At 42.4% G+C, this 119,551-nt stretch overlaps 3 protein-coding genes across 5 annotated transcripts; 2 read left to right on the top strand and 1 right to left on the bottom strand.

Moving 5' to 3' along the window:
* The first annotated feature begins 1,387 nt into the window (after window positions 1-1,387).
* On the top strand, window positions 1,388-89,410 carry LOC100878076 (uncharacterized). The gene is made up of 7 exons (XM_012287340.2): window positions 1,388-1,604; window positions 34,558-34,671; window positions 65,871-65,981; window positions 68,328-68,441; window positions 79,549-79,619; window positions 84,722-84,997; window positions 86,305-89,410. Exons 4-7 carry the CDS (start codon window positions 68,372-68,374, stop codon window positions 86,419-86,421), a joined length of 534 nt encoding a protein of 177 aa, XP_012142730.1. The 5' UTR covers window positions 1,388-1,604; window positions 34,558-34,671; window positions 65,871-65,981; window positions 68,328-68,371; the 3' UTR covers window positions 86,422-89,410.
* Window positions 41,138-44,405, top strand: LOC143264629 (uncharacterized). Of its 2 annotated transcripts, none has more exons than XM_076532769.1 (5): window positions 41,138-41,383; window positions 42,209-42,330; window positions 42,448-42,640; window positions 42,848-42,980; window positions 44,209-44,405. In XM_076532769.1, the coding sequence occupies exons 1-5, from the start codon at window positions 41,258-41,260 to the stop codon at window positions 44,310-44,312; spliced, it is 678 nt and encodes a 225-aa protein (XP_076388884.1). In that variant the 5' UTR covers window positions 41,138-41,257; the 3' UTR covers window positions 44,313-44,405. The 2 variants fall into 2 exon arrangements, with proteins under 2 accessions (XP_076388884.1, XP_076388885.1); XM_076532770.1 differs by having other exon boundaries at window positions 41,246-41,423.
* Window positions 89,411-95,264: 5,854 nt separating the features above from the next.
* LOC100878190 (uncharacterized) lies at window positions 95,265-115,893 on the bottom strand. Of its 2 annotated transcripts, XM_012287342.2 has the most exons (5): window positions 114,055-115,883; window positions 111,370-111,468; window positions 107,075-107,727; window positions 106,475-106,751; window positions 95,265-96,946 (listed from the first exon to the last, which is right to left on the bottom strand). In XM_012287342.2, the coding sequence occupies exons 1-5, from the start codon at window positions 114,257-114,259 to the stop codon at window positions 96,687-96,689; spliced, it is 1,494 nt and encodes a 497-aa protein (XP_012142732.1). In that variant the 5' UTR covers window positions 114,260-115,883; the 3' UTR covers window positions 95,265-96,686. The 2 variants fall into 2 exon arrangements, with proteins under 2 accessions (XP_012142732.1, XP_003704425.1); XM_003704377.3 differs by lacking the exon at window positions 111,370-111,468 and having other exon boundaries at window positions 114,055-115,893.
* Window positions 115,894-119,551: the final 3,658 nt, after the last annotated feature.

Raw genomic sequence — 119,551 nt, 5'->3', positions numbered from 1 at the left:
GTTTCGTGTAGGATCGCGTTTGCGATTGAAAGCAACAAAGTTACTCGTAAATACGGAATGTTTCGCGATACGCGAGATCATCTAACTCGATCGTTTTAATAATCTCCGTTATCGATAGAAATACGATAAATGTTTGATCGAAAACGTTCTGCAGTACCTATCGATTTATATATTTTTTTTATGCGTAGCAATTCTTTTCGATTACAGAAGCATCTTTAATACGAATCTGTCGAGAAAATATGCGAATCGTGTTGGAAATGCGGATGTACATCATTTAAAATATGAATTGATTGATACTAATCCACGAAGAAGGTTTGCTTTTCGCTCCCATTTCCAATTTCCTTTCTTCCCTGTCACGTTTCCTCTCCTTTCTCAACACAGTCGACGATCAAAAGTATCTCGTCTCCGATTCTACCGAACTTTTCTTTAGATATACAGGTGAGATCGTTGGTCTCCGAGATCCAATAAATCGCTGGTTCTTCTACCCTCGGGTGGACCCTTTGTCCCTCTTTCGCTCCTGCCTTATTTGCACCTCTTCCTTCCTCTTTCGAATACGATTATACTCGTTCCAGCATCTTCTTTTCTACTCTTTTTATCTTCGCTTTATTTTCACCGTTAAAGTTCGTCTACCACGAACGCGGTACTACTGGCACTTTTCTTTGGGATCGAAAGGAAAATAGAAGGCTCTCGAAAGTAACGCAAAATCCATTGATAGAAAACAGACAAAAGTGAACGGGAATTGTATCGAGGAGGAAAATTATAATCGAAGTAAAGGCGGCTAAACACAAAGGAAAACCGAGCGAAACCTTACGACGAGACGAAGTAACCGTTAATGGATGAGAGAGTAGAGGGTGCAAAATGACCGAGCGTAGAGTAAAATAAGACGAGGAAAGATGTACAAACGATGTAAGGAAAAAGGGAAGAAAGATCGGTGAAAAGGTAGGGACAAAATAACGAGTGAAGAAATAAAAGGAAAAGTTGTGAGATGTATGAACGACAAAAGAAAATAAGTCAAAGAAAGAAAATTGCGCAAAGAATTATCGAGAAATATTTACGAATCTTCGAATGTAAGGATTTACTAAAAGGAAATTAGAAATTTATTACTGCGTTGATCGTCTCTGACTCTGTTGGCGTAATCGATACGTCAACGATGTTATCGATATATCGGACGGTCCATAAGATCCCGATATTATCGATATTTATCGGTAAGGATATCGATAGTTGGAGCCGTAGTAGAAAGTAAAGGGTGAACGAAGGAAAATAGATAGCCAGGGTCGAAAACGAGACAGAGAAAGATGGAAGGAGTTCGGTGTCGAGCTGTAGGAGGGGGAGTGGGTCGATGGTGGGGATAGGGGTAGAATCAGCGCACAGCTACACCCCGTAACGGTCGCGCCAGTTAGTCGTCCGCGCACCTTCGTTCGGTGAAGGTTGTCGTGTTCGTTTACGTATTTTCGTTTGGCTTACGAGTAACGGATCATCTATTCGTCATTCCTTGATCAGCTGATCCCTGATTCAGTGCCGACGACAACTATTTGCCATCGATTCAGCCGTGTCTACCAACCACTCCCCTGCCGATTCTTGACAACACCGTCGCCTACCAAGTGGTGAGTCGATCAATTTCTTTACACTTTTTCGACAATTTGTCGAGCGTCCCTCGTCGTCTTTTATAACCGTACCACAGTGTTTGTATCCGTCATTTTTGTACGACGAACGCGTCGCTTTATCGTTCGATATTGTCGTTGTTGTTTTGTTAACGTCGTGTATCGTGTTCGAGTTCGATGGTAAGAAAAGCCACGGGGTTCGAGGGCAGAGTAAAGGGGTGAAAGTTGGTAGCAACATGTTTGTCTTGCTAGGAGCACAAGCTCCAGCGACGAGTCTGTTTTCTTTTCTTTCCCTCGTTTTTTTATCGGCGCGCGAGAGAAGCAATCGATACCCGATTCTCGAGATGTAACCAAGGACGCGCCGCGGCTTATCCGCAGCGACACGTTAGAAATGAATGGATCGCGTACCGTACACATCCTTCGTTTTCATTGTTTCTCCTCCTTTTCCGTTCTTTTATCGTGTTCTATGCACGGTTCTGCTTCCCATAATTCCATTGTCGTGACGTCTGTCATGGGATGGATAAACAATTTTCCTATTATTTCGATGCTTCGAAAGAAAGTCCTTTTAAAGGTCCTTTCCTCTTCATTCTCGATTTCCGAGCACGAATATGTGCGAAGTGTCAAGTAGTTTTATCGGGGTGGATTATAAATAATTTATTCGCGATGAAAGCTTTCTTTCATTAGCTTACAACGTTTCTATGGTATCATTTTTATAGTAAAACAATGAAAATTGCGAGGAAGGGGGTTGTTCTAGATCAAGTTGAGCCTGCTTAAGTATTCTCTCGTTTAATGTAAACATTGGAAGCACTCGAACGGTCGTTACAGCCTTTTTGCTTACCCCGAATAAGATGTAGCGTAGTAGGTAAGTTTCATCGACGAAGATTGTTGATTGCGCGTGGTTCGATGTACCTTAGTATCGAGGGATCCTTGAAAAGTATATCTAACCTTGGAGGATGTCATAGGACAATTTGTTTTGCTCGTGTAGGCGAAAAGCGAAGCTGAGTTGGCACTTCCCTTCTTCCCATCAGCACACACAATCAATACTTGATTTTCTAGATGTAATCTACATTGCTTCTACGTAGCTTATATTTTATCGTAACTGGGAAAAGGTACATCAGCAGCGTACTATAATTCGGTAGAATTTCGAATTTTAACCAAATTGTTATTTGGTGTAATAACTTTTAAGACATGTCGACTAATAACCATTAATCGAAAGAGAAAGTTTATTCGGTAATATTGCTTAAGGGACCGCCTTATAAGGCAGTTTAATTAGCGATATCAAATTTTACTAAAAGCCCACGATATCTCGTGTTATAACTGATAGTACGGATATTCTTAAGCGCGCTCGTTGTTTCCTGTATTTCTTGGTATTCACGAGGAATAAAGTGTACCGCAGTCGGTGTACAGTTACCGTTTAGAATCATCTGAAACGTCTCTCTACACTGTTTGCAATTTCTGTTATGCCATGAACCGGAATATAATTCCCCTATCGTGCTACAATACCGTGGTCTTTATTGCCTCTGCAGAACTATACCCCTCTCTTTCCTAGCGATGAAACTATGCTCTTGGCGAAACACATTCGGAAACATTTGGAATTGATGCGTGAAATTTTAGCCAGTAGCATACCATACGAGTCGTAATTTCGACTATTTCGAAACCATGCGTACTCCTTTCTATAGAACGATTTCTATGTCTTTGGATTTGGAAAATCTTGTTGTTCGCATTAATACCCTACCACCATGTTAAACGAAACTTTTACACCCAACCAGTATATTGCCAACTCTGAGAATTTTTCGCTTCTATAACCCTGCTTGTGACTATATATAAACTGTACAAAGTCTGTTTTTAATACGTCGCGTAATAAGTATTTAAACGTATCACGGGATAAAGTTCTATCGACGAAAGAAGAAAATTAATTTCGTACAAAATTTGTATAGTAATCGGTGCTGAGGATTTAGTAACTTGAAAAAGAAGAATTTTCCTTGAATTTGAAGCTGTTGAATCGGTACCGACACTTGAATTATTCGAAAATGATGCTCCTCCTTACTTTGGTTGTGTTATTCGACAGGATTTGCGTAGAGATGGAATAGGAAGTGCACAGCGAACGCTCGCGGGCTTATTATTAATTATATACCCGCTTTCTAAACATAAATTCGTCCACGGTGCCGTTTCAACTTGTACAAATTTGCGGTCGCATTAGTTCCAGGTCGTGTATGCTCGTTTCTATCTGGATGTATAGCGCGAATAGTGGCGTCATTTTAACTGGCGATGTTCATCCACTCGAAACTAGCGGTTGTCCGTGTAAATTTTCTCGTTACCAATAATCGTTTCGCTATGAGCATATTTGCTATTCACCATGAATGGCATTGCAATCAACGTTACACCGTAATCATTATTCGAAAGTATATTTGTTCGGTGCCGGTGAACTTTGTTCTCCCCTCTCCTCTCTTTTCATTCGTTTATAGGCGAAGTATTTCGAGTAATTTTCTTTGCGTATCGAACAAAATCTTCGCGTTAGAAAGAGAAAATTGTCCTTGGATAGAATAGACACGTGGTTATCGTAACACCGCAAATGAGCCCCGGTTAAATAGCTAGGCCTGTTTTTTTTTGCGGTCGGTCCTGTAACCGGGCTCGTAGAAAGAGTTTCCACGTATTACGTAACTTCGGACCCAAACGTGTACGAAGGGTCTAATGAACGGTCCGTACGAGGGTCGAATCGAAAAGTGGAGTTGCTTGTCGCTCGGTGGAAATTGTTCCTGAGTTACATCGCGTCCCTCTAGCCTTTACCATCCTAGTCCGCAGGATCTATGTACCTTGAACTTTTCGAAGTTTGTGCCCGGCAGAGGAAGCGTGACACGCTGAACAAGAAGTGGCGATCAATCAGAATTAAGGTTCCTCTTCGGTTCTTTGGACGAGACGGCCGGTGTAAATGAACGTGTTTGCGGCGAAATGCCGATAGATTTCCGAAAAATTGGACGAAAGAATAGCGCGAATGAGACTGTCAAAGAGGAACTAAAATTGATGAAATCTATATCATTAATTGTAATAAAAAGCAGAGTACGAACGACATATTGGAAAATTTATTCGGTTCATAATTCTATACTTTAATAAATTCAAAGACTTTTTCATAACAAGATATTGCTGAAAGTTTGCAGATTCGTTAAATTCCATTTCTGTATTAATAATTGGTTCGTTCGAACCAAATAAAATTTCTATATTCTCGTTTCGCGTCGTTTCACGAGATATACTTTTTATTTCTGTTTTAATGCTTTGTACGTATATTTCCGTTTAATTAATCGAGTTTGCGCGTATGCTCGAAGCTCGAACGATAGATCGTTCGAATGTTCGTTTTCATTTAATTAAATTTCTTTGTCATTGCACGGTGTATTCGAATTTAATGAACAACAAGCACTCCGCGTTTTATAAGAGTCTTATTACGCGCTATAGAAAAGGGTGTTTCCCTTTGGAAAGCGAACACGATTTTTCGTCGTGTCGGTAACGATGCTAATCAACGCGTAATACGTTTTTATTAAGGATAATTGAATCTTTTAAAATATCCCCATTATGTAGTAAAATAACAGGGCACGTACACTTTTTGCCTTCCCGTCGTCGTGTTTATTTTTAACGCGCCACGACCCTTCGTTCATTTTCATAAAACAATTCCATCGTGGCCGTCATGGTCGTACGTTTCGTAGATATAAATCAAATGAATGCCGGCTAAGTCTTTCGTTATCGTGACGCGAATACTAATACGTTAAATCGCCGTGCATTAAAATTCAGCAAACAACCACCCCCTGGGGCGTAGGGTAGCTTTTAATAGGTTTTTTTTTCCCACCAGTCGTCATTTTGTTATCCGATTATTTGTTCCCAGTAAACGAACGATAAAGATATTCGAGACGTTACCGCGATAAAAATCTTCTACATTCTGCCCGGCCGAATTATGTACATGGAATAAATAGGAAGAAAATTCAGGAAATATTTCTTGGGGTGAATTTTGCACGTGGCCATGTTTCTTCGTTTCGAGAATGAATGGCGTACAGTCGTAAGATTGTCCGCCGCACTCGGAACAGTTGAATAGATAATTTTAATTCGAATGGAGTACGCGAACGTTCTGTCCACCTTTCAGAGTATACACAATTATAGACCGTAAATGGATAAAGGTAGTCGTTATCAACGTAATTTTATTCTCTTTAGAGAGACAATTGTCTTTCGTTAAAATTTATGTAGAGAAAGCCTCGAAGGAAATTATGAATTCTTGACGCGGCAACGAACACGTTAATACCCAAAGTTGTTATAGCAAAACGAGAATTATAATTAGTCGATCCTTTTATTCGTTTTCAAAAATTTATACTAATATCCTGGAGCAGCAGGTGGATTTCGTGTCATCTCGTGTAGCGCAAGAAACAGCTTGAAGCGATTACGTGACAGAAAGAAAACAATTTCCAGCCAGTATTTTCCATCCTCGACGATACACACGGTGTTATTAAGTGGACGAGAAAGAGAGAAGAGACTTGTTTGTTCCGAGCTTAAAATAATTTCACGAGGAGAAGGTAAAAAGACGACGCCGGGAACGAAGTTTCCAATGAGATTCGAGCACTCGCGAGCCGAAAGCACGCGATTGTTGCAAAAAGAGCGGTGGAATAAGGAACGAATGCAAAGTACCTGCTAGACGAGAGTCGTATCCAAAGATTTACCGTGCAGAAGCCCTCGCTTGTGCTTGTCCGTTTGTCTGTTTGTCCGACGAGACCCTCTTGACGACCCGGCCCCCCTCTCTAGTCGTGCAACCCTTACAGCCGTACATTTATGTTATGCAAATGCGATTCTTTGGCCGGGAAAGGAATATAAGAGCTGGAAGAGTGACACTAGATGCAGGTCGTGCGAGCAGGAAATAAAATTCATGAGCGATAGTTTGACTTATCCTTGAGATTTTTCTCTGCAACATTCTCCTTGAGAAATTTCCCCGCCTCGACCGTCGCTGCCACGGCTAATTCTACGTGCAAAAATCATTTGTACCGCGACGTGGGAAATAATAATTCCGAAGAGCTTTTCTTCGACTGTGTTCATTCCGTGTTCGGCGAATGTTATAAATTAACGGAATAAACGTACCGTCCATTTCTTTTTTATTCGTTTATTCGGGTTATCTTGTTTTTGGCCAGTTCTAATGGAATCGGATGGCTGGGTAAGTTCAATATTTTTTTGTTTTGCTTTTTTTTTCTTTCGGGAATCGGAGATAACCATTTTATCTGAAAATTTATTTCTCGCGGTGTTAATAATGCATGAAGCGACGGATGGAAAATTGATATTGATTTGGAAGCACGAGGGAAATTTAATATTTCGATGGTCGGGATATCTGCTCTTCGTGACATTGATACATGGATTTTTACGTTGCCATCCTTTAACCTGTTCGCGTCGACTGAATCACGCGTTAGTTGTAATTCGCGGAATGATAATTTCGTAGCGTAAATTAATATTTTGCGTTACGAGTAGCAAGATAAATAGACTTTTGTTACGAAAGCGGAAGGTTGATTCGAACGCTATAAACTGGCAATGATATCTCGGGAAGAAAATCGCAGAATGGTAAAGGATTTTGTAAGCGTACTAGACAAGCGAACGTCACTAGAATCGAGTGGAAAACGGCTGGTTTAAAGTGGAAGAAGCAATTTGCAGGCCATCGCCTGTATTTCCATACCTGTCAGAAGCAAACGTTGTTGCTTACGTCACGAGTTACGATCGTGATCTTCCACCTAGGCTGCTCGACGGTCCGCTTTAAATACGACCCGAATAAAACAGAAAAAAAAAAAACAGAGAAAGAGTCGATGAACAAAGTGAGTTGAAATGAAAATTTATGAGATCGTCCCGATGGACGACGAGACGCGGAGCGATTAAGTAATTAAAAAAATAGCCACTTATGAATATGCAGTTGCTCGCCGACGCAGCAGGTCAGGAATTATCTTGTTCCAAGAGGAAAAGTTCAAGAGAAGTCCGGGCAACTTTTCAGGATTAAGAATGTTTCTCCTTTTTTTCTTTTTAATCGAAAATATGCGGGTTAATTCGAGAAAGTGGACGGGTTGGATGTAGCCTCTATGAAAAATTACCGTCGAAAAGATTGATAGAGGTAGAAGTTACATTTACTTTTTAATTACTTTATGCTTACGCGTTTTGCTTTTACATAAATTATAAGTTATCAGATTTCCATAAAGGTACTGATTTTTTTTTCATAAGAGACTCGATTAAAAGTCTCTCCGAATTTTCTATTTGATCTTCTTAATAGAGATTCAAGACTCGTAAATTTATGGTACCGAATTCAATGTGGTTTATTCGTACGTAAATTCGTACGTGACATAAATGCTAAGAACATAGGGGTTAAACGCCACAGTAGATACGGCCGCGTCTAGTCAGACACACGGCTGCAGTGACTTTTAGCCGCGCGATCATTTAATCGTTCGTTTTAAAGTTGATAGTATTAAGTTGATATCGACACGGCAACGGAGGTGTTAAATGTAAAATCAATCGTCTACTCGTTAGGACTTCTCTCGAGTTCCATCCACGCGAGTACTCGCCACGAGTGCGTTCGCAGCTTCTTGTCCCAGTGAAATCGGATAATCCGACGAATTCGTTACGCTCCTCAGACTTGGCTCTTTCTCCGTAGCGTGGCGAGAGGTGATTTGCATAAATTTTCCACGGGTGGAAATGAAATTGCTCGTGAAGCGACGGCGAAGCCTCTTTCCGCCCTATTTGAAGCATGCACTCGCAATCAGGACGCAGCGACGTACGCGTACGAGCGACGACGTCGTTTACCAAGCATCCCGGTATGCCAACATTTTGCAAATAAGTCGAATTTCACACCGCGCTGTCGCACAGAGAGCGCAACGCGTTCAATTCTCGAAGGGTTAACCATTATCCTCTCGGTCCTTCGATAGAACTTGACTATTTTTCGAACTGGCCGTGTTCGTCGACGAAAAAAAAAAGTTTTCTCGCATCGCGATTTAATACTTGTCATCGCAACAGATCTTTTTTTCGCTCGATTACCGGTTGTTCGGTCGTTCGGTTTAAAAAGCGTTTCGATGTTTCCTCGTCACGACCATTTTCCCTCGTTCGTTTCGCTCGCTCGCTAGAAAAACATTGTACGAGTGCGTTGAAACTTTCGAAACGCGTTCACGAGGGCACAGGACTCCTTACTCTAGAAAAACGTGTCTTGCAGCGTAAGTAAATACGAGCGTTTTAACTTTTATTCGGGCAAATAGTTGTGCGAAGTCGTTGTCTCGTTCGAGCACAGTTTTATCACGAATAAATCGATCGCGATAAATTTATTTTACAACGGTCAGAAATTTGATAAGGTTTATAAAAGAAATATTAATTAATGATGTAGGAAAGAAGAACGTTTAGCAATCGTCGAGAATCTGTTTACGACGAGTAATTATTCTTAAGCAAACACCAATGTTAACGTTATCCTCGAGACAGGATTGCAGTGGTTTTTTTTCCACTCTCTCTCGTTCTTTACACCACAAAACGAGCCATTTAAAAGGCACTTCACCCCGTTACAGGGTCTGAACGTTTGAAAAACGTCGGCTCGTTTAAAACGCATCCCTCTGTCGTACAGTTTCCTTGCTCTCCTCGTTCTTGTTTTGTGCTCCTTAAGGAGAAGCGGATGGCCAATTATCAGACTTAAGAGAAACCTACGACTGTTGCGACTTCAAAGAACATCTCCTAGCCGGATGGCGCTTTTCCTTTCGAAGTTTTTCCTCTTTGCATCGGGTACATCCACTCGTAGATCGGGCCGAGCATCCTCGACCGGAAGGTATATCAAGAAGAGATACCAATTTTACGCCGAGTAACCACGAACGACCATTTACAACTATAGACGGGGCGTAATTAAAGCATCGTAATTAAACCACAGTAGTCGAATGGGAAGGGAAAAAAAGAAAAAGAAAAGCCGAGAGAGAAGAGGGTCGCCTAAAAAAGCCACCACCTCTGGCGAGTACATTTAACGTTGCCCGAAAGAGAGTGGGATGGCGCAATCAACACTCGCTGTAAAGAAATGACTGTACCCTGGCGCTAGGGGTACTTTGCATGCTTCGAAACTCTAGTCTTTCTTATTCTGGTCCGGAACTCTGCGAATTCTCGCACAAGGGCCGAATGGCAAGAGGTTGGCCGATCCTTTTGGTCCGTTTTATTCGAAAGGGAGATTTTAAACGTTCGCGAGTAAGAGAGAGCGAGTAAGACGGACGAGCAAAAAGCAAACTGGAGGCTATGAAGATATTACGGGACCGGTGAAAGAATGTAATTTCGTACGAACAGAGCTCTAGCTTGGTGGTTATGCTCGAGTTGAAAGGAGAGCAAAGGAGTAGCTTAACTCGAGGGTAAACGCGCATTTTACAAAAGTACATTGCATTAGTCGGCTACGGCATCTGTAAGAGAGATGAAAAGCTGAAAAGGAGGATGAGCAATCGAGAGAAATAGGGAGTGGAGTCGAAGATAAAGGGGCTGTGGAAGATGGAGAGAAAGAAAGAGAGGGTTAAATTCGCGTTATCGAGAAAAAAAGATAAAGAATAGTCTGGCTTTGAGAAACGCTAAAAGAGAGGGCGTAACTTTTCGCGGGTCTGTTCCTCTTTTTCGTCGTTTTATCCCTCGCTACGCACAACTCGAGGAAACACTAGAATCCTACTGCAGGATGTAGCTTTTGCTCTACTAAGCACGAGAGCGCGTGTTTACCCCTTTTTAGCTTGGAGAGCTACGTTCTGAGAATTCAAAGTACACCCCGCGAACGTTTCTTTTCTCTTGCCTGCTCTTTCTGGCGTTTAGCTAGTTTCCCTGTTCTTCCGTGTCGGTACATCTTGCTCCGAATTTTCCTCGTAGTATCGAGTCACGACCGAAACGCTACGAATGAACTGGAGTTCTTCAGAATTATACGTAGCGATAAGGATAAACGCGTGGCGATGTAACGTTCAGCGTTCGAAAAAGAGAGAAAAAGGTAATTTCCATAAATATCGAAGGACCCATCTACTGCAAATCATATCGTTTTGTCTCGTCATCTTTCAGAAGGTGTCCGTTGAACCTTCTTATCCTTTTCTTCTTAGTAGCGTTTCTTTTGCGTGCCTTTTTTCCTACTGACGGCGGAACAACCCTCCGGGCGATCATCGTTTGTACTCGGTGTCGAGAGCTTAATGGTGAAACTCGTTGTTATTCGTGCACGGGTGTTGAAACGGCCAGCAAGAACGCCCCTGGAATTGGGTCGTGCTCGTTTAAACTTTCATCCGACTGAAGTTCACCGTTAGTCTTTTTCCGTTCGTGTTAAGACATCGCCGCGATACCAGATACGGTCAAACGTCTATCTCGAACGAGTCTTATGAATCATTCGGTAGACCATCTGATCGAGAGTACACGATATTTCATCAACTTTTCGCCCCTTTGTTATTCGAGTTACGTTTTATCTCGTTCTACAGTATGGAGGTCTTCTAAAAAGGAAAAGATTTCAAAGCAGACGAGCTTCAATATTTTCCTTTATTCTACCTGTTCACGGCGGAATATCTCGGGTTCAAAGAATTTTTTGGTCGTTTTTAGTCCATTTCGAGAAAACCAGATATTTCACGGGTGTTTCTATGAAACCGCTTTTCTGCCCGTATCACTGACAAACATTTTACCAGTCGCTTTTAATCGCACAATATCGCGCTCATAAATTGATCAAACTTCGTTATCAATAATCCGAAGATTAAATCTGCAGTGACGCAACGAACGGAACGACCTCGCAGCAGATATAAAATCGACGTTTGCCGGGAAAAAAGACGCAGAATACGTTTTTCCTCGGTATCGAGCGAGAAAAAACAGGACCAGGCGTTTTTTGGGCTTGCTCAAACAGTCGATGGAGGGTGGTTTTTTTACACGCTACAAGTTGGTTGGGTATTTCACGAACTTCACCGTCCCTGGTTTCTGTAATACGACATTTCGAATTAACATGGTTCAAAACCGTTTAATTCGATGAATTAGCATACGTTTGAAGCAACATTTTTATACTTGACGCGTGACGCGTATTTAACACGATTAAGAGCGTAAAAGGTACGGATACGTTAATTACCTTCGCTACAAAACAAGTTTCAGGTTTTAATTTTCATCGCTTATGCTTTTTTTCATCCGCCGTGCTTTTCCGAATCGCGTTCGGTAATCTGTAAACGATTAGGTTAGATATCCGACGATACGCGGACGGACGCCGAAACGACCTGGTGTCGCGAAGGTGGTACACGAAATGGCGTATAAAGGTTTCTAGGGACAGAGGGAGGAAACTACGCAGAAATCCTTTAATTTAGTGAAAGCTGTGACACAACTGGACGGCTTAGGAAAGGATTAAAACACGCGGGGAATTTATAAAGCCGAACTATCTCCGTCATTCTCTGTTTCCCTTTTCTCGTTCACCTTTACCCCTTCCTTTCTCCCTTTTCCATTTATAGATTCATCCGTGTCACCAATCTGGCTCATTCGTATTCGAATCTCGACAGATTATGTGTCCCAGCTTTTCTCCCGGAAAACTCTATTTCCATTGCAGACCTGACACTTTGCGAACGAAACTTTGCTATTCGTGTCGTAATTTAATTAACGAATTATACGCGTGTATTACTTACTAGAACGAAATGTTGCATAATATTTTCAGAAGAAGTACGTTCTCGTGATTCTTTTGACGCAACGTGGAATTAAGGTACTCGCAGAGAAATTATTAAAGGCGAATCAAAAGGGTAATTCACGGCTCGCGAGAGTCTTTGCACGATTCTCGTCTCAGCGATTCGCTGCAATTTTCGAGCAGAATTTCAACGAAAGCTAATTGTCAGGGTAGGCGTGTGAAAAGTGTAGGTTCATAAAAAGGTCGTGTTATTGTAGAGACCTGTGACGGTGTTGAATTTAAAAAGAACCGGCGGATAAGAAAGGCAGAACGAGGCTCGAATATCGAAAGAGACACAACGAGATTCGTTTTGAAAATCTCTCTAGTCTCGATAAAGTAGAGGTATTATACTTGTTCTCCGAAAATTCTGGTTAATATTATTCGATGAAAAATCCTGCTTCAGCTAAGCTTCTTTTGCATTGTGGGAGATACAGGCTCTTGATAAATTGACCAACCTTGACAGAGTTGCCTCGCTCTTAAGATATGATCTTAGGGGTGCATAAGTAAGGATCCAGGCTGTATAGAGACGATGTATTCTACTCAAAAGATTATTTATCTTTTCCTCTGTTAGATTAATTCCTTATCGTTGACTTGTATAAACGGGAATGGAAGAGATTAACTCGCGTTTAGTAAAGGTTTATAACACTAAAGTTTCTTCTGCAACGAAGAAAGGTTTCTATTTGGTATAAGATAAATGGCGAGTCGTCGAAAGAAACGTGGTACCTGGCTAATATACTCTACGATACAATCAAGATACTCCCGAGTGGTAGAGATTTAACCAATTAAAACACGAGTGACGCGAAGACGCGCGCAGATACGACAAAGAAAAAAGGAAAACCGAGTGTTTAAAGTCTCAACGGGACCCAGAGAAAAGAAAAAAAAAAACAGAGGCTAGAAGACTGTTTAGCAATACCAGCTTGAACGACGATATTTCTCGTTTCCCTTAAAAGCACGATTTTTCTGTGGCTCTCTTGAACCGTAAGGAACTATCTCGCGCTTTCGAATGCCTCTTTTTTTCTCGGAGAGGAGACGAATCGGTGAATCAGCCCGGTGGAATCGAGCTCATTCGTGGAAGTGCTGGCTCGCGCGAGAAAAAATAAAGAATCTTTCTCTCCCTTTCGTTTCCTTCGCTTCGTTTCTTTACGTCCTCGACGCGTCATCCCGAAGGAATATTAATTTTCATCGACGAGCCAACCCTCGAACAGGGAGGCAGGACTCGCATCCGATGGTCGTCGAACGTTGAAAATGATTTAATCCGTTAAATGCAGCGGTGACGCTCCCGTCGGGACGAAGACGAGAAGTTTCGTTACTTTCGTGATGAGACAGAGTTGTTTGTTCCGAGAGATCGTTGTTCGTTATTGTCGTGGAAATACTTTGCGGCGGGCACGATTCTCCGAGCTTCCATTTATACGCTACGTTACTGGTGCATAAACCACGTATACCGCGAATGAAAAGTTTTATTATCGAGACAGAAATTCGTAGAGAATCAATTATTTGTTTGCTAAGATGGTTTCTGGCTTCGAAGAAGATTCTTCTCGCGACTTATTCGGAATTCGCGACGAGAAGATTGGATCTTTATCGTTGGAACGATTGGTTATTTCTTCGAAAAGAATTCGCTCTGGCTGGTCTTATTTATGATTCCTTACTTTTCAAAAGCTAATTTCTCGTGTATGGCGTGGAGCGCTGACTCCGTTAGCGAAGCAAGGGATCTAACCTACTCCGGATAAAAATCCTAGTTACGTCGATGAATGTACGTGCAGCGAACTCTTCGCGAAACAGCAATCGACCCGACAGCGTAATTAATCGATTCGAAGACGGGACGTTATTTCTTTTCTTGAAATACATACGATGTTTAGCGAACCGCAGCGATATTAAATTCTCCCGAATGTGCTGGTATTCGAGGAATTGCTTGGATACATTGGCTCGTGCCAAGAATACCTTACGCTTTATTTCTTCGGTCTCGTATCGTCCAACTGCGACCGATGATCCTGTCCTTTAATCCCTCGGCTGTTTCCGTCTTCGTGCAAATTTCTTTCGGTTCGGGAAACAAATTCGAAACTTAACCGAGTAACGATTCAATCGCGAACGAAACATTATCCGACGCCAGAACGGCTGGCGTTTCCAAATTTTTTCACTGGTTTCTCGGAGCTTAATCTCGGGGCCGGCTGTCGCATTTTTCAATTAAATCCTCCATGCAAATTGGCCGCTACCCGGACCGGAAACGGGGCGTAGTTCCACGCCGGGCATTCATCGTTCGAGCGAAATTTCATTTTGTCTCGCCGCAGTGTCGCCGTGACGCGCATACAAACATCTAGCAGCGTACACACGCGCGAACACACTCGCGTACGTAGAGCAAGTATCGGACCATGATGGTTGGACGAGTGTAGGAGATGGCGTTCACACGCTCGCATGCGCATGCACACGCACACGGAATAGAAGCTTGCCATTAAGCTTCGCCTTCGTGATTGAAGGGGGACGAAGGAAATTGTCCTGGCGCCGTCAGACGCCCCTTTAAATATCGTGTTTACTTACCGGAACCGTTCGCAATATACTCCCGGGGCCCCGGATGACGTAGGCACACCGAGTAATTTCTAGATAATGGTGGCTAATAAATAACGGCGTACGTTGGTAAACATCGGCAAGCGGCTGGCTCCATTAGATTTCGAATTAACGTCTCGTTTCTGGGTCAGTCGTTCGCCTCCTAACCACCCCTCTTCTGATATTTCGTCCCGTAAAATTTGTAACGCTGCAGAGCTTAATTCGAGACGATTACATTAACCATTTAACCGAAAGGGTTAACCGGATTAAAACCTTTAGAGGTCACGAACGCTTAAAAGATTTCGTTCCCTTCGTGTACGTCTAATTCGAAATGTAAACTGTAAAGTAACATTTTACCTTTTGAAACGCGATTTTGAAAGTTGGGAATTTTCGGACATTTGGAATTTTGAAACAACGAGATTTAATCCAGCACCGGTTAGGAGGATTCGTTCTCGGGGGAATCGCAATTCGTGAGTCCCCAGGCAAAGAATTTGCCTTCTGTGTCTTCGGTCAGGGATCTTTCTACCTGCTCAAGAATTCGATCAGTTTATTTCCAGGGGATTAAACAGTAATGCATCCGACGCGATGCTCTCGACCGCTTTATCAAATTTATTACGGCTCGCTGCAAAACTTTCCACGCTAAACTAGGTTTCTCCTTTTGCTTGCAACTCCACGTGTTTCGGAGTTCCGCTTCTCTGTAGTCTATACTCGACGAAATTTCCTCCTCCTTCCATCGCGAATACTTTTGTAAAATACTTGTAGATTTTATACACGGCTACTGGTTAATCTAAAACTACTTTCAAAAACCACGATAATTATCGCGATATCACTGTATATATTATTATTCGTATCCTCGTGAATGCCAAATCATCGTCGGGTGAAATTCATTTTATTCCACTGCGATATTCCATTCGACGGGACATAAGCGAAATAACCGAATAACCGATTTCGAAAGATAGAAAATCTGTCAAGATTCTACTAAACGATATTAATATTGTTCGCTGTAACGAAGAACTAGCCGATTCGAAGCTCGAAAATCCTGTCTTGAATCGTGAACTTGATCGATGAACACCTGGAATTCAAATGAACACGGAGTAGAGGACTGTAATCATAGCGAAAGCTCGCGCATACAAATGGAGTCTCGCGCATAATTGGCGGAAGCTCGAAGCTTAAACAAATACGTTAAAAGCCACGCATGATTTGCCAGAGCTTATGCAGATCCTACGAACGCTTGTACGTGATTTGCGGAAGCTCCTGCAAACAGTGTGCAAGTTCACACGCGATCGGCAAGATCCCGTGCAAATACAACGAAAGTTCACGCTCGAGCCGGAACAGTTCGTGCAATTACGCAAACTTTTTTTTTTTTACCAAATGTAATTGGATAGAGTTACGTTGGTTCTCTACGACGTACCATACATGCCATGTTAAACGTCAATTAGAAATACGGAGCTAAAGGAATATAATCTCGATACAATTTATGCTTGTTTCGCTCGGATATTACAGGCTCGTTTATACGATGTTAACGTCGATAAGAAAAATGTAGAATCGAACAATATCTTGCAGATAAAACTGAAAAGTGACAATATTCCCGCACAGAATGGATGGTTGGCAGCAATTTCTGATAAAAATCTCATACGCGCGGCGTTCTTTCTCCCCCAAAAGAGGGGCTGATTTACCCTCGTGATACGTTGCACCAGACGATCCTTTGATATCGTCGAGTGTTCGGACACGCGAAATTTCGTGCTGATCCGATACGCAAACGCTTTTAAGCATCTATAGCGTAGTGTCTCGTGTTTCTTGCTCTCGTGACAGGGTTTCATCTTGCTTCGTGTGTCTGTAACGGTCGTGTAATCGTTGGAGTATCGGTTATACATAAATAGATTTTACACGGTCGCAGCTTTCTTCTCGACGCCACGTCGTCGTCGACGTCGTTATTGTCTATTTTTCCTGGCCGTCAGGTATCGGATTTTTCAGGGTTATTTGCTCTCGAGTCAGCCGTTCTGTTTTGAATCACAACGAAGGAACGAGGGGGAAAAAACAATGAATTTCTTCCTGTCTCGAGTTTACGGAATTCATATCGTAAGTGTATTTTTGTCTTCCCAATTTGAATTTTACATAAAACGTAGATTGCTTTTCGTATATCTATCATCGTGAACACGCGCGTGTGTATTTTCGAAAAATATTTTGTCAAATGTTTTATTTGGACAACGTGGATGCGCGAGCAAAAATTTTCAGTGTCGTTCGACAGCTTTTCAACTTTTTTTTTCTGTTTTGTAAAATTGACTGCCCGCGGCACATATGCGACGGATCTCCGCGATCGATTTAATCGATCGGTAGAGCAATTTAGGGAGATCGGTCGGAGAATTTCAGGTTTAAAAATCGAGGCGTCAAATATCTGTTTATTGGAGTGCGCTTTCAATAATCGCGTCAACTTTGTGGGAAAATCGGTTTTAATAAATATTTCGGTTTACCGTAACATACAGCATAAGTAAAAGACACGTATGATTTTGAGCAATTAATTTACCGCGCAGTCAGTGGGATTGTCGCCTTAGCGGAACGGAAAGCTGGCAGTAGTATAGGTCAGTATTGTGCACGTCACGCAATGGAACAATGCATAAGGCTTCGGACAACAGAGTAGAACAAAGGGCAATGCTACAGGCAATGCAGAGGTAAGGCAAACCGTGGCGAGCAGCCGTCACTACGGTTAGAAACAGCTATGGTTAGCGGAAGGCTACGTAAAATCGTTCCTCGACGTTGAAGCTCGTCCCGCGATCGTCCTTTTAAATAACTCCGCCAGCACTGCTCGCGACCAATACACTTTCTCGTACGCTGCAAAATGTATTACGTGCAATGAAATTTTGACAAGAGCTTTTCCAGAAATGTAACAGGATTTTTCAAAATTAAAATCGAAACGGAGCGAGTAAAGAATTTAAACAGATAGTTCGAAAGGATTTAAAATTCGTTTAAAAATGTCTCCTCTAAACAGAAATATCCATTTAAAGTTTGCTACTTCGGTAGAGCCAGTCGAGCGTTCGAATCGATGCTGGAACCGGCATCGGGGGCACATCTGGCTGCGTGGACAAGACTGTCTGCCCATGAATTAACTGCCGTCGCATAAAGCAGATGTTGGAATCGTTATTCAGAGATTCCGTTCGGTCCATTTGAAACTGGTCGACGCGTGTCGTCTCTCGTGAGTCGCTTCGTTAGATCGTGCGTATAGTCTGGGCGTATCTAATGTATCACTGTGTGGCCCGCAAATACGATGAACTCTGTGTATCACAGGCGATCTACTGGAGCCTTTGGTACTAACTCGTCTAGTTTGGATACTATGGAAAATCGAAACTTCGGATAACGAGAGTCGTATAAAAATGTTCTCTCGAGAAGAACGTTACGTGGATTATACACATATATGGGGTAGGGATTAGTTTACGGAGACGATCTAATTAATCTCGTTCGACTCTATTCAAAATATAGTGTTCCACGACAAGTTTGAAACATTCTAATGGCAAACCGCGTAAATAAATTAGCGTCGAACTAAATTTGGAAATTCGAAAGAGAGGTAAATACCGATACATGGAAAAGAATTTGGATCAATTTTCCAGAGTATTGTACATTCTGTTCCTAGAAAGAGTTTAGCGAAACGAAACAGCGCTAAAACTTTTCTAATTTCCATTTTCTAAGAGTCATCGAGATTCTTGTTAGTTTACCATTATTCTCAACGGTCTTCTTCTGTCTCTTCTCCGATCAGTCGCGAGCTTTCGCAATCATCGTTAAGTGGCTTTAAACGTTCTAGCTGACGCAGAGAAAATCCACGATAGGGAAACGTAAAGAGAAACGTGGAAGTACGTTTAATTTTTTAACGAAGACGGAATCGTGTTTCTCCCTTTCTTTGTTTTTATTACACCGTTGTCGTCTTCTTTCGATCAAGCTTTTCTCTTTCTCTCTTTCGTCGATAATTTTTTCTTTCTGTGCTTTGAATTGCTACACGTCGAAAGTTTTCCATTATTTCGCCTTCTCGTCATACTCTTCAAGGTTCAATCTCTCGGCTGCTGCTGTCGCTTTTACAAAAGCAAGCCTCTACCTCGGTGTATTCCACTTTACCGGCTCTTCGATAAATCCTCTCTGTGTTTTCGAGCTTGCTCGTGCTCTCCCGTAACTTCGTTTCCTTTACCTTTACTCCGATATATTCCGTGTTGAACGACACGTTCTGTTTCGTGCTTGCGACAAGAACGTTGCGACACCACCACTTCGCGGGGAACAGCGACATAATGAATATTAATTCAGTCAACGTGTCAGCAAAGAAGTTCAACTTGATTGTTCAAGCTACTTTCGATAAGGGTACACAACGTTTACGAGACTAATCGTCGCTGAGTAAGCGAGATCTTTCGACAGTGCTGAAAATTATGAGCGTTCCTTTCGTTTATCACTCTCCGCCGCTTTTAGGTATTTCCGCGATCGCTCTTTTTCCCTTTTAAAAATGAAAGCAAAGGGAACGCTCTCTACGGTACAGCAGCCGTGCGAATGGCGTTTGGAAAAGCAACTTTGGAAAGCTTACGCGAGACTCGAATAACCGAAAGAAAACGTGGAAACGGTTGTCCGGAAAAATAATGGCGGGGTCGATTGGTTATTTCATCCGGTGCTGTCTGATTATTCGAATGTTCGTGCGGCCTCGTGTCTCATCAGTCTTTCGAGCGGTTTCAAAAATTTAACGAGATATCATTCCCGGTTATGCTGCCTCTCGCTCCCTCTTCTCCCCGTCTACTTTTCTCTCTGTGTGTTAGCTCGTTGCATCTAGGTTACGCGGATTTCCCCGCTTTTCCGCATTGTCCGCGTGCTTCCTCATTTATGCATCCTCCTTCTCGTTTGTCGTCTTCCTTTCTCGAGCTTGCATTCATTTTTAATTAGACCTCGAAATAGCGTCATCGAGAATTTCCTCTACTTTGTGTCTCTACTCTTTGTAGAATCGTTGGATCGCGTTTAAGGATATTATGCAAACCAGCAAGTAGAAAGATGAAATTACAAGTATATTAGTAACGCAAAGCGAGTGGAATACTTGAATTACCATTATATCGGTTAGGCAATGTGGCAAGTGGGCGGCTTGGAATTACCGTTACATCGATTAGGCAAAGTAACCAGCGAGTAGTTTGAAATTATTATTATGTTACCGAACTGAAGTGGCAAATGGGGAGCTTAGAATTACCGTTATATCAATTAGGCAAAGTAGCGCTTGGAATTCTTAGACTCGCCATTATTCCAATTAGGTGAAATGGCAAGTCGAAAACGTGCACTTACCATTGTACGATATTAGTCGCGCGAAGTCGAAGTAGAAAGGTGAAATTAAAAATTTTAACCATACATGTTCCGAATAACTGTTGCACGAGATGAGGCTAATTCTACTGCGCCACTTCGCGTATCTACTTTTCTTTGCCTCGTACTCGATTTCGAAGATGAAAACGTTCGAGTACGTTGCTCTTCGTGTAATATTCTTGCCGGAATCGGATAAAGGTCAGAGAGCCGAGAATAAAGAACGAAAAGAAGAATAAAAATGGAAAAGGCGAGCAGGTGGTGCATATTGCTGGAAACACTTCGTCGATTCAGCGATACGTAGCATCGCAACGAAGCGAATATAAAGGAATATAAATGTTAATATTCCGCGAGCAGTGACTGGCGCCATTGCGGGATCCAATGGCTTAACAGGTAACGTACTGTCGGCAGAGAAATCACGGCAGTTCCATTTCCATTGCAAATCTTTATTGACCAATCAGGAGTTAAAGGTCAGTTTTATCAGTATGAAGTCATTCGTTTCCTTTCAGTGGTTCCTCTATTCGTTGTGAAGGCACGGCACCGTTTCCGTCGCTCTTTTGACACCGAGATCGATTGGTCAGGATTCGTTCCCTTTTCTTTTTTACCATTTCTTCGTCTTTGCTCGCTGTACTTTGCTTTATCCTTGGTCGTTCTACCGGTTGTATCACGATTCTGACCGTGATGCTGCCACTGCAAACGATTATTGAACTCCTTAGGAATGTTCCAATAGTTCCTATCGTGGTTTCGCGAAACTAAAAAATATTACGTTATCGAGCAGAAGGAGTAGAGACGACAACGCGGTATTAAAAATGAATTTTTTATTGGCAAACGTTATTAGATTCGCCGTAAGAAATATTCAACGAAAATGATCCGACGGAGAGTCAAAATTTGAAGTTTTTCAGGTCATTAATAATATCTGGGGCACGATACGAGGAAGCGACGTCGACGAAGAAATTTGAAACTTTCGAGAAGAGAATATAACTCCAACGCGTCGCCAACTTTCTGTAACGATTTCTGGTATCCATAAAAGTGCATAGTACGTAGGAAAAATATCAAAGTTCTACGTCTAATCGATTCGACAAGGAAAGTTCCATCAGATAATCAACGTTTTAAGTCCAGAAAGCAAGTACGGTACAGCGATTTGCTTTCAGAGGAAAAAATTTCAAAGTTCCCCGTCTCGTCGGTTCGAAGAGATAAAATTAATTACGTTTCTCGAGTGAGCCGTATTAAGAAAAAAGAAAAGAAAAATGTACAGTCTGATTTATAGATTTTGTCGAGGATAAAGATTTCCTTTACAATTAGGAAGTCGCCTTACCATAATGGCGGCAAAAGATGAATAATATACGTCGAATATGCTATTCGGATGGCTTAAAATCAACGTTCATGTACAGACGTTCGTTCTCTTTATCGCTGTAGATAGTCTGCATGAAATTACCATACATCTCAGCGGGATAGAAATGGTAGAAATCCTAGAGAATATTCCGAGAGCTCTAAAGGGAAGGATATTAAAGATGTATGCCGTATCCGTAAGAGGATATTGATACTCCGAGCTCGTCGTGCATTTTTTTTTCCACCAGGATACCGTGAAAGGCGCTACTTACAGTTCAAATCCCCCGCCTCGCTTTCATAATATCTCGTAGACTCGATAACTTGAACTTTCGAGAAGTTGTTGATTCGATGAAAAGCAGAGAAAAATTGTTGTTCCAACGTTGTTCTTGAACGTTGTCTACCGAACAATATATGTATGTATTTAGAGTAGTTTATGAATATGAAGACACAGCTGTTATCGAGAAGTGTACTTTCATTCTGTCGACTACAAATATATTCGCTGAGATAAAAGAAATGGAAAGAAGATTTTTATATAGAAAATTACAGACTGAAAATGAGCAGTTGTCAAGTTCTAACTAGCACAGCGGATAGAAATAAAGTAAAGGGTGCTAAGGTGGAAAGTAACGTATTAAAGTAACGAACATGTGACGTCGGCCATCAAAGTGTTAAGTAACACTAAGAACACTTCTCTTAATCCTTTGCACTCGAGAGGCGACTCTCACTCGCAATTTGCTTTAATGCGGCAACTTGAATAGCGGCCGAGAGGAGGCAATAACTGTTGGAAAATTGGTACAATAAAAAGTAAAAGTGAAACCGTTGCTAATGCTACGGAATAATTGTACGCTCGAAATCCGAAAACCGTGATTCGTTCGAGTAACGAATTACAACCAATATCTATTTTCTACGAATAAATTTGAATAGCGACGAAAAACCCGTAACGAGCTTGGAATCGCTACTTCTGTGTAACGAAGAGGATTTTGTTATAAAAAGAATTTTTTGCTGGTTTGAAAGTACAGCGAAATCGAGGAACAGAAGGGAACGAGATCTGAAAGCCATTTTAGCCAAGCCCTGTCCGTACTCGTGGCAGAATTTTAATTCAACCGCGATGGCTGCCGGATAAACCGGATGGGTTCGATGGCTAGGAGGTTTTTGGCTCAAGGCTTTCGACAATCCGACGGAAGTTCGCTTTATCCCTGTCCTTATCCCTCGGCTGACCTTATTCCTCTCTCGGATGGTGGTATTAACGAAAGAAATGTGAAAGTTTTGCATCCGGTATTCAACCGTTAGACTCGCGAGCAACCGTTTGGTCCGGCAAACTTTTTCCACCTGGAATATTTGCTAGTTAACGTTTGGTTCTCGTTGAATTGCCTTTTCCGGAACTTATTCTCGCTATTGCGTTTGTTCCTACTCTATCTAATCGTAAAAGAGCGATTAGACATTGACAAATGTTTGCCGTTACAAACGTGCGCGAAATAGCGACAATGGAACCGACGAAGTCTCGTTGATACGGGTTAAATGGAAGACCGGTCGAATTAACGAAGTTCGGGATTAACAGGGGCCAGATTAACGGAGTTTTATTGTACAGCTGGAGAATAGGAGAAAAAGAAAACGATAAAGCTTTCTTAATCCAAACTAATTGGAGAGTGGAAACTATTTGGAGGTAAACGAAGAATCCGATTAATGGCAACGCGATTAATGAAGTTACACCGATGACCGTCGACCGCGGATAGTGCTTCTGATGCAATAAAGTACACGCGCGTTTCATTTTTCGCACCATGTCGAATTATTATTCTATTAAATTAACCTTGCGAACTAGTCAACGTTCGAATCAATAACCTCTACGGAGGAACCGAAGCTATTTTAAGATAGAACGCGTGGAACAATCGCGAATTTAATTGCTGCTAAAAGCGGCACTCGGTATTGAAAAATAGTTCTGTGCGATCTTTCTGGAAAATGGCGTTAAAGCACCTCGAAGGATCGAATACGTAAAACTCCGCCTCGGTGATGGACTCTTTTAAAGGTGTCCGATAAGCATTTCTTTTGAAGGAATAATGCATTAGAAAACGAGAAGCATCGGGAAAAATGATGGAAAAGGAAAGACGATCGAGTCGAATCTGTGTCACGAAGGATGTTCCACGATATTAGCATTGAAACTCGGTTCGATGAAAGCTCGTGTGGCTCGAAGGCGTAGACACGAACCCCACAATAAGCCATTGTCAGTCGGCAAAGTAGTTTCCGATATTGGCCGATAAATTCAAATACCCACGACCGACCATCCTGGAGCCACGCCCGACGCACGTGGTCCGACAGAAAATCGTTAAGGATGCTGGAATAGACGGGACGAACGGTCCTTTGGGATGGCATAATCGCCCGGAAAGAAGTTCAATTCACTTTGTCGCTCTTTTGCTACGGACAATTCGTGTTCTACTAACGACTGCGAGCACGATCGTTCGATTTCTAACTAGATTCCTCGAAAATTGCTGTTCGACTCCTATCCACTTTGCAATCAAGATAGAATTAATCATTCTTGCCGATGTAATCTTCATCCTTGTTAAATTTATACGATATCATGGGAATCCAGGTTGATTCAATAGCACACGAGCCGAGATAGTGTACGATTAATTATGTCGTAAGTTATGATGACCCAGTTAAGATAATCAATCCCGTATCTTGCACATTTTACGCGTTTCTAGTATTCTAAATCTTTTGTTGGTAACGTAGGCTATCACGGAAGTGTTTCGTATACGTTCCAGTGTTTTATCGTTGAAACGTTTATTACGCTCGTAGCATTCGATATTCCCGACAAGGATCTAAGTTATAAAACGAAGATCTCCCGAAATAGTGTACACGGCAGTGAGACTCTTGTAGAGATGGTCTCTTGTAAGTCTCGCGTATCGATCGCGTAATTATACTACGATCGACCTACATTTTCTTCTCGGCTCGAATACTTGCCATCGATTTCTGTTTCGAAGAAAAACGAAGAAATCGCCGACACTTCCTCGGCCACTTCGGTTTTTAATCGCCCAAGCGAATTTCGTCGTCGCGATGGAAGATGAATTACGCTCTCGAGAAAGACTTTCCGAGACCAAGATTCGATAGAAATGACAGACGTTGGATATTTATGTGGATTCTAAGGGCACTCGTCGCGTATCGAGCACGAAGAGAATCGATTATGCGTGTTGCAGCAATCGCGACGAACAAAAGAGGAGTAGTATAATCGCGGGGGTAGAAGAGAATAGGTGACGCAGAGCGGAGAATAGATTCGATTCCGTTCGACTTTGAGGCATTCTCGAGAGATCCGGATCAAGCTTGCGCTATGTCGAAGAAAGTCTTTCTTCTTTCTTCTTGTTCCATCTACGTGCCGCGAATATGTACGGCCATCTTTGCAGGAAGATCAAGAGGGCGAATAAACTCGAAGTAAATCCATCGGTCTGGCTTACCTATGTAAAGTCTTGCTTCTTCCGATCTCGCGGAAGATCTAAGATTCGATCTTTTTCTAACCGCCCCTTCAGAGTACCAACAGAGTTTCCCGATGAAATACAAAAGAAACGCATGATTTGTATTTTATTCGCAGCTAGGTCACTTCGGATTAACGTTCGTAAAATAGTAATCTCGAAAATAAGTAGATCTTATCTAGATTTATTCTTTTCTGTCCGTTTCCCTCGACGTAGCGAGAGTTTCATGATGTAATAGAAAAATAAAGTTGAAGATTTATAGGACGGATAAAGCGAGCAAACGCGGAACCGTAGGAAAAGTTTGTCGAAACGACACTTTTGATTTTGATTAAACACGACTCGCTGACTCTCGAGGGATTTTGCAGAAGCTATTTATATTTAAGAACATTTACATTATTTGTACGTTCCGAAAGTTCTGCAGCCGTGGAAGATTTAACCGCCAAGAAGTTACAAACGTACTAAGTAGTACGAGTCAGCGATACGCCAGACACAAGTGGATTTCCCTACGTTAATTCGTAAATCACGGGCGTATCGCCTCGATGAATGGATCGCGCGTTTATTCGCGTGAGAAATGAAAATCAACGTCGTTCGTGATAACATTAACGAGCAATTCGTGCAGCTCGATCGCATAACGGACAAATTTGTCGCGGCGTTTGACTCTTGGCCTCCTTTCCCTCGCTCAAAACATTCCGCCAATTGTGGTGGACAGAAATTGATTTCCTGCACGTATGCGGCAAGCTTCGAAACAAGAACGACCACAGGCAATTACTTCGTGACGAATAATAACGTGACGTAGCGGCACGTTTGTCATTATCCTGGCTGAATAATGCTCGTCCCTTCGACGACCGGTCAGAACGCAATCCTGAATACAGCAAATTACGGCTCGTCCGTGCTCGTAAACCAATCGGACGTAATCGAAGAGCGACACCGACGCGTGTTATTGGTTAGTTCTCGTTCTTGCCAAACGCTTACTATTTAGCTATTTAGCTATTTAGTGTTTTAACAAATGAAAAATATATTTGTGGAAAATAAGGGGAATAATTTCGTATTTATTTTTGATGGTTTTTAACGAAAACACCATTTAGAAGGGTTTTCATGAATTTGAATGGTCGCTGGTAGATCAGCAGTAGCAATTTCGTCCTTTTCTTCATCTTCCCGAGTACCTCTACGCGCTGCAAATCACTTTTATACCTTCCCAAGGGTATAATGAAGCAAATCCGAGGGATCCTCGATCATCAGCTAGATTGAAGTCTAGACCGGGCTTCTTCGTCGCCTGATTGAGAGAGGATGCCAAAGAAAAGAGAAAATTCTTGGCATTTACGTAACGAGCAGTAGTTCTTGTGGCCTGTAACTTGGGAGGGAATCGATTCTTTTCATTAAAGAAACTTGGTAACAATCAGATGTCGATTTTACGCGGATCCTTTTTCTTGCTTTGTAACAAAAATATTTTAATCGAAATGAAAAGTGCATCGGTCTATCGAGTCGAGATTAGTTTCAACCGTATTTCGGAGATATAGCGTTAATATTAACGACGTTTCAACGTTTGAGCAGTGTCGTATCAGATTTGCATTTAATCGTGAATATTCAATTAAGAAATTCCGAGTGTTCGTTCTACCGCGAAAGGAATTCCGAATTACTAGTTCTCTAGCTCGATCGACCTTTTCGGATCGATACGAAACGACGTTTCCGGACGCGATGAGATTTACAAGCGATTTTCGGTCATCCACTTTTTCTCAAATATGTCCGTTTAAAAGTTGAGAAATTCTTCCAAGGTAATCGAAGCGAAAACGAAGCGATATAAATAGAATTATAACACGATATAATTTCCGACAAGATAGAGAATAATTCCTTCACCGGCATCGCCGATACTTTGCGTCGTTATTTCAGTCAGTGGTAAAAAAAAGAAACGCGATATCGAAACGGGAACATTCGTTATTGGCAATATCGTAGAAACCCGCACAATGGGGCATCATGGTGGCGAGGCAATTGTGTTGACGAAAACTGGGTGAAACAAAGTTGGAAACTTGTCAAAACAAACTTTATGCGAGTAATTGAAACGGTCAATGTAGCGGCACGGTTCTTCAAGTATCTTGAATATCACAAGCGACCAGGGAATTCAGCGTCAGTGATATTAATCCGAACCGTTTGTTCAACGTATCCCAGATCGTCCGCCGTTTCTGTTATCGCTTCGACGATCGCGCGGCATTTCAGCTATATCAAAAGATCCAGAATCTTCTATGGTCCTGCTGGGACACCTAAGAAACGAAGAAACTTGAAAGAATCAAAGAAAATTACTTTTCCGACTTGTTGGTTCTTTTTCTTTCCCACTACTTTCCTGCTTCTATCCAGTATTTATTCAGCACACTTATTTGTATACGTATATTTAAGTACTTTTATGTCTGACGAAAGTTTTTCAAACTATTTGCGTTTTTCAAGCGAAAGCATCTGTTAAAATGGCGTTATTGCTCGTACTTGGATTACCTTTAACGTTGTAATTTGAAAAGTTGCCGATCGTTTGAAAGCGGTCGTCGAACGTTTCCGCTCGCGCCGAAACGGACGCTTCGAAAGAGAGCGTCTCTCGCGTGTATCGTAAAAAGTAATAGTCGTGGAAGACGAAGGAACTGTTGGCAAGTTTCGTACCGACTCGTGTGCGAGCACGTTTGGGTAACAGAGTCTGTCAAAAGTTTGCGACGCGTCGAGCGTCGAAGCAGGCACAGTTCCAAGGTTCTCGACTAACTTTTGTGACTCGTACGTTTCCTTCTTTTTCCGCTTTTGCTCGTTTCTCGACGCTTTCAATTTTTCTTGGCGAACCGCTTTCCGTCCGATTGGACCGTACCACGCGTCACGACGATCAAAAACGGAGTTCACGCGTAAAAATGCTCGGATGGCTCTAGTCCTCTATTTTAATACCCTCTATTTTTAGGAACCAACAGTGGTACAAGAGTTTTTCAACTTTTAATACTTTCCAATTACCTACACGTCTGTGTACGCTTGTTCAAGTTTTTAGTGTCTTGGTGTTATACAAATATTTTATCACGACGGTAGCATTGATCCATTCTGCCGATTTCGAGGCTAAATCGAAATTGTTGCAGTACTAGGTTGTCTTTGCCGTTCGCGGTTTTAACATCGCGACTTGAAACGCTGCAGGAATTTTATTCACGGAAAATGGCGCCACAACGAACATTTCTCTCGATATTACAACTTTTATGGCCGCTGCCGTGTCGAATAGCTCTTTTTCCATTTGTCCGTGCGGCACGAACGGACAAATGGGATGCGAGAGAATTTTCCTGTGTGCGTCCGATACCCGACTCATGGGCTTTTAAGCTCTTGTCGGTTTTAAAACTTACTTTAGAGACATTATAGGACGTGTACAAACTGTCCGAATCGGGAGATAAACGGTCAGCAAGAAAGTTTGCCACTACAGGTATAGGAATCTTCGAAATTTTCTTTGGACGAGAGTTCTACCGCGTCCGACTTCGGATGTTCCGGTGGTTTCGAAAAAGCTATTGGATGATTTTTCAGTACTCGAATCGGAATTCTATTTTTTAACTATTCTACTTTTGGATACAAATTAAATAACGAGGTTTGAATCGTGATAAAAATCGAAAAGCCACGTTAAAGCCCAGTGGTTTTTTACAGTACTAAGGTATTTTACGGATAGAGTGAAATTTGAACGTGGAAAAGACATTGTTTGCTTTCGCCCGATAGAGTACAGTATCGAAAGTGGACGAACAAAAGCTTCCGTATGCAACGAGAATATGAATGGGCCAGGAAGAAAACCCGTTCGTTTCGCGTATCGAGCTAACCGCATTCGCATAATTCGCCTATAAATATCGGGTCTGAGTGCACGGCTCGATGCAATTTAGCGGCGAATTTGCAGTGGAAGACGTATATATGCATGCACTTACGTACAGTGCATTTTATCAACGGCACAGGGATATTCCCAGTGGGAATTTTCAGACTTCATTTGCAGAATGTCGAGCAGGAAGTGGTTTCCAGGCGGTTCGATTAATCATGGTCTATCGAGCACTTTTTCCTTTGAATTATTGTATAGCCATTTATCGTCAAATGAGGCCACTTTCCGACGTTAATATATTTTCGACTATTTATGCTGTACGAGCCTCGATCAAAAGTAAATATATTTGTAGAAACGGAGAATATATGTATGTACAGGACACAGTGCGTCCACGCGTATCGATTTTCCGTGCGTCGACGGATTCTGGATTCCAAAGGAACAAACGTTTATTTACAATAATTATTCGGTCAGCGATTATACCGTCATGGTGCGTGCAACGCGTCGACGTTGGAAAATCTAAAGGAACAATAAACTCGTGCGAGCAATCAGAGTTTTATCGTCGGAAACGAAAGGCGGCGGTTGCAGGGAGAAAAGTCTGATCGATTACCATCCATGGCAGAAATATTTATGGTTGCAGTAAAAATTGCAATCACAAGCGGTTCTCTCGAAACTCGATGGTACACGTACAAAATGGGAAACGGATAAGTATGACACTAGCGTTGCGGCGGACAAGGAATAAAAGAGGCACGAAGGGAATGAAAATTGAAAGAACGAAGGAAAATTGATTTGGTTCGCGTTTGTCTCATGATCCTTTTATACCGTGTCGGTTAATCGTGTCGCTTGTTCTTAATTTATTCAGAACCATTTTACGCCGAGCTAGAAAATGCTGCCGGGCAAATTATAATTAATTCTTGCTCGGCAAGCAACGAAAGAAACGAAACGCAAAGTAACTCTTTGTACTTCACGTTTCGTCCTCCTGTTCTTCGATCCATGTAGCTCCTTTTCTTTCTTAATTATGGCAACGTAAATTTATTCGAGTCTCTTGACTTTTTTCGCGTAGAGCTTGTCCGGTTGAAATACCGGAGGAACTTCTTCTTCTTGACAATTTCCATTGTTGCGATGAAATCCCCATAACGGAAACAATTAAACGCTCGTCGTGCAGCTAAAAATCATTAGGTATTTTGTCTCGAAATTGCTCGAATTCTATTTAACGGGTTAATTTTACAAAAGCGTCACCGATACAGAAGCCTAAATCGTTAAGAATCTGTTCGCGAATCGAATCGAGGATCACTTTGAACGTAAAACGTTAAATTTCCATATAAAAGCTTGCCAAGGCAAGACATTCTTTCGTGCTTGCTTAGCTTGTTATCGTGGTATCATTTTACGTTTCCCCATACCCTTTCAACCTCTCGGTCTTTTTTACCTCGGCTATCCTTCTTTCTCTAAAAGCGTTAAATTTGATAAAAATTTCTGCCGCTTTTCAGGCAGCCAGCTGGTAATTTGATCGCTCGTGTACTCGATCTCTCGTTTAGCGTGGACGACCCTCGATTTAGCGAGAATAAATTTTTTCCTCGGTTGTTCGCTCGCCAACTTCCTTTTCTGTCGTTCGATCGGTCTTTTTTCACGGAAAATCGAACGATCGATCGTGTAAATGCAATCTATGTCTAAGTTGCTTCTGCGTCATGTATCGATATTGGTTCGGGACACCGGAACGAAGTCTTCTTCTTTTTTCCCAACGCTTATCAAATGTTGAGACGCGGCGGAAGATGCAAATTATTTACCCGGACTATAGTTAAAATTTTAAGAGCCCTTTTTTTCCATCTTTAATCGTTATTTTACCGAGTACTTAAATGCCCGAACGGTGGTTGCGATGAAAGTGTTTAAGTCGATAATAAAAGAACGACAAAAGGAATAATGTAATATCGAGGTAATTGCGAGCGATTGGACTTTCAACGAAGTAAACATGATCGGGTACGTATAATCAGCATTCGTTTGAACATCGGAAGAGCTGTTCGCTCTGCGACAATGCACTAGGTAAACTTGTGTTCGCGTTCATCGAGAAATGAGCAACATACGTGATCGATCAGCCCCGAATAATCTAGCTGTTAGTCACGTGCATTAGGAAAATCAATTAACGATGCATTTATGTTAACTCCGACGAAATTAATCGAGCAAAGACTCAATTTTACGTGTCATGTAACAAGACAGAAGAATTATGAACTATCTCCAACGAGCCTTATTACTCCTGCGCGGAACGAACGATTCTTTCATTATTTTACCCAGAACATAACATTTTTATTCGCCTTTGTTTACGAGCGGGAAATTTCTTTTTTGACGAATGTTTATTGCAACCGTGGATGACAGGAGATAGCTCGATCGATCGAAGAGGAACACGAGAACGCTTTGAACGGGAGAAAAAGTTTAAGAGGCACGCGAAATGGGAGGAGTGCGAAACCGAGTGCAAAGTTGTTGGACATATATGGCGGAAGTGTCGAAAGACAGGGGTTGAAGTGTCCCTTTCCGCCGCTCACCCGGAAGCTTTCATAGTTCCAAACGTCGGGCAACTTTTTCTTGTCGATCAGGCAGAAACGACGTCGATTGTGTCTTCGCTCATGAGCAACTTCCGCTCGATTAATCTTTATCGATTAGCTGCTTTCGTTTTTTTCTGTTTCGTGATCGCGAACGAAATCGTTTCCGTTAGACTAAGCGTGCAATTTTAACGAAATTTAAGAAAGCAGTTTTCGCATTAATTAATCGAAGTTAATATTTGCTTCGAATACCTGTTATTATTACGAGAGAAAGTAGAATCCATTGTCGGACACGCTTCACACCAGTCGTGATTTAACGGCGGTCGTTAATTACATTCCGGTTGTCGGAACTTCGGACTGATTATACCGATAGACAATAATAATCGGTAGTTGGAAGCTTCCGTGATTAGGATTCATCGGAGTTACGCGAATTTCCAGATTAATCTCAAGGAGAATCGAATTAGTTTGGGAATAATGGTCATGACAGAGAGAAATGACGCGGATCGTGCTAATCGCGTCAATCAGTCGCTTCAGGTTTGTCAGTAGACAACGTTGATTGCTTTCGCTGACTGCGGCTAATTTATCTTGTTTCTAGTATCCATATTAATCGATAAAGTCATTTCCTGCTAAACAATCGAACCCGAAATAGTTTTTCAAACTTCGTATTGGATCAAGATCGCGTAAAAGTAAAAAAACGTGATTCAGAAATAATTTGTTAGTAACGACAAGTTGAAGAGAACAATGCACTACAGGGAAAATAGTAATTCGCCGAGCAGCATTCGTAAAACGCGAGATTAGGCAGAATTCGGAGCAACGAACGTAACTGATCGTTAAATTTTCTTGTCATTCCGTAGTTCCATCCTTTAAAAGGCAAATTACACTCGAAGCCTTATTAAAAGTTAGTACCGTTTCACGGGCGACGAGTCAGGGACTTGGTAGTAACGCAACAAAAGCTGCTGTTCGCTCCAGTATCGTATCAGGAATTGTATAGGTCGAGAAGCTTATCGATGGTTTTACGACCCGGGTCCTTTTTGCCGTGGCTATTCGATTCAATATCGTCAAAGGTTTAGTAGTCGTCGAGCAGGCGCTGCTTTTATTGTACAGCTTCCTTCCGTTGGTGCTCGTTGAACGGGAGGATCGCGAACGAAAACATTTACGAAACTGCTTTCGATCGTTGCTCGCGAGGAACGATCGTCGATTTTCTCGAACAGAGAAGCGTAGAAAACTCGCTTGTTCGACGGAGCGGATGACATGCCCGCTAAAGCGTTGACGAGCACCACTGTGCAAACCGCGTACAATGACAACGTGTTAGACAGACTAAACGATAGCTGCATCCCATTTTTGAGAGACGAAATTTTTCATATTTTTAACACGAACATGCCCAAGTTTTCTCTCGGATACTTCCATAACGAAGAAGATAATCGCAACGATACCATGCTCGATGGAAAATACAGTTTCAGTTCGAAACTACGTTGATCTCGGTCGTATTACACGTTTTTCGCGGTATCTCCATTTACGTTAATTAACGGATCGCCAGGTACACAGACTTTGGAACGATACCAAGGATTTATTAATTAAGAGATAGTAGACGCCAGTCGATTCGATGCTCGGTTTAAATTAGCCAGGTCAAACATAATTTAAGCGCACGGCCAGATTTAATCTTCACGAGGTACCGGTGAATGATTACACAATACTGTAGTACGGAGAATGTGCATGGAGACCGGATGAAGATGGGTATTAATGTATCATTTACACGGCTTAGTGCATCTCATAATTATATCTGTGGACGTGACACGCGAGTCTTCCCGAGCGATCTTTTACAATTTTGCCGCGAATTACGTTTTGTTCAAAGTTTCAAGTGCAAATCTAAAAAATATAGGATCATTTTTGCATGAAACGTTGAACGAGCGATCGAAAGTCGAAGTAACCGAAAGAGTAAACACACAACGTCGAAGCAGAATATAATTGGTAATTCGAAACGAGCTTAATTTCGGTGTGAAACTTTTGCCAGGATCACTGTAGCCGCTCGCACGAAAACTTTGCAGGCAGTGAAAGTTCGCCTAGCAATTTCGCGTTCGGGAAATTGATTGGAATATCTCGAAACTTGTGGATTGAAACCGAGAAGTTTCGACTTGCAGGAAAAAGAAAGAAGCGGAGATCGGCGAAGAAGCGTGCAAGTTCGATTATGAAGGAAAAAGAAACACTCGAGAATCGAGCCCGAACCGACCAGTGGAATTTAGAAATTGTTTTTGGATCCCCGGAAAGTTTTTTAAAAACTTTCAAACGCTTTAACGTTGTTGAACGTTTGAAAGATTTGGTAGAACAAGAACATTTGCTATGCATCCTATCTATATTAAATAGTCAACATTATCAACTGTTAAAACTAAAGTTTACTTTTGTCATCGTTTCGCGACAATCCCGTGCAACGTATTTATCTTCAGATTAATCCCCGCGGAAACACGAAGTTGGCTCATGATGCACGTGTTTACTGCATCGGTATATTATTCTGTACGTATTACAACAATTTAAGCTGCATTCAAACTAGCGAGCGAGTTTGGAGTTGACCAAGGTAACTCGAAAGTTAACGGCTGCGCGTCTTAAAGTAATCCGAACACATTTCTCTCCGGTAATCTCTTATCCGGAAAAGCTTCGGAGCAGTCTCTCTCTCTCTATCTCTTCTTGATCCTGTAGAAATTTGTATTCGTTCGCGACTGTAATTGAATCTGTACAAAATTTAATCCATTCCCGACGCAACTTTCTTACTATCGCGAATTTCGTGCAAGCTCGATAGCGTCTCCCTACACTTTCAACAAAAAGCGCTCGAAAAATCGTCGAGATTCAAACTCGAGTAATAAAAATTTTCCCCAACGTCTCGGGTAACTTGATCATTTTATTCAATTTCTTTCTTATCCTCTTCTTGCTCTTTTTCGTGGATAAAATAGATGAAAAACGGCGCTGGATAAACATTTTAAATTGTAACTCTTTTATCAGAGGAGAATGGTATCATTTTTAAAACGGTACCTAAATTACCAGCTAAATTGGATGTTGCTCGATTAATTTCTCGTCGGTAAAATATTCACCGGCAGCGGGTCGTCACTCGGGTCTCACGATGAAATTCAATTATACAAGTTAGCTCCCTCGGTGACTTTCACGCTGCGTTTCCGTTCGTTTTCTCGCTACTAATAGACTTATTAGTTCGTTAGTCGTAACTTGGACCGACTGAAAAGTTCCTTGCGACGTGGACAGTGTTAATTACCCATCGCTTCGTTGCGCGATCTCTTTCTTCGATATTCTTGAATCCTTTTTCGAATACTTGTACAGCATCGGAAAAGTACATATTTGTTTTCGTATTTTTCAGACAAGTTGCGAGCAACCGCGAAGAAAATACTGTTAACGGCGAGAGAAGAAAGTCCAGAACGACCAGGGTCTGATTGAATAACCGCGGAAACTTAAAAAGGAATTGTGGGTCAAGGTGAGTGGCAAACTTTTATTCTTTGATCTGGAAATCACGGTACTGGCTTGCTGCGGATTCATTGTTACAAAACGCTGTTGTACCAGGCGTTTGTTTAAATTTAAAGGGAATTAGTTGAAAAGCGGTATTTTGCTGAAAATATTCAGCTTCGAACGAAGGAAATCTTTTCGTGGCAGGTAATAGTATAGAAATATTTGCAGTAATCGAACGAGTGAAATATCTTAGCCTCAAGAATTCGGTATTGTAGAGTCTGCGATGGACGGGTAATCAGTTGAAAATTAAGTTCCTATTACAGCTCAAGTACTTCCATCTCAACGAACTTTCAACAAAGGCGGATGCTTCTCTGATAACACGCCGTATCTTCAAACATAATCGTCCGAGATCCAAGTTCAAGATAGCTTGGAAATTTCTGTCAAGTTCATAGGGAAACTCTTCGAGAGAAGGTTGCAAGCTTGCGAACAAATTCCGGCTAGTCAGTCACCGGTGAAAGCGTCTCGCGAACGATCGTTGTCTCCGTCGCTAATTAATTTCGATTCACCGGTTTGCCGGAAAGTTTGCGCAAGCTTCTGGCTAGCATAATTTCTCGCTGATCGTAACATTGCGGGTGAACGAGATAGAGAAAACAGGAGCGGAGATAGACAGAGTCTTGTTATGGAAATCCTAGAAAGCCTTAGGGTCAGATAGCGCGCCGGAGATGGCGTTTCAAGTTTGCCTAAACAGAAACAGACTCGTTTCCGAGGTAACTCGGATTAATTCTGAAAGTTTCACGAAATAAGCCTCGAAGGGTTAACCCATGGTATCGAGCTCGAAAGCAACAGGGGGATCTTTATTAAATTTTGATCCAAAGGTTTGACCCTTCGTTTCTCTCTAGAAAAATGATTTTTCGACGAGAAATATCTTCCCGACGATTCCGTCGCGTACGAGCAACACGATGTATTAAGTTCTTTCAACGACACCTGGGACAGTGTCTGGCCAGGTAAAAACAAGGGTAATTAATGATTCCAAGATCTGTCCAATTAATCACGAACCTAGCTTTCCACTCATTGATCATCTGGCCGAGTGTTGCATCGTCTGTAGGCAAGAAACTAACTAAAGTTCCGACTCGCCAGAGTTACGACACTCGTTCGTCATGTATGTAAGCGCATATATATCGGAGAATATACGCGAATCAAGCTAGGGAGAAATTTCATACCAAGAGATTTCGTCGAACTAATACCCGTGGGGCAAGAAATTGCAAACAAGATCTTCTCGTCGCCACCTAAAATTAATCCTTCGCGTGCAACAGATGAAACGATGTAGGCTGTTCCTTTACCCACCTTCAATTTCTATCTGTCGAATGGTCAATCGATACGAGCAAGATGGGAAAAAGGTTCTAGTTATCATGGGAGCTTTACTCGCTAATTTAATAGCCACCTTATATCTTTCGCTCCTGACTCGTACGGTGCTTTGGCCGTCTCGAGTTGAAAATTGGAATCATTTTATTACGGAATCGTTAACCGATAACTTGGATAACCTACGTAAACCAATTTGATGGTTAACTAATTGAATGGCACGATCGATATAAAGAAATCTGCGTGCGTTATGAAAAATTGTCAATACTAAATTGTTCATTTTCTTTGGAAGATTTTTGTGACGTCGTCGCTCTCTCGCCTAATTAACTTTCGAAGGGAAATTGAGCTCGTTTTACGAGCGTCTTTCCAATTGCTGAAGGCGCTTCGAGTCACAAACGCAGAAATTACTCGTCGAAATAGGATGAACTAAGTTAGTCAAGGATACAAAAAGCTTCCAGGCTCGAGTAAAAGGGAGGTAGATTTTTTCCAACCGAGTACATTCTGATTCCAGCAGAATTATACGAGCCGCTGAATTCTGATCTGGCTAGTGAGATTCTGTTCCTTTTCTCTCGTCTCCTTCTTCTGTTCTGCGCGTTACCTTTGCCTTAGTCCATTTACTCGAGGATGGCTTTAAGCTACTGATCGCTGCAACGCGAACGCGAGGATCAACCGAGCACGCTTCATTGCTTTCAACAAACGCTACAGCTCTTTGTCCCTATAACGCCGCAACCGATAAACGAACGACGATCAACTGTTTGTATCGCGAAAATGTTGCGGAAGTATCTTTCTCGATCCGTGCGAACGAGAGGGAATAAAATACTGCATCGTTTGTCTCGTCATGAGTACATGATCGTTTGTTTCAAACATCATTAAACAGTAACAAGTTGGTACAAGAAGCATTTCAACGTGACGTAGTTATTGTTCCCTTCGAGTTCCATCACTTCAGTTTATGTTCGTGTCTCGTACCTGTCATATTAAAGTGTCGCTTCTTGAAACTTGAACACGTACGAAGTTTGGCTTCGTCGTAACAAAGGTTAAAGAACATTCTACCAGTCTATCTAAATAAATTTCCTTGCTGTCAGAATTATTTGCCATTGATTTTTCGTATTAACGATGCAAGGTGCAATCATTTTGTTACTTGAACACGACAACGAAACTCTAGTTTGCCTACGAGTACTTCCGGCAACGTACGCATTTTCAGAAAACAAGTGTAGGTCTCTGCATTTTCGGCTTTCACGAATTCGTTCAAGCCTGTGAGAACTAGCGCTACAGTCGAAAGTACTTTCAAAGAATCAGATTCACCCTGATCTCCTTACGCCAGTGGTAAGAAATCGAAGCGTAAAAATTGACCAGCGCGAATAAACGCATCGGTTCTTCTACGCGTAACGTAGGATTTATTTTTGTCAGCGAAGAAGCAAACGAAAATCTTGTTTTTCGTTCTCGTCGTTCGTCCGCATCGTTCTACCGGCGCGGCGCGTCGTTAAAACGACGTTAGAGCCCTCACCTACGGGATATACGCAGTTATTCGCTCACCCCTCCCGGGAAATTGCTTGTGAAAGCTCGCAGTATATAAAACCCTTCCCAACGAACGACCTGGAATAAATTCTCTTTTTTCGGAAAGCGGTGATACTTACTCTCGTTTCCATTCTTGTGGAAAACTATAAAATGCCATCGACGTTTGAAAATGGCTAAATACTTTGAATTGCCAGCCAAACTTTCGCTCAAAGTATAGGAACTGATAATAACCGGTGAACAAAGTTGAAAACTTTAATCGCGTCTCTCGGACGTTGCTCCAGTTTCGTTTCATTTCTCGTTTATTCGCGGAGCCCGAAAGATACCTCGATACAATCCGCTAAGAAGATAGGATGCAATTTTTATGGTACTTTACCGCCGGAACTCGTCAAAAGTTATTTCGTTCTGAAATTTCGAAACCTTCCTATTTTGTGACAGATATCTAATTTAAATGAACATTGTCCATAAGGACAGAAAAAAAATCCTAGTTCCGTCGATGATGCGCTCCGATGAAAAAGCGAGAAACTCAAACAATGGAACGAGAGCACTCGATGAATCGGTCAAATTTTTCAGGCCATATTCGCGCGAAACTCGTGCATCGCTGTTCGATGAATCGTCGCGACAAGCAACACCGTGTGTTATGGGGTCATATATACGGGACACGATGTACAAAGTGGCCTCTCACCGGTACTTGGGGTCGTTCTCAACCAGGCCAGGACCATCCCGCTGCAGCTGTGTCAAACATTATGCAGGCAAGCAGAAGCCACTTGAAATGCAAATGTTTGCAGCGAACGCAATTAAGGTTCGTGTAGAGTGGAAGCAACGAACGCGTTCCGTTGTTAGATTGACACCCGTTCTCGGAAAGCTATTGCTTTTCGTTTAACAGCTGTTTCTAGTAGAAAGTTTGAATTTTCATCGAATGCTGCCTAAGCGTGTACGATAAAGTACATTGTTCGAATTTCTTGAAGCTATCACTAGGGTGTATAACAGTTTTGAAAAACTTGTTAAAAAACATCTAGGTCGGACAAGGCTTCCCTTTATCGAAATCTTTTTAAATTAATTATAACGATACCGATAAAAGATGATGTACGATACTCCGGATGTCGGTTTTCTCGATAAAATTGGCAAAAGATCACAGCATTGCTTTGATCAGCAAAGAATCATGATGCAACGATGCGAGGATGCAGAAAGATCGAAGAGAAGAAGAATTGAAATCTATGCGTTCTCGTTAAAATCGAGAGACGATACCGTACGTGGCTTCTTTGATCAATTGAAATCTATACTACAGCAATGCGCAAGGAATAAGAAGACAGCATATCGAAGAGACGTAGGTTTCTTCGTTAAAATTGTCGGAAAATAGTGTGCAACGTTGCTGCGATCGCCTCTAGACGAAAACACGATCATTCACAGAGACAGAAGAACGCTATGTCAGAGAGGAACGGAATTAAATTGTAGAATTGTTCGTTGAAGTTATATCATAATGTTCCAGTTATTTATTAACCACATTTCGTATAAAAAGACTGGTGATTTATTAGATCTCTACATTGTTGGTAAAATCCAGACTCGAATCGAATGCATGGATTGTGACGGCTCTAACCGGAGATGAAAAAAAGATATTTTTACAATTATTTTTGTCGAACTCGTCAAAATCACAAAAAAACGTCGTTCCTGTGCATGACAGATTAAATTGATCCATGCAAACAAACGATATTTACGACCGACTGCGCACGATGGTAGAAACGCGTGTAACAAAAGAAAGCTCCTCTTGGGAAACGTTTTTTAGCGACTGCTTGAAAACGGAGTGCGAAAATTTCGCGTGGAAAATCAGGCTGAACTTTTCGTCGAAGAAATTGGAATTTCTTCGGCGAGAACGCTTCGATATAAAGCTGAAGTAAAACGTTCACTTGCACGATAATTTGTAGCTTAATCGACTTGGAAGGAAGATTAAGCGATGTTTATTATTTTTTTTCGACTAATTTCCTCGTAAAGAACGGTAAAAAGAATGTATTAACAAACTGCGATCGAAGAGCGATTTAATCTGAATTTATTCCACTTTCGCAACGCGGATTAATTCGGTCTTTAAACCTATTCTTCCGACGATACGTTCCAACGGATAATCGAAAGAAGAAAAGGTTGCATCGTCGTCGTCGGTGCCTTATTCGTTCCGTTTTAATTTTCAATTTCTAAAGGGAATAGAGACGCTGGAGCAGTTTGCCGTTTCGATAGCGGCCATCACCCCAGGGAACGATTCGATCTCGACGATTATTTACGAAACGGTAACGGATCGCTGCAATCGAGACGATTAAATGTTTGAAGCAACGGGACGTCGATCGAATCGTCGGTGTTTCGAGGTAGAACGCGTGTTTACACCGGCGAGGAATCGAGGAAAAGTGACGGTACGTTAGAAAAACGACGAGAGCAACGACAGAGAGACTCGTGATTTCCATCACAAAGACGAACGCTTTCGGTGGATCGAGCCACGGTAGATGCCACTCGAATATGTATGGCGAGACACTCGGCGAAAGGGGCCACCTGACCTCGAATTCTCGACACCGTTCGTTCGCTAGTGTATTTATCAAGAAGTCTACGTCTTCTGCTTCCTGACTTTTCGGTACTCCGTGATCCAGCTGCACCAGCTGGAAACGAAATAAGCATTGTCTTCGATCAATTATGTCGTTCGGAAGGGTTCAAATACGGAGGGAATACTTTTTTTCGATAATGAAATGTTGTTTAAACAAAGGGATGTACACCGCACACTGTTTCGACTCGTAACAATCGCATGAAATATTAAATGATCGAAAGAAATTGGAATTCCTACATTCATAGCGAAAGAACAAATCGATTTCGATTCTTTTCATTTTCTAGAGAACCTTCGAGAGCAAGATAAGCATTTTCTCTTTTTCTGGCATCTCGAATATCGTGAAACCGAAAGAATTTTCGACATCGAATTCAGTATCCAATTCTCTTGACCCGAGAAATAGGCCAAGAGAATAGTATTCAAATGAACTTGGTTAAACGTTTTCTCAAATTGGATTTTTCGATGCATCCGCCGAAAACATCTGAAGGATCTCGTTGCCGTTCCTTTTGTTCAATAACAATCAGGGTCTACTTAAAGAGAGTTCTATAGGGCATCGTTTCCCAAACGTAAGCTTGACTGAATACGAAAAGACGTTTTAAACGCGAGCAATGGTGCAACCTGAAGATATACAGGCGCAGTTAAAGGATTTTCCAGCATGCTGTTCTCTAATTTCATGCTAAATTCCGAGCAGTTATTTCGGCCATGAATGAAGAAACGATTACGAACATACCTTCGCAATCGCCGTTGAAAATCGCTACGCGTACACTGTGATTCGGAGGGTCTAACAATGCTTTTATTTAGCTTCGTTGTTTAAATTATTCGATGGTTTTCAGAGGATAGTTTTTGAAACGTTTTCGAAAGAGCAATTATTCTGTTCGAGTTTCCTGCTTTATTTTTACGACCAATTAATTCTTACGTTCCAGTTAATGGATTAGGAAAAGATTAATGGGTTCCTATTCTCGTCGAATACGTTGAAACAACCTGTAGAATCAGATTCGCGTTGATTCCAGAACGTTATTGTTTTGTCGATATCAATATAGTTTTCGTGAATCTCGCGAAAGCATGTCACGCGATCTATCAAAATTGTGACAAGTGTGTTTAAATGCGAAATGACAATAACGTCGAAAGTTTCCGTGAGAAAGAAAATCTGTGATGTCGTAGTACGATGTTGCAACATCTATTCGTGGTTCTTAAAGTGACCATCGTGGGAAATCCCAGTATGACCATAGAGAGAACGACGATAACCTTGAAGAACGAACATTTCCTCGACATTGGCGAACTTCTCGTCGATGTATCCCACTATTTCCCTCCACCTGCTAATTCCCAAGACGGTATGGAACACCTCCGGTATCTCTTCACTGATTCAGAGTACTTCAACGTGTTTCGAAAACATCCAGAAAATGAATTCTCTCTGGAAATAGCTTCTACTGTTCTTCGTTGTCCGCGAAGCGATCGAAATTTTACCATACAAATTCTTGTAATTCATTCCGAGCATATTTTCACATATTATCGCGCTTTTAACGTCATAAAAGTTTTCCTGGAGGTATTCCAGTACCAGGTTATTTCACGTACACGACTGATCGAAAGCAATTTAATTTAATGCTCGTTCAAAGTTTAATCCATTTAATATTAATTCGTGTGCTCGACTCTCCGGCTCTATTATTATAGTTCCTAACGCCGTACCTTTTAAACCGTTTATAAATGGAAAATTTCCCTATCTACAACGGAATGGACCGATTTATCTCGGCGTTACGCTCGAATGCACGCATAAAAATAAAAAGAGAAAAACGTTCCTCGCTTCGGTACATAACAAAAGCCTCTTGACTACGAGAGTTCGTTTTCTCGCTTTCGAACCCAGATCGATAGGCATATCGCGTCGTACGAGCCAATTAATTTCGTTGCATTCGATGAGAAATGTAAGTGAATCCTTCGATGTACCCGGACAAATGTTCTCGGTTACGGCAATATAATAGAATAATTAATTATGACGCGATAACTCGCGTTATCCGTCACGAAAGGCAAAGAAATCGATAGGAAATAAGCCGTGATTGATATCCTGTCGGTAAAATGTTAATAGATCCCCTTTTATCCTCGCGCATGTCGCGTACTCGTACAGGTTCGCGCAATCTGTGACGAGCGACCGTTCAGAATTTATTGTCGGATCTCGGAACTCGAATACGTTCCTGTATACAACCTGATCAGCTTGGAAGGAGGTTTCAACCTGATATGCGATCCAGAGTAAGCCGTCCTGTTTGTTCTGTTCGTATCCGCGTTCGATCGAACCAATTTGTAACGCGCAAACGAAGACATTCGAAACGGCAACATGATTCTTCGGTATCGATAACATTTTTGCAGGATTTACATCGTCGTAGACGAACCTAGCCTCGATGTTTATTTCTGTAAACGCAAGAACTCTCGAAAAACACAGAGGAAATACGATTCAATTGGAATCATTAGCAGAAACAATGGCGAAACCGATCTCGATTTCATTGGTAGCAGCACGAGAGCTTCCTCGTTTTTCATGCTGTCCGACGTGGAAATACTGCGGGTACGAAAAAAAAAACATTTGAAACGTTGAAGCATCACGAGTTTATAGAACACCTGGATAAAATCAGTTTCGCGTTCATTAAATAATGAGTTCGTTGGCGAACAACCGGGTTGAACGAACAATTTTCTTCCATTCTGTATGCGAGTTCGTTCGAGAACAGTTTGATGGTGTGTTCACGAGAAATAATCGGGTTTTATTACGTTCCAGTGCGCTTTATCGATCAGAAAGGTGCATGACGATGATCCCGGTGCCCGGTTTCGGTATTTATTCGTGAAAACACCGCCCGTGTACGGCCGTGAATTAAAAGACATCAATAAACAAGTGAATATTTTGATGAAGGGTAAGTTTTGCACACATTTTGGTTATACAATTTGTGCAAGGAAGTAATAAAAAAATTTGAGAATTTTCGACATTTGTTCAAAACGAATTCGATTGGACGGTTTTGTATAGAAAATACTTGCTTTCAAACTATTAGTAACGAGCACTCGGAGCGCGTCGAATTCAGGTGAACGACACAAACAATCGAGACACGAGCAATCAACCTGAAGTGGCCGATCGTTTTTACACAGAGTCCCATTTTTCTGGCTGTTTCAATTACCGGATAATGCACTCTATCGTTGGTCACGACTTCTTTCGACGCGATAACACACTTACGCGCGCGCACGCGAGACCTCTCGCTGTGTGAAATCGTTTGGGTCACTTGGAAACCGAGTCGAAGAATAATTGGTCGAATAGACGACGGAGAAAGTACACAAAATCTTGAGAGTCTAACAGCTTCTTGGCCGGTTTACAAGTCTTTAATTGCGTTTACTTACATCATTAATTTACTCGGGTTACTCGTACTATTCGATGTTGAATTAATTGTTTGCCTTTCGAAGTAAAACGATTAACTTCTTTTCGAGGAAAATGGTCCGAACGAAGTGGTTCGCTTTTCTTTTACTCCCTAAGAAAATTCGAGTCTTTGTTCTCTTCTACATAAAAAAAAATAAAAGAGAAATAGGTCGTTTTCTTGGGTTTGGTCGAATGCGGTCTAGGACAGAGTATTTTTACCGTCGGTGTTTGTCTAACACGGTGACAGCAAAGTCAGAAACAAGATTTTGAGTTATTACGTAAAAGGAATGGAAAGCTTTTCGTAGAAAGTAATAACAGAACTAAATATATATTCAAATCTTTCTTCATAAATTACTAATATCATTCATGAATCTCTCCCCATCGACGAAAATATTGAAATGAATTTATTTTTATTCGAAAGAAGGGTGCGTCGCCATTTCCAAGATTTCACCCTCCAACTAAACCGACTGGATTATTAAAATTTGATCTGGCTATAGAAGTTTGTTTAATTAAGTATAACGCGTAGGCGTATCCGTATAACAAGTAAGGGGTAGTTTATGAGACTCGTGCAGCGAGCATAATCTCGGTTAGGAGAGATCAACCTCCCTCGTAAAAAGGAATTTTACTATTGACTTTTATTCGGAGAATAAAACGAATTCCCTGACGGCGTTATTGTGTTCAAAAGCATGTACAAAAGTTGAATATATGTACTGGTAACCGCTAATTATTTGGCACAGGTTTTCCACAGACCAAGAGTAAGCCTATCTACCAACCCTTTCCGGAAGTGCAAAAGGCCCGTTCGCAAGTAACTAGTGCAAGTTCGAAAAAGAAAAGAAAATAGAAGTAGCCGAGTCGGTAAATCTACACTGTAAAAAATGACAGTGAGAATTGAAGATGAGAATTTGTGAAAAATTAAAAATTTAAGTCTTCTCGATCCTGAAACGTCTACAGATTTTATTCTGGAAATATTTTTGTTTCGTAACGACGTCGTTATGTTTTTAATCATAATTTTAAAAAATAATTTAGTTTGAGATTTTTACATTACACGAACATGTCGAAAGGAAGCGAAAATACTGTAAAAAGTTGGAAATTCTAAATTTTTCTGCACCAAAACGCGAGCAGATTTTATTCAGAAATTATTTTTGCTTTTATACTCTAAGTAATTTTTTGCACGTGATTTCTAAACGTACTGTTCGTAACGTTTTAAACCATTAGTTAGGACACGAATTTTAATTATACATTATACATTGTACAAGTTGTTAGCGAAGAGAGAAAATAAGAATCTATAAAAGAAAATTAAAAGTCCCACATTTCTTCTTTCGTTTGAAAAATTTGTTGCGTTAAAAAATTGTTATCGTACAATTCATGATTGGCTACCTATTCGATAATAAACGGAAGAGCAACTGTTTAAGCGAGACATCTTTTTTTTCTTAAAAGGGCACTGCAGAAACGCGTTTGAAGAACGAGCCGCAGACGAATAAAATGACTAAAAATGATTCCATTTCGAAATTGTCGAAATTGTACCAAGGAGATGCATTTAAAGCCAGCTTCAAACGTGACACGGTTCTCGTGTAATAAAACTAGTACGCGAGAGTGTCGCTACACTTGTCTCGCTCTAATGATCATTAAGCAGACTGAGAAAAGTCAACGGACCAAGCTAGCACGAGAACATTACGAGAGTATTTTTCTTTTATTTCTTTTTTTTTTTAACCGACATGTCCTACTGGAGGCAAAGTCTTTCCTATTTTTTTCCTGCGGTGTTTCCTCGCACCCGAGCATTTCCTTTTAAATCATCCTGGCCGTGTCGTCTTTGCCTCCAGCGTCTCAGGATACTTCGTAAAGATTTTCTCTGCGACGCCTTCTACTTTCTGTTCTTGCCTTCTTCGAGCTTAAAAGAGGTTCCATTCAAAGTTGAAAACGTAGGAGTCGTGTCCGGCCGCGCTCCTCTCAGCTTTATAGCGTGCCAGCTTCTCTAACCGGAGACAAATTTTTAATCAAACAGAATATTTCAGAATAATCCTGGCTAAAAGAACAAACGGTCTTACGATTGCCGTGCGAGAAAACTCGTTGAAAATTATACTGGATATCATAGCGATATAATTTCAATTGCATTTTAGTTCGTTAACCCCCGAATCGCGAATACGATCAGGATTTAAACTCAATTTCATGCTCTACTTTAGATTGTCGGATTACATCGCGTTTCGCTTATTGTTGGTCATAACTGACCCCCGACTGAACACCTATTAATTATTCTGCTTATAGAAGAGCAGCCGTTATCTGGCTGATGAACGACTCGATTAACAGGTTCGCGGGTAAAATCTTGTCGGTGATATTTAACCCTGTGAATGGAAAACGGGACAGAGGCTATCAGAGACGCAGCGTGACGTCAATGGGTCAAAGTGTCTGTCCTTGTTAAAGCGGTTTCTGGAATGTTGGGTTCACGCGTCCGAACGCACACGGATTCAGCTGGATTTCGATGTGGTTTGGCTGGCAATTCGCTGGCGTCGCGTCGCACCGTTCGTCTTTCGTAACGCTAGCAATTTAACCCTTTCGTTGCTAACGAACGACATACAAAGTGTTTGAAAAGCGATAAACTCGGCAGATCGAAATCCCCTGTAAAGTTCCTTATCGTTTTACGATCTAACAAGATTTTTGAGATAAAAGCCATTAAAGATCGGTAACCAACTTTTGATCGGAGGTGCCACACACATCTCGAGAGCATAATCCTTGGCCTGCAAAATGGTGAAGTAGTTCTCGATTTGTTTCGATATAGCGAATTTGTTGTTTTTATTGAAAACTGGAAAGCGTATCGCGGGAGAAAAAATATCTTCGACTCACGATTACGTACTACAAGACAGTTACTCGATAAACGACGGAACACCGTCAAGCTGTGGATTACGGATTTTTCCACTTTTTTATTTGCGGAAAATATTGGTAGGGCAGAAAATTACGTTTTACTGGTTTATTCTCGAGAAGAAAAACGGTTATCGAATAAGAATGAACACTTCGCGTAATTTCTCCGGGGATACTGTCGTTGCCTCTACGGTGCTCGGTTTATTTTCTGACGTCTATGGGGAAAACGATACTTCGGTTTTCGAGGGCCAGAGCGTAAAGTATCGGTATTACTGTGATTTCAATTATTTCGAAAGACAGAGTTAGACGAAATACTCTGACTAATTGAAATTTTGGATTAAGGTCTTTCACGTTTCTAAAACCTATCGAACTGGAAGTTGTGACCCAAGGTTTCGTCTATTACATTACCAGTAAGACGCTCCCGACGAGTCGACGGTAATGAATAAAACCGTAAAATTATTCTTCACGGTCCCTGCTTTAAATGTATCCAATCGAACCGAAGCACCGCAACAAAGAGCTCGGCTCCGTAACCGAACGTTTCGTTGGCCAATAACCATTTGGATTTTTCACGAAATTGAACCGTGTAAATTGTCGAAGCGACGCATTCAACCAGCCGAAATTGGTCATCCAGGATCCCATCGCAGCACATAAAGGTCGGCCGTTCGCGATTGAAAGGGATTATTACCCCAATCAAGAATTATTACCTCTTTGTGCGGTACTCGTCTCTTGTACAATGGGTTTTGCAACCCCATTGACTCGGAGTCTTCACCGTCCGCCATTTATAAACGCATCGTTTAAAACGCTATTTGATAATTTACAAAGTGTCCGATAAAAAATTATCTATGCTACGATTAAGCGAAATTGATTCTCGTGTCAAATGATTTTCAAATTTTTCGCGTCATTGACGGAACGTAAGTGACATAAATTGTCATCGTTATATCGTTACGTTAAAGTGCACAATCGTGTAATTATCGTGCGTTCGTTCGATGTAAAAGTCGGAATGAGAGCAATTTTAAAATACATTTCAGCCGGACAATGGCTGTTGGACGTTGAATTTCGCTAACTTTTGAAAAGAGAAAGGTAGCGGTCGCAATACGCTGGCCGAAATTCTCGATTCGCACGATACCGCGTTACGAAGTTATCGCGTAAAATTCTGCTCGCGGGTCTATGCATAGTACACGATATAGGAGTATCGAGTTGTTGGATTTCGAAACAGAAAGTTCGATACAATTTAGTAGGATAAAAATATCGTGAAACAGCACTCGTGGCGCATCGATGAGACGAATTTGAAAGTTTAAATCGATATATCATCGGTGCCGTTGCGTTGGAATATTTTGATGTCGTCAATCGTATCATAAAAGCTCGATCGGAAGCTCGATTGATCTTACACGCGAATAAACTTCTATCGAGTATTTGAGCACGGTGTCCCGAAACGCAAACGCGCTGAAATTTCAACGAACATCGTGGTATCCCGTATCCTCAGAAATATCGCACGATGCAGTTTCCTGTGCATGGTGGTATTAGCTAGAGGGAACCGCGGGATGTCACCTCGATGCCATCGAATCAATAGAATCGTCCAATCGGCAGTTAACGATTTGGACAACCGCAGGTGTGGATCGTTGCCTCGCCATCAGCTAGCAGAATCATTCGACAAACGATCGGTTCGTGTCCACAATTTCGCGTTAATGCAGGTACAAGCTGGGCAACACTCGTGTATTTCGGGGTTACTCATACTTCGGAATCGTCATCGAATAACTGAGCGGTGGCCAGAGCTCGCGAAATTTCAATTATTAGATAATACGAGTCGGTAACAAGATAAACGGTCGGCGCATCATTTGAATTTAATTTTGCAACGCGAGCTGATTTAATCTCCCTTGCCCTCTGGCTACGTTGATTCAGCCTCCCTATTGGCTCGTCTGGAATTAAGCCGTACGTTCGAATTGCCATACTCGTCGATAAAACGCGGCCTGCTGATCGTTTTAATTACACCACCGACTACGAAATCGAGTTACGTATCGCGAACCGTTTTATTCAGAGACCGTAGCATTTTACTTCGTGCTGTAATTTGTAACAAATAAATGTCGCAACGATGATCGAAAGGTGAACGGGAGCGTTGTTCCATTTATAATTCTCGACTGACAATTTTCATCGACGGTTCAATTCTTTCGAAGATTTTACAGGCTGTAATTTCGTTTCCAACAATCTGGACGCGTCAAAATTTTCTCTACGTCGACGTTTTCGCAGATTCGCGTTTACCTTGGGTTCAGATTTTCCCAAGGTTCTCTAGGTTTATCTCGAATCTAAAAGTTTCTTAGGTCCACGTACAGATACACGCGATACCGAAATTTTCCTCGGGTTTCTCGAAACCAAAAACTCCCGAGTGGCAAGTTCCTCTGCTCACATTTACTACTGGCTGGGTCTAAATGTACGCGTACGTTGATATTTTATCATGATATTGGACAATTGCGTACCAATTACCATTTTAACGTCTATCAACGTCGTTCGAGAACGATAAATTTCACGCTCAACGGAAAGTTTTCCATTCTCGTCACGCAGATCTGGAAATTCATGAAAAATTCCTGTTCGCAAAAGATGAAGAACGAGCGATTTTCACGCGAAAGTAGATTATCGTACGATCCTGGCCGTATCTAACGTTTGCTTCGCCGAGGCGTATCCTCTTCATTTTTTATTCGCATTACCCGAGCGCGAAGTCGATTCGAGAAGGGTCGAAATTAGTTTCACGAGCGTCGGTTTGGGACTTTGCGAGTATGTTCACGAACAGAGCGTCTCCGTTCTGAAATTTATAGACCTTAATTTTTTACTGGTTCCTCGATGACGGAGATCCACCAATAAAAAGTCCATAAAAGAGAAGACCGTGTCTATCTCGGTTACTTTTGTTACGGCTTTAACGAGAAAAGTATGTTCATTTCTTTTGATATGTTTCCTTGGTGTGTTCTCTGGTCAGCGCATTATCCCTGGACTGATTCTCTTGATATGATTGTGTCTGTATTTTTTGATCGTGGTTTATCGAGAAGCCTGTCATGTGCAGACGGTATACCGTAGTCGGTCCACGGAAAGGATACAAACAGGAAAGAGGAAAAATAAATGGAAAATGATGTTTGCCTGAGAATTTCTGTCAGAAAATTCTGACTGCCTTTCCACGTTTCCTCGTGCATTTCGATTCTTCTCGTGAACGATTCTCACGCTGGTTGCACCCGTTTCCGTTGTCTTCTGCTCTTCTTTTCGTTTATGCACGCCAAGATTTCCCAGTTTCCACCGTTGCTCCTCGTTATTTCCAAGGAAATACAGAATCGTACCGGTATACGAAATTCGACCGTAATTTTTCAACATTCTAGTTTAAGCGTATTCTGAAGATACCTACGCAGAAACCTTGTTCTTGTTCACCTTTTCGTCGCTGTACGTTGAACCAGTTTTCTAACTACTCGGTAACCGTGTCGGTACAAGGTTGTACGCTAATTCAAGAATTTCTCAGTTATTAATTTATCTATTTTTGAATAAACTTGCATTTATAATGTACCCGAAGGTAAAACGCTCCAGCAATTACAGTTACGAGTTATTACTGAAAAGCTCGTTGTGCGCCAAGTGGCGGCTTACATTCTGTTGCCTTTTGTCTTATTTACATGTACCACCACGGGAACGAATGCGAATAAAAATATCATACGGTCGGTAAACTTATAACGTGTTCCTACGATATGGCGATAATTCAAACGTATTTTGCGCGACCGATGATTAGAATAATGACAAAGTAAATTCGCGGAACGTTATAATTTTGACGCGGTGCTAAATACTGGACAAACTTCGTTGCATCCATAAAAAGAAAGACGAAGCGACTCTGGCTGCCGCGAAAAAGAAAGTTCGTGCATCCACTGGAACGATGAAAATGTTGTTTAAAGCGCGTGCAACGTCGGCGAGAAAAATTTTTCTGCGCTAGGTAGCTGAACACATACTTGGAAAGTTACGTCGTTCAGAGAATGATGATCTTTTTTCTGCAGTAACAGCAGCAGCAGCTTCATCCGAATAAATAGTGCAACGCTACGGGCAGATAATCTTCAGTCTCTCTGACACAACACACTTTACAACAACAAGGCTACGATGCTTTTTGTCAGCCGCTGTTATACAAGTCAACTCTGATCCTTCTTGCTCGGTTCCTCGTTAAAATTTAAACGCTTCGAGCGAAATAAACGTTCTTCGGTGCTTATAACTGGCGACTCGAAACGTTTCACTTACGTACCGGATGAGGAACAGACGTTGTTGAACTTGTAATACATGGACGTTGAATATACAACATTCAAGTTCCAGATTTACTCTAGAAGGTTTCCATGCGCCTCGGAATTCAAATAAATTTACTTGCCTCTTGGCGAACCACTTCGTGTACTGTTTTACGAGGCTCGTACAGTGTTTTTAATAACACGTTAATCGTATAGATAGAGGGTTTTTAACGGTGAATAGGAACGCACCTTCGCGTGTTGTGTCGTCAGGACCATGTACCTAAGCTCTAATTACCGGATTCCATTCGGGTCCGATTCCTCGAGCCAAATTCGAATTACCAAAGCGATGTTCATCGAGCATTTCCGGTAATCCTATCAGCTCAAACTGACGCTCGGAGCGTACCAGCCCCATTGATTCGATTCGAAAACCTTTCAATATGGAATAAGGTTCAGGTGGTCAGATGGAGGGGTCTTCGGGGATCCTTCCATCCGAGAAACCATCGTAATTCTACGAGAAATTTGATTCTTATTCTAGAAGGTTCTCATCGAGAGAAGAGCCTCGAAATTTTTGGCGAGGAAATCTTATCAGTGGGCGACAAGTGGGTCTCGGTGACAGAAAAGGCAAGAGCATCGAGTAATTAGGGTCATTAGTGGTTGAAGTAGTTTCATGGGTACTTCACAGTAGTACCACCCACGATCGCACCACTTCTGCTTCTATCTCGAAGGACAGAGAACTGTGTCGAGAGGAATGTAATTATCGGTTACATGTTCAGACCGCATTCTGCTAACCGAAAGTTCTACGGATTCTTCCGTTTCATCGAACTTCTGCAGCTTTTTGCTGCATTCTCTATTCACGTTTTAGCCCCATAATTATTTTTAACATCGAATCGAGTAGACGTAGAAAATTTTCAGAAAATCAATACTGTATTCTGCGCGAACTGTCTTAGTTGATCTTTTTGTACGTAATATATGTCGTATTCGGAAAAGATTACGATCGTTGGCCAGAGAAGAAGAGGGGTTGGTCTCGTGCGAAACACGAGTTTTCGCAATTTCACGATCTCATAAAATGCCACGAGTTTCTGTAGCGTTCTGAGGGGGACAGGGGTGAAAGGTCAGAGGTGAAAGAACCAGAGAGGATTTTAAGACGAGACTATGGACTCTTGACAAATAGATCTACAACCCCGCAAATGATACTCTTATCTCACTGGATGCTGTCACTAAATTTTTGTCGCGAACTAGTCGGTATTTTTATTCCATATCTGTTTCGCGCGTTGACGACAATATTCGACTCGTATTAAAATTACCAAATAATAATTGCTATCCAATTTACGGTTAATGTTTGTAACAAAGAATATTTCATAAATTTGATAAACGAGCTACAAATGAGTTTTATTCGTAGTTTTGCGAATTTCAATCTCTATGTAAATAACTGTTATATTCGATAAAATGAAAATGTAAAAACCAGTCGCGTTACATTGTTTGAACAACAGGCGGCAACAAAGTAAAGAAGCAAACTATGTACGAAGCCCTTATTTCGTTCAATTCATAAAACTCGCTCCTTTATCTCGGAAACCACCACCAATGCGGTGAATTTCAAGGGATGGGGCTGTCTATGAAAAAACTTGAGAACACCCGGGAAACAAATTTCCTTCCCTCGCCCTGCGAAACTTCCCATTATTATCCCCGCCCCCTTGATTAGTTAAACGCCGACCCGTTCTTAAATTTCTTCTCGTTATCGACTTTCGTTGCCGTTTCACCGCGGCATCGTCGTCGAAAGAAGAAAGAATTCAACCGAAAACGGTTGGATTTCGCGATGAACGTTCACGATGAACGAGAAAAGAAAAAGAAGGAAGACGAGAGGCCGAGAAAATCCACAGAATCGTGGACGAGTCGGTTTACGTTTTGTTTGTCGCGCACAATGGGTGTCCTCAGAAGTTTGACGTAATTAGAATTCCATTACGGGCCATCTTTCGGTACCGACAATGGTCGTTCCACTCGACTGTGGTAAAAGCTACGATTACGTTAATTCGCAAGTAATGCGAACTTTCGTACAATGCTTCCTCGTTTAACGTTACATTTCCTGTTTCATTGCAAATTCGCCTAGCTTATACTTGAATTAACTATTATACAGCGCGAACTTTCCAGCGTAGACGGTAGATTACCTCGCGGTAAATCGCCACGCGTTATAGGACAATATAAAGGCAGAAAGAACAAGATTATTATTTCTTCGAAGTGAGATTAGAGTTTTTTTTACCAATTTTGCAAGAAGCGGTCTCGGAACGGATAAATCAAAGAAGCGGTCGCGATAAAGCCTGGGGATTTTTCTTGGCGGAAAAACTAACGGATAAACTCGAGCAAGTTTTCCAGGCCGAGGTAATAACTGCGGCGACGTCGCGACGCCCTCGCAATCGCATTCATTCGACTTGTTTTCTTTATTTTCTCTCTTCCTCTATCTATTGCTATGTTTTTCTCCTCCGACTGAATCAACTACAAGAAGCTAATACGGAAACGCTACTCTCGTTCGTCTTCGACTTCGATCGTTAATCATTTTGAGGGGGAAGAAAGTTTTTCTTCGATCTTTTTTTCTCCGAGATGAAAACAAAACAATGAGCCTGACATCGATACGTCGATGCTTCGCACCTTGTGCCTACACGTTGTCATTTACAGGCTGCTGGTTTTCTGTTTCTTTTTCGGTTCTCGAATTCCCCTGTCAGAACGCTTCATGGTTCGTCTTCGTAGGTTCGAAGTGGTTTCATTTTCCCTGAAGTGACGTGCTTTTCAAGGCTGACTGAAGGGGCTTCCACAAGAGCCCACGAACGGCTGGGTGTAATGGGCTTGATGCATCTTGCGGGCCGGATAACCTTTGGGAACGGAGACTGCTTGAAATCTTATCGAGGATCCTGTGTTCTTTTTATTCGTCGCCTTGTTCGGAGAACGATGGAAGCTGCGATACTTTATCTTGAAAACATTAAGAAACGTAATCGAATAAGGAAGACGAAATTGTTCATGGCGTTGACCTGTTCGTAGATTCAGCATCGAGTAATTGATCAAGAGCAATTAGTTTAAAGACTAACCGGAAAGTTGATTCCAAAGGATTTTCGTACGTTCGATAAATCCGATATCCCGCCTTTGATCGTTAATACGTACCGTTTGAAGACTCGCTGAAAATCTCGTAGCAAGCTTAAACCGCGAGCGACTTTATACTCGCGCTGAAAAGCTCGCGGTGCGCTTAAGTGCGCAGATAATTGGTTCAGACAAGAAAGTTGAGCGTACGTTACGAGCGTTGCCCCTCTCTCTCTCTCGCACTCTCATTCCAGAAAATTTCCACGGTTTACGAGACCGTCTCGTGGGCCCCCGGAGTGGGAAATATCTGGAAAATTTACGCGCGAGGTATCGTCGACGTCGAAGCTGCTGGTTTGCCTCTGAAACCGGGTCACCTAGACGTGGCGAACGAAACATCGATTTACCGATGAATTCTAATTAGACGAGATGGAGGGTGCATTTAAAAAGGGATACAGGGGTATTCTCTCGTTCAATGGCACGACACGCGTTCAAAGGTTCGCGTTTATTGTTCGTTTGCCCCATAAAATAGGTGTATTCAGTCCGCGTGGCAAATGTAGGCGTGCGTGAATAGACCGGTCCGTGATAATGGGGATCGCAAAGACGAGACTTGCTTTCTTCCAGCGAAATTTTCATACGGATACTTCAGCTTTCTTTGATATCTAATTCCTCTCCAGTACGTTTACACCTCGCGATTGTCTGCTCAAATCATTCTATTTCTTCGAAGACTAACACTCCAACGGACGAAGGTTCGTATATCTTGATGGTAACTGTGACTTTATTAAACTTTATGTTTGACATCGGACAGTATCGTTTGGTCAGATTCTAATCGCTCGGGTACATTAAGCGGAATTAAAAATAGGATGTAAGTAAGGAAGGATAGGGGACTGACACGTCTCGTAATTCCTTTCCGCTGGGATGAGAAACAAGTTTCACGCCTCTATCCTGGTGTTTCCCTTTAGCTTGCCCTACGACCAACTGAGCTTAAGCTGCTTAGAACTTCGTAACCCCTGGATGTGACCGTTCCCGATGCATACAATCCTTCCTTGCTTTACATCTACACGACAACGTCTGGCTACGTTTCAAGCAACAGCACCATTGGTGTCTTAACGTAACTCTGATGTATCTGTGGATTAAGCCACCGACCGCGTTATTCCACTAAAATTTTCCTTCGAACCTGCTACGGTGAACCCTCGATGCTCGACAAGCAGAAATTTTTCGTGGAGCGTCGTTCAATTTCAAAATTCTAGTAAATAAATTGTTACGATAAAATAAGAATAACTTGGAATTAAATAATGAGGGTGCTTCTCGATGCAACGATATAACGAAGAGACGAAGCAGCGTAATTAATATAAGCGCCCGTGAAAAAATCTTTATCAAGAGGGATTAAGGATATCCTTAAGAACATGCTTCTTTGTAATTCATTCGAGTAGAGGCGTTTGTCGTTTCTTGTACAGGGATGATAAACGTAGCAGCTCTACCGTGAAGAAGGGACGCACTATAATGAAGCGGGAGTGGTACTACCATTATGGCGGGCACAATGAACCTCTCGTTTGAGTATTCCTAAGGAGAATGTCCCTGGCAGTTCGACGTGGCGTGGGAGGAAATGTGGAGCAGCTACCGTTGTCAAACAACTTGCTAGGTCGTAGATGCATTGTCTCCACTGTTTGTACCAATCTCCATAATCCAGCTAAACTATTTCTACTTTGTTGACACTAACACTGTGCAACGTGTCAAGGTATTTCAGTCGTTACCGATCTATTCGCGAAGAAAATTTCTCCTACGATCGCACTCTATACGATCTGCGATACTTTCGAAACATAACGAATCGACTGGATTATTCTGTTTGCGAAGCTACGGAGGTGTATCCGCAGCGCAAATTTACCCAAACCTTTCGTCATCGTCTTACATCCTCGTGTATTCCTACATCGCTACAATCCCTTTTCCTCCTCTTCCACTTCCAGCTTCGATCAGCGGTCCGATTCAGAGTACACAGCGAATTCGAGATAACACGAGGTTGCATCGCGTTGTTTCCGTCGTATCCGCTGGTTGTTGGCGGCGTTATATAGTCCGAGGTATTGTTGGCTCCCGTGTCTGTGCACGACGATAAATTAAACGACTTCCGTCTGCTAGAGATCGTGCAGTCTGCTGGTTCCTGCTCAGAACTCCTGGATCGTTGCTCGAAGATAGGGTTTAATAGGGAAAGTTCCTTTGACGAAATAATTATCGCTTCGAAGAAGTGTATCGAGATTCGCGTACGCCGGATTAAAACGTCGTCTATTTCTAGAGCGACGTTAATATTCTTATGTTTTAATGTTCGTACATTTACATGTTTTAAAGTAATTTTATAGGACGGGCAATTCTTTTTTTTGTCTCGATTTATCGCCGCGTTTCGGTAAGTACTCGGTTCGAATAAAATGTAATTCGCGTTTCACCGCTGACAAATTTGCTTTCCACGTGAAACCAATATACGTACATAGGTACATATAAACCGGCAACGATATACGCAGCCCGTTGCCTCCATTGTTTCCCAACAAATGGAAACAGCGACGGATAAAATACAAGCTTCTCATCAACGCCCCAGAAATAACTCATGTTCTGTCGATATTGCTCTATTTTTCCGCATGTTATTAATTTCCTGGTAGTTGCGGCCATGCCAACCGTTTCAAATCGTTCGATATACCACAGAAATTTTGTTTCATCGAGATAGAAACTGTGTCTCTACCATCACCTTCTCCATTTACGGACGTCCATTCGATGCTAGAAACTGTCACGGTCGAAGGTTAAATCGGAATCGCGGACAGTGTTCCATATATAGAATCAGACTACGTATTAACGTCCGATTTTAATTTGTTTCTCCTTCTGCTTCTTCTCCTTACTATATTTAGCCGTTAAATTTATCTTCGACACGTATATATTTGTCGAAAAGTATCGGAGTTCACCGTCGCTCTCGATTATCTTAAATCGTCACGAATTTTCCTAACTTGCACTCCAATTTACTCTATTAAATTATTAACGAGAAGTTATTTCTTAGAAGATTATATTATGTATGAATTAATTTGTCTATTTGTTCACAAACGAATAGATAACATTTCTCGGTTTCCTTAGTTTATTGACGTTACCGTTTTATTGTACGGTTCCATTGTGAATTAAATGAGATGTAAACACGCGTGTACACCATTCAAGCATGATCTTTATAATGCTAATCCGTGCAAATGGCAGAGAAAACAATCAGACTGTGCCAGCGATAATGCTGTATACGTGTACCTATCTTGTTGCATATGGATGAAATTCGAACGCTTAATAGCCCCTGATAAATCTCTTTAAAAATTGGACGTTCAAATAATCGTGAACAAAAAACATCCAATTTTTCCAGGCTAAACCCGGACAAAGTTTGCGCTAATTTACGGGCAAACTTGTTTTTCCTGCTCTTTTGCTCGTACGAGAAAACTTATTTTCGTTCCGTCTTCTTTGACGGAGAAAGAACGAAACGTCTCGAAAACGACCATCAACGACCAAGAATAAAGAACAACCGGATGACGAGATTTCAACGCGAAAATTCTTAGTACGGAACGAGAGAGAAAGAGAGAGAGAGAGAGAGAGAGGGAAATGAGAGAAAATGGAAGCTCTCGAAAGAAAGTAAGACGAGTTGGCGAAGGCGGCAAGCGGAAAAGCCACGAAGAAATTCGAAACATAAATAAAGAGGTCTCGGAATCGGTCGGTGCAAGTTCCTCCAAGTGTATGCACGTTCTCGTATACGCGCGAGAACGTTAACTTCCAGAGCAAACTTTCGGGAAGCAGCCAAGTACAAGCATTAAGCCGCCACATCGAACAGACACCTACCGCAATGCAAGCTTTCTCGTCAAACCGAAATTTCCTCGAGTATGCTCGCGCAACGATAACAAGAAATTTTGCACCGTGTTAGTTGTTCCGGGATTTATTCTTCTCGAACCGTTCGAATTTAACGAATTCGGTCCACGTCGAGTGTAGAATACTCGTTATTATCGACACGTTGACGAGTAATTAATTTCGAGGTCTACACCGATGTCGAATTTAACGAGCGCCGTTATATGCTATGTCACGCGACTATTTTGCATGCAAGTTCGTTTCGAGCATCGTTGTACCCCCGGTTTCGCCGAGAATTATTAATTGAATAACGCTCGGCCAAGACGATCGTATTGTACGGGTACGTTCGTATACGCGATTAGTACGATAGAATATAACGTAAAGGATAGCGGTCCGAAAGGTAACGACAATCACGAGTACGAAAATCCTTTTTCTTCTTATACCCTCGTCTATGTGACTCGCCAAGGTACGGCACTTAATTAATTAGGTACATAAATGAAAGCGATAACGGTTGTTCGCGGTTCAATGGGGTTTTTGCAGATTTCGGTCGGAAACGAGTGCAAGAAATCATCCCTTTTCTTTCTCGGGTGGTAGAGATCTCGAGCAGCGAGGTAGGGAATTACCAGGACGATAACTGATTTGTAGCCGTGTACCAGTTCAATCGCATAAATCTTCTTTCCACCCCTTTCTGTCGGTTCTTTCGCTCTTTCTTTTTCACCCTGGCCTCGTTTACACTCGCGTCGAATGACCCGTGTACGTGTGTTACACCTCTCACCCTTCCGAGCGAGGGTTGAAGCGATCTCGAGCTTGCTCGTGCGCGTTTCCTACGCTTCCACTGTCTTGCCATCCAACTGCTGTCACAATAATATCCTTGCTCCTTCGCCACCTTCGTGATTTATCCTTTCCAACCACGATTTACTATGCGCGACGAATTAAGTTTCCACCGAGACCATACTTGTTTGCATAATTACGGGGCCCTTTACGACTCTTTCGCGACCGCGTTACCAAAGATTTACGTATCTAAGAACTTTCGGAAGATGGTTCGGAAATCTACGATCTTCCCGGTACTCGGTGATTTATGCAAAGTGCTCAACGAACATTTCACGAGCGCGTTGAATTTGCAAATTTCCCAATTTTTAAATTAACAAACTCCCCGCTTCTCCTGCTCTGTGCGTTATTGTACCGCTTGGTCTGCTTGATATTGCCGCTTCATGAACAAATACTTTGCGTTACATTGCTCGTAACACGTCACGTAATCGATAAAATTCAGAGCGAGTGCGCGTGGAACTTGGTGTAATAAGCTAATTACTTTAACGAGTTTCTGCAATTGCACAGTAACGAGAAACCAATTTGGTTTTCCCTGTTATCCCACTCGACGCGAGAAATGTCGCTTTCCGTCATAACAAACGCGGCATCAACGTCAGTTCGCGCCACTCTTCCCTTCGCGCGATTTATGCGTGTCACATTGTGTTCCGTCGCGTGTGTTGTGTTAGCAATCTCGACACGGTAGGGTGCGATTATGCAGCACTGGCTGCACCGTTATGCGTTTCCAGTGCAGGCCTGTGCATTTACACGTGGCTTACTCCGCGCGCTATCCAGCTAGTTTGGCCGCGTTCATATTCGTCCCGTGTGTTTCTACTGGTACGAAGCTGTTTGAAAAATTCCTATGACCCCGCTGAATACGTTGCGGCTAACGTGAAACTGATAACCGCTACTTTTTATGCGAGATGTTTGCTCGCTGTCTTTTTCCAGCTTCCTCTTTTCTGTTTTTGCTGTCCAACGAAGCGAGCGAAAAACTAATTTTTCTAATTGCGCACGAGTAAACGCTGACGCGGTACAGATCATTCGTGATGTCCATTTAATGGGATATCATTATACTCTGAAATTGATTCGAACAGTTGTCAGAATATTATTAATGATTTTTGGAATTTTCTTTGTTCCATTTTAACGAGTCGATCAATTTTCCGTATAATTTGATCCTCCCGGAAAGTTCGTGCTGGAACCCAGCGCTGAAATTAACGATTTCCTCGGTTGAACCTTCCCGAAAGAACCAACAGGGCTGAAAGTATCGAGTTACCAGCACCTGGCGTAAAAGCCACTTTTTTTTATAGGCGGCACGCGCACCAGTCAAAAGTGCTCGCTAATGAAACGCACAATTAACTGCAATCGATGGCCCTGAAAGTTCGATAATCGAGTTCTCGTGTAATTGCCTCTGATTCCGCGCTAACGATCTCGGTATTAACGTGCGTGAACCGAGGCTGCATCGAAAAGCTAGTTTTATCGATTAGATCGTTACGAATTCAACCTGCAAGATTTACGTAGTCAGTTTCGTCGAAATGTAACTTCTAAACCGATGTGTCGGAAGTGTCACTCGGCGATACTTTTATGCCACGAAGTTACGTTAGACTTTCGCGTTTCGAACTTGAACATTTCGTACGAAATACAATTGAATATTTAGAATAACTCTGAGAGCTTTTAATTACTGTTGGAAAGGGGTCACTTTACCATTGTGATTATTCGGTTTTACGTGTTTCGTATGGATTCACGAATATCTAAACTCAACGGTTCGATTCCATATCACGAGATTAATCTTCAGTTATACAAATGATCAGCTAGCGAATGTCATTGATCTGCTTTTCAATGCGAAATTTTCGTACGGGAAACAACGTTCGGGAACGACAGAAATATTTGCTAATGAATCACCCTATTAGCAGTAATCGTCAACCGTTGCGTGACCCGAATTCCATGATCGAACTCCACCGCATTTACCAGCGATTCCCCAAACGAAAGGCATTGTACCGCGTGCACGCATTTGCTGATTAACGGCTACACCCCTCTAGTTATTATCATATCGCGAGCTAATTGTTCACGAATGACGCAGAACCGATCTAATCGTAATTGGACGTTAATTATACGACTGACATAACAGACGTCGATCAGCTGATTATCGATAAACTCGGTAATTGAAGAAATATAAAAATGTAACGCGTGAATATTCGACGCGTTACGATACAAGTAGTAGTCCATCGCGTAGAAATCTAAAGGGGTATCTTTATAACGCGCGGCGATACAGCGTGTCGCGATGTAGCGGGTAGTTATCGAGTCAGTTAAGCCACTTGACGCGAAACGAGCAGAAAAACGGGACGGTTAACGTGCATTCATTTCGCATTATCGTGAACGAACGTGGTTCAAGTCATAATGCGGTTTAATAAAGCGAGATGTGGATAGGGAAGGAGAGAATGTCGTTGAGAACTAGTTTCAACGTCGCCGTAAATAATGCAATACCGTTACGTCTGTCGACGGGAATGGTAATTGGGTCGTGTGGAACGTGTTCGATGCGGTGCTAAGTTATTGATTTGTACAAGATGAAGTCTCTTTTAAAATTGAACTTTCATAGGGACAGGGTAATAATTAAATCACGCTCTTAAATATTTTATTTGCTCTTTTCTTTGGTCGATTGTTCGATTAACGCGAACAAAAGAAAGCGATTACTTTTTTAAATATTTTTACTTCTTGTTCGAATAAGCCAAGTTAATTCGGTTAGCATCGAACGAGATCGTTTAATTTGCGTTAATTGAATAGAAGCAGAACCGTTGAAACATCCAAGCTCATTATCAATGGCCAACGATCAATTACAGAGAATTAACTGATCGTTGAATTATGTTCCTCGTAATTAGTCATTTATCGAATGATCGAATTCCAAAAGATTAACTACTTCTGTTTCTATTCTCGTATCGGTTCGAACTCGTAGATAATCGCCAAGCACCGGTTAATTGTCAGAACACGCGTTTAATTGCCGCTTTGCTTGGAAAACAGGAAGGTCTATAGTATCCGTGATGAATTATCCGACAAGATATACCGGTTACGGTGATAGTCGACGCTTCCTTTGTAGAATTACCTTCTGCGAAATTGTTGAGGAAAATGTAAAGCGTCGTTACCGTTCGTTACATTAAATTTCTTCCTTCTAAATCCGTTTTAATTAAATTACGAACATTCTGTTCGTTTCTCTCTCTGTTTCAATGATAAATTTAACGCTGTTTTTCGCTTCTTGAACAATCAAGAATTAATTAGTTAAAAGGATATTATAAAAATAGAAATAAGTACTTAACTAACCACGTTTCGGTACTCGGTTAACTCTGGTGAATTATTCTGGGAAATGTATTCAATCGAGTCGCGGTTCACCGGGTTATTCTTTTCCTCGTATGCAGCGTGCCTCGAACTTTAATAAACGTCTGCTTCGGCGACCACGAGCTTGCAAAATTTCATTTGCATCCGGATAGCTAGGGGCCGTTTCGCAAACTTTTGCGACGGCTCGTGACCCAAGGAAATTACCTCTTTCCTCCTTCTTTTCTCTACAATTTATTTCTCTGCGTACAAGATTATCGATCAAAGTGTTTAAAACTCGAGAAATCGGCGAACATTGAAAAGGATAACGAAGGTGTACGTAAACGGAGAGGACAGACGAAGAGAAATATGTCGAGTGCAACGCGACGATAAGGTTACGAGATCGTTGAAGCGTAAGTGCTGCCTGCTTGATATTCTTGCCTGTATTCCGGCTTACGAACTCGTCCTTTTTCGCGCGGAACGACACACAGGTGTGTACGGACTGCAGCATCCCGATATAAGAGCAATCTTCGCAAAAGCAAGAAAAGACACGCGAAGAATGGAAAACGAAGGAGGTTGAGCGGATATTTGTAAACGTATCTATACCGACGAACGAGGAAAAGGGAAAAGAATATGAAAAGGGAAAAAAAGATGACTCTTTACGGGAGAAAGAGGATTAAGTTTGACCTAACTACAATTACAATGTTTATAATATTCTTTGTTTTTTCGCGGATAAAATTTGACGGAACATTAAAATGCATCGAAAGTTGCATGCGCGAAGTTGGTTCCTGTAATCCGACGACATCGTGGATTGCAAAATGCAAGGGACATCTGACCTGCATACACATGGCACTTGCGCTCCGACCACTCAAACACGCATGTTAGGTCGAAACAAACAATCATCTGTTCGTATACGCTGCATAACTCTAGTTCGACTCTATTTATATAGCAAAATTCATCCGACACGGTAAACATGTGTCTGCCCGTTGATCAACTTTTGTATTAAAGCTTCTATTCCTGGTGGAACTAACGTACATGCATACGCTGATTTGCATCGTGTACTGCTTCTAAACCTAGAACATCTATGTACCTATGTCTTGTTCTACTTTCAAATTTCGAACGGCTGTTCTCGTTCTAGTTTTTGTATTTACGACCGAGCGAACTTGTCGCTCGAAATCTGGAGTGGTTTTAGTTCCGCTTGTTCGACATCGTAACCTTCGAGTAAACAATTTACATCTAAAATGACTGAAGAATAGATCAGGTTGAATTAAACATGAGAGCGTAACGCGAACAAGACTTTGAAAAATCCTCGAAGACGCGTGATTTATAAAGGTTTCAATGGCATGCGAAATATTTTGCATCTTTCAGCGATCGATCATCCGTACGGTCATTGCATTACCGTACAGTACACGTGTGACATGCATAATGCTATCCCGGACACGTGTGCATGTGTGGACACATGTTGCGAGGTGTATGCACTGTAGACCACGCAAGAGCAAATAAGAAATGTAAGCACGCGGTTGTGCGAAACGTCAACGGCAAACCGGAATAATAAAATCTAGTGTCCCGTAACTTTTATCTCGCGCCTGTTAAATCGAGTTTAATTCGTTCGATACAAGCGAGTTAGTCGGACGAACGTTCGACACGTTTGACTAAAAGCCCAATTTACCCGGTAATATTTATATTAAACGGTTATTCCGTTCGAACTTTATTTCGAAATTTCATATTTTTCTATCGCTAGATCAAATTGGAGCGTACGTCGTTGTTGAAACTCTGACGAATGAACGCGCAACTTAATTGGTCGTGTTGATTAATTCCGAATATCTTTCAAAAGACTCGTGTCGAACGAAACGAGAGAACCTTTGAATTCGCTGCAAACACCCACGAATAGTGTTCCGGAACGAAATTGGTCGTAAATTCCATGACGACGAATCTTTTATCTCTTAATGTGCTCCTCGTTCCATCTTCCATCCCCAGTCTCTCTTGGCACTGTTACAAGATAAGGGATGTTTGGCCCTCTTCTTAATCTCAACTTTTTCACCTCGTTCAAATACCCTCTTTGTCCAATTTTTGAACTATGTGTGCCCTATTCTTGCCAGTTGAATGCATTTCACAACTTGTCGCGTATCTTCTAACGAAACGACAATTAATTGTCGATCTACTTGATTTTCAATGTTAGCGGTGAATTTTCGAATCGTTTACAGCTCGCGACGAAGAGTTGTACCACAGGGAACTAGAAGCACAGAGGTCGACGGATAGAGGACCAGAGAGATCCATATCGATAATCGAACGATTTTACCTCGTTAACGTTACTTGACTCCGCGTTCGTGATCATTCGGGTAAACGGAAATGCTGGTGTTAGATAATGATACAGCTATCTGCGTATTCGCTAATTCGCGAGAACAGACGCGTGATACTCGTACATCAGCGAAAGCCTGGCAGGAGTTTCGCTTATCGCTCGAATGGTCACCGTCAGGTGAACCGGTAATTGCTACCTGAAAGCTCTTTTCAGTCAGAAACCAATCGTCCACTTCAACTAAACTTTCGCACCTACTCATCGAGTTTCCTCCAGACTGTACAAGTCACTACTCAGGTTACCGATCGTCGGATTCGAGGTGATGCCGCGTCGATCAAAGTGGAAAAATTGTGGTCAGAGCACCGAGAAAGCTGTGAAACTCGAAACAGTTGGTGTTTTCCGGCAGTGAAACTAGAACTATTTGTTTTTCTACGAAACAATATAGAGTTAATTTGTAATTTAATGGTACTCGCACATCTGCAGCCAGTTATTTTAGCTTTAAATGTACCACGTTGAAATTACTCGTCGCTTCCTACGAGGCACAACCTCGAAATGCTTTTGTAGCATGCTTCATTATGGATAATTTAATTTCGTTCGATAATGTTCACGGTTTGAGATGTAATTATATTCAATGTGAACGCGTTAGCGGAACATTGTTAGTCTCTATCGAAATGGGAATTCGGTCTTCGACCAAACTTTTCGTTTTCGATCGGATTTAGAATCGAATTAACCACCGTTCAACTATTTGGAACAGACGACGTTATCTATGGAATCGAAGCTAACGAAGCTCGACGCGTGTTCGACGTACAATTTTTCGTCGTACGGAAAATGTATATTTTATTATTACTTTTACCGCGGTAAATGATTTATTACGTACAATTTGATAAGCGCTCGAACCTTTTTACCGATAAAAGAAAATACGAGAGCCAAATCTGTCATCTAGAAATGTTTCTCTGGGCGCAAAAGCAAACGAGGTCGCTGTTATTTCCGATACCTATCACGCGAACGATATTTTCGTGTGGCTCTCCTATTGGAATTATTGGTGTGCGGTTTTCGGGGTTATCTGTAATTTGTGTCAGTATCAAACGTTACGCATGCTGGTCCTGTATCACGGAAAATACACACTGGAATAATTATGAATGACAAATAGTTTAAGTCGATTAACGCGTCAACTTCCGCGATGAAAACTGACGCGTACGGTCATGCATGTTATACGATCGAGTTGTCGCGTGTCGGATAATGCGTTCCCGAATATGCATACGTGTAGAACAAAGCAGCAGTTTAAATTGTGCTACGTAAATGGAAAAGTGTCGTAATGAACAATTTTATTTAGCGAAAGAGGAGTTTGAAACGACCTTTTCCGTAAGAACAAAATTCATTTCGAAAGTTGAGCGATTACTGCATTATGCAGACATCGAGATTCCTAGCTCCGAACACGTAGTCCATCCCTGTTACGTACACACGCGCTTCATTCATGAGCCGGATCCCAAGAGTCGTATAGTTGGTAACTAGTAATTAGCTAGACGAGTGACACTATCACCCTTATCGCTCCCTGGATGCAACGAGCACGCAATATCCGGGTTCGTGCTTCCTATAATTCCTACGCGTTATCTCCTGTTGCCAGATCGATCCTAATAATTCTATTTCGATAAATAATCAACTCTAAACGCGTTCAAAGAACCTAGCTATCTTATTCGATTTTAGTCATCTCGGTACTTTCGTTCAATTATTTCGGCAACTCGACTCGTCAACTGTTCGACTCTTTGCATCGACGTTGTTTAAACGAAGTTTCCTTCACTGATAAAGTTTAATCCGTAGCTTCTCGTTTCAACGAAGTTTCGTTGCGAGTTTAGTAGCGCAGTTTACGTTGCCACGGACAGAACAATGGACTACAGAGATTATTGTAATCACCGGGTACAATAGAAGTTCGCGAGTGAAATCAATATCGACGCAGCAACTATCGAAAACACAGGAATCGTTTCTAACGATGTATTATTTGGTATTGTTTCAGATTCGAAGATAGCTGGTCGTCAGAACGATGTGAGAAGAATATATTGGTGAACACCAAACGAGCTAAGAAGATCCGACGAAATCACGAACACGTGGCGGGACGTGAAGCGGGGTGAGTGGCAGAGTATTTGTTTGTAACGCCAACAGATTGAAATTAAAATGAAATCAGATCGTTACCATGCGTTGAATAATCGAAGAACTTGCTACAATGCTCCGATGTTCGGTACAATATTGCATTTTAAACGAGACTTTCAATAACTCGCGAACGGCAATATCGAATTTTTCCTGATCCGTGTGTCCGAATTACGTATGCCAGCCCATCCAATAAAATTAATAATTTAAAATATGAAAAATGCCTTTAAATCGTCGCTGCCGCGGTGCCACGGTCGCTTTTTCATTCGGTAAATTTCTTCGGCTAACGACTATCGATAATGTCAAAGGACTTTTCAAAGGAGGAACGAATTCTGTTTGTCGACGTTTCGCGTCACGAAAGAAAAGGATTGACAACGAGGAAGAAAGTATTTTTCTCCACCCGGTTGTGATCCAATTTCGTCGGATTGCACGAGAAACGGAGGCAAGTTTCACGACAATGCACCCGGTTGAAATGCAATTCGAACTTCTTCTTCGACGTGAGCCTGAAAGGCGCAATTTTATCAAGAATTGTGTGGCCGACGAATTTGCTTTGAAAGTATCCGCAAACTCGTCGACGGGAAAGAGCGACGGGAAGGAGCGGGCGTTCCTAGTGGAAGATTAGAAAGGCCACGGCGTGTAAAAAGCTATCTGCTCGATCTAGCTGGCACAATAGGATCGAGAAGAGGGAAAGAATCGGGAAGAAGAAACCGACGGAGAAGTCAAAGGCCATCGGAAAATCGAACGAAACAAAGCAATAGTTCGGTGCTCGTAAACGATTCCACGACGCTTCCTGGCTATCGTCAAAGGATGAAAATTTAACCGCGAAACGTCGAAGAGTCGGGATGGAATAGTATTTCCAGCTCCTTCGAATCGCACTCGGAATTTTTCTATCGGGAAGCGAAGAAATTCGTGCCAAGGCGAACACGAAGAATGACAACACCTTTTTAAGATCGCAAGCTGTGCAAATTTTTTCTCCGCTTTATTTTCGACCGACGATCCTCGAGGAATTGCGTCGTTAAAACTTTGCTCTTTCATGAAAAGCCGTCAATGGCATCTGGACCAAGTAAACGATGACAGCGAGCGCTCGAGAAATTCTCTATTTATAGTTAAACAGCTACTAGAGATGATTGAAGGGATAAAAGAAGAATTTTTTCTTCCTTGACGGTAGAGTAGCATAATGGAAAGTGGCGCTGTTCCACGTTGTGGCTCGTTTTCAGGTATCCTCAGGAGTAGTTCCATCCTTTTGAAAGGCTTGGAATGGGGCTGCAGGATAAAGGGAAAGTTTTCCAGCGAAGTAACTCGTTAACAATGCCCAAGGTTTGTCGAGGATGATAAAGGAAACATTTTTGGTTCCCGGAAAATAGATGTCTCGGAGAATCGGAAAGTTTGCGCAGAGAAATGCATAAACGGTGTAAAATGCTCGGTGATATCCACTTTCAACGAGAGTGTCAGAATTTCTGTACGATATTTATACCCGACCTATTTACCTTCCGTCGCTGTAACGCGCTAACGAATAATTATTAATATGTACATCCGTGTTTTAAATGCAAACGTAAAAAATGATATCGCACACGTTTACGAAATATTTAAAATCACCAGAGCAGACATACGAGTCGCTGCTCTTTATAAACGACCATTCCAGTCACGAAGGAGCCAGGAAAAATGAAACAAAGAGTTTCGAGCGCCTGATGTTTCGGATGTGGCTGCAAAATTAATCATGCAAGACGTTCTCCTAGCGTTATCATCCCGTTGTTGCTAGCTACTCTCTTTCCAGCTCGCAGCTCGAGCATAAAGATGAAACAGTGTAACGCGCGTAAACCGCTTCGAATACAAGCGTATTTGCGTACGCGCGTATGTGCGAGAATTCCTGACGGCGTTGTGGTCGTGAAAATTTAATTAAAACGCGTCTTCGCGCGTTAGTGACGGGATCCTGTGATAACCGGTGTTCTCCTTTTGCCTTGGACGATAGTAAATTGCACGGGAATGAAGGACAGTGCGGTTTGAAAAATATGTCGACGACGGCACAGCTTGAGCGTGCCATGTTTTTGTCACTTAACGAAAGATTGAATACTCTTTTCAAAGCATTGATCAAACTAGCTCTGTTGGATGCAATTTTTTAGGCTGACTAATTGATGCATCGTTCTTTGACGCGTTTATTACCGTGATAATTTCCGAAGGTTAAAACTTGAAATAGCTGAATTATTCGATAAAAAATTGTTCGTTCAAACGATTTGCTCGATCTTTCGAATCGTTCATTCGAATATCCATAGAATTCGATGAGGAAAATTGTCGTGTAATTTTAACGAGGTAAAAACTTTGATTTCAGCGTTGAGCCTGCTATGCGTAAAGAAATTCGCCGGCAGCGGAACGATGCTGGAAGCACCGCCCGGAAGTCGCGAGGACCTCGTGGAGGCGGCAAGAACACCATGCACACCCACAGGTTAGTCGACCGATCTTTTATCATAAGCTTGAAACAGCTTTGGTCGCTCGATCTAATAACTCGCGTGCACACGTGGTTATGAAGTTCATAAGCTTACTCGATAAATAACCGAAACGAGCTATGCCACCTGCAGACATAAATAAAAAACGAAACAAACGGTTTTCGAAATTCAACCCACAGAGACTAGGTAATGGTTACATTGTACCACCGATATAATGACCTAAAGGAAAATTGATTTCGTAATGCAATTGAATTTGAACGGTTCTGTAAGGACAACGATCGATATCGTCAATAGTTGCGTTTGCAAAATTCTGCCTGAATTATCGACCGTGTGTTTATCATAAAGTTTTAATGGAGATACAGCGTGTCTCGGTAAATCCAGCGGAACGGTTCCAAAAGCTTGAGCAGAGCCATAAATTGGAGCGATAAATAACGAAAACGACGGAAACAACATGGCACGATGTGGTTCGTTAAACTTTGCCCGCCGCGCCCGCGTCGTTACAAATTTCCATTGGTGCGCGTTTAAAAATCGTTCGTTTATTTATCGGTCATAAAAACAACGTATCTATCGTTGAATATGAAATTGTTGATCGGTGGCGTGATTTGTATTCGACCGTTATTTCGGGGATAAAGAAAATGAACAGGTGTCGTTGAACGTTTGAAACTTGACAGCGAGAAAAATGCACTCTAAAAGTTGGCTGAATCGCGAGTGATTAACCCAGTTCTCATTTCGTAATTAAAGTTTAGGCCACGTATACATTTGAATGCGAAAATGGCACGGTTGCGTGTTCCTGGAAAAAAGCGCTCTTTCTCTCGAAAGTTTTTGTAGCGTTTTCGGCAACGTTTCTGTCTACCATCGAACGTATTTTTTTCCTTTTTCCGGGTGTTTTTTGGGGTCAACGTTTACGTTCACGTGCCAACGCGAAACTGTGGTTTGCGGCTCAAACAATAAGTTCGCTTTTTGAACGTCTACGTGTGAAATTTCTACGAGTTAAACGTTTTACTTTACGATCCGCCGACACAATGTGTTACAAAAACGCCTTGAACAACTTGTCTACGTAATCGTCACAATGCAAGATTATCAACATTGAATCTAGCCGAAACAAAAATCGTTATCGCCCCTTGCATCGAACGTTAAACGTACAGTTATTTCTGGATAACGAACACGACTTTCGACGAGTCAGAAATTTCTAAAGCAGTGATTAAAGTCGTCGAACAATCAGATTCGGACCGCGATTGTGCACGAAAGACGCAATCTTTACGAATAACGCTCGGTTATTTCGCGGGACAACAGGTGCCGATATTGCGCGCGGACATTTTTGGGATTGCTTTGTTCCCAGCGGTGGACCTCGATCCTTTCATTATTCTCAGCACTTTCGTCCGTATTTCCGTCCATTCGGCATTGCCAAAAAGCGAATTATTGTTGATCGTCGATCACCGTCGACGCTTCAACTGGAATTCCCTCCAATTTCCTCTGTTGGAGCAAAGTTCGACGACGAGGCTGAATGAAAAACGGATAAAAGACTCGATCGATGATTTCCCTTTTCCTGTGAGCATCATCGTCGCCTCGAGCTCGCGTGTAATCGAGCCAATCAATGCTCTCCTTCATTCTAATAAACCGTCGGTGTGTCTTTTTATTACTGGAACTTCGATGTCGCCGTGAATCGGTTGTTCGACAGTGTTCGATACGTTGAACGATACGGGCATCACGACTGATCGACACCGTGACACGATTGAGCGATTAAGAGAAACATTCCTAAGTTTTATTAACATCTTCTTTTCTAGCATCGATATTAACGATACAAAACGCGAATCAACTTTGCGCTTATAATTTAACGAAGCACAGAGAGATATCCGAAGTTCAATTTCGGGAGAGTAGAACGATACTAGTCAGATATTAGTCTTCTCGTCGACGAACGTGCACCGTTATTTATAACTCGAAACGTCGGTTCCATGATGCAGTGTGTTACTGAAACTTTGATAGAGCTTTTCGCAATTTATCAACTCGCTGAATATTATTATTTTCGAATATCGCAAACACCATATTCTGAAAAGTTTGCTCTTCCGACAGTTTGTCTCTATCCTTCGTCAACGATACGAATATTATGATCATTATAATTTTAGAGACGGCAGATAAACTCGGAGAGAAGTAAACTTTGTTTTCAGTAGAGACGGGTGAGACCAGTTAGACGTTATTCGTCTCTCTCGATTAGAGTATGCGTAATTATTTATGACTCGTAACGTCGGTTACGCTACACAACTAGTATGAAATGTTCAATAAATTCTATTAAAAATCCTAAATATCCGACTATTCTGACATTCCGTCCTTCATCCATTATAACGTAGCGAGAGTGCAGTCATTAATTTTGTTCGGAAATTGACACGTTAGAAGCTCGACGAAGAACTAGTCGAAGCCACGTGTCTTTTGATCGGTTGTTTAAAGCGTCTTGAAGAAGGGTAGGTACCTTAGCCGATAGCGAGACAGTAATTGACACCACTTTCACGGTTAAACCGCTTTCCAATTTTCTCCTTATTTTCACGACATAATAACTTACCGGCGGTTGACGGGGTTTGGTCCGACAGAGTGGGCGAGAGGGTTGAAGGGGTTGCTGCACCATGCGACCAGTAATGGCTACGTATATATAGACGGTTCTTTACAAGGCGACGAGATAAGCTCTCATTGGCGACCGAAGCGTAATCACTACGGCTTCCTGAAATAGCCTGAACCTTCACCCCTTCGTCCCCCATTCGATCTTCCCATTTCCCTTTCCTGGGATCCTTGGCAGAGGAAGCTCGATCGGTTTTGAAGGGTGTTCATGAAAGCGTCGCTGTCATTGATCCTTCGACTTTCGATATTTTGTCCTAGGAACGTTGCGTCGTATTTTCCTTTCGACATAACCTTAAATTCGTCGAATCATTTTTCCAGCGAAATTTAATTAGTCCAAATTTTCTATTCCTATTGGACGTCGATTCGTATCAATTTCAATGGAATTTAATGTCTCTCTTCGATCAACAGCCGTATCGTCGATACAATTAAATAAATTAATTTTGTAAATTTACGTATGTTCACTGAATTGCCTCGAAACACGAGATTTGTAATTTAAATCACGACAGGACAAATCGAAGTTAATGTTTCTGAAATGTATACTTTATCAAATCGTATTATCGATATTAATACGAACAATATTCATGATAACGAACGAATCAATACCGAAAGAGCGTTGACTTTGTTTCATTTCCTCGTCGGTGTGTCAAACCTCACCCTCTTATAAATTTTCAAGAAGTTTAATTCGCCGTAATTGGCCAAGTTTTCGCTGTAGCCTGCGGCCGAGAAAACAGCCAGATGTTTAAGGAACACGATGAGAAAGCAGAAAAGGAACGCAGAAAAGCGTAGAGCGAAAAACTTTTCTAAGACACAGGCTTTGTGAAGTCACCATTAACGCCAGACTTTCTCGAAACGATCGTTATTTACTTAACGGTGAACGAGAAGCCCAGTCCATGAAAGGTTCAGGACGGGAAGGAGAAGGGTTGTGTTCGGTTCGAAAAAGTGGGCTGCTCCGCGATCGAATCGACGACATTTTGATTTATGACTAGAAAATGGAAATCTCGCGTTAGGATCCGTTCTGGGTTAAGTCTCGTGGGATAACCAGCTTTTTGGTTGCGGTAGAAACGGCAGCGAGTTGATAGCCGACAGTTTTTCGATCAACGAGTGACAGCGAGAGAATTTTCTTTAAATATACAGATAACTTTTATCAGTTTAAAATATTCTTTTTTGCAATTCGCGATCGACGAGATAGATAAATGGGAATTTATCGTGAAAGCGTTACAACTTTTACGAACGTCATACTTCATGCAATTTCCACTCCCGTTTCTACGCGTCCTACTAAATTCGACTATTTCCACTATTTCGACAGCGGTGTCGAAGCTAGACCACAGAGTGCGATCAGATTATTCAGACGCCTCGAAAACGTGACTTATCTCGTGGAAAGCCGGAAACGTAGGTTGACACCGTTGGCGGCGTCACGTTGGCCCCAGAAAAGCATATTTTCCGGAAAGCAAAAGAACACGGGCGATAACAGAATCCAATTAGCCGACACTCGTGGGTGCAGTGGTCTCTTCTGGGACTTGGTGCGGGAAAGAGAGGCCAGGTCGGCTTGTTAAAAGTAAGTCGGCGGCTTTGCGAGGGTTACTTCTTGAACTTTCAGCCCACATCGCGAAGAAACTGGCGTCGATGAAGGGAACAAACGAAATCGTCCTCTCTCTTTCGATCTTTTCTCTCTAAACTTTCGTATCGCATGGCTTTATTGCTTAACGGTCGACGTCAGCGAACGGAGAAGAAAGTAGAAAATGAACGATAGAAAGAGAGGGACGCGTGCTTATGCAGCGTTTCGAAGAAAAGACGGGAAAGTTGACCTCGTTAATGAAAGATCGGCCACGCAGAATACGATCGTACCGCCGAGAGCTTATTACGTCAATCCCAGGCTTTATTACCAACAGAGATTTATAGCACGCACTCCAATAACGAGGAGGCCTTCGGCTGAACACTGGAACGTTTATTCAACGCGTTCCCTCCACGTAATGCATTTCTTGTATAACTCGAGTTTTCGTGCTCGTTTTACTGTGTATATTTGGCAAAGGGATCTGCTGGATCATCCGTCGTTGTCGCTGAAATTCCTAAGCTTGTCGCGTGCGTTTCAACGTTTCTGATGGATGTACGTGTTATCAGAGGAAAGAAATGCGAATTCCGACCCACAAGAATTTGGAGACAACTGGATTAATCGATTGAATTGAAAAAAAAAAATTGTCGATTTATTTCATTCGACAGTATGGATTCATCAATCTTGTCCCGAATATTTCGATTTTGGATAACCTGAAAGACTAAAATATCGGTGACGTTTTAATTCGCAAAGGTCCATAAAATGGACAAAGGAACATCGAGAGAGCGTTGAATAATTTATCGGACTGGGCTAACCGTGTCTGTAGGATATATATCTCGAACAGCAACCGGGTTTTCCGTTTGAGATTGGTAAATGTCATACGTCGCCTGATTGCATTCGGTTTCAGGAAGTTGGCCGAAGGAGCGAGAAGGATCGGCAAGGGAAAGCTAAAGTCCAATCAATAGTCTGTGATGAACGGTCCAACAGCTATTGGCATAGCACCGACGGCGTATAGACGTTCAGGGCTGTTCTATGAATTATTTAGCGTTAGCCAAGTGGCCCTCGGTGTATTTACCCTCAAACCGTAGTGGGTTGCATAGCATTTGGGAAGTTCGCTTCATTTAGCTTCTCCTAATCTATCGTTCCTATCAATGTCAAATGGCGTAACTGGTTCCGTTTCTTGACTCGAGTTCCTTAGCCATTTCAACGTTCGCGAATCGGAACGATGATCAGTTTCGAATGCGGTACGACTGCTGCAACGAAATCGCACCGTACGAAGTTTTAACCGTGGTACAACGTAGCGTAGCAATAATCTCGAAATAAATTTAGAACGAAAGATTATCGTAAATAAAAACGAGGATGAAGCTTTATTGTTCAATTTTCGGAGATTAACTTTCGTTCGTACTCTGTTTCCAACTAACCGTAACTATACATCTATTCTGAAATATATATCTCTCACGAAAGATATTTCTTCGGTTTGGTTTCGCTTGTAAACGAAATATTTGATAGCTATTATAGCTTGTAATTCAAGCAGTATACATTATCCGAGTTAAGGTTAAAGTTAATACGTAGGATCAGGATCTATCGCGAATCCTTTAATAAAGCGAGTATTTGGTATAATGCGGCATCCACGCTTCAAACTATTCGGAAATCTCGGTTGACTTCGCCCCTTGACCTATCGCTTCACTCGATATCAAACGCCACAACTTGCCACGCTCTGTTACCCCCGACAAAATCAATCTCCGCGACTCGAAGCTCCCTTTCGAGCTACGATCGCGTATAATGGACCGTGGAAATGAGTTCTTTGCCGTATCTGACGGTTCTTCAACGTTTTATTCGCTAAAATTACCGCTGGCTTATCTACCAGTAAGAACTGAAGATTCGTTGCGTATCCAACTATTGCACTTGTGTCGTTACCTCAACACCTTTTCTCATTTCCATTTTTTCCCCATGTTCTTTAGCTCGGTCGATCACATCCCACTACTATAATACGATTGACGCGTAAGTAATAATTAATGGCCAACAACTAATAATAAATTAGTACTAATGGATAACTGCGATCGATAGTATGTAATCGTGATCACCGATTCACGAGCTGCGACTACGCGAACCAATTATTAATGACGACTCGCGCGATGGCTGCGACAACGAAATTTCGAATTTCCTCTCGCAAACGATATGGCGTACCTATTACACCACAGTGCATTAACAACGCGTTGTTTTACGCTTCCAGATGTGATCCCTGTTCGATCAGAAAAAATCGTTAACAAGTACTTTGGTCACAAACGTTTCGATTCGCCGAGTGTCGATCGATTTCAGCAGGAAACTGATCCCGCAACGAAACGGTCTCTCCCGTGACGGAATACGGGTACGCGGTTCCCGGATGAAATATTCGTGGAAAACCGCGAGCTAGGCCATCAAAAATTTGAGGGTAACCGGTCTGGTGTGGTGCGAAGCCCGTTTATCAAAAGATAGACGAAAAGGGAGAGAGAGCAGGCTCCGCGCTTCGGCATAATTTATTCAGTAGAATAGAGGTCCATGCTCGGATCGCAGTAGCATCCGGCCTTCCTAATGCAATATTGATTCGATTTCGCTGCACGACGTGCTAGGTCGTAGCGTGCAATTTGCATATGGAAGTACGTGGCTCGCGGAAACGGTCCGCAGCGACGTACCAGCTCTCTACGAGCCCGGTGTTTGCCATTTGATTGCACGGAGATTGCCGTGAGCCGACGATGACAAGGCTGATTTCCACCCTATTCGTTAGGGTACATTGTGGCGAAACTTTGGGGTACTGCTACTTTGTTAACCCTTCAACTACGAAACGTGTGTTTAGACATCGCACAGTGGTGCTGCGGGACTCGTGACAATTACGAATCGATGAACGATAGTCGTCGACTCACCTCTCCGTTATTTACTTTCGCGTTCGTTACGTCGAGAACACGCCTAATGCCTTGTTTAAGAATATGGTTCAGACGAATAGAATGATTAATCGAAATATTTTCCGGAACCCTCTAGCCATCGGTTAAGTCAAAAAGACCGTTCGAACGCGGACTCGTTTCAAGAAAAAAGAAATTTTATAGAGTGAAGAGAATGTTCTTGTTCGTCGAAATGTTGTCGCGAAGTTTGCTCGTCAACAGGCTGGCAGACCAATTAACACGCGGATGTAAAACTTAGGGAACTTAGAGAACTGCATAAAATTTGCATCTACACGGAGAATTACAAGAGAGGTTCGGCTGCCAACGGCTAACCAAACCTATATTACGAGCGTGTGTATTGTTCGTGCGCGAGAGGAACGATGCAAAGTGCTGGCAGCTTTGCAAACTATCGACTCGTTAAACGGTTTCCCGGAAAATTTTCAGCTTCCGAGCAAACTTTCTGAAACTGACCGTGAGAACCGAAGGTGTTTTATTGCCAATTCTATTGGACGATTCAAATTTAGTAAACTTTTCTTATAGCGAAACGTAGAAATCGATTTCTTCGTCGCCGTCGATTCATCGCTGGTTGAATCGCCAGGAATTAAAACTCCCACGCGATGTATCATCTATGCATTAAATCTCCCACGCGTCACGTCTCTCGCGTGTTGAATCTGTCATGCGACAGAACTCCGATGCATTAGATTTTCATAAGTTGCACGACCACGCATCGGATCCATTTATTACCATGAAACGGCTAACGAGTTAAGCTGATCGATTTATAACGTTGGCTCAAGAAATGTAGGGGTTAATTTTAACGGTGGTGAAGAATGTTTCGAGATAACGTTTCTGGAACCAAAGGGAAAATGGAGCAAACTATAGACCATTGGCGTCGTCACGTCATCGTGATGATATATTATGGACGAACGAGCGATGTGATTGCTATTAGCGAGGTACCAGAAAGAGGATCGTAATTACGGCCAGGGTAGGATGGTTCGTTACTGTTAGAACCGCGATTAATTGGACGAATTTGCGGATCAGTGGAGCGAATGCTTGCGTGGCATTAAATGGGTTCGCCGTCGTTTCCATCATCGTAACTGGATACTTTGCATTGCTATTAAGGATATAATATTAATTTCCTTCGTTGCATCTTGAAACGATTTACGAGCTCACGGCTTCGCGCTTGGCTCACAGTCTGAACGTAACTGGCCAACTAATTACGTGGCTTGCAAAGAGAGATTAGCGATGATTATTTTACCGATAACAGGTTAATCAATTATTCTATTCGTTAAATGATACTTTGATTTACGAACTGATTTTAGCGCACGTAACGCAATAGTTGGACTGAATTAAGTGTCAACCGATATCGTAACGGTCGTATCTTCTTACAGTTTCGCTCTTCCGTTGAAATATTCAGCGAATATTTCAATATGAATTGCAATAATAAATCTCATTGTCGCGTTGTATCGGCGCACGCATATATTTCGCATACATACCGTCATAGGAGGAATAAAAATAATGATGATAAATTCATGCGAATAAGGGCTCGAAGGAATAAAAATAGGTCAGCATGGGAAAGTAATTAGTAATAAATCTTCGCTGTACGATGTATAACGCGTTCTTTTTTCTTCCTGTGTTGCTGCATAACGCATGGCACGATTTTCAAGAAATGTGAGACGCGTGCACGAAGATGGATGCAACCGGAGGAAAGAAACCGAGGTGAAAGATTCTTCGAATGCACAATTTTATGCTAACACTACCAAACAACGTATAGGATAATGCAAAATAATCCTTGTCGCGTAAAAAATATAGGAAAATAAGAATGTGTTGGATGCCTGATTATTTACATCGTTCTCTACTTGCGCTTAGTCCTTGATTAAGAATCGGTGATTGGACTCGTTTTCGCGCACAAGTTGGTTCATAGATTCATAGATATCGAGACATTGCTCATTTGCAGGACAGTTTAACCATCATAACGAGTTGATATTGTGCGATCGGAGAACAGAGTCTAACGATAATTAACGTTCGTCATGGAAATGAAACGGATGCCATACAAGTATTCATGGCTGTGCCGTGGCCAGAGAGTGGATAATAACGTTACATTGTGTACACGTGTGTGTGTGTGTGTGTGCGTTCGTTGGTCACCATTGGCGCGGAACAGTCGTTTGGGATAAATTCATTCGTTATTTCCGGCTGGGTTGTGCACGATTTGGGCAAGAGCTGCAGCCCCGGAATTAGCTGACCGGAAACCGGTCCTCCGTAACACGAGGCGAAGCGTCGAAAAATTTCAGCCACCTGGGAAAAGCGTCGTTTAATCGCGAAACGTGCAAACAATCGCATCTCGTCTCCATTTTTCATTTTTTTTTCTTTTCACCGACATTTGCAATGGAAATTTATACGTAACGTAATTTGTTAAACTAACTTTTGAAATACTAAATTCAGTTAGTGGAACGATATCTGTTGAAAGGTGGGAAAAAAGGCTTGAAACTCGCGTAGAAAAATGGGAGAGCGTAATGATTACATACCTTGTGCTATAACGTGTCTGATCACGCAAGTAGAATGAAGCGGAACGTGATCAGACGCGTGAAGTAGAAATCGGTGAAGCTGCGATAAGTAGAACAACGTAGGATATGGTCAGACGTGGAATCACGATAGAACGATGGAACGTGATGAAATAAACCGAACGGTACAGGAGCTGATGGAAATGGAGTGCAAACACGAAAGTAAGATGCGATTTAAAACATGTAACTTCATAAGTAGTGGAACTATTGAGGATTTTAAAGAAAAGTACATGTTTAATCGAAGAAAATTGAATTAATCGAATTTCCAAAAAGAAACAATTTGCTAGAAGTACTGATTAATTCACTTTTTACTACTTCCGTTTCTTCGATCATCGAAACTACCGCAAAATAGTGAATGATCGTCGATGAAAATCGATATTCACGCTTTTATGCGCGGACGATGGGCGATATATCGATAGACTGTCGTATGCAATTGATTGATCGACGAATATCTGTCTCCATGCGCATGTTCGATATAAGGCGATGGAACGAGCGGGACAAAAGACCTTTTTCGCATGGAAATGAATCGCGATCGGGATCGAAGTGGCTCTCGTTCATCGACGGATAGCCAGCATACAGGTTGAGGTAATAATTTTGAAAAATTGTTCCGTTCCCTGAGCTCGGTCTGAGATTTCAGCGCATAAATCGTGCTCGTTCCTGGATTTTCCGTGATATATCGGTGTTTGCAAGTGTTCCCCAGGAGACATTAGAATCGTATATTCTCGTAACACTGATACAGAATGGCTTCACCCTTCTAAACACTTTACACTTTACGGTAGTTTTATTTCTTCTTCGTAATTGAACGCTGTAAATTGATTTACTCTCGTAGAGATTTTATTTCCTTTAACCTAACCGAGATAGACTTTTTCCCCGATCAATCTTGGTGGTCGCTCGGGGACAAAGTTTCCGCCGATGGTTCCGGTCTACATCTAATTATTTTTCCATCGACAAACGACCTTACCACCGTAGGCGGCCAACTTCATTAAACTTCTTTAGAAAAACACTATTAACGAAAGTTAGCTTGTTCGATGGTTAACTGTCTATTAAATGGGAAACTAATTTTGTCGCGACTATGTGTCGTTCACGTTTATTAATCGTCCTTATTGCGCTTCCAAATTTTTAACGTATTAATAGGCGAGTGCGAGTGTAAGGGTATACATGTTTCGGTCTGAGGGAATAGATGAAAGCACAATAGGAAATTAATTGCAGTCTATGGGAATACAAAAACGAATCGACGAAAGGAAAGATATCGGTTTGCAATAAGCCTTTAGGTTGGATTTTGCGATTAGTCCCGGTTCAATTTCCTCGGACGTTTCATATCGGATAGAATTGGGACGCGTTGATAAGAAACGACTCGGTCGTAATTGGAAGAACGCGATGCTGCGCAGTTGGCTAACTGTGCGTAGCATTAGTATTCCGTCGTCGTAGACAATGGTTAGATCCAATTTAATGTGCGACGTCGCTCCTTGGATTTCAGATCTGGACACGGTGTTATATGGATACACGAACAACATATACGTGCTGGACCACACACCTGAATCGCTACCGGTGAGTAGAACTCAACTAAGCTAGTTAGTCGCGACCGCGTCTCCGCATTCACTTCTGTTTCAGCATTTAATTCGATTTATGATTGCATGCCAGAGAAACGTTTCGGCGGTTTCTTCTTGCTAACCTGCTCTTTCTTCCTAAAATCTCTTACCTTCGATCGAACTACTGTTAAGAGTTTCTCGAGCAACGACCTTTAACAAAGTTTCGATATTACATCTAAATAAATTTGATTGGATCTAACGTTAACACCTGTTTGATACAACAAGGCTAATTTAGACGACAGACCGGAGAATTTAATTGAATTCAACGTTACCGAATCGTTCGATCCCAGTTATCAATTAAAACTTTTAGCCTACTGTTCCGAGCAACAGTCAAATTTAATAATAATCAACCGAACTGGGGACATTTCCTGCGGCGAATACGAAATTCGTAAACTGCCGAATAAATTGAATCGATACGTGCTGCAACATTAACGAAGTGAAAAGTAAAGAGAGAAAATGAGACGGAAATAAAAGCAACGTGTCGAACCGGTCAATGAAACGGATTGCTCTTGCCTTTCGTTTGAAAGGGAAAAAAACGTACATTAACCGGATAATTGCACCGATATAGACGGCAATTCCATGGCTCGTGTTTCTGGTAAAAATGAACCTGTCAACTTTGAGCGCTGCTCGCTTTATTTACCACCAACTATTTTACCGGCTGACTAATCGTTGGTGACATTATTCGCTGTTTATTTTACAATTGTCTGTCGAACGAAAATATTGAAGAATTATTGCGAGCAATTAAATCGACAACGTACACCGATTAATGCAGAATATTGTACGTGCAAAAAAAATGGTTGAAACCGAAGTACGTGTATTAATAAAAGCGGAAGAAAAGTACGTAACGACTCCGTTAATCGACAAGATAGAAACATAGGAGAATATACGTCTCCACTATCAATTTCAATCGATTCGATATCAGACATTCCCAATCTCGAAAAAACCCATAAAAAGAGTCCAATAATCGGCTAACTATAAAAGAAATAAAACGACGAGGAAAAACTTCTTGTTAGAAGCCACACATGATCCCGATTACTTCCCTGACAAAAGGGTCGATGGTTAATAACCGCGACGACGTCTGTGTCTGAACTTTCATCGTAGAAACGGCAATAAAAAGAACGAGGAGGACACGAAGCATATCCTCTTCTTCGTTAGCTACTTCTCGGCTCATGGTCCGTTCGATGTCAACAATTCCTGAACATCTATCTATTTCTGCCCGCTATCGCGAATCGAACGTGCATAAACGTATGCATACGTGTATACGTATAATATATATCCTTATTCGAGATGTATACAGAGATGCTTCGTGTACCGTGTGCACAAGACCGAATGTAATTTGCAGGAGTCCCGCGGCTGGGGGACCTTGATTCCGCGGTGACGTAGATATTGAATTTCCGGTCTCTCGCTATAGCGAATTGAATGGATCAATCAGTCGCGTTCACGGTAATTAGGGTGTTGGGTGAAATGTTGGTCGAATCGTTTCCGCGAATCTCTCGCGATTTTTTTCAGTTAAGAATCGAATTCCTATCGTAGGAAATAATTGTACAGTTCTCGTTATACAGTCAAGGTGAGGATAATAGAGACGATTTGCACTCGGAAGTTTGTACAGTCTAAACTTTCGATGTTCGAGGGTTAAACGCGTATAAAATAACATCGTTGTTGCATAGAGCATCAAATTGTCTCGCTAACAAGAAACTTCCATCAGCGTTTCGCGGGTTTTGATCGGAATTTCGTTCGCGTTTCACGCGACGTAGAAATTTTCAAGAAGACCCGGTGTTAACTTGTCGTTTCCAGCGTGCTATTTATCAGCGTCGAAACAGAGGAGGAAAGTTCACCGGTTACTGGAAATACGAGCGAAGAGAACAAGAGACTGGATATGTCTCCTCGGGGAATATCCTGAACTCTGTCTAGCCGTGCACTCGGTACATCGAATCAGGTTTCTCTGCTTGTTGTCTCTCAGCATCTGATCTCTTTGCCATTTCCTGTCCGCTCTTTTGTCCGGGGTCCAGGATGTCTCCTTCTGGATCCTCAAGCACGCCAGAAATAAAGATTCGACCAATTGGTCGACGGAGAAAAGATCCTTTTGACCAGGAAAATGATTCTCCGATCAATGCTACCGGTTAATCGTTCCCTTTGATCGTAACCCTTTACCAAAACACAATTGATTTCGTTTCGCTAACTAATTCATTCGCTTTCGAATTTCAAAATTCTACATTTTATTCGTAGGTGAATTTTTGTTTTGAAAAAACGACACTTGACTCGAGCAAAGGTTTACTCTTTTTTTACTTTCAAATACTCTCTATTTTATAAAATTTTAAAGACACGCGCAGGTCGTTATTAAACCACGAGATTAGAATTTTTGATGAATTTTTTTCAACGGTTCGCGATCAATTTATTTTGACCCAGTATTTCAGCTTCCTCGAATTTCGTATATCTCGGTTATCGAAAGAACGATGGAATAAAAATCTCATCGAATAATTCGAGTAAGGTATCTGTGAAAGTTTCTCGACAGAAAGCTTGATAATTTCGCGTTAAAAACTCGGAGAATTACCGTTTCTGATATATATATTTTTCGTCATCGATATGTTACCAACACAATCGTGTTTGTTCAAGAACGCCAACCGAATCGCTGGTGGTCTCATGAAACTTAAATCAACGCCAAGAAGTTTGTTCCACCGCGACCTAAACTGTCACCTAACCACCAAATATTAACTCTTTGCGGTGAAAGAAAAATTTCATCTTTTTACCACGAAACAAAAAGAAACTTCTCGCCAATTCTGCTTGTTAAGATTTCGAAGTTTGTTTCGTGAATATGCCTCCTAAGCATATACATGTATACACATAATTTTTAGAAAATCCTGAAATAAGATTTTAAAATTGCCGAATTGATGTACGATATTCTATGCTCGATGCACGCCTTCCTTAACATCTTTACGGAAATACTCCAGAAAATTTAACATCGACTCGCAAGAGATCGTCGAAAAGCATTTAACGAACAGGTGCCGGGAATAAAATGCGACAAACTGCGTACGTGCTATCCACTGGCCAGTCGATTTTCCCTCACGATTCTTCCGATCTTCTTTCGAGAAAACATTGAAGCACCCGTTAAGCGCTACCTTCCAAAGCACCAAGCTGTTTCTCGACGAAGCTTTCGCGTTACGGAACAGCCTGTAAGCGTGCTTCTTGCTTATCATGGACGTTTACGGTTGGTAATAGTTCGAAAGTCTCCGCCTCGGGGCAAAAAGGCTTTCAAACATAGATTTCCCGAGAATTCTTCCGCTGCGTCGAGATTCCACGTGAAATCGTTCTGTTGCCGACAAAATATTTCCATCGTTTCGACCTATCGTGCACAAATTGATAATTCGATAATATAACATCCGTTGGTGTAACTCGCACTAGACGTAATGAACTGATCCGTGTAACAAGTTTGAAAATTTGTAGTTTCGAATGTTTCCTCGTTTCCAAATCGAAATATCCTGATTACGTCGATGGAATCCATCGACATGCATTCCCGTTTAATTAATTAACGAACGTATCGAGTGGTACGATCGTTTTTTGAAAAAATGAACATTCGTCTCTTCGTTAATCCATCGTAAAATTGTTCCATTTTATTAGCAATACAATATAATAATTACAACCGATACTTAATAACTGGTGATGCGTTATCGCATCGATAATATAGTCTCCGAACAATCACTGAATTTTTCTTATTTTTCTGATAATACTTGAACATTCTCGTTGCTTACATGCGATGAAAATCGTGAGATGTACGTGCCAGTTTTTCCGTATATTCCAATTATTTTCTTCCGGTAAAACGATCGCGGCGTTTGCGTTGCAATAGCGTTAACCATGATCGTTTGTTTCGTATCGCAGAAACGAAGGCAGCTTTTAATGATCTGGCACCGATAATTAAGCACGCCATACCCCGTCACACGTGAAATTCAGCCTCCGTGGACTCGAGCTTAGAATCCTGACACGCGATCATGATTTCGAAGATTTCATGTTGCTAACAGAGTGTTTTCTCGACTAAGGAACGTTCTTCGACTAATTCGAGTAGCCTTTCGAGCGTTTAGTAGAATCTCTGAAATTCCAATTCGAGATAGGAGCGGAGGATAATTTTAATTATATCGGTGCTCCAAGGAACAGGGTGTAACGCAAAGTATTGGAAGAGACGCGGTAAGAAAGACGGGGGAAAAGGTAGCTTTGTCGGGACACGTGCGAGAAGCTTCGACACGTTCCTCTTTAATAATCCACCAGCGGATTTTCTTCGACTGCTTTTTCCTGGTCGTCGGGACAGAAAGAGGGTACGAACGTTTCGGTACGAGGGGCTGCTCGTAGTAGCGTCGTTAGAAAATCCCTTTTCGCCTGGAGCGTTTCCACGAAGTGGAAGTCTCAAAGAGTTTCCACCGATATGAAACGAATGAGACGACGGAAAGGATAGAGGCACTCGCGAGTACGTCTTACCTCGTTAAGAGAATAATGCCCTTCCGGGAAAACCAACGAGAATTCCTCGGTAGACTAACGAGTATCAACAAGGCAGATGCACGAAAGCTCCGCTATAGACAAGCTCGACAAAGGCCAATCAACCCTACAAAGCGGTAATAATAGAATGTTTTGCCATCTTTACCCAATTTTCACGAAATCTTAATTCGGTAATTATTACAAATATATGAACTCTTAATTCTCGAATGTAGCTGGATTAATCGCGACACAGATTTTCCAATAAAATTCTTCTAAAATGATGACTTTCAAAAGTAAGCTGAAATTTAGAAATAAAAGTTGAGTGAAAAAGCTGGCCATTTACACGCGATAAAAATCGTGCGATTAAAAACAATGATCGTATGTCGACTAAATTTGAAAAATGGTTTAGAGTGATACATCTACCTTCGCCTACCTCCATCTATCTCCTGTACAGTATCATAAATCCCGCAAGTTGCAAGGTCCAAATTGTAGGATCAACTAAATCCTTCAACCAACGCTATTCCGTAGGAATAATATTTTTTTTAAGCTAGACAACCAAATACGTGACAACGAATGATCGATGTTTATGCTGAATCGCAGGATATGGACATGCTGCAACTGTTCGCATCGCCGGCCGGTCGAGCATTGTTCAGCAACGACAATCGCCGAAGAGGATCGACTTCGACCTCCTCCTTGTCTCGAGAGTCCTCTTCGAGACTGAAGAGAGGCAGAAGACCGTCGGTGACAGGGACAGTTAGTGCACCGACCACACCGCCCAGACAACGCAAGTCGAGTGCGGAACTTTACAAAGAAGCCGTCGAGATACTTGGTCTTACCTGCTCGTTGACCGATAGCTGCCGATGCATCGATTGTCAGGTAGATATCGATCTTATCTCCTAGCCTGCATACTTTAGTCAGCCGTATCGCGATTACTACTAAGCTAGGCGAGGCAAAACGATAGAATCATCCTTTGTCGCGTTAAAGAAACTTTACAGTCTGAAACGCTGTAACGAAAAAGCTCGATAACAAAAGTTCCCGAGGGAGGATCTAATATTCCAATATTCCTCTCCAGCGATCCGTGTAAATTGGTAAAAAGAATATAATTTTTCCCCGAACGGCGGCGAATGTTTTACGCTTTATACGGGCGGCCCTAAGATCCTACGAGTAATCGCGTCTATTCACGGCACCGCGTGTACGTTACACGCAATTCGAGGGAATCAGCGCGGATAATCTTGGAGAATTAAGCGGATATTGTCTCGAATTCGGAACTAATTGGCAAAGCACGGCGTACCAATTATACCTGGTACGGCATGGAAGCGAGGCGTTTTCGTTGATTGGCCATTCTACCGGCAACGCGTAAATATTTCTTTGGCCCAGTTTCGCGAATAGAGCTTGTGTTCTCGTTTCATGGACGACCAGCGGAAGAAAATGAAACAGAGCGAACGGAAATGGGTATACGAATTTAATTAAAAATTTTATCGCGTATCGGCTAGCCCGCGTAGCCTCGGGTTCTTGCCTGGCGGCCGAGCAATTACACAAGGGATTCCGGAATGCTAACGAGACGATTCGCCCGTTTTGCCTGGAGAATTTACAAAAACGTTAACGAGAACGTTGGCTTTCGGGCTTCTGCGTTTTTAGTAACGACGAACGCGTACTGTTTGGACCTTACGATCGAAGAAGAACTTTCGCGTTCGAGGATATTAAAATTAAAGTGTTTTTAACTTTGTATTGCCGCGATTCAAACATCCTGCCGTTCCTCCCAAGGTTGCTGTTTACTCCGCTGCTAAAAAAGAGGGTCGTAACTATGATTCTGTAATGTCAATGAAAGCGTAAATCTTAAAACGCGGTAGTAAACTAGACGGTTCGCAAACAAGAGAGCTTTATGTCTTGATATTTGAGTAATAAGCACAGCTACTAACTTCAAAGCCCAACTGGAAAACTCGATGACAACGTAGCCGAGCGTAGTATCCAGCAAGTTTCGAACTCCAGTAAAGCTCAATGTCAAACAAGCTCTAAGCTTTTTTACGAAAAAGATCAAATTTACGCAAGACGCGTATTCGAAATCTTAAGAAACAAAAACTTTCGATGTAACTATAATGATCTTGATAAAAACGTAAAATAGGAATAATTGAAATGAGTTAGTTTTTAACAGCGATATCAACGGTGACGTCTTCTCTTTTCAGAGCAATTACTTCGACTGTGACGACGATTTTGGCGACGCCAGAACGGAATTGGCTGCGGGAACACCGATTCTACTGGACCACGCTCTGTCGCATCCATTGACGTGTTCCATACAGTAGCAGCCGGGCAACCTGTTTGAAAATCGACCTTCCGTTAGTTTGCTGTGCTATCTTACCAACCGGAAATCATCGAATTATCGAAGTTTCGTCGAGAACACTGGACTGGGAACGAACCGTAGACGTTCAACGCGTACACTTTGATGTGGAGAAACGATCGAGCGAAGATCAACGGAAATTCGACGAAGAATTTAATGAACGGCACCACTGGCTCCTTAATTAAGCTCATAGTTTGATCAGCGATCGCGGAAATGCTTCCTTTGAATAAAAAAATTTCACGGAAAGACTTAATTATCCGTGGACGAATTCCGAATCGATATTCACGGACTTTCTTTCAACGTTAATTGAAAAAAGAAAATGTATAATTCTTAAGATTTTGTATCGATCTTTTGCGGTGGCGGTTGCAGAAAAACGTCTATATTTCAATCAATTTTTACGCAATTTTAATGAAATTTCTACACGACGATAACAACGTGCTTAAATCTATTTATCGTCAATGAAAATAAGCTTGAAAACTTTTATGGGGAAAGATGAAATAGAAACAAGTTATTTCGCCGATACAGAGGATGTCGATTATGATAAAATAAAATCTTGAACGTCTCGTGTGATTCATTCTATCGTTGTTCTCTGGAAAAGAACAGTTCTAGCGACGTTGACTCTACAAATATATATCATTTACGGACAATATTTAACAGAATAAGTCGCAATCGATCGTTTTCCCTTGTTTTTATAAAACCTGAAACGCAGGCTTACGAAACTTAGAATAGTTACGCGTAAACGCTGTCTGAATGTGTAAAAGTTTGTAACCGCGTCAACCAGGCAACTTTCGATATTAGAAAAAGAAAGGAGAAACGTTCAAGAATTGACGCTCACAAATTCCACGTTTTTATTAGACATATTTCATTCGCGTCGTCGTTGGCGATAAGAAATTTCGAGAATAAGGGTACGTACAGACGAAGAATAACAGTACCAGGAAACAAAAATACAATATGCTCTTGCCTGGCTCAAAATCGAATTTATCGAAGCGAAACGACACACGCCAAAAAGAAAATGCGCCAAATTTCTAATTTAATTAGTGATAAAGATAACGATAATAAGTAAATTAATGAATAAATAAAGAAACGATAACTCTAACGATTATTTCGATTTAATCGGAAGGTGTAACGCGATTAAGACGTATGTGTAGGTAACATTCAAATGATTCGTCAACGTACACGATGTGAAGAATAATATATATATATATATATACATATACACATTATCTTTACTACACGTTTTATTATTACTAATTATACCTATTCGATTAAGTCTTATAAGATATACACGTTGTTGAACGTTATGAGCCCGCGAACAAATAAATAAAAATGGAGCGATATAAACGAGAATAGTTAACATTGAAAGGAAGAAGCGTGACGTATATTACATTAACAGAATTTATATATGTAAAGTCGATACGTATGTATGTATGTACGCGTATACGTCGAAAACGTGTGCAATTCAGTTTTATAAAAATGATCTTTAGTTAGGTGTTTCGTGTTCAGTTAGTAACGCGTTGACTGTCGCTTTCGATTCTAATGTAACATTTTGTTGACCTACTTAATGTTCGCTCAAAGTATTATTGAGCGATAGTCAAATATTTTAATAGAGTTCTTCCGGAATATAATAAGGGAATTTGGGTTATTCCTTATAGAGGTACTTTATCGTTCGTTTAATTAAATTGCGAACATTTTAGATCCAAGTAGATTTATACCTTTTGGTCGGAGACAAATCTAGCGGCAATCAATGCGTAAGTCGTGACTATAATAAACAACGTAACCATAAACGAAGCTAGGCCTGAGTTACGTAGGATCGAGCGAAAGGAAGCGAGAAAGTGAAATATGTAGAAGCTGGGCGTTTCCGTGAGTGATTAAGAATGAAACGAGGATGAGACAACTCGCGTTCAAGGGTGCAAGTGCCAAACTAAAGTTTAATCGTGCGACGCTCGTAAGCTTAGGTGATTCGTTATTGAAATATCTTCTTAATCCTCGTACGCTCTTCGAGTAAAACTCCGATTAGATATCGGTTGATTTCTAAATTCATTTTTCTCTCGTTAACCGTTATACATATAAACATCGTTACCATTGATCCAACTGTAGTTAGTTTTGAGAAGCGTACGGGGATCAAGGATTTTTCTTACTCGATAGATTATATAATAAGAATACAAGAATAACGTCTTTCGAACTTGTTCAATGTACCGTGCTTCCCTCGAACATGGACGAATATTCATCGTGTCGCTAAGATTGTTAGACATATAAACAAATCGTTTTGATGCCTTTTGCTTTTCGAATAGCCACCAATAATTGATCATTGATTGCAAAAGTGGAATTAATATTGAACCATGACAAAACAGTTTCTCCCTGATAGCATCAAAATATTGTAAACACTTCGATTTTCAAATTTTAGTAATTATCGATTAAAAGCAACGAGATGGTTTAGATTACTTTGTTTTGCTTTTGACAGCGACGCATAGATTAGAAGGGAAGTATAGAGGAGCTTTGGTCACCTAGTTACGAACGGAAGAGGGTCGACGAAATAATAGATCGTTGTCGGTTTAAACATTCCATTAACAGTGTTCCTTTGTTAAAAATTAGTAGAGCGATAATGAGTGAAGATCGTTGAAATACTTTTGTTATTCCTGTTGCTTAAGAAACCTCGCATTTCCGTCTCTCTTCCGCTTTAAAAGCAGTCGATCGACGATACGATCGAGCTGTCTTTCTCTCTTTCTCTATTTCTCTATCCCCCTATTCCTGTATTTCTCTCATCGACGAAAGTAAAAAACATAATTAAAAATAATCGTTTTCCGAATTTTCGAGAGACGGTAAGTGACGTTACGATATAAAACTACGTGGCTTCTAATCGTTTTATAGTAATGTAAGCCGTAATTGAGCCGAGGATGATGAGGATGATGGCGTACTCTTGAATATGGCTATCATTAAAATGCGATAAAATATCATACACGTTGTTTCGTTTACTACTCCCTACATCCCAACATCTCTTAATAGTTTGAACGATTTCCGAAAAACAATTTTAATATATAATACATACTGTGGAAGACATTTTTATTTTTTAATATTTAACCATCGATATTAACCACGAAAGAGTATTATAAAATGGTATTCTACTTATTACGTGCTTAAACTTTTCACCGAAAGACCTATAAAGATAGCATTAAACTTAGAGAATGGGAATAAGGAGGGGAATAAAATTTATAAGGAGGTCACGGTGAAATATTTAGGATGCATGAATCTCATGCTCCTCGCCCTCTAGAGGAAACGTGATTAAACTTATAATGTTGACACAGATATGTTATCATCTGCTGCAAAAGTGACACTCTTCTAATCCATTAAATGTTCACCACCTCGTTTTCTTTCATATCGGCAGAGAATAGAGTAGATTTCCCAGTCTGTTATGTAATTCCCTTCCTTACCGAAGGTTCTTGTCCGTGTGAGTTCTGTTCGTTTGAATAGGTTTGGGATCATTTTTGTCTACGCTTATTGTACTATGCTTTGTCGGTAATTTAGGGAATGACTTCAGACAAAGTTTCATTCAAATATCTATCGACGATTCATACGGTAGGTCGTGACATGAATATGGTAGGTTTCTTCCGTACCTCGTGAATCTTGTTCAGCAGACGATCAAGTATCTATATATGATATCAACTTATGATACCAGTAGGAGTAACGTAAGCATCGAATCCTTACCGGTGCCTTTTCAGACACACCTTTCTGAATACGTATGAAATATAATATTCTAGAGAAATATTTTAACAAGTATTTGATTCCCCTAATTCGAGCTCACAGAAGAGTTCTTATTTTGTGTGATTAAGGTTTTTTTACATTTAGCATAGACTTCTCGTTCATTTCAATTAAAATTTCCCCTCAAACGATAAATACGAAGACTAACAACCGCAAAAAAACTATCAATATATTTTCTATACTTTAATAACTTCTACCCTTAGTTTTATGGGTACTTCCATCAAGCATCAGAGACGAAACGTCTTTTTATCACAGCCAAGGATCAGCTTGCGACCCAACGAGAGACAGCGAACCTTTTAGAAAAGGAAAGAGGATCGGTAAATAGAAGCCAAGATGCAAATTGAATTCGCCAGTCGAGCAAGAGGATACTCTTATTTCGTAGCGCATTCGCTAAGGGTGGGAGGGTTGATAGGGTGAGTGGATAGATAGGTGTCCTCTTGGAAGGATACCTTAGGGAGCAACGCTTATATCGAGTTAGAGCCGTTTGAATACCGACGCGCTTCCGTTGGAAGGGGTTCGAGATATCGAAGGTTCAAAAGTTGATACCCAACCACCTTCCACGGTTCCTAGTCATCCTTATACGATTAGACCCGGTAGCTCGCTGCGGAAGAGGGTTGCCTCCACCCACTCCTACTTTCTGGCTCCTCTTCTATCTCGATGAAAACGTTAAACTCGATGCACTTGTCCTTGCACGACGCGTAGAATACCTAAGATCCGTGTCCCTGTGTCCCCGCTCGTCTAACCGTCAAGGATCCGATCGCTTCCTCGGCTGGAATGACGTGTAGCACGCATAAAGTATTCCTAGGAGGTGATCCATTTCGAAACTGAGTTACGCCTGCTACGTGGTCCAGGTAGGCGTCGATACGGCCGCGAAATTATGCACGGGGACAGAAAAGATCGCTAGATTCTATTGGAATTTTCTACCACGGTGTACCATCGTCGGAAAACGTACGGTCATTTTCATATTTTTCACGAAATTTAAAGAATACTCAAAGTTTGGTATCCCGATGGATCGATGGAAGTAACGGTAGGGTTAAAAGGTGATCGATTAATTGATTAGACGGCGGAACCGAGACTGTATGACCCTAATTTATCACGACAGGCGATTACAAGGACTATTAATTTCATAACTTACTTCTCCGAAAGTCCATGTAAGATCGGTTTAATCGTTGGATAAAATTTTGATGTGGTCAATTGATGACACTCACCCCCCGTTTGAACGTGTTAACGTTACGAGCAATCCACCTACCAGAATTCACCATAAAACTGTCGTCAATAGTATTCACAGAATAAAACGTAATTGCTTTCGCAGGAATCCTCCGATGGGGCAAAAAAGTAACGGACATGGAGCAGTAAATTCAGGGAGCTCGAGTAGCGTGTACGCGTGGATTAATCAGACGCGAGGGTGGTAAACGATATTGACGCGAAACGTTGAAGAACATCGCGCGGACACGATGAACACGAAAACGGAAAACGAAGCAGAAGGACCCGGATCTAGTTCGATCATCAATGATGCAGCTAAAGGAAATACATGGCGCCACCCAGGCAACCGCGGTGCACGTCCTCGGGGGTCGATTTCGTCCCGGTGAACAGGACATCGTCGAACGAATAATCACTTTTCGAAAGTATCCTCCTGGCGTGTTCGTTGCCGATGGTTCACGTTGCTGTACGATCATTTATTCAAGATCGGGAATGAATCGAGCTCCCACGGGGACCTAGTCATCGGCCACGTATGCGTGTGTATCGATAGACCTATTTCTCGGTTATTTCGACGAGACTTTAGTGACCCCACGACGTTTCGTATACTTTCTAGTTAACGTACGCCGTTCGACACGTTTTCTTCCTTTAAACCTCGAGACATCGAGTCTCGAACGATACGGTTTATTTTATTGTAAGTTACCACGATTTATTCTCGACCGCGGAAATCGTTAACGCGCTTTCGTCGAACCGCTTCGTTTCTGTATTTCACCTCTGAAACTTTTAGCGCGCTTCGATTTAAACGAGATCGCTTCTTGATGGATCTTAATCGTGGAACGAGGAACGCGATATAAAGTTGTCGAGGATGTTCGATGTTTATATCGAAGCCCGAGTAAGCAGGAATTCGATCGATCTTAAAGCGTATTGAGTCAGTCGAAGCGAAGTCTCCTGATGGATCGCGTCTGAACGTGCGACATGCCCCTTTCTTCTTCGCCACGGCGTGCTACCCATTTGTTTTATTCTTCGTGGCCGGTTGCTGGGCTATTTATTTAAACTCTCTTCGCGTAAGACAGGAACAGAGTCCCGCCGTTATTAGAAAAAGCCTACTGACAAATGACGCTACTCCTGACAGCCTGTCACGCTGTCGATACATTGTTGTCCTCGAGAAACGGAAGAATCGCTTCCCGTTGCGAATCAACTGCCGCGGATGTTAAGAAATTTCGAATCATCTCGTTTGAAGATTGAATACATTAAAATTCGTCGCGGAGAATATGTAGGAAATGCGGTGGCTGAAAGGAGATACACGATGTCAGAGTTCATAGGAGACGACGAGCGTGGAATTAACGCGTGGCATACAACAGGATAAATTGAATAAAGCTCGCAGTGTAATCTCCTTCTCAAAAATTCCATTAACCGTGCGCCTGGACAACGCGGCACGTACGATAATTGCGAATTGACGTTTTTTAATCCGCGTCAAGGCACGATCAGCTGACTGACGAGAAAATCCTCGCTCGCAAACGAGATTATGCCGTGTTCGGGAAAAATGGGATTTCAGAAAGGATCGCTCTCGTGTATTTTTCTGGAACACGCGATGCGCGTTATTGCCGTTTGAAAAATTTTCAAATTTCGTAGCTTATATTTTATAGATACGTATTTTATACATGGAAATTTTAAGATCACGAATATTCCCAACGAAATCTCCATCTCTAAACATCCAATTCTCGATAAATGAAAGCATCTCGAGATCTTTCCCGAACAGAAAACAGAGAGGAAACAGCGCTACATTTATTGCATTATGCAGTAGGAAAAATTGTAGAACATATACTTGATCCCGTATCTTTTTTCCGGATGTACGTGTTCTGTTGGTACGTGATACAGTTCGATTGGAACCGCGACAAAAATATTGGCACGCACGGTCACACGTATCGATTGCTGCTTCATCGTCGAATACGCCGACGACGTCGGTCCCGTGCTATGGTACATCACTCAAGGGTGTCAGGAACGGGACAGGTTACGAGGTTCTCCGGTTTCCATCAATTTGGTGACACTCTTGCGTTCAACTGCGACAGTCCGCTCGAGTTATTGCGAGATAACACGCGGAACGAGGCTGTAAATAATATGGAGAACCGGCGAGACGCGAGATGGAAGCTTATGGAACCTCGAACGCGGTTGAACACGATCGCAAGACCGAGATACGCGAAAATAAAACGATAGAGGATGGGGAAGGTGGTAAACGTAGAAAATGGTTAGGGTAGAAGTAAGCAAAAGATGAGGTATGCAGAGGATGATCCTAGATGTCATATTTCAAAGCGAAGCATCCTCGGAGGAGTCGTGAATACCTTAATAGTCATAAGGTGTATTCGCGTAGTGCCGCTGTATTTGTCCCCGCTAAACGTGTTTCGAAGTTCTACAGCTTCCGCCGTTGAAACGATACGACCCTGGACACTCGTTTTCTGGTTCGAATATGACAAGGAATCTCCCTCCACGCCCCGGCTGGCCGGGCAATTGCGGGAAATACTAGAAACAAGTAACATCGTGGCAGCGTTCTGGTGCAACGGGAATTGCGATACTTATTGGAATTGTCTGGTTTGTCGAGCGATCTTCTAGATGTTCGATGCAGATTAGGTAGTTGGGCAGTCGAAACTCTACGGTGTGTTAACATGTTCGCGTTGCTGTTTGAATCGTTTGAAATCGAACAATTTGATCCTGGATTAGATCGTGGTTTTGATTGATAGGAATTTGTACGATTCGTGAAATTAAGAGTTTTCTTTGATTTTCCTCCTCTCAGTCGTCGACGGGAATAAAACTCGGCTTCAAAACTAATAACCGATATGATCGATTAAGCAAACCGAGTTGGAAACAGGTCGGGAAGATTCCTGACGTACCTGTCCGGGTCAAATGAACAGGCTTAATAAATCTGGCCAACGATACGGTGCTCACGGTAATCACGTCATTACTGAAACAAACAATCGTACGCTCGCTCGAACATAGTCTCGTGCTATTTAATAATGAGAGGCTCTCTATTACTCAATGGCTATTAGAGTGGATGCAGTTGGCAGGATGAGAGAGAAGGGGGTAGCTTTCGGTTCCACTCGGTTCATGGTGCAATCGGTTAATCACCGTCCTCTCATCCCCATTCCTGAGACACGATTTAAGCGAGCAGCGTGTTCCAGCCACCCCCGCGAGTCCCCATATCAATTAATCTTACCCAGAATGCAATAACTGTCCAATCTGCCCCCGTGGCTGCGTCATGGTGTCGTGCAGTCAGTGCTGTAACGTTCCTTCCTCCGACCACCCCCCCGTGCTACCCGTCTCGTCCATCTTTGTCGCTTGTTTTTCCCTCTTTATTCGACTTCGAATGTCCTTCGTGTTGCTCGGTGAAAATCGTGAGGCATCTCGAACAGAGCAGTCCGGAAAATCTCGCGTCGAAACGACGCATCCCTAGTGCCGACCCTGCTCGAAATAATGAGAGTTGCAGAGGAGAAAAGAGCGCGAGAAAGGGATGGATAGAGAAGAGTAGACGAACGAAACTCGTCGGAAAACATATTGGGCCGTTAAGGGGTTCGCCGTTAAGGGTAGTCTGCTTAATTGGCACGGCCGTTTAACCCTGAATTACACACCGGACGGATCGTGCAGACTGAAACGAGCTGGATACGAAGCTACCAGATTCCTTGGTCAATGATTAATCGTCTGCTGCGTCGATTCTTGTCCTCCTATGTATATCGTGTATACGTTTAGAAAAATAATGAGTTTCTTTTTAGAAATTATAAATTAATAGCGTGAATTAATAACGTGAGTTCACCTATTAACTAGAAGTTCAGCATTGATCGGAAAATGAAGTAAAAAATTTGGATGTAGGATTGAAACAAATCTTCTTTTTTATTCAAATAACGATGATATAAAGTTCTTCAAAAATTCTTAAGCGTACGGTTGAAGTGAAACAGAAAGGGATTGGTCGCGTTGACATATGCGCGCGAGCGTGCGTGTATATCACTGACAGAATGAATTAGAAATGGTAACAGCATTTATTGTTAATAATAATAATAATAATAATATTAATAATTGCAATAATATTAATAGCGAGTTTTCTAATTACAATAATTACATGATAATAGGAATGGTACAACAATAAAAATCTTTTCAATAGCAAGAAGAGAAGAAGAATACAGTTACTCGTTGACGAGACATTACTTCAGGGCATGTTTCGTCCCTTTCTTCTCTTTCTTTCGATCAGAACCAAATCGGTTCAAAAAGTTTCGTCTCTATTTATAATTATTTATAGCCTCGACTTCGTTTCTTTTTATTTATACATGTATATATTTATACGCTTAGGCTAGACGAGATACAGTCTAAGTGCTATTTACAACTTTTCTTTCCTCTTTTTTTTTGGTCACAGTTGCATCTTTGGGAGTGGGTGGTACCCTTTCTTGAACGATAGGTGCTGGAGATATGCAAAATACAGTACGGTGCTCGTACCTTTTGATTTTACACTTTGTCTATCATCGACGACCAAACGAGCTTAATTTTAATCGCTTCTCGAATTTCGGAACTAAACGCAATTTTCGATATCGTACACTCAAAGCGTTAAAACGTATAATAATAAAGCGTGTAGAATCACTTTATCGGTACATTGTACGTATATACAATAAATTCAACAACATTCCCAAACACAAATCTATCGACTGTACACTTAAACTCGATTAAATTAAACTCGTCCAATCGCCGCAAAGAACATCGCGTAAACGTCTACTTAATGCGAGAAGTACAGCGAACGATTATCAATACTTAACGAACGATTCAACACGGTGAGTATCGATACTCAGGAAAACAAAGGAATTTCTTTGATTCGTTAACGAAAAAAACGTCGACGAATCGGATACCGTGGTTGTCGCTCAAGAAAAAAGGATCCTCGTAAATCTATTTAATCCTTATTATTATACTTTCTTGCTCGAACCGCGCGTGGAATGTACAGCTTTGGTAACAATCGGAATGTATGTGCCATTGACATTCCAGTCGACGAAACGCCGTACCAGCCCTCGATTATCGTTGCGCTCGAACAAACGCGTTTCTCCTTTTATCGAATAATAAATACAAAGTCCGATTTTAACGCGAATGTACAAATTGACGTACACGTTCCAGCGAAATGCGTCCGACGACAAGGCCAACATGAGATCTGTCGAGTTCCACGAATTGCACAATTCCGGAAGCGTCCAACTAACTTTTTCTCCTCTTAAAAGAGAGATTCACAGTTTCTTCGATTAAATCGTTCCGCGTTATTCACTGCAACAATTGTGGATTGCCATTGGGCAAAGAATTTTGTCCAGGAATCGAAGTCAAACCAGCCGGTCGTTGGGACGCGTTCAGATCGGCGTGTTGGGTCTCTCGATGCCTTCTCAGATCCACTTTTCTTTGGAAAGCTCGACCACAAAGCTCGCAAGCGAAAGGTTTGAAACCAGTGTGCTTTCTCGAATGCGTAATCAGGTTGCTGCTTTGGGAAAACGCCTTGCCACATACTTGACACTTGTGAGGTTTCTCGCCTGCAACAAAAACGTTGAAATATACATTAGATATATTTCGAATCCTAACAATGACAATACATATCATTTTATTAACTCGTTAACTCGTTGCATAGTTTGGTGAATAGAATCTGTACCCAAAAATCAAAGTAAAAGCAACGAACCCCGACCGAATTGAAAGCTGGAACGAGGAAAATGCCCTTGGAACCCTTTCACGATCCATGAAAAATCCTATCATCAACCCCCGTGATCTAATCGAAATCTCTTCAAGGACAACAGAGCCATTCCGTCGTATTCTTACTATTCTAGCGGTGAATAGCGTTAATTCGTGGAAACAGTCGTTAATTCGCAGCCCCGACGATGTCTAGCTTCCTGTACAAGGCATGAACGAAGTCCGACAGATATTTCTGTATAAGATGGTGGTGTTCTAAGGGGCAGAGGGGGGTTGTATCACGGATTCGGGGCACGCCCGGTCAAGATTTCCTCCCAAGCGAGAATCTCAGCCTCCCCGGCGGCGAAGCATAGAGAGGGTTGGGTGTCAGGGGGTGGAGGGTATAGCCAGGTCTCGCCTAGTTAGACAAGTGCAAGGGGTGGGAGAAGAGTGCAGAACGGGGTAGGGTAGCCGTTCGTTTCTCCCGTGGTGGCCACGAGTTCTGATTGGCGGCCAGGGGCGGCTCCAACCCTCGTGTTTCCATGACTACCGGGGAGATAACCCGGCGGTCGACTACGAAAGAGAGATCGAACGAGAGCAGAGAACGAGATAGAGGCTCTCTCCAATGAAGAGAGAGCACGAAGGGGCAGAGAAATGATTTCAGGACGAAGAAGGTAGACGGTGAATCGAATCGTTGCGAAGGAGAGAGAGAGAAAGGAAGAATATCGCGCGGAAGAAAGACGGATAACGCGATCGGGATTGGAAGAAAGAGAAGGAGAGCTTCGGCAATGCGAACTATGTCGGCGGAGGGCAACAGAGACCCGTTAATGGACTCCCCTGTCCACTACTCTCCGTGTCTGTCCGAGAGTTCCACGTAGACAGGCCACGTCCCACCTATACAAGCGCGCGCGCGCACACGTGTGTACACGCGTTAGAGATCACGGTGAGGCGGTGGGTGGATTCATAAACAACTCGTTAGCCGAGCCTTCAATCTCGTTCGACCGATACGAGCGGACCGTCGATCACCTTTGCGATTATACCCGATCGTTATCTGGATTTCTTTTTCAATAAACTAGTCAGAGTTTTGATTTTTTCTCGCGGATATCTTGGAAAATTCCTCCAAATAGAGAAATATTCCTTTCGTCACATTTGACAATTCAAATATATTGTAATCCCGTACCTCTCGCTATGTTACCAGAACCGAAATTGTAACCCATCAGCGATAAAACGCATAGAAATGTAAATGTCGTAACAAGACGGTGACCAGATCTCGAACAACCCGAGTTTCAAGCGATGAGCAACCGCAACGATTTCAGTGTACTCGAAATCAAGATTCAAGGGAGGATTCAGGGTTAAGGGTGAGCCGTCAAGGACGTACTGGTGGAATTCGTCGGAGCTGCCGCTCGATGAAATTCCACGGAGTTCTCCGTGACTGGATGAAACGGCAGAATGAATAGAATTTTCACGGCATTAAGCGAGAAACTTCTGAAAAAGCCGAGAGAAATGAGAGCGGAGAGCCAAGCTGGCTCGGCTGTTTGAAATTTACGCGATCATAAAAATCAAAACCCTTCTCGATAACCGAGGTTATGGGTTCGACATGTATAAATCGATTCGCTTTGAAAAATCTCATCTATATTCCATAACTGAAACAAATATGAAACGAGATCAACATCCCGGAGGTTCAAATATTTCCTTTCCACATACTTTATAGAAAATAGCTTGTGACTCTTCTTTAGTTTCACAATTTTGCAAAAGACAAATTATTTTAGAACCTTACAACGATAATCTTAGGTCGGAGACAGTATTGAATATATATAAACAAATATTTTATAGCTACCGAAATACATTCGATAAAGGATTTATACGTCAGGAATGTACCCGAAGGTATAACTCGAAACTATGGAAATTTCGCGGTCAGGTTGCTGTAAAAAATTCCTCGACGATAATTCCATCCCCAAAAGTATTCGACCGAGAGAATTTCCGCTTAGCACGAAGGACATCGAATGGAAGAATTTCCGTATCACGAGAAGAAGGGTGGAGAAGCAAGCGCGTAGGGACGTCTTCCGGAATTTACGCGCTCATAAAAATCAAGAACCGTCGGGTCTCGCGCACCGAGGTTGTCCTTTTCGTCTTTATCTCCCGGAGATACAGTGCCAACGTGGTTCCACGGTTACATCTACTATCCGAATGCATTCAATGTTTCTCTCTGACCATCGTTTCCGGTCTACGTACACGAGTACGAATTGTGCACGCCGCTGCATCGAGACACAGAAAAGCTTGTTCTCGTTGGTACGTGGTTTTCACAGGATCTGGTCAAAGATTCAGTTCCGCCTGCCAGTAGAGATTCCGTGCGCTCAATTTTTCAAGCAAGGAAACAGAACGATCGAAAGAGAAGCAAGAAAGTCGAAACTGAGAGCCCCTGAGGTTTAAGACGCCATTACACCCCTGGCGCTGTCGGCCGACGCCCCTAAAACTATATTAAACTCCCGGAAATCTTGCAAGGGTCCTCTCTCTCGTCCTCTCTCTCTCTCTTTCTCTCTTTCTCTCCTTCGCTAATTCCCTCCCTTCTTTCGCGTTCCATCTGCCTGCCCTCGTAAACGCTGCCCACTGGAAACATCAACCCCTCCATGATCCTTCAACCCTCTATCCTCTAAGACGAACTCTCGAGAGCGGAAAACCGAGACGGCAGTTTGATCGTTTCCGCCGTTGGGACGGCTAAGTTTTTCAAATCGTTTTATCTCCATGATTTTGTCTCTGTCGAGGAATCGAAAATAAAGAATCATTATCCAGATTTACTAACCACTTCCTCGACCTAATATTTTTCATATAATTACGCGAACGAAGTACCACTAATTCGAATTAAGGCTAACCTTGCATAGATCCGACTTGAATCTAAGCCCAAAGCTAACGCTAAAGTTAGACGTAAACCTGACTCGATACGAAATAAATCTGAACATAAATTTAGACTTAACGTGGTTTCAATTTGTACAACTTCCTATTCGTCAATTTGGGAATGACAGTGATTAGGTCGATCACTGCGTAGGCAACGAAATAATTGAAAAGCGAAGTTGGTTCACGGAGAGGAATTTTCCTAATGGTCCTGTTTAAATTTCACGGGAGGGAATCGTGGCAGAAAAAGATAGACGAAGGTGAGTCGGACTCTGGCTGAGGCATTGATTTCCTCTCGTCTTCATCGACCACGTTTCGACCCTCTGGGGGCGTCCCTACCCTCCAACTAAAATCCTCGCGAGAGACGAGAAAAAGAGAAAATCGAAGGAAAGTACCGTATCTCATATTTCATATCGGGGGCAGCATGGATTTTCTTTTCGCTCGCCTGCAAAGAATCGCGTAAGCGTTACCCGCCGACGTCAAGCTGATCTTTCTCGGTAAGCTTCGCTTCTGTCGCATACAACAGGAAAAAGAATCCAGGTTCTTTCATTCGGAATCCTTGCCTGTGTTTTGTCTCGATCTCGCTAGAGTGAGATTTCTAGAGACCGTCTTTGAAATATCTCAAAAAGTCCATTAATCCTACCATTGTATCGATAGATTTTTATTCCTTCTATTACCATTTTTATAAAATACTATAACAGTAATGATAACCGAATATTCGAGGAAGTGCAAACGATCAGAGTAATTCAACTGGATTTTACTAGATTATTTTAAGAATAACTAGTAATTATGAGAATTGACTGACCGAGCTTAGTTGCTAAAGTTAACCGAAAGCAATTGACTAACGACTAGTTGAAACTAGTTGTCACTAATCGACTCGGCGTTTTCCCGATCCTCCGTGTTTCCGGCTTTAAATGGTACACCGATTTCGTTAATCTACCCAGTCGAAAAGTTCAGTGTTTCCGATCGAAATGATCGAATTACCGGATTTTCTGCTTATCAAGAAAACTATCCTCGATGTTTAGAATTTTCTTCCGTCGCTCTGCAGCTCTGCAACTCGACGCGGTATTCGGTCAACGACTGTTACCAGTCCCACGAGGTTCGAGCTGATCCAACAACGCGGTTGTATTTACTATTTCACGCGTACACGGGTAGCCATGGTCGCGTATTCAGCAACAGCAACAGCAACACGAGTCGTCGACACAACTACAACGTTTTACATGCCGTACACGAACGACACGGCTACATCGTTTACACGAACAATAGGGTTACGGGGGTGGATGGCGACGAGTGCGAGGCACCAATGACAAGAGCACAGACCTGGGAATTTGCGGCGGTCCAGCTGCAACTGAAAATGTTTTGCAGACTACTAATATTCTAGCCTGGCACGACGAAATGCCTGGTAAACATGAAAAAATCGTTGGAAGTGCAGCTTTTTCGAGGATGAAAAATATCGTTGATTCGTACGGTGTTTTCGACGCGTTTTAATAACGAAAATGCATCGTGAAATATTCGTTCAGAAACGAAAAAAATAAACATTTCTATTGCTAAAAATCCCCTTTTTATACACAAATTCGACGGAAATAAACCTGAACAATTGGAAGGAAGGAAGAAACACGATACTCGAGCTAAGTCTGTTAGCTCCTTAGTGCTTTCGGTGTACCGCAGGGATCCGCAATAATAATCCTCTTCCGGGCGATCACGGCGGATGTATGGCTATTAAATTATTACGGCGTCGATCAACATTAGGAATCGTGACAAATCCGATCTTCTGTACCCGTGTGAAGCCCCATCTTTGATCGGTTTCCGATGTGTACACACCTTAATTGACAATTGTGACTCACGAGCGACTTTCTCTTATCCGACTATTGAGATTGCTCGACCTGAGAGGCCATTAGTAAGAAGTCCCTTATCGAACATGAATTATATATACGGATACTAAAATTGTTCGAAGAAATTGGATCGTCTATGATGGATAAAGTAAATACGATTCTCTTTCGCGGATCAGAAAACAACGCTTGAGACGAGATAGATAAGGGAAATCATAACTTCTAAACCTTTAAGCTAAACCTCGATTCAATTAGCGCGCATATCGGATCGTGCGAAAGAAAAAGAAAAAATTTCGCGTCTTAAGATAAAGTTAAAAGATATAGAGTTCAGGTGTAATTGAATTAGTTACGTTCGAAATGCGTCAAGTGCAACTAGCGTAATAGAGACGTTTACTTTTTGCTCTAATTCTGAACAAATTCGTGTTGTTATTTAGAAGATTGACAGAAACAAAAGATCCAAATTTACATCCGATATTACCGTTGCAGTTTCCGTCCTTGCAAGTTAACTCCAAAATAACAATTGCACTCTGCATTCGGTCTCCAGCGATATCAAACTGCCGCATATAAATGTATCGATACAACGTTCGTATTCTGGGCGCAGTTAATTTCAACCCTCTAGGCTGGGGCATGGTGGTTCGAACGGGTGGTTACGCGGATAGGTGGAGGAGCGAAAAAGGAGGATACAGAGGGATGAGTGGCGAGATATGGCGGGTGAAGTGGAAGGGGTTGACGTGTTTCTGGCATGTCGATAACCCTGGAAATTTAATCATGCCGCTTCACTATGAACACTATGCGCCACTCACCGCTATATAGATAATGCCTTGGTTCCCTGGAACGTTATACCGACGAATTTGCATGTTTAATGCCGTATCGGTTGCTTATGCCGCATCTCACTGACGCGACATTAAATAGAACATCGTCTAACGAAGACACTAACGCCACCCAGGAACAGAGTTGACTAAGAAACCATTTTTTCTCGATGGATCGTACGTTGAAAGCCTCTTTTAAAGCTAATTTCAAAATATTTTTCCTCGTGCTTGACAATTCGTCCATCTCCCAATTAAATAACAATTTTACGTTATTAGTCCTATAGAAATTCGAATGTCGGTCGTACTTGAGTGATCAGGTCGTACCGAACGCGTTAAATAATAGCGATCAGACGATTAAAAATGCCGCAACTACCACAAACGCAACTGCGGAGACTATTATTTTACCAATGGAAGGGATACGTCGGCTAACGAGCCGTAAATACGATAACGGGACGAAAGATGAGAGGCTGAAAAGGGAAGAAGAGGGACAGAGACGAGGAGCAGGCAGTCCTGGAAGCATGTCGCGAAGTTTAAACAGCTTAGAGGGATGTTGCGGCGCCCCCGATGCTTGGGCGCCAAGTCAGCCGGAAACCTCTAATAGCCTCGTCTCGTCTACGTACAAAGGAGAGGGACGAACAACGAACGGACAAAGAGAGAACCAGCAACAGCATGGTGAACGTGGCCGCAAAGGTGGCTGTATAGGTTGCAGGCTTGTATCTCGTCGGGTATACGATAACCGCACCCTCGAGGTGAGCTTGAGGGAGACGTTCGGCCAGGTATCCTACATTAAAGCCACCGCTAAATTCATAATACCGACGGCGGAACGCGTCTGTATCTCTTTCGTGTTTATAGAGTTGTTTCGTTTGGTTACCGTACACATCCCTCGGACCGCAAATCGAAAAATAAAAGGTCTCCTCGTTCGTTTCTGTTTGAAAGATGTTTTACGGTGACATCGTATCGGAAGATCAATTACATCCAAGTAAATTTAGTAAGCCTACAAAGTTATCGATCAAAACCGACGTCTTTTTGTCACCGAGAGAATCAAGTTGCAGGGTGTATGCGCACTTAAACACACACGCTAGCTGCACGATCGAACAGCACGACAGTAGTCCCAATGTTTTGATAATAAACACAACCTGTCCACCGTCGGTGCAAAGCAAAGCTGATAGAGGGATGAAGATGGCGAGGGATGACTGCCGTCTGCACGCTTTCCGATCTCGTCACGTCGACAGACTTATATAGATTCTATGTTTACCTTTCCGAAGAGGCTGCGCGCTTCACTCGCAAAAAGGCAACTCTTCTTTTCGTAGGTCGAATCACGCTCATCATAAATCATCGTCAATTTGTCGTCCACAACTCCCGAGACGTTCGTAATACGCGCATTCTATTTCGAGAAATATTCCATCGCGAGAATAAAATTTGTAATCTTTCCTTATTCCACGATGAACGTTGTAACGCGCGAATAAAGATTCATCGTTGTATTACAATATCCAATGGACTTTCTACTCATCCTGCGAGAAAATTGATCGGAAAACTTCTTCGAATCATCACGTCCATCCGTTCCACTTCATCGCACGAACTTCAAACAGCAATATTTTCCCGTGGCTCGACGGTGGATCATCAGAAATAGATAAGTCCAATGTTTTCTCATCGGGAAGTGCAGAGAGCGTGTGCGGCCACTTGTCGGTCCTGTCACCGTTCGTCCAGACCGGCAACCGGCTCGTCAACCCCTTGCCGACCACCCTAGACCCATGCACTTGACTCGTCGTACGGCTGGTGGTCCAGAACGCACCCTAAAAGGCGCACCTAACAGCCAAGGTAACGCGTTCGACCCCTCGTAGCTATTCCGGCTGCTGGCTCGCGCACGAACAATATTTGCAGAGCTCTTATTCCAGCACTCCCCAACCCTGTGTGAGCGCAGCTTCAACCACCCCCTCCTCTCTCGGTGAACCAAGCCCCCGTTTTCTCTCGCCACCCCTCGTGTGCACCAGCAACCACCTACCTACCTACCTAATAATGATTTTACGTTACGCCATGCCGGTCCCCTGGGAATCCGACGGTGCCGCACCCTTATTGCACATGGCCCATGCTCGCCAAGACCAAGGGTGTATGGAACGAGGAGCGAGGGGGTGACTGGAAAAAGAGGACTGATTATCATTAGCAACAGAGTCCCAGAACACCCTCGGTTTAGTGCTTGACGCACGTACGCACGCCAACCTCGAGGTCATACAAGAGACCTTGTTTCAAGGGTGGTGGAAGGTGAGTGCCGCATGATCGAGGATTTTAATTGAACGGAATAGTGGCGTCGAAACTTTCACGCTACGGTTTGTTACGCTCGATAGGGCTGTAAAATTTCTAACAGGCAAATTGTTCGAAATGGGTAAACGTATTTAACGTTGTTCTTCGTCCCCCTCCCTTGGCATGTAGAGATACAGAAATTGAAACACGTTTGTTTCTACGATATCTCAAAGTTCTTTAAAGAATCAAGAAGTTTTTCGGAGAAGTCGAGTAGTTGGGAAAATTGCATGGCAAAAGAAGGTCACGGACGAAAGATATTCAAAGAAAAAAAAATTATTCCTGTACAGCATTGAACGCAAGGGCCCTCCGAATTTTTCATCCCTCTGAATAATAAATTAAATGTTCTATGGCAACCCTCGAAGTGATGGTGCGTGAAGGTGGACAACGAAGGCGCGTAGACAACCGGACAGAAGTCCCACAGGGTTGTTAGGAACCTGTAGGAAGTGACCGTCTCTTCGTATCCTCTTTCGACGGGTCCTTCTTCGGTTGTTTCGTCGAAACGAGGGTGAACGAGAGAGGTAGACGAGCCAGAGCGACAAGAAACAGGAGGAGGAGGAGCATGGGGGAGGACAAGGTGATAATTTGATAAGATATTGGGAGAGTTGCCATGGAGACGATACAAAACCCAGACCCCTGACTGGAACGCTCCTTCGGCTGTTCCTCTAACTTGCTTCCACCCTTGGAAGGACCTACTCCTTCAGGACTGTCGTTCCATCAACCGTGAGACACCCAAGTGTCAAGTGTCCCAACACCGTCGTCTGCTCACCTATGAGTACCTAAGGGATGTTGATCCCTCGAACAGGACTGATCTTCGACTTTGGACGGAGATACGGACTGTCGATGGACTTAGAGGATGGAAAACGTTGCCGTTGACGTAACTTTCCTAAATTTCTATTGACTCGAATCACTGCGATCGATCAAAACGTTTACCGTGATGTAGTAGAATCTCATTTGGCAAAATTAATAGGAACTCTTCGTTCGTCTAATACAAATATTTTATCCGAACGCGTCACGAAAAATTTGTCCAGGTTTAATTTCGGAAAGGATCACAAAGCGTAATCACGGACAATGCGCGTCGAGTACCAGATGGAAATCTATATGGAGCGAAAAAGACATGTTCACGTTTCCCACGGATAATTTTCGTCGTATAAAAATTGTATTCGAAGATTGGCCATCCACTGCGTCATCCAACCACGCGAGAGCAAAGAACGAGAGAGAAGCATCGAACGAAAGAAGATGAAACGACGAGCACCCCGAAAGACATTACGATTATTACCGAGTGAAGCTCGCAATGAGGGGCTCGCCACCCCTAAAATGCACTGGCCACATGTGGCCCCGATCCGACTGGGATCCTCTTGCTTACGACAAGACTCCGTCCAGACGGTTAACTGCATTATTTATCGTATGAAGTTGCTCTGCTAATTGATCCCTGGCGTCCCTGCTACGATCAATTCGAACATGGAATTTTCGTACACCGATTGTCGACGAATACGGTTCTCCTATGATTCGTATACGAGTTCGAACGGTTTGCAAATCAAGAGTTAAAAATACGTATTGATCGAAATGAACTTACCGGTGTGTATGTAGGTGTGCTTCTTCATGTCACTCTTCTGGTGGAATCTTTTTCCGCAAAATTGACAAGGGTACGGTCTGGTGTCGGAATGGATTAAAAGATGAGTACTTAAGGTGCTGGAACGCTTGAACGCTTTTCCGCACTGCTTGCACTCGAATACCTTCTCCGCAGAATGCACGGCTCTGTGTTGAGTAAGGCTGATCTCATGGCCGAACGTTTTATTGCACAGCTCGCAAGCGAAAGGTCTCTTCCCATTGTGAGATCTCCTTGCGTGCACCTGAAAAAGACGTCACGTTCTTTCTGAAACCTCTGAGAAATTGAATCCTAGAGTAACTCGACAAATGTTTCACGTAGTTCTCGCGCTTAACACTGTTCGAGGCTATTTAATACACCGGCTACCGCAGTAACAGTGGCCATGCACAAATTGAAGTTATAATTATTAACGATGCTATTCAATTATCTTCTTTGAACTACTCGATCACGTTACGTTTGAAGCTTCGATCGCTAGTGACCACCACGCCAATCAACGCTTTAATTCGCGCAACGTTCTACCACGCTTTGCGCGAGTTCTCGCAAGAAATCTGATCTAATCAAACCTACCTCGAGTCCATGGGGCGTGCTGAACATCTTATCGCACTTGACGCAGCTGTACACGTCGCCGAGCGGATGATGATGAAGACCGTGGGCGGTGTGCGTCGAGTGGAGGCCAGGATGACCCGGATGAACGCCACGCAACAATGGGTGCAAGTGTGGCGGTAACAAGTGATGAGGCAGCAGCTGAGGATGCAGGTACGAGAGAGGATGATGAGGATGGGGCGGTAACAGTCCACCCTGAAGATGAAGAGGAGGATAAAGGATGGAAGATCCAGGTGGTGGGGGATGTGCACCGATAGACGAGGCATCTCGATGAGGAGAGGCGTTTTGCAGGTGGGCAGACGGCGGATCCGGCCTCAGCAGAGCCGAGACGCTGAAAGTATCGCCGGATTTCTTCGGTGGGTTGGAAGCTGGGGACGTCGCTACGCTGGTTGGCGATGGCGTCGTCGACGATCGCGGAGGACTCGATGCAGCGTCGCGATCGTCCTCGTCGCCGACTTCTTCGACGTCTACGTCGACCTCCTCGTCTTCCACGTCCACGTCCACCTCTCCGTCTCGACGATCCGACGGTGGAGAATCTGGACAGGGAGAGTGCGACGGCGAAGGACTCCTGGTTGCTGGAGAACCCACCAAACGACCCACGCCAAAAGACAATCGTTCTGAAACGAAAATTTTGTTCGATGCTTCTTATTCGTTGCCACTTTTGTTTTATGACAAGTTAGAATGTGATTCTTGTAATCTAAACTCGAGTCCGACATTTATCGACGAGTGTCAAGGAGGATCCTATGTCACGTATACAGCACACGTGGAATATAAGACGCCTTAGGCACGATGCAGGAGAATCTGAGAAAAACGAGGACCAGAGTAAATTCGGTTTTCCCTGGCCGAAGAAGCTGAGCGAATGAGATTTAAGTCACGTACGGGGTCCTTTTTTTCCCATCGATCCGAAGGTAGGCTAGAGTATGAGGTTAACGAGACATCGTTGGGAAAAATCGAAGTACAGAGGACGTTCTTCCAAGATACTTCCTCTAATTTGTGCCCCGAATTCGCCCGACCGAATTCGAGTTCCTCGAGCGTCGATGTAACAACGAAATTAGGAAGATTTCCATTTGAAAGTTGATGAAACGATAAAGAACGAAACGGTAAGATCGATATTGTTAAGTACACTCGTGATCGCGTGGATAAGTGAACGATAAAGAGAATTTAAATCGTGAGAATAATCGTACAAGGCGTCGACTGACCGATCATCGGCTAGATAATCTGTAAAATGTATCAACTTTGTCGATCGTACATCGAAGTCGTCGACTTCGATAGCGCGTCGATACTTAACGGTTTCCTAACGAGCTCGGTATTTCTAATAATCGAGGACGATCTCGAACAGCAGTGATTTACGAGGTTCGTGGGTCGGAAAATCGGTCCTGGTTCGAGCGGAGAAAAAGAGGGGCGGCCTGCGTTTCGTTGATCGCTTCAGGGGCCAAATATCAATTCAATCGCTAGCAGCCTGCACGATGTACACCCGGTATATTATATTTATAATCCGCGCGCGTGACACGCGGTCACGTGCCTGGGTATATAATGCACCGGTGCCGGTTAATCGCATTTAAAGCTCTCGACCATCATCCCCTGGAAGGGCCGATTATTATCGCGTCTCCTGGTGGCTTTGCAATCGAATCAAAATACGCCAGGAGTCTCGGTAGAGTGGCCTAATGTAATGAGAAACGTAACCGAGTCCGTGGAGACGACGACAAAAAAAGAAAAGGAAACATGACGCATAAAATGGGGGTGAGAATGTTTTCAGGAGTAAATCTACCGCACGGACATAAGCTTGTTATCGCAAACAGAAATTAGTGTCGAATGCGGTGTGCAACTCTTCGATTCGCTACAAACTTTCTTTGACAAATATAAATTTTTTATGCCGTTAATAACTACTTAACTGTAAAGACAGCTAAATTAGATTATCCGGGAATCGAAGACATAAATTGAAGACGAGATATGCATCTATAAAAAAAAGGTGCGGAAAGATTCGGAGACGAAGGGGAAGAATAGTCGTGAAAGCAAAAGATAGACAGCAGGACGGAGCAAAAGTGAAAGAAAAGGGCAAGAGGAAGTCCGGACAGATGTGACTCGAAGCAAGATAGGAAGAACTGCTTACGCAAATGCCATGTCTGGCTCTGTTGGAATGCGGTAAAAACCGACGGTGCAAACTAGCGAGAAAAACCATCATCATCGTGCCAACCGACCAACAGATGGGTTACTGTGGTCCGGGTGTTTGGCAGAGCTTGCACTCTCGTACACGCCTATTTACGTGAATGTACATCTGGAGCCTCCTAGAAGTGTCGAATACGACGAACACGAACCTCGCAAAAGCTCCAGAAACGCGGGCCTTCGAGTAATTGTTAGGAGTTCCGATATAAATGTTAAACCACGTAAAGTCATTAGGGTACCATTTTCTGTGGTTATGCTTGATTTTGAACGCGCTAGTTGAGACCACGATTTGCCTGCAAGTTGCAAGACAATTTACAGAGACGCGACGATGGATCCGCAAGTAGCATCAAGAAGGAGGATCGTGACAAGGGATGACAATGATGGCGATGCCGAAGATGCTTGTGGACGTGGATTAATAAAGGAAGGCCAAGCCGGGGGAACAATTAGATCGAGTTAACGGCCAACTTTAATCTTCTGTCGTCCGTCAGTCGTTTACTGCGTAGCGATCTGCCGCTATTAAAGCCGTTACATGCTTCACCGTTTCAAACCCCTCTTCCGTCCTGCTTGCACCAGCCACACAAACTACGACTTTCGATCCCAAACGATGGAAAGATGTGGGTTTCGAAAAACGGATTTTCCATCTTTCTCAAACTCGGTCCCTCGTTGTTCGCCAGCGGCGTTGCCCTCTGATTTTAGAATTAGATACGAGTCACGAGAATCTGCTGGTCCAAAATCTGATCCACCATCGATTAAAATCTCTGACGTGAGGCGAAAGACGCAACAAATTGTCACGAGACATAAATTAAAATATTTCGATTTTGGCTTCGGTTAGATTCTGGAGAATGAGGACGATAACCGATGAAAAGGATAGAGTCGCAAGGAATTTGGATAGTAGATCTATGTTAGGTCAGGAAACAGATCTGATCGTGCCTCGATTCTTCGTAAGATTTCCGTAAATAAATAGAAAGAGCGAAGAAAGTTGTCGATTTCTCGAAATCGCCCTACGACCTATACATGTATAGGTGGACGTCGCGACAAATGAATGGCCACGTGCAGCAAGAAGGAGTCGGAAGAGGACAAGTTATATGCACGAGCGTTTAACATGACAAGATGCTACTAATTCAGGGTAGGTAGAACTGAGAGGCCGACCGTCGTACGAGTACAAAGGGGCCGACGGTCCGAATCCCTGTACAGCGCCTCTAATCTGCTCCAATTGGAACGACAGGAGTTAGAAGGGCCGATGTCCCTCCACGGTATAACGCGTGCTACCATTTATCCCAATCATCGGACGACCGGTCGTTCTTAACGATCGACAAATAAAAACTACTCGTCATCCGGGCTGAGGAGGAAGCCGAACGGGGCAACGAGCCGCCCATCTACACCTTCCTCGGAACAAAGTCGGACTAAACTTTGTCGCATTAAAACGTCATTAGATAAACGAGAATTTTTTCATTCTTTCAATTTCATCGCTTCTCAGAACTTTTTTCAATGAACGATCAGTAGACAAATGGAATGTTTTCATTCGTTTAAAAAAACCTTCCTTTCTTTAGAATGTCGATTATGCTCGTATGTTAATTCGATGATAATTTTGATTTACTTCGCACGATTGTGACACGTTTTAACTACTCTATGATTGATCGAACGACAATATACTTCGACTGGATTTTCTACTGATACCTTCTTTTTTATAACAGATTACATTGGATCCGTATTAATGTTGTTATTTAAAAAATCGATAATCTCCATCCTTCGTTGCTAGTATTGTAAAATGAGTTGCGAAATCAGGAAGCTTTAAACTTCTTATCGACGGATCAGATGTAGTAGTGACACAAAGATCTAACTTAAAATTGATCGAACAGCGTCGTAAAGCTTGGAGGATTTCAGCTGGATTAAATCGAATTAATTTTATTTGGCAGCCAATAATCGCGATCGTTCACCGGTAAATAAAAACACGTTCTACATATATCCGCCACAACCTTTATATTAATACGTTGTCCGTATTTTTAAACCGATAGTGAGCTTTTATCGCATGCCAAAGGCTTAGTTAACCCGTGTGCGTACTTAGATAAGTAGCAAATAACAATTTCAGTAGCTACCTGAATGACTTTTAGGCAAGGGTGGCAGAGTGGTGACCTCCGTAGCGTTTCCAAAAGGTGCCCACAGTCTGGGAAACATTAAACGAACATTGCAGCCACCTGAAAGCAAAAGAAGATCCCATGAAGAGTGGCCGTCGTTCATCTTCAGTCAATGTTACGTAAAATTCTAGCGAAAATATGAAAGATCGAGCAACATTTTCGAATCGTTCATGCATCATTGTCTTTCGTCGTCGGGGACCAGCCACTAACCGGAGAACCAACGTCTGGAGAGCTGACAAATTTGGTATTCCCAGCCCGTACAAAAGATCAACCCCTCGACAAGAGCGTCTTTATTAGAAAGGAGGGAGACCGTTCTCTATTTATCAACCTTGCCCCGGCCATTATTCGCTCTCTTTTCTCCGTGGCTGCATTCCAATCCACGGACGGCCGCCATTCGTTTTACTCGACTCTTTGATCACCGTTTGGTAGCGCGCTGGAATTTGAACTTTGCGCGAAACGCTGCAATCTCGAGTCCTATCGATTCAGACAAATCAAACTTATGCTCGCGTCAAAATTTCACTTCGAACTACTTAGCTTACACTTAGCTTACACTGCGTACTACGCTTTCAAACGATTAAGTGACCTTATAAGAAAGCTTACGAGGTTAGCGAAACCGATCAATCGAACGTACGCGTGTATCGAGAAGCGGAAAAAGAATGCAGGATAAAAGCGAAAGAATGAAATCCGTAATCCGGGCAATATAGGACCGACCGGGATAATCTGAGATAGCGGCCGGAGATTAGCGCGCCACGCCGCAAAGGCTATCTCATTCTCGCAGGATTATCAGAAATAAATCATATTTTCCTATAAAGCGAGCACACACCGAGATAAGATGTCCGCGCACGGTTTAGGTAGAACCAACCATCGATACCGAGTGTGTACATGTCTCGGTCAGGTAATGCGTGTTTGTTACCGATGTACAACACAATCCACGATCGTATCTGTGTTGGTTCGTTTCGTTGCGACGAACTTAACCTGTGTGTCGCTCGTAAATCTATAAAACGATAAATCCTATAGCGCGTGATTTTCTAAGGACAATCTTGAGAGGACGATTGACCTCTGTCACCTGTACGGCAAACTCGCTAGAAATCTTTGCTGATTCATAATCCGTTTTTAAACGAAGGTGAATAACGGACCAGGTGGAACGATAAAATTCTGTTTGGTATGTTTCTTTACTTGTTGTTGTAACTATCGTTGACCGATAATTATTAAATGAAGGACTAATTTGAGAGACGCGGACAATGAGAGCAATCATCGAGTACCGAAACGTTTGCGAAACAGTTATTGCCACATTTCAATCGCTACTCGACTTCCTACGTCAAATCGAATAACGTATTAAAAAGCGGAAATCACCACGTATATTTGCAACGTAATCCAAGACACGTAATCTTCGAGAATCCTCTAAATCGAAGGGTTTCAACTTCCGTCACCGGAAGATAACTCCTTCCGAGCCCAAGAAGACGGGTCAACAAATACCCCAACCCTAAGGAAACAACCCTCTTCTGCCTATCACCTGGCAATTATCGCTTAAACCGTTTTAGGCCGATTCCTACACGCTGTTTGGTTGATATTATTGCGTTAGCTATTAGGTCGATTAGTAGTATTAGTATAGGCAGCCATCTAATGCCTCGTCCGTTCCCCTCTCACCTGTTGAACGATCGTTGTTGTGTTCCCTTTACGCACCTGTACACACACACATTCACGCGCGCACATACACCCTCGCCATGCATTTCACCGTGCAGAACCAATGACGATAGTTCGTGTCTCGGACACGATGTGTGCAACACAAAGCGAGAGCATACACGTACACGCGTGCAGGGTGCAGAGCTCAGGTGTCGGCGCGAATTCAAGGGCGTAAACGGTGCGTTGCAGAGATAATAGGCAGGTAATAGATAGCATGATGACAGGCGACAACGGGATGAATGTCAGGGGTGAGATGCGAATCCGCGCGAGGGATGCAGAAACGATCGGGGAACGGGATTCACGGTGGTCGAGGGAAATGTAATTCTGCGGCCTGCTCTCTGCGTTTCATTCTCGATTCTCTGTTAAATTGATGCGTTCGCGAGTATTTTTTTATCTTTTCGTTGTTCTAATTTTATTAAGAAAAATTGGACTTATAGAACTATGCCCCGATTAAGAGGATGACATGATCTTCTCTCAACATTTAAAGAAATTATTGATAGGTGGCTCTTTCTTTTATTACCACCCTTAGCTAAATAAAGACTACGTTGTACTTGAGTGTACATATCGTTTTTGATAAATGTCACAATTAAAAGATAATAAAATGATTTACTTTAGATTTATGATAGATGACAGATAGGACAAACATCAACGATAACGTGTCATTAAAACGATAAAGAGAATCATTGAGTGAAATTTGAATTTGATAGGGTTGAATGATGAACAACTGCGATTTGCGACCGCATGATAATTTAATTTGACATGCATTGCGATATTCGATTACCACTCGTAATTTTGGAAAGGGAAGCTAACACTCGAGGCTTTGATTAAAAGAAATCTAAAATGAAATTTTAATTGCCACCGTATCACCGCTCTGCTGTCCAAAGATCGAAAGCGAATCGCGAGTTTAAAAATTGTCGTGGAACGTAAAAATCAAAGATACTAACGATACTAGCGCGAACCTACCTTCGACGTCGACAGGAATTTGCGGACTCTCCTGAAGATTCTCGTTGTTATTAGTTTCCGGCGACATCGCCTGCTGATGCACCAACGAAGAGGCCGCCTGTTTCGGTTTGACAACGCGAAAAGCTGACGCTTCCGCGACACCCCTGCGCGAAAAGTCCAGAGGACCCACCCCTACAGGCGAGTGTTGCTGCTGCACTTCCATCATCCTGCTCCGACAGTTCGATATCACTGTTCTTACAACAATTCTACCCTCACTGTGCACGACATTCGCTCCCGTTCAGGTTCATCGAGAGTGTGTCACTATCGTATCGTCAGTGAACCATTCACCACCCTCTTGTTTACGATAACGCGAAGCGATAATCCCTCTCACCGACACTGTCTCCTGCGATCATCCCTTGCCACGAAGACTACGATCTATCCTTAAATATCGGTCGATTCTGTGGCAAACCCTTCTTCGTGGCTCGTTCAAATCACCCACCCTAGAATCTTGGTGTCTCTGGCTACGATTGTCGTGGTCGGACAAAGACGAGGATCTAACATTCGACGACGATACGCGTAACGAGCTTCCGGCTTACGAAGACACTGATTTCCGTGCCGTCCATCGGCCGGACAGGTCAGGAACGACGAGCACCGGCACCCGGGGATGCGAGAGACGTTATAGCGGGTGCCTCGACGCCGACTGCTGTTAACGGGTCTGATAGTGGAGGAACTCCAATGCGATGACGGACGAAAGTCGCGAGTTAGACTGCGAGAAAGAGAGGGGGAACGAACGCACACACGAACCTCGATCGTCTCTGTTCAACGCGAGGAAGGAGAGAAGGAGAAACGGCGAAAAGGAACGAGAGAGAGAGAAAGATTGAGCAGGAACACCCACACAGATGTTGGATGCATGCCGGGATTTTCGATGGAGACTCCGCCTCCGTGGCACGCCTTCTTCGTCCCTACTCCACCCCCACGAAACCACTCACCATGGCCCTGATGTCGCACACCGACGTACACTTTGGATACCACTACCATCACCACCATGGACACAGAGTTTCTCTGAACGCTGACTACGGCTGATGCTATCGCGCGTTACCAACACGCGCGTCCGTGCACACGAAGGTGGCCAGCGAGTATGTTTATTCGTTTGCCACCGATGATCGTGTGGGTGCTGTTTAACTGGTCGTGTCTGCGTGTGCGTGAATCGGTGTGGGTGGTAGCTACTGGCGAATGGACACGAGACACGGTGTGTGCCACGCTCTCTCACCTCCGGTTGCAGCATTATGTGGAACCACTCGGCCACCCTGATTCCACTCTTGACTCCACTGATTGATATTTGTGCGCTCCCGTTCCTGCACGCCCGGAAGTAAATGCACCGTAGACTCCGTTTCCTGTACAAGGATAAGTTCGAGCTTCGCGAATGAAACAGACCGGCTTGCTTCAGATATTTCGTTCGCGGGACTGGCTAAGGGGGGATAAAATTCGAGGACATAACGTTCAATCCTCTGCAAGTGTATAAACGCAAATAAGAATGATTGCGTTGTATCGAATTGCATTCCGATTAAAATCCTGATTAATCGAATAAAATTGACGGCAATCGAATATAAGCTACACGGATCAGATGTTCGATAAAAATATTACTGCGTTAGAATTTTGATCGGTCATCGTTTTTTCGTCTCGCGTGTTGTTGTTGTCACCGTATCTGCAACGTAATCTACAAAATTTCATACTAAATAAATTGTTATATTTTCGAAACTCTTGCATCGAGTTTTGCTACTGGAGTCGTATATTATCGGTACTTAAAGTGCATCAAAACGTAAAAGGCGTCGACCACGCCGCATTACGTTCCGTTACGTTTCTCGCTGACTCGGCAAAACGAGATATTATATCGGTGATTCCAGGATTTCGACCGTTCGAAAAACGCGTAAATTTATTGCGAAAAGGGATTTGGCAAAACCTTCTTTCTGCTTTTTCGTCGATCGATAATTTTAACCTGTGGCCAAATCGTTCCGTAAGATTTTCGTCAGAATTTTGTCGCGCTACGACGTACCGTTTCCAACTGGAATCGACTTTGACAAGTCGAATCAAACTGCACCGCTCATCCATCTAACGCAATCCACTACAGCTTAAGCGATTATGACGACGTTGGCCGTTTATTGCACCCAATAAATTCGCAGAACAAATTATCACCGTTGAAAAATTTTCCACGCTGAATTCTTTTTCTTCTTTAAGTAAATATTATCTATCTCGGCAAATCATACGAGTACGATTTATTTTTCAAACTCGAATGAAATAATGAGAAAACAATCGTAAATCGCACAATCAATTATCGTTCATAGCTAAATTACGTTAGAACAATATCTTTCTATAAAGAGAATATACTAGCGTACGAAGTGTCGTCAGGAGCGTATCTATACGCGCGTGTATACGAGGCAGAAGATGTTAAATGTCATGAAAGAACGACAAATCGCATCGATCATACTTACTCACTCGCATCGTCGTCTACTTTCTCCCTGAAGTATCCGAGGGTGTCCCAGGGCAGTTCTATCTTCGCGAGGAAATTGCTTACCCTCTTACCACGAAAATAGGAAAACTCCCAGCTGCTGACGAGCTGATGCGAACGAATGATGTCCTCCGAGCCTAGAAGAAGCGGAATCGAGCGAAATAGAAGGATACGGAGATAAATACGGACAGGAAGCGAGAGTTCCTCGAGCTTACGATTCATGAAGAAGGGGTCGTTTCTTTGAGATTACCAAGTAGAATGTATAGAATAGAATTTTCACGAGAAAAATTAAGAAATGACTTTATTGACCTCGATACTGCCAATGCCGATTGAATTTTATTCGAAGAAGAATTTATAAAATTCACGAGTGATTCAGGTGCGTGTCGTTCAAAGTTCCCAATAAATCTAAAATCACATTAAACATCGATCGTTTTCAAGATACTTTATCAGTTTCCTTGTTCATCGGTTCGTTCAATACCGAACCTGCCCGAGTTTGTTTGCACAAGTATATACCGGACGTGATTTACAAGCCTGTAAGATAGCTTAATCCCTCGCCACACAAACGGACATTCACGAGCTGTGTAGAGAGCTCACACCGTCTACTTTCTACGCGATCAATCGTGTCAAATATCGTGTACGAATACACAGTTTCGAAATTATCAAGTTTCTAACATGCCCACCCATACCGATACCGAATTTACGAGAACGATTAAAAACGAAATCCGTAGGTAAAGCCAGATTAGTTCCGTCTTGGCAAATAGTTGTACCTTGCAGTTGATACTTAGTTATCTGTGTAACCTATTTATCGGTGTAGTAGAACGTGAAACTTCAAAGAGAATTAACAGAAGGTTTTTGATAAGAATTGTAATTATGCCATCGACAGTGTTGCACGTTTGTTTATTTGCAACTACACGCATTATCTCGGCAGATGATCGTTCAAGGATCAGAGGATCGAAAGTTGACCGATTTACTACTCCAAGGGAAGAATCGCGAATCTACCTTGGCGAAGTAGTTCAATGCGCCGGATACAGGGGACGAAGTGGCTGGCGCCACGAATTTAACACTTGATTGTCCCGTCGAACAATTGTTTCGCCGGTATTATAACCGCCTCGGTCTCGGGTCGTTCTTTTCTCTCCACGAGTCAGACGAGAGAACGTTGCCGGATGAGTCACTCTCGATCGAATAGAAACACATATTAGCGATTGTCTTTACCAATTGGTGATGTGGGTGATGGTTATCAGCGACGGAGAAACGATAGACACGTGAAACGATAGACGGTGAACGATCGTTCGTAATATTACTTGGTTCGTGAAGAAACCGGCTACCACACGCTGGCATGTGGGCAGACGCGTGCACACATCGAAGGATTACGTATCAAAAACGCAGATGGACCCCTGCGGGTAGGCGAACGATCGTTTTATAGTAAGCGTTCGCTATCTGGAAACAGATACGCCGTAATTGGAAAGAATTGGTCTAATTTAAACCGATTAATCCGGATCTTGACGAATCTTGAACTCGTGCACGGAACGATCGGTGATTTTATTCGGGTGCTTAGTTGCAATTTCACGAAAACGATAGCGTACCTGTACGATAACAAAGGAGTGGCTAACACTTGGTCAGAGTTTCTTTGCGAACGTAAAAAGTGTTAAATCGATAAAAAAAAGGATATTGCAATCACCGTACTGGAAATATTGATACGCTATGATTGAAAAATTATCCTCCTTATCTCGGCTTACTTAGACTCGATTGATGATACATGAAAAGCTACAAACTTTAAGTTACGATATCTCGAGTCGTCTATTTCGAAACATAGAAAGATTCGATGACTATCAATTTAGGAGTTAAAGCTCGACGAAAACGACTGCGTAAATAAGTAAGCGAATAATCAAATCTTTGTCGATTTAAGGATTAAAGAGGCACGAGTTCGCGGTTTAAATCTCCCCTAGCTTAAAAAATACGAAACGATTTCGAAATTCGTAATCAATCAACGCTGCATAACGACAGGAATATCGTTAATAACATTACGAGAGCATTAACGCACTCGATCGCTTCCTCGAATCGTTATCGTTTATCTAATCTTTCGCACAAGTACGAACGCGATTTAAATCCGCGAAGATCAATAGATCTTCGAGCAGACGAGTCAATACGATGATCGATTAGCACCGAAGAAGTCATTGATCATAGCAAGACCTCTAGTTCGCCAAACGAAAACAATCTGACCAGATTCTCTACTTGTTCATGATCTCGTTCGAAGCGAACGAAAAATCATTATCTTCTCGTTCTCGGTTATTGTAATACGCAAACAAAACACTCTATTCGACCCAGACCGGTATCTGAAACGACTTAACCGTGTTCGAGTGCCGTGATACTGATTTGCCGATTGTTTGATATTTCTTCTATTTCCAAAGAGAATTCCCCGAACAATCCATAAGCATTCGAAACTTGGCGAAACTTGGCGAAAACCGAGGAAGAAATGCACGCGTATTACGCGCGAATGAACATTTTGCTTACCAGAAGCGTAAGGGCATAAAATCGTAGGTCGATTCTCGATTAGATTTTCATTGAAAGAGGGTTTCCTCGAGCGTACGAAGGCACAGGCCGACTCCCGTATGATGGGAGCTGGCATATGGTGTGGCATGGTGCACAGTTTCCGCTATAAGAGACAGAGAACGAGAAGCGAAAGAGACGGGAACGTTTAACGCGGGACAAACGAGCGTGACCAGGGTCGGGGCCCCGTCGTACGGCGGGAACTTTCATGGTAAATTTCTACGGGCTATGTAATCCCCCATAATATACAGACATATGCACCGACGAATACAACCGCCCTCGTGGATCCCCGTGGACTGATATTTAGGGCCGATATTCATTAGCAGTTTCACGCCAGCCTACGGAGGAACAGAGAAGTCACCCTCGGAGAAAGAGAGGGTGAACGTTGACCTGGCTGACGCGCTCGATGATAACTGTTCAAAAGGGTACTCCGATACCCCATAACGTCACTCCCCTCTACGGTGA

This window comes from Megachile rotundata, chromosome 6 (genome assembly GCF_050947335.1).
Source record: "Megachile rotundata isolate GNS110a chromosome 6, iyMegRotu1, whole genome shotgun sequence".
Lineage (NCBI taxonomy): Eukaryota > Metazoa > Arthropoda > Insecta > Hymenoptera > Megachilidae > Megachile > Megachile rotundata.
The sequence above is the reverse complement of the archived record's forward strand: the minus strand, read 5'-3'. Positions and strand labels throughout refer to the sequence as shown.

Excerpts from the sequence above, each read along its gene's own strand:
- LOC100878190 (XM_012287342.2), bottom strand. The coding sequence starts at position 114,259 with ATGATGGAAGTGCAGCAGCAACACTCGCCTGTAGGGGTGGGTCCTCTG. Across the intron at positions 111,469-114,054 it reads AATTCCTGTCGACGTCGAAG|GTGGCTGCAATGTTCGTTTA; the intron begins GTAGGTTCGCGC and ends TTTTGCTTTCAG. Across the intron at positions 106,752-107,074 it reads GCACGCCCCATGGACTCGAG|GTGCACGCAAGGAGATCTCA; the intron begins GTAGGTTTGATT and ends CGTCTTTTTCAG.
- LOC143264629 (XM_076532769.1), top strand. The coding sequence starts at position 41,258 with ATGTTGCAACATCTATTCGTGGTTCTTAAAGTGACCATCGTGGGAAAT. Across the intron at positions 41,384-42,208 it reads TTGGCGAACTTCTCGTCGAT|GTTCGCGCAATCTGTGACGA; the intron begins GTATCCCACTAT and ends GTACTCGTACAG. Across the intron at positions 42,981-44,208 it reads AGTGAATATTTTGATGAAGG|GTTTTCCACAGACCAAGAGT; the intron begins GTAAGTTTTGCA and ends TATTTGGCACAG.
- LOC100878076 (XM_012287340.2), top strand. The coding sequence starts at position 68,372 with ATGCTGGAAGCACCGCCCGGAAGTCGCGAGGACCTCGTGGAGGCGGCA. Across the intron at positions 68,442-79,548 it reads AACACCATGCACACCCACAG|ATCTGGACACGGTGTTATAT; the intron begins GTTAGTCGACCG and ends CTTGGATTTCAG. Across the intron at positions 79,620-84,721 it reads ACACACCTGAATCGCTACCG|GATATGGACATGCTGCAACT; the intron begins GTGAGTAGAACT and ends GCTGAATCGCAG.